This window comes from Panthera pardus, unplaced genomic scaffold, assembly GCF_024362965.1.
Source record: "Panthera pardus isolate Hobbes unplaced genomic scaffold, ASM2436296v1 HiC_scaffold_8, whole genome shotgun sequence".
Taxonomy (NCBI): domain Eukaryota; kingdom Metazoa; phylum Chordata; class Mammalia; order Carnivora; family Felidae; genus Panthera; species Panthera pardus.
This window is the reverse complement of record NW_026527013.1, coordinates 106,454,374-106,576,269: the sequence shown is the minus strand read 5'-3', so window position 1 is coordinate 106,576,269 and position 121,896 is coordinate 106,454,374. Positions and strand designations below refer to the sequence as shown.

At 36.8% G+C, this 121,896-nt stretch overlaps 1 protein-coding gene across 11 annotated transcripts; it reads left to right on the top strand.

Annotated features, from left to right (window-relative positions):
- Positions 1 to 6,763: 6,763 nt before the first annotated feature.
- ETV1 (ETS variant transcription factor 1) lies at positions 6,764 to 99,842 on the top strand. 11 transcript variants are annotated; one of them, XM_019443479.2, is made up of 14 exons: positions 6,768 to 7,090; positions 7,189 to 7,385; positions 7,520 to 7,651; positions 8,456 to 8,543; positions 9,940 to 9,987; positions 19,259 to 19,312; positions 56,471 to 56,600; positions 59,280 to 59,468; positions 63,450 to 63,697; positions 81,339 to 81,407; positions 82,976 to 83,044; positions 86,145 to 86,314; positions 90,758 to 90,859; positions 95,875 to 99,842. In XM_019443479.2, exons 3-14 carry the CDS (start codon positions 7,607 to 7,609, stop codon positions 96,094 to 96,096), a joined length of 1,434 nt encoding a protein of 477 aa, XP_019299024.2. In that variant the 5' UTR covers positions 6,768 to 7,090; positions 7,189 to 7,385; positions 7,520 to 7,606; the 3' UTR covers positions 96,097 to 99,842. The 11 variants fall into 11 exon arrangements, with proteins under 11 accessions (XP_019299031.2, XP_019299030.2, XP_019299024.2 ...); XM_019443480.2 differs by having other exon boundaries at positions 7,493 to 7,651; XM_019443486.2 differs by lacking the exon at positions 19,259 to 19,312 and having other exon boundaries at positions 6,764 to 7,090.
- Positions 99,843 to 121,896: the final 22,054 nt, after the last annotated feature.

The window sequence follows — 121,896 nt, the reverse complement described above, 5'->3', positions numbered from 1 at the left end:
TTGCTAATACCATGCTTTCAATTCTAAAAGATATGCAAGGTGTCCTTTTTTAAAGGAAGGCAAATGATTTGTATTTTGTTCTTTGCTTATCAGTTATTCCAAACCATGTATCACCTAGAAGACCCCTGACCAACTACATACATTGCTGTTCTACAAATGAGAACACCTATGGTTCTCACAAAACAAATTATAACTTAAACTACTAATTCATTCATTCTTTTAATAGATTAAAGAAATAGGACTATAATACAAGCATATTGTAACAAGCCATTGTAAGTACTAGAAGAAAAATTTAGTTACTTTTTACATCACACCTCCAATCTTATCTACTGGAGGTACAATAAAAGATGGATATGTGTCTTTCTTTTTGATGATAAAAAGAATCAATATGTTAGGGGCACCAGAGTGGCTCATTCGGTTAAGCATCTAACTTCAGCTCGGGTCATGATCTCGCAGTCTGTGGGTTCAAGCCCCATGTCGGGCTCTGTGCTGACAGCTTGGAGCCTGGAGCCTGCTCTGGATTCTGTGTCTCCCTTTCTCCCTCTGTCCCTCCCCAACTCACGCTGTGTCACTCTCCGACTTTCAAAAATGAATAAATGTTAAAAAAATTTTAAAGAATTAATATGTATAGATAAATAAAGTATCCATAAAAAGAAAAAAAAAGTATTATAAATATATATTATACATTCTCAGTTGGCAGTGATATTGCCCCCAAGTGTTGAAAATTGATTCTTGGAGGAATGGATGTTAGGTATTACAATTGTTTTTGACTCTCCAAAGAATTACAGGACATGAACAGATATACACTGTATCTGTGGTATTAAAATTTAATGGGAGGAGGGCAATTAGGGATAAAAAAAAGTCTGAAAGGGCTCCTTGGGGAGGCAATAATGAAAAATGTTGAGAAACATTGGTATATATGTGTATGTATATATATATATGTGTGTGTGTGTGTATGTGTGTGTATCCGTATTTGTGTATATAAGTACACTTTTATGTACATTATTTTTTTTATTTTGAACAAAAATAGGATATATTATTCTCTCTATTCTGTCTCTTTGTTCACTTGACATGATCTGTCACATGTAAATCAGGGCTGACATATGCAAATACTTAAAGAGTTCAGGTGAGTAACATAACAAGAAAATCAGGGGTTGGGGAAGAGTATAGACCATAGCAAAATTGAGAGCCCATGCTCCTTTACCCTTTACCTCTTAAGGAGTAGCAGTGTCCAGCTCCAGCTAATAGTTGCCATGAAAGAATATTCTCTGATTTGACAAACAATACTAGAAGTCTCAATTTAAAAAAAAAAAAAAATTTAAGTGTTAATTCATTTTTGAGAGGCAGAAAGAAACACAGTGTCAGTGGGGGAGGGGCACAGAGAGAGGGAGACACAGAAGAGACATTTCTCCAAAGAAGACATCCAGATGGCCAACAGACACATGAAAGGATGCTTAACATCGCTCATCGTCATGTAAATGCAAATTAAAACCACGGTGAGGTCTCATGTCACTCCTGTCAGAATGGCTAAAATTCAAAACACAAGAAACAACAAGTGTTGGGGAAAATTTGTAGGAAAAGAAGTTCGCATGCACTGTTGGTGGGAATGCAAACTGGTACAGCCATTGTGGAAAACAGGATGGAGTTTCCTCCAAAAGTTAAAAATCAAACTACCCCTGTTCAGGACTACTGAATTAGAAACTCTATGGATCTACCCAGTAAGCAGAATGTTTAATAAGGAATTTCTTATGCAATTTCAAGTTTGAGGACCAAGGACATTGCATACTTTTTAATGGATACATAACAGAATTGAACTCCAAAATGTGAAAGCATCACACTTTGTTAAAACCATTCCCTTATTATGCCACATCTTCTTTATCCATTCCTCAATCAGTTGATGGACATTTGGGCTGCTTTCCTATTTTGGCTACTGTAAATAATGCTGCTGTAAACATAGTTGCTGCATGTATCCGTTTGAATTAGTGTTCTTGTATTATTTGGGTAAATAGCCAGTAGTGCCATTGCTGGATCATAAGGTAGTTTGATTTTTTAACTTTTGAGGAAACGCCATCCTGTTTTCCACAGTGGCTGTACCAGTTTGCATTCCCACCAACAGTGCGTGAGAGCTTCTTTTCCTACAAATTTTCCCCAACGCTTGTTGTTTCTTGTGTTTTGGATTTTAGCCATTCTGAAATGTCTGTTCGTATCTTCTCCCCATTTTTAATTCGATTATTTGTTTTTTGGGTGTTGAGTTTTATAAGTTCTATACATATTTTGCATACTAACCCTTTATTGGATATGTCACTTGCAAAATCTTCTCCCATTTCATAGGTTGTCTTTTTAGTTTTGTTTATTCTTTCCTTCACTGTGTCTAATTTTAGGATCTAATAGATATTGTCCATTTTAGGATCTAGGAGGTATTGTAAACTTATTTTAAAAATGTTGCAGAGAGGCGCTTGGGTGGTCAGTCGGTTAAGTATCCAACTTCAGATCAAGTCGTGATCTCATGGTTCCTGAGTGCCAGCCTCGCATCAGGGTTTCTGCTGTCCACACAAAGCTCACTTCGGATCCAGATCCTCTGTCTCCCTCTCTCTCTGCCCCCCCCCCCCCCCCCGCTCTCCCTTTCTCTGTCTCTCAAAAATAAATCAGCATTTAAAAAAAATGTTGCAGAAAGTCAAACTCTGACCAGCAATATATGCGAGCATGCTTATCCCAACATTGACATCCCTGGGTATTAGAACATTTTTTAATGCTCTTCATTTTTTTAATGTGCATAATGTTCTGACTTAGAAGGCAGCTAAGAATTTTTTTCTAAATTTTCTTTTTTCTTTTTCTTTCTTTTTCCTTCCTTTTCTTTCTCTCTCTCTTTCTTTCCCTCTCTCCTTTCTTTCCCTCTCTCTCCTTTTTTTCCTCTTTCTTTCTTTCTTTCTTTCTTTCTTTCTCCCTCTTTCTCTCCCTCTCTCCCTCTCTCTCTCTTTCTCCCTCTCTCTTTCTCTTTTTCTTTCAGAAAGAGAGTAAGGGACAGAGAGAATCTTAAGCAGGCTCCATGCCCAGCCTACTTGGGGCTGGATATTATGACTAACCGCGAAATCATGACCTAAGCTGAAATCGAGAGTTGAAGGCTTAAAAAACTGAGCCACCTAGGTGCCCTGAGAAGTTTTTAGTCATGTGTTTGCATTTCCTCCTTTCAGAGGGTTTGCAGATATCCCCAAGCTGACAGTGGCAGGGTTGAGAGGTGAGCCAGCACATTGTACACAGTGTCAATTTTTTTCATATCCTTACCTTCTTCCTAGGGTCCACCCTCCCATCAAATCCCTGTTTTCTTCTCACAGGGAGCCCACTAAGCCATTCATTATTTTGTACCATTTTGGCAGGTCTCTAAGTTTTCCTTTGGAATTATATTCATTTGTTTATTTCCTTTGCCCATTTACCTACTTAATAGTCTATTTTTTCCTTATCAATTTGATGTAGCTCTGTGAAAACTAGGCCATTAACAATTTGCTTTATATAATATTGTTAAGAAATGAATTATGAAAGCTACTATTTTACTTAATTAACCTAATTTGAGCAAATTTAATTCTAATCATATTAATCATTTAAAACAACTAGTATCATTTTTCTTTTTTGCTGCTTTTAGAAACTCTATTTAACATCATGCATTTTCAGTATAATGCTATAATAAGTTAACTGCAGAAAAGCCACTAATGAATATTATTTCGTTATTAACTCACAGCAAAGGAACTATAAAGCTTTAAGTAGCTTATATGAAAGTTAAAAACTTTCCAAACTTAGAAATGAATTTTTTTTTTTTTGAGGGGCGAGGGGTCTTTCTCTCAAGAGCTCCTATTTCAAGACCCATATGGGATTTCAAAATACAAGTAAATAAATGTCAAAGCCTCTTGGCCTCTGCTCTGCCATTCTTTGCCTGAAATCCTGCCAAAATGAAATTTTCCATTCAAGGACTGGCATTTACTAAGCTGATTTTTTTAAAGACTCACTTTCAGAAGTAGTGGAAATTCTGTGCAACTTTTGACGTTCCTCTCTGTGGATAGAACAGCTGCCTCTGTAGACATTTTCCACAATGGTAACTTTTTTTGAAAAACAGATTTTTAGTCCTTCCAATTCTTCAGCAACTGGGTCTATTGGCTTTTCCTAGTGCCAAGCATAAAAGATAAACAGCAGTCAAACTAAAAGCTGGTGTTTCACTAGGTATAGCAGCACAAACAGGAAAGAAAGAGAAAGGACAGAAGGGAAAGTGGGAGAGAGGAGAATGGTCTAATAGTTCACTTGCTGGAGGGGCAAGTGAGATAAATCTCAGAAAAATTGTCTCAACAAAACTGAGCTGTAGTGAGACTGGCTGTCTGCTTATTCACATAACACCATTTTCAGTTACTGTTAAGATCAAATAGTTAAGAGCTGAGTGCGTTTAAAGAATCCAAGGGGGAAATATGGAGCCCCCTCCGAACAAAGTAAAGTGTTAGGATTAGGGTGCCACCACTTCTGTTTGCCCAGTGTTGGTGGGAAGAAGGGGGAGTGCTTTTGGGAGCCTGTGAAAGAGTGGGGACTGGGAAATGGAAACTAAAATTGTCAGCCAGCAAAATCCTGCAGTTATCCCTGAGTGAAACTTTAAAAAGTTAACAAGAAACTGCGATAAATTCAAGGTAAAAATGAAAATTACAGGAAGTTAGGTGAGAAAACTGAAATCCATCTGAAATCGAACTGTTTGCACTTCTAAAAGCAATGGCTTGAAGCAGCAAGTTACTAGTCTGTCTTGAGGCTTTCTTCCTAACCTACTTAATTCTCGAAAAGCCTTTCACTGCTTTTCTCATAGAGAGTGCACCCTGAGATGATCTCCCTGCGAGCCTTCCTTTAATTTCCGACTTCTTTTCCTCTTGTCAGACCTAAGGCTCCTTTTCCTCATAGAGTATTTGCTCAGCGACGAATCACAGAGGAGGTAGCGAGGTAGAAAAAAGTTTTGTGGTTTGGGAAACTTAGGCCTTTGTTGTGTCATTTCCCTTGCCCCTCCACGCCCCCAACCACGTGACCAGGAAAGGCCGGAATTTTGTGAATGGAGCCGAAAGGTTGCTGCTGGGGCGGGAGAAGCTCCGCCCCTTCCCTGGAGCGGCCAATCTCCTAGCGGAGCGCTGCGAGGTCAGCAATAAACAACAATGGGCTGGGAAAACACGAGACGTTATTGGCTGCGGCAAGAACCTCGCGGGGGCCTACCCTGAAGCTCCACCCTTTCCCGGTTACCCTGGATACCCGTCCGGCTCTGGCTGCTGAGGTCTTCGGAAACTGTTGCTCACGTTACAGAGGCTGGGTTATCCCGGGAATGCTGGGCGGCGGGACACCCTTGCTATTGGCTCCCCGCCTGATTGCACCCTCAGAATGCACCCCAGAGCGTCTCTAGCCTGCGTTGCGAACCCCACTGTGCACAGAACCCCTCTCTGACCCGGGTTAAAATGGAGTTCCCGCTCAAAATGCTTGTAGGTGCGCGCGTTTGCACCGGCTACTCTGATTTACTAGTTTCAGGGAATGCGCTGTGGGTGTCCTTGTTGTCCACAGTTATTGGGTGTTTCCCCAGTAACACTTTTTCTGTTGTTTATTACAATTTTTTTTTTTTTTTTGGCGTAGGTATTTACCCTTCTGTTTCCCTCCATGGGTCCAGAATTGAGTCTTGTGTGCTCACACTCTCATTTTAATGCGTCTCCATAGCGTTCCATTTAAGGAACGAAACTTTATAGAAATTGAGAACTACAGCACGTTTCCCTACGGGCGGAACAGCTGCCGGAAACGTCCTTTGGTCTGGTCGCCATCAGTATCACAAGTGAATTTCAACACAGTGCACCAAGTCCCTGGTCAGATCCCCACGGCCTCCCATCCACTGTTGGGCCGAGGCTGCTTTCTAACGACTTTTTACAGCCCCAAGCCTCCTAGGCGCGTCAGGGATAGTGGTTTCAGAGTCGCAACCCTCACTTTTTAATGTCCCGAGCATTGTCCTTGAAACCCGAGCCCCAACCGCGCTCGCCCCCACTCCCGGCTGGGGCTGTTTAAAAGCTGGAGAGGAAGTGAAAGCGTCAAGTACAGTAAGTGACACCCTCCGCCTCCTTGTATACATAACAAAAGCTCAGGAAGCGTTCGAGTCCTTAGGATATCCGAGCCACCCCATTCCCTCCCCGCTCCTCCCCTCCTCCATAGTGGACTGGAAGCACCTTGTCCTAGTACACACGTGGGACACATTTGTTTTTTATACTTTTCTTCACCTAGGTTGCTCTGTGGTCCTAATTCTTCCTCCCAATGCACCCCCTCCTGACAAGCAATTCCTCAGCTCCCAGGTGATTTTACTCATGGATTCTTTATTTTACTGTCCCATGAACGATAATATCTTGTTTTACTTGAGGGATGGCTGATAAAATGAAATATTTTTGATAAACCATTATGGTGGTGCTGGATGTTGAAAAACAGGGGAAGAATTTGGGCCAAAAGCTTAGTGGGAACGAGGCTATACAGCGAGGTGGGTTCGTTATCAGGTTAAAAGTACAGGGGGCTGGAGATCTCGAGGGAGGCGATTCGGAGGAGTAAGGAGGCACAGGCTTGGTGGATCGCACTTCAGGGTATGTATCCGAACCGAACAAAAGTGCTTTAGGAAATCAGACCAGTAGTGGACCTAACACACCAGTAAGGAGAACTAGCGACACATGGCTTCAGTGTCCCGGACGCCTTAACAATAAGCAGCGGCTTAGGAAGGCAGCTGATTTCCTCTTAGGCGTTTGCAGACTGTGGACCCAGCGCCAGCCCGCGGAACATCCCTGTAGGAAGAGGGGCGCGAGAGATCCACGAGAAGGGGCAGCAAGCCGCCTGATTGACAGCTCGAAATCTGATCTTGTGAAAGAGACGCGGAGCCAATGGGAGGCAGCGATCCATCAGTTTGGATTGGAGGCCCCTGGAGGAGAAGTAGAGGAAAAACCACCGAATTGAGCTCTGTCAGAGGCGCTTTCGGCTTCCAAGGGGGAAGTGCTGGGCGATAATTAATGTTTTTATTAAATTTGGAGGGAATTTTTTGCAGCCGTTCGCCTAGCGTGGCCTTCAGGTGGGTCTTTCCAACAACTTTTTATGTCTCTCCAGATAATTGCATGGTTGTGGGTTGCAAAAACTATCCTTATGAAAGAGGTGTCTCCGTCTCTCTAGTCCCGTTAGGTGCAAAGCAAGTCTCGTTGATCGCCATTGCTAGTTTTGCACACGTTTGCGAATCAGAGCTGCCCGGGGTACACCGACCGCGCAGGGAAACATCGAGAGTGTAAATAAATACATCGCCTCTTGTTCGGATTTTTGCTACTGCCGAAAATATGTAAATTGTGAACTCTCTTGGCTCTCTTTGGATCCAGGTGAAGGAGGCTGTGTAGGGAGGGTTATTTTTTGTGAATGGGACTGTCTGAGGGTAATTAGCTATGCAAATTCAAGAGCTTCATTCATGATTTTTTTTTTTTTTTAGCCTAAAAGCCATCTTGTTCCCCTCTAGGTTGATAGAAGTCCACATCCCGAGGAAATCTCCAGCTAAATGCTCAAAATATAAAACACTGAGCTGAGCTTTGCGAAGAGCAGCAGAATGGATGGATTTTATGACCAGCAAGTGCCTTACATGGTCACCAATGTGAGTGATCAGTTCGAAAGTTGCTGTTTATAAACTTGACTCCAACGGAGGGGGGGGGGGAGGAGAGAGAGAATGAGAAGGGAGGGGGTAAGGGGGTTGGGATTGCAGATACTTTATCTGCTTTGTTGCCACTGTAGGGCGACTCTGCTTCTAGAAGCCCAGTCTTCAAAATGAGCTTACCTTTCAGTGACTTGGATAAGGCATAGTTTTGTTTTTAAGAACCCCCCCCTTTTTTTTTTTCTGATTAAAGTGCCCAAGATGAGTGGAAGAGGAGATGGAGGGCAGCAGCAGCTGCACTCAAAGTTTTTGGCTGGGTTTGTCTGCCACATTGAAAAGAATGAAGTTGAGACTAATGCTGACACTTTTTGTTTACATGGGGTGTTTTTCTTTCTTTTTTTCCTGTCTCATTTTTTCCTCATATTTTTCATTTCACCACTCTATTTATGCTTTTTGTTTTGGGGGGTATCAGAGAGAATAAAACTCACTGTATTATAGTCTAGCTTTAATCTATCTGAAAACGACTTTAAGTGTGATTGCTTAATGTTTTGATGCCAAGATGCCATGAATACAGGACTGATAAGTAGTAGTGTGTTCCGCTTGGCTGGGAACAACTCTCCCTGGTTGTTGAATTCTCAGCTTTCACTGTCAAATGAGTGCAGAAAATGAAGATTAGATTGGATACTGTGGACTTTTATTTTTCTATGCAGAGAGAAGATCCAGTAGACTTATATATGCATGTGTTTTTGTGTATATGACATCTGAGGTTTACATTTTTTTTAAAGGATTTTTTCTTTCCCTTTGTAGAATCAGCGTGGGAGAAATTGTAACGAGAAACCAACAAATGTCAGGAAAAGAAAATTCATTAACAGAGATCTGGCTCATGATTCTGAAGGTGAGGTTTGATTTTGGGCTGAATCCCTGCTCTTTACCTATACTCCCCACCCTCATAAAGAAGAGGAACCCTTAAATCTTAGCTTACAAATAATATTCTTTCAAATTCCTGCATTTAATTGAGACTTTTACTTGTAGCAATTACCATAATGTGACAGTTTGCATTGGAGGATATTTTATGGCCCTGTCACAGACTAATGAAAGAAGGAAATAAAAAGTTAACAGTGACATCCTTCTTTTAATCACTTTTGTGTTTAAATATTCTGGCCCATATGGCATATAACTAATCCCATACACTAAGGTAACAGTTTTAAAATATCCAACACAGTGGGACATAAGCAGCTACGTATACTACTTAATTTCTCCTTTTTACTTTATCAGAAGTAAAACAATATAAATGATTGCTTGATTTCCCATTCCCCTTACACTGAAACCATATACTATTATAAAACTTTTCGTGGATGATTTCATTGACTACATGGTGAGGTCCTAATGTCTTGTTTATAGGCCGTCAAGTGTTCACTGAATCGTAATTAAGGCCTAATTAATAATTATAATAACTATTTGAAAAATTACAATTTTTTTAAAATGCACTGTTGGCTAGGAGTTCAATATATTATAAATTATTCCAGACATACGGTAGCACTCATAATGAACTTAATCTACTTAGATTTAATTATCAAAGTTCATTTTGCCATTTTGATTAGGTGTATTGAATTCTGAAACTTAACTCAAATCTTCATCCATATTGGACACCCCTCTCCCTCCTACTATGACAGAATACACAGTTTTGGACTTGGTAATAAACAGGTGCCAGGGAATTACCTCACTTTGACTTTGTAACACCTATTAATGTAGAAATTTTCCTTTACAACATTGTATTCAAAAGTTGTCTCTTTCAGTTTTGAGGCATTGAACCTCAAAACATACAGTGCTTTAGAAATTATACCATGTTCTGTTAAATCTTTTATATAAGGTCCAGAAGATAAAAAGAAAATGATTTGCAGTCTTTCTAATCTTTCCCCTGTGAGAGTTGACTCTGTTTAAGAAAGGTTTACGTGGATAGACACACCTTCACCTCAGCCTTTTTGTGACTCCTAGTATATGTGTGTTTGGTCTCCCGGATCTTATTATATTAAATTATTGGTTAAAAGGGGGAAACTCCTGCCTTTATTATGTATTTCACTAAAAGAGTTTTTTAAAGAAGTGTTGCTTACTAGCAATTACAATGGCAGGATTATTGAGCTATTTAAGTCATGAATCCTATTTTCTTTTTATATTGACTCCCCTCCCTAAATTAAATTGAGATTTAATACCAACTTCATGACAAAAAGTTCCATTTAATGGAACCTAAAGGTTTTCAAATCTTTTGTTTATGTCTCTGACTTGTTTTTTAGAACTCTTTCAAGATCTAAGTCAATTACAGGAAACATGGCTTGCAGAAGGTAAGGCAAAAAATTGCTTTAAAACGAGGGGAAAAGCAACTCTAGAAGGGGTAAAAAAAAAAAAAAAAAAGTCCTGAACTTGCTGTCTTAATGTTCAACCCAATTAATTGAGCTCTAAAAGAGCCACCTCATGTGTCATGCATACATTAGAGTCTCTGATGAGTTTGTCTTTGGGGAATCTGGGGCTGCACTACCCAGTGTCATCACAAATTACCAGGAGAAATTGCTTCCAGCTCCCAATCACATCTGCTTTTGGCAAGAACTAAAGCACCAAGACTTCAAGTTCTAAGCCTCTGTTCAGATTTTAATTGCAATTGATCAGGTTTATATTATTGTACCTCGAGAGACCTCCTAGAGCCAGAACCCGGCTTGCTGTTTCTTTTAGAGCAGCGCATATCATTATTTGGTGTTCTGGTGGAGGACTTTTCTGATGGCAGAAATTAGTTTCTCTGGGTTCATCAGGACGGGATGCTTCAAGATTTAAGTGCAAGTGTCTTCTTTCCACCTTGTTCACAGCACAGAACGTTAGGTGTGTATGCAATACTTAGGAAATCTATGGCTTTAAAAGAAATCTTTGGGGGATTTAAGGATTCAAAATAATGTTTTCTATTTGTTACTATTAGGTGATAGTTGCTGAGATGGGTTTTGCTTTTATGTCACTTTCGTTAGGATTTATTTAATATGGCAAGGTGACATCTAAAGGCAGTACTTTTGTTTTTAATTACTTTTTAGTAAAATATTGTGCTGCAATCTGTTTTATTTTTTATTGGGTACAACTTTATTTTACAGGAACAATGAGATACTGCTTCAGTACAGTTTAATACAACTTGGGAAATGCCTAATGTTGAGGGATTTTTGTTAGTGTCCATAATTTGAAATTTTTCTTTTGGATTTGTCATGATAAATGTGGAATATTAATTTTATCCTATGATGTGTTTTATGGGAAACACAAAGAGAAAATTATACATTTTTAAGCCCTGAGTCTAATTTGTATTTCTGTCTGTCTGTTATATGGATATGCAGTTTCCGGAACAGATTTCTAAGATTGTTAAAAGACGAGAGAGAGAGGGTCTCTTTAAATGGAACCCAAGTGTTGCTCTTGCTACTTTGAGGCTGACTGCAGGGTTTTATCGGGGGTCTTGCTTGCAGTTCATCAAGTTGCTGTTAGCATGTAAAATAAGTTTCTTTGTTTTGCTGATATTCTTGTTCTCTAAAAAGCTTTTGCAATCTTTATAAATCTTTTAAGTTAAATAGCTTTCCTAGTAGCCCTTTGAAAGGGTGATTTAATTTGCATGTTCATAAAAGGTGAGTATTGATGAAAGCTTTAGTTACATTTAAAGGTCATTTTGCTCGTCTCTGTAAATGAAACTTATTGCAATAGATTACTTAGTATTGCGACATATACTATACCTTAAAACTTAACTTTTTTTCAGAAAAATTTGCACAGAGGTCCTTGTGTTAACTTTGATATGTTAGTTTTGCAAAGTTGAAGGTTGTGAAGACATTATGTTTAGGAGGGCATTTGTTTGCTTATCTAAAATAACTGGAAATATCTATTTTAATTGTTCTTGAAGATTTTTGGTTCTTAGATGTTTAAGTCTCATTGATTCCAAGGCAGTGCTCTTGCTGGCAGATTTTGAATGTGCATAGCAACTCTGTTTCTGGAATTTTAAAATGTGGATTCTGTGACAGACTCTTGCCATTTTATAATCAGTTTTACTCCAGTCTCTTACTTTTGTTTTGTTTATTTGTCGCTCGGGTAAGTGATTTCAATAACTTATCCAAGTTAATCTGTTTTAAAACTCTGCACTACATATATTCTTACCCATGATTATTAACGTACCTATAAATCAGATCTGAAAGATTTAGCTTTATGTAAAACAAACCTGGAAAATGACTGATGTATTTGGAGGAACATGGACTTTTACAGAGAAGGTAATTCATAAGCTTAAATAAGTTCAGGAATTAATCCTCAGGGTGTTTTATCGAATACCCAGGTGGGTGACTGTTTATAAACTATGGATAAGGCTGCAGTTTAGAATAATGTAAACAGTTTTCAAAATAGTTTACGTTAATTTATTCTATCATGATATAAACGTAATGCTGTTAATATGATTTTTTAAATCTTAATAATGGAGAGTTCTTTTTTTACTATTTGTTAATAGACTGCACATTTATTTGTATTTTTAGCAACTCTATATAATAATATTATTTGCTTTAGCATTTTAACTTGACTTATCCCACGTGTTGAACTCAGAACAGATCTTAAAATTACAGTAGATTATTTGTAGCTAGGTTTGCCTATTTATGTCCTTCTGGACGTCCACAAATTAAAACATTACCAGATTGGCAGACTATGAACTGTTTCTATATTTCTTTTCATAATGCTTGGTAGCCAAGAAAGTGACCATGGAATTTTAAGGCTTCTTGACCCTTTTAAAAAAAAGATCATGGGCGATTAACCAAGTTTCTCTCAAGAGTTAGAGTCCCACTGGGAAGTTAAACAGGTCTAAAAATCATATTAGATATGAGTCAAGTTGTGTCCAATGAAAGTTATGTTTTTAAAAAGTTATCAAAGCCCCTAAATACTTGGGAAATGATATATCCTAGAGTGTTTAATTTGTTTTTTCCTGTAAGAATTTTTATAAATTAGATTCAAAGTGCAACATAGGGATTAGTCATAGGTAAAATATTATGAATTATGAAATGTGTTTTACATCTAAGGACAAATTGGGGTAGATAAGGCGGGACTATTTGAGGGTGAAGGTTGGAGCCAGTATTCTCAATTTGCTAATATCCTCTAATTTAGGGGGAAGAATGGAAGTGTATTTAAAATTTTTAAGCAGGATCAAAAATATGTTTGTGAAGAATGTAACTTTGTATCAGTATCGCTTTTTAAGCATTAACCCTGCAATTTAAATGCTGTTAACATATATACCACAATTTAATGTATTCACATCTCATTCTGAAGAAAATTGAAAAGATAACATTTTCAGTGACCACAGTAGCACTTAAAAAAAATAATATGTGTCTTTTTAAAACTTTGCCAAAACTGGTTTATAATTTTACTATGTACAATTTTTTATTGATTCTTTTTCTTTTGAATTAGATTGCTACTGACAGAAAGGCAATTTCAATTATTTGATCTCATGAAATAATGAGTTCATATATCAACCCTATCAACATCATGGTAACGTCTTATTCTTAACATCCTGTTTTAAGTGATGCTGTAGCGAATGGTGTCCTAGAAATTGGTAGTTAAAATGGACCCTTTTGTGTGTTAGGAAGATAACTAGAAGGATATAAAGTTGAGTTTAAAAAGGATTGCATTCTTCCAAAGTTGCTTATTAGAGCTTACCTACTAACATAACTTAAAGAGAAACCGTAAATTTCCTATGTATCTAATGTGAATACATAGCACATTTTGAACATTGTTTTTGGTGTGGATCTAGATGTTCTTGAGGTTCCATTTCATCAGTAATATTAAGGACAAATGTCAACGGTGATTTGCTGCCACAGGGTAGAATGTTTCTCAGTGGTGTTATAGTTAAGTTTCCTGCTGCCACCACACTTAAATCTAAGTTTTCTCTAAAAGAACAGCCTTTCTACACCAAAAGTTATTGCTTCCTGCAGATAGGGCTTCTTTTTTTTTTTTTTTTCCCTTTTGTGTTGTGTGACCTTCAAATAATAGGTTGAGCTAACAGTAGAGATGTCTGCCTTTACTTCAGTGGCTGATACTAAATTTACATTCAAAATAATTTCTAATGAAGTCCCTTTAAATAATAGGTGCTGTTGTTACTCGCCTTACATAATGCCACCCACAATGCTCCCTGGTCCTAATGTACTCATTTTAATTTTTCAAAAATTGTAACTGTTTCTTGTTAAAATGGAACATAAATTGGATATGTGTCCATTAATGTATTGTTTTTTCTTTTAAATGTGATCCGGTAAAAACTAAAGATTTTAAAAACTACATTGTGTTGTGTGGTTTACGTAAAACAGGAAATGAGAATAAAGCATCAAATTACCGAAGTCCATCCTATTTCTTAGTTTTGAGCAAGAATCATTTCATGTGTAGGGGGGAGGGGCGTGACCCCTCTTTTTGTTGTATCAGGAAATACTCTAAACTATGAGAGCAAGACTTCTCATTTGGACTTGATTAAAAGATAGCAGGTAAAGTAAATGTATTATATTTCTAAATATTTATTGGAATTCTATAAATGCCTTTTTATCTAGAGTCTACTTGCAAACCACCCCCCTCACCAAAACAAAAAGCCAAAAAAAAAAAAAAAAAAAAACAACAAAAAAAAAAACAAAACAACACAAAAACACCAAAACACCAAACTTTGTTTAAATAGATCTTGGATTTGGTATAGTTTAGATACAGTTTTTCCGGAAGGTCCTAAGGAGTGTTAATGAAATACTGCTTTTCTGGTTCAGTTACAAGAAATGTGTCATGTTTTGGATTTCATAATATAACTTTATTCCCTTTGACCTGTGTACAAGCTTGTAATTAAAATGATAATAATAATGTCAGACCTCCGTAGTATTAGAGAAAATAGGAACAACAGCTCTTAAGCCACACTTAAGTTTTCAAGTCACTGTAGGTTAGTTTAATGTTAGAAATTGAAGCTTATTTGAGGCTAAAGACAACTAAAACGTACTGTTTTCTTTTTTTTTAGAGCATCAAGTATTAAAGATGTCTCTGTCATGCAGAAAAGCTTTCTCTCTCTCTTTTTTGTCCTTTAAATATGTTTATACTGCTGTATTAATTAATGCTTATACATTGGTACAATCATTTTAATTTTAAAAGCGGATGTGGTATAAAACCAGGCTTAGTGGCTTCATGATTATTTTGTTCCGTGGCCCGAAGCTTCATTTTAGGATTACACAGAATGCCACTGTGCAAAGGTTGATTTTCTTGTTGTTTTACTTTTATTTAAAATAAAATTTAAGTTTATTCAGAGCAACTCGTTTCTAATTCTTTGGTTCAAAGTGAAAGGCTACAAAGTTCAGCAATAATCTAGTCTAATCTCAGGATAAAGAAAATCTGAATAATAGGCAAGAAAAGCAAGGTATTTCTCCAATGAATTTTTTCCATCCTTGCTTCCTCCATCCTTCTCTCCATTCTCTTAGTTCCTTCCTTCCTTCCTTTCTTTCTTCCTTTTCTTCTTCCTTCCTAGTTTTAGACATTTAGGTTTTTGTGACAAGTTACCCAATAAAGCAGGACACAATAAATCAGTCAGTCTATCCATCGATCATCTATCTGTCTATAGATATCTAGATAGATAGATTTCATTTTGTAAACTTGTCATGTATTTAAATGTATACCTTAATGAACGCGAGCTGTATTTGAGATAGAGCGATAAAATCGGTGTGTTTATTGCAAGTTCAAGTTGACTTGCTTTAGCTCTCTGGAAGGGTGTGACATGAAAAGATTGCGGTTGGGCCACATGGCTCATGCTGGACTGTGTTTTTGTGAATGGAGGCAGAACTCCAGTTCTGCCTGCTTGTCTGGAGGAATTGCTGAGGAGATCAGCTGTCTCATTCACAGGCAGAAAGAATGACTCATACATCTTCCGCCTTGTTTGGCTCCAGGTCATTGTTACAGTGGATAGAACTGGTTTTAATTAAATATTAACCCCTTTTATACTTGCCATTTGTTCCATTTTTAATTTTCCCACTTTTTTTTTTTTTTTTTCATAGCTTTACAAGAAAACTTCACGGACACCTAGTTTGTAAGAAACAGGTTGCCTGCAGCCAACCTTGGAAAATATTTAAACTCTCACCTTTTCTTAAGTAATTATTATTTCATCTGAAAGCTCAACATAAGCATAAAAATAAAGGAACTCTATTTACAAACTGCCACCATGCCCGGAAGTGTTAGTTAAGAAAGTATGTTGAAACTAGAAATGAGGGTTTGTGATGCTGTGACATCTGAATCATGATTAATATTTTTGAGTTTGTTTTTCATAGTCTGTATTGCTAGGCAGTAAAGAGAGAGAGAGAGAGAGAGAGAGAGAAACAACAACTTTGGATAATAATCTAGGTAAAGCAAATAGCTGAGAGTGCAGATACTACCCTTTTAAAGCTGAAGTCCTGAGACTTGATGGCAACTTGTCTATTAATGTGCAATGAACTGATAGAGCCACTCCAGCTATTACCAATAAAATCCACGTGCTTAATCTTCTTGAAAGCCTTTTATTGGTCTTTTGGTATATACTTTTCCCCCTTGTCCTTTCTTACTCTTCCCCTTCCTCTTTAATTACATAGTGTGGGGAAACATTTTCATTCCCCAAAGGTGATTATTCCAAGCATAGTTTATAATAGATAGCAGTGAAAATAGTATTTTTTAAAGGTTGGCCTCTATTGTTAATTTTCCACTTTGGAGTTGGTATGGCTTGCCACAAATTTTCAGGCAGCTGTAGTTTGCTACTTCACAGAATTCCCGTGAATTGAGGAAAAAAGGAAACGCATGATACGAGTGTGGCAATACTTTGTCATATTTTCCTTGCCCAGATCCAACGTGTGTTTTTCGTTAACTGCTTTCCTTTTACTCTAACTTGAAATTAGAAGTATACTTAAGCCTTTGTCTATTTAAGTAGCATTCTGCTTCATTTGGTCTATTCAGTTCCTTAAGATTAGCTTCTGTGAAAATGTGAGTCATATGTTTTTTGTTAAAATTCTGTAATATGTTCAGGCATAAGTGTGAAGTATTTATTCAGTATGTTAAAGAGTTAGAACAGAAATAGCAGCTCTTACAGCAATTCGTATTCTTATTCTTTTTACAAATTGTTACGCACCTATTTTCTATGTATCTGGAAGTATAACTTCCAGCTTGTTCTAAAATTTTGCTTTTTTTTCTCCCTAACATATTCCAGCACGTACCACGTATCCATCAGTGATTTTTATGTCTCTCTTGCAGTGATACGTATCACAGAGTTGCAATTTTGTCTTATGATAGTAAGGAAAAAATAATGTCTGGCCTTTAGGACACTCATACCAGCATATTCAGTTACAAATATATTTTTGTTACTCACCAGCTATTTTTAACTATTCCTGTAAAGGGATATTACATTTTTATTAGATTCTTGTAAATGTTGGCTTTTAAAAAGCATAGTAATTGCTGTGGCTGATAATTTTGCATCTCAATAGTTATGTCTGTTTAGCTGTTAATTTCGAAGGCAAACCAAAACATGTGGATTTGATGGAAAAATGTGTAGGATTTGGTTCTGTCTACGTGCTGTTATTTATTAAGCAGATATTGAAAACGTTTTTTTTTTTTTTTTTTGGTGTGAAAACTCTACTTGTACAACTCTGTGAGTAAAATGAAGCTTACTGTAATGTGAAAAAATGTTTGTAGTTAGAGAATACTAATGTACAAATTGTAGCAGTTTTTTAAATCCCTTTCCAATATAATTCCCGAGAGCTGAAGATGTGTAACGTGCATTGTAATGACGGGAGGAGTTGTGTGTGTGTGAATTGAAAGAAGTGGGTGAGAGGTGAAAGTTTGGAAAAAATAAGTCACATTTAGAATTCCATGTAGTTGTCACAGAAAACCTGTATTAACACTTCTACACCGAGGAATAAAATACAGTTCAAATAGGTTAAATAATGTATGTAGTTTACACTGATAGGAAGTCATAAAACTATGATTTGAAGTTCGCATGACCTTCGTTATCCATGGTAGCAGACATTAGGGGAATATGAAGGGGGCAAAAGAAATCTCTTCTTTTATTATAGGTTGATCAGCTAATAGCTTGGAAAAAAGTTCTTAACATTTTTGGTGACAGAGGATGGAATTTGTCTTTAATAAGCTGATATACTGGTTCACAGAGAACGTTAGGAAAGAATTTAATGTCACATTGTATATATTTTAATACTTGGCAAGATTTTCATTGGTTCTCCTTTTGAAAACATGATATAAATTTTATTCAGCCGGATATTTCCCATTTAAAAAATGTGATTAAATAAGCCAACACAAAAGAATGCTTAATCCTATTTATGTTGTATTTCTTTTTTATACAAAAATTTTAATACAGAATTCCTTTTTATAGGGAATTTTTCTTAAATCATTCAACTACCAATCCAAAACTTTTTCAGCAAAGAGTGATTCTGTTCATAAACTGTCCCCATTCAGAGTAGGCTGTTTTTAAAAAAATTAATTGACATTTATTTTAATATGACTTGACTGGATAAAACGTTTCAGTATTAGATAATACTAGTAAAGTAATACTAGTAATCACATCATAGCTAAAGTTAAATAGAACAACTCCTATTTTTACCAAATTAAAAGTAACTAACTCCTGTTTTATGCAGTTTGTGTGTATGTGAGTATGTATATCTGTGTGTGTACCCAAAAACTTGTTTTAGCAATATCTTGTTAATTTGGAATAGGTTATTTTGATGTCTGAATCAACCGTGATGAAAATATTTTAGAAGTGAAAAACTGTCCTTGTGTTTTGATGGCTGCTGAATGCATTAAGTCCTTGCTATTCAGTATTTTTTTCCTTTACTAAAAATAGGGAAGGTATTTGACGTGAGGGTTGGTGAACTAGTGATATTCTTTTCATTAGTGTTGTATGGTTGCCAGGAAAATACTTGGTATGAAAAGATTGACTTTATTTTTATTATTTATACTGTATTATGACACAATCACTAAAATACAATATTGTCTTATATACGACCAAAATCAAAGACAATGCTTTCATTAAAAAAAAAAAAAAAAAAAGTCTGTAGCCTATTTTGGCCAAATTTAGGTCAAACATTTTTAATTATGGCAGTCTAATTTGCAATAGGCCGAACATACCAGAAGCAGGCATTTCTGAAAAAGCAGAGGGATGTGTGTAGCTGCACGTCGTTTGAAAGAAATTGTGTAGTTAATTTAGATGGGCTGCTGAAGCACTGGCTGAGTGAATTGAAATACTTCTTACTTCATTCTTGCAAAGAAGCACTGCAGCTAATAGAAATCCTGTAGCTTCTTCTATTTTGTATGTCTCTCTTATTTCCATCTGGCAGGTGATAGTCAGAGGGACCACAACTGCCCCAATTACATTTCTGACATAAAATGTTTTCTAGTTGACATCAATGGTTGCTTCTATTTTCCCTCCCAAGTATGGCCGTCAATACCGGTTGAAATAGGAGCTCATTGGCAAATAATCACAGGTTTGATCGGAGCTGAAAAAGATCTTACTTGAAAGATCTTACTTGACATTCCTTATGCCTTGGCAGTTTCTCTCTTAATTTTTTTTTAATTTCTTTTTTTCTTCAGCTCAGGTACCTGACAATGATGAGCAGTTTGTGCCAGACTATCAGACTGAAAGTTGTAAGTATAGTATGACTCATCTCTTGAATTTTTCTGTCTTTCTTGTTTCCTTCTTTCATTCTTTCTCTCTGGTTGGTTTCTACTTCCAGTGTCTGTTCTTGCATTATGTTGGTACCTTTCTAGCTTACAGTCATGAGATGATTATATTTGTCAAGTTGTGACATCAGCAGGGTCCCTATATGATCTGAGTAGAGCTCCAAAGAGTAGCCAAGGAAAACTGTTTTGATTAAAAGATGGTCCTATTCTCTGTATTTGGTTAATATCCTCGGAGAAGAAATAGGGTGCGATCCATGAACGTGCAAGTGTTTACTTACAATTTTTTTTGTTATGTTCACGAGAAAAAGACTAAATGCTGATGGGAGAAAGTCAGTAGTTAACATCCATGTGAGATTATTTATTGAATAACTTATACAAATGCATTGGCTCGTATTATTTTACATTCATGAACTTGCACTTGTTTTGATTTAGTTTTTACCTTCGTTTTCTGCTTCCTAGTTACAGTAAGACGCATGGACGGAGCCCTTGGCTTCTCTTAAGATCCCTTCCAGTATTTCTTTCCCTGAGCCTTGCTCTAGGGCCTGTCAGAGAATGCGTGAGTTGTGATTCACAGGATGCTCGCCTCCCAGGAATCCCCGAGTGAGCATTATGCTTGTACAAACATGGCTGCCTCGGGGGTTCCTTCTCTATTTATGCTTTGCCATTCTACCAACTAACTACAGCTGTTGACCTGAGGTGTAAATAGTAAAGAAAGGGGTATAAATGCCATCTTGATTATGAAACTGACCTGATACGTTTTCACTCATTAGTACCACTTAAAGCTCTAACTTGTTTCATTTTTTCCAGACCACTGACAGTTTCACAGGGGGCAGTATCAATAGCTACCAGAAATGCTCTCCACCTTACAATTTAGCAAACCCATATTCTCACACCTAATATCACACATCTCCTACAGATACCTCTGTTACTTTGAGAAACAGATGTCTGTAAGCCATGTTTTCCCCTTTTATGTTTGGTGTTTTCAATTTCCCAGGTGTCAGGAGTTGTGAGAGGTTATATCCATATCCTCTCCTGTGTTTTAGTTGAGCTCTATTACAGTTTTCTTTGCTTAATTGTGGTAAAATATACATAACAGAAAATTTACCATTTTAGCCATTTTATAAGTGGGCAGTTCAGTGTCACTCACGTTGTTATGCAAACATCGACACTGGCCACCTCCAGAACTTTCTCATCATCTCATACTGAAACTCTGTGCTTACTAAAAACTAACTCCCCACTGCCCCCAGCCCTTGGTAACTGGTCTTCTATCAGCTTAAGTTTTGATCTGAGAAGATAATTTTGTGTGCTGTTTAATGTCTGCATATAGTTATTAGAATACGATTTCAAGAAGCCTATTCAACAATGATATGGAACTAATTAGAGATTCTTAGAAATTCCCAGAAAGATGACATCTAAGGATGCTGGCTAGGCAAGGCCTGCCTTTCTTCTTTACAGTGTGGGAAGGGAATGGTCACACTTCTAGCATTGCTCTTTCTGGACATTTGAGTGTTTTCTAAAAGTTAAACCTGTCATCTGAGTGGGAGAAGTATTCTCCTTGAGTCATTTTACATCTGAAGAAATTGGTAATGCTTCCAATACTATACCAAATGCAAGGGTAAAATCACTACCAAAAAATACAAATGCGTTCCTTTTCTTTTTTTGATGTCTTTTCAGTTTTTCAAATTCTTGACTCTTTTGTGTCCTTGAACTCTTTCTTCTCTTGGTCCACAGTGGGGTGATTTTTTTCCTTTCCCTTTTTACTGCTTTGATAACTCCTCTTCACTCCACTCATCTTCCTGCCCTTCTGTTTCCCTAGGGTTCTGTCTGCAAGCCTTTCCTCTTATTTAACATGTGTCATCCCTGCAAAGTCCCGTAGAACTATCTGTGATGATGGAAGTAATCTGTATCTGAAGCATTTGGCATTATAGCCACTAAACACATTGCTCACTGAGCACATGAAGTATGGTTAATGAGACTGAAGATGGGAATTTTTTTGTTTAATTTTTATGACCTTAGATATGAATAGACATGTGGCTCTTGGCTGCGGTAGTGGTCAGCCCAGTTTTGTGTAGTGATGTCTCCCACATCATTATCTCTAGCGTGTGTGTCCCCTCTGCCCCTGTCTACTGGGCATCTTCACTGCTCCACCAACTCATCCTTGATGCTTGTGCCAAGTCAGAAAAATGCAACACATCCGGACTCAACCCTCCGCTCTTAGCTTGGCATTGACGTAAAACACTGTTACCCGTGGTGTTCCACAGACAGTTCCTGCTCAGCCAGGCCAGTGTGGAAATTATTGTTATAATTTTTCCTGATCAGCCTCTGTCGTCTGCTTCCCTTGCCTTTCCCAGTTGATGACATCACCATCCAAGCGGGAAATCTTTATCTTCAGTCCCTCCCAGTTCTTTACTGTACACTTTCAGTTGCTTGCCTTACCAAGTTGTTGATTCTGCCTTTCAAAAATCTCTTCATTTTGTGGTCTCTGCTTATCTCTGTTTCATGCTCTGGGTTCACATCCACATTCTGTCTTGACTGGTCTAGTGCATAAGCCTTTTGATTGGTGTTCTTGCCTTCAGTTTTCCCTCCTCCCAATGCATTCTCTGCAGTGGCATTAATACATAGCTGTCTGACCTTGTTAATTTTCTCCTTAAACTCCCTTCGGAGCAAAGTCTTCCAGAACATTATTCTACAATCTGGACCTCGACTTGCTGTGTCAGTTTTAACTTTTGACAGCCTAGCACCTGGTTCCTCCATATCTGCTGAGCTTGAGCCCTTCTAATTTTTCAGGTCTCGGAACAGATGAAGCTGTTTTAGGTCTCTCTGCATTTGTACATGTGGCTCATTTGGCTTTTTTAAACTTGTGCTTTTGCTCTGTGGTGGTGGCAGACCTCCTACTCCAGACTCCCCTCAGGCTTCACCGTGTTGAAGTCTTTCCTGACTTTGTCTTGCCATCCATACCCTGCAGAGTGAGACTCCACAGCACCTTGTAACATTTTAGATACATGTCTTTCTTCAGTAAGACTAAACTGTTGCAGGATTAGGAGCATATCTGTTTAGCAAATACAGCAGCACAGAAGATAAAGTGGTTACCCTAAACGTGATCTGCTTCTTAGGACTTTTTTCCTCCTAAGTCTTTTCAAAGTCTTAATTCCCTTCTTAAGGTAGAAATACATGATCATGCCTTAAAACAATAGATGTAATCTCATTTTGGAAAAAACATGCTAAAACCATGATTGTTTAGCCAAACATTTTCACAATGGTAAAGTTTTATTTGTCCTCAGTAGTGAATATTTACAGTTTAACAAGTGAGGTTCTGGGACTTGTGAATAAAACACCTAATTATGAAGGAGACCTCTAAACAAAGGTGAAAATAAATCTGAAATAGTCTAATGAAAAGGAAATGGAGATGTGCTTTATTTCACATTTTCATTGACATAAAAAACTATTGTTCACAAGATGGTGAACAGCTAATTTCGATATTCATTCATTGAGAACAGAACAAAGGAAAATTATTTAAAAAGAGAAATAGGGTATATGAATTAAATTCTAAGGATTTCTGGAGGCAGGAGATTATCAAATATTGGAACTGAAAGGTTAGATTGTCTGCTAAATGCCCTATACAAATGTTTGATTCTTCTCTGGGAATGCCTAGTGGAGTAGAGGCATCCTATCTCTAGGAATAGAAAGAAACCCCACCCCCTCTGTGTGGCCCATCTACAAATTCTATGGGGCCCTTTTTTCAAATGTAAATAACCAGATTTCCTTACCTACCTCAACCACATAAAATGCTTCTCTTTTTATTGCTTTAGCCCTTTGATAAATGTAGGTTAGGAGAATGAACAGCTAAAGTCTGCTCAACACTGGATTACAGAGCATACATTTGTCTGTAATGTGTAAATCTATGTAGAAAAGTAGAGAACAGAGCATTCAAACATGGTGAAAAATGAGATTAAACCATAATACTTGGGTTTTCCCTAAAAATATTCCCATTCTTTATTTTTACTTCTAAAACATGTCAATTGGAAATCCAGAATAGAAAGATCTATAGCTTGCTGCTGATCGTTTTGAAGGGTGCTGACTTTTGGAACACCTATGTAGACATCAAAAGCAAATGAAAAAAACAAAAACAAAAACAAAACAACTCCCTACAAGTCCATCCTGGGAAGTGAATGGAGGCTAAAAGAAAAGCTTACTTGGCTATCACAAATTGTTTATGACTTAGAAACAAATCTTTTCAGAACTCAGACACTCTGCTGAATAAAGCAGAATTACTTTAAGATATGCTTTAGTCCAGAGGAAGTAGAATTCTGTCTTTTCAGAAAAGAGAAAGAATATTTAGAACGTAGATTAGCCTTATCCTTCCAAATTAGATGCACATCTATATATAAACTGAATTTTTGTAGATTATGTGCTTTAAATTTATACATTAATAATCTTATATTTTAAACTACATACTTTACATTTTAGTTGTACCACTCATCTTTTGAAATCTATTGCATATCATTTTTTTCACTGCAATAATATAAGTTTTCTAACTAGTTTGCTTCCATTTGGTTATATTAGTTCCTTTCATTGTTTTCTCTAAGTGATTCACATGATAGATGGTGTTCTCATTTACATTTTACCTCTTCCCAGAACATTCCCAGGGGTATAACCAGGGTTATGCAAAAATTCCCAGCGGGATAGATCTTTGTAACTGTACTCCTTTCTCTTACACTCAAGAAAGAATAGTGGAATGGAATTCAGTTAGAATAGTGTCATTAAAGGAATAATAATAACCTTGACTCTGCTATGTTTGTGCATCACAGAGCAAATATTAAAAGCTTGCAAGTTTGTATACTTCAATTGAAATTTGTAATATGGCACTGGTGGCCCAACTGAAAAGAATCAGGACAAACCAGTGTGTGGGGTCTCAGCTGTTTAAAGCCTCTATTACGTGGGTGATACCTTGTTCAAATAAATAAAAGTCATAGCTATACTTCATTTTCTTACGAATTAAAAAATTAAAAAAAACACATAGTACTTTGGTCCTTTTTGCAGTTACATGGGGCCGGGGGAGGGAGGACCTTAACAGATTACTATTGCAAATCTTCTTTTTAAGAAACTGAAGCCAGAGAAGTGTATGCAGACCCTGACTGAATAATTTCTTTTAAATTAACACGTCCTTATCCTGGATAGGGAAGTTCCATGCATGTGTCATTTTTGTTTATTTTTTCTGCTTTTCTACTAAGCTATCTTTTTGCACTGTGTTCCTTTCTACACATAGAGTGAGTACTTTATACAAGTTTGCTTTTTTTTTTTTTTAAGTTTGCTTTTTATTACTAATTTTGAAACCTTTCTTGCCTGTTTCACTTTTTGGATATGACTGGCCAGGAAGACACTGTCTTTCATTCCTACAGTTTCTTTACCAGAAGGTGAGCATATATTCGGAGAGGAATTCCATTTCTGGGATTTGGGAACATGAATTTGTTACTGTGTTTTGTTTTCTTTAAAAAAAATTGAGGCATTTTTAAACATGCCACTATAGTCAGACTCAAACCATCCATTTCAAGGATGAGTAGCCTCCTGCCTTCCTCATCTTAGGTAGTATTGCTTGAGCTCTAAGCTGTGGCTAGCACTTGAAGATTCTGTTTCCTTTGTGTATTGTTTTTGTTGTTTCAGGTGTATTGGGCTTTTTTCTTTTTCTTTTTGTCTTTTTGAATATTTTATCAAAGCAGTATGTTCATAGAGTAGGGAAAAAAACCACAAATAAGATCGTTCCCCATTTTCCTTAGGCAACCTTTTTCTTTTCTCTTTTTTCTTTCTTTCTTTCTTTCTTTCTTTCTTTCTTTCTTTCTTTCTTTCTTTCTTTCTTTCTTTCTTTCTAATGCCTTTTCATTTATGCCACATGTTAAATAATATCCTTACACTGCAACTTCTTAATTTATCAGGTTTAGATTTTATCTTGCACCCCATTTGAGAAGATAAGCATTTGAAATGTGTTTTACTTAATATATTGAAAGTACTCAGATATGTAATTCTACAGAAGTCCAGTAATCTTATTCACACTTGGAAATGAACAAGCATAGTTTGGAAAGCTTGTTCAAATGCAGCTTCATGTTCCCTATCTTATGAGAGCTTGACTTTCAGGTGTGGAATTGGGTCCCCTAATTTCTAACGAGCTGTTAGAGGATTCTGATGTAGGCTTTCCACACAACACAGGGTCAGACATTTCGCTTAGTTGTCATTTACTTACTTGTGCAACAATGGCAGCGGTATCAGTCTTTTGCAATTAAGTTTAGGATGGGCTCTACTATTCATAAACATATACAATTCATGATGTGATACATGTAGTTTCTGGAAATTTTTATGTAAGTAATACACTGTCATTTTCTTATTTAAATACATCAGGAAATTAAAAATGAAGTCTGTAGAAAAATGATATTGTTAAAATAGCTCCTTAGTTTTTTTGTCTTTGCTAGAATTATTTGTATTTTCCAGTTCCGAAGATGACTTTCTACTTCTTTTCTCTTACATTTACCTTGAGACAGTCATTGCTCACTGTAGATCCTGGTCATAGTAGAATCAGTCCTAGTTTGTAAGGGATCTTCCCCTCTAGTTTATAAGGGATCAACCCCTTATAAGGGTTGGTTCCCATCAGAGAACCAACAGGTGGTGGCCCCACCCGGTTCCAGGTGCATCCACTAGGGATTCTCCTCATCAGACCATCTACTCTTCCATTGGTTGTGCACATCTGCATTATGCTTATCACAGTTTAGCGTCTGGTGACGACCTTGTCAGCAAAACAAGCAGTTTGGTGCTAGATTATTTCACCAAGAACGTATTTTTCAAATGAAAACCCAAAGCCAGTAGAAAAAAAGCTACATCTTATAAGAAATTTTGCCTTAGATAACCTAGAATCTATCAAGTTCAATAGAAGAAACAAACTCTAAATCATACACCTTGGACATGTCAGGTAACCTTTGTTTACCCTATTTTACTTATCTGTAAAATGACAAGGAAATAAATAATCTCTCCAGCCTGGAACACATTATGATTACGGCACTTTTTCCACATTCAAGGAAAAAAGAAGTGTTAGTATCTAATATGGTGAATGCTTGCTGAATATAAAAAAAAATGCTTGCTGAATGTGGTTTTAGAAAAACCACAATTAATGGAGAAATATGTGTAAATAGAGATTACTGTGACTATATACTTATAGCTAGAAATCTGCATCAGTTTTAATCAAGTCTGTTCTGATAGATTCTTTTCAAAATTTTTGGTTTTATCATCTCATTCTTCCTAAGGTAGATGGTTCAGAGTGAAAACCAAAAGACAAAGTAACACTCAACTCCCCACAAAACTGGAGTTTGTTGCTTTGTTATGGCTGAAAACTGAAATTATACATTTCACTTCCAAATTTTTAGCTTTTTCTTTCCTATTTTATATGTCCTCTTAAATTTGGCCTTTAGTTTAAACATTATCCTAGAAATTGACTTCAGTAATATGATCAAAGAAAGTATGCCAATAAATCCTTTCCATTTACTCTGCCTATAATTAGTAACAAATTATTTTAGGGCAAGTGATCTGTGCCATCTTTGGTTAAATTTTACTTAATATTAAATTAATATATCATTATGCAGTTACTGGGCTTATTAAGCTAAAAGCTTAAACAGTATTTGTTGGAAAGCTTACATAAAATATTATATTCTTTGTTCCAGTATTTTTAATATACATACATATACTTATGTATAGTAATGAATAAAAAGGAGCAAAAAACAACATTTATTAGTATTTGCAAATAAGGTCAAAGCAGTCATGAAAGTAAGTACATTTTTGGGTCGCCATTTCATAAAAAATGTAAATTTTATGGAGTCAGATATAAAGAAGAGATGATTTGAACTAAAGTAGTACATGTGGACCTTTATGTCATAACTGTGTGTTTAGTGTTTTTATGGGTTTTTATTTTTACCATTTTTTTCTACTCTCCCTCTTTTATAACATAAACATCTACTTAAGATGCACAGTATGTATTTGATTCTGTTATTGAATTTTCTCTTAATGATGGTTTGTACTGTGTAGCAGTAAGTAAAAATGGTTGATTTGATGTGGTTGACTTCCTTCTTTTTTGGTGCCAAAACCTGGGAACAAACCAGTGGTGGTTGTTTTTTAAAAATGTAACGAATTACACCCCCAACAAGCATTTCTTGCTCTTGACAGTAGGTGAGGATGATGTTAACTCAAGAACTCAGTTATTGACAGTATATCAGAAATGGCCAGATTGAAATCCGGTTTATATGATGCCTAATTAAACTTTCAGTTAGAAAAAGTACCTTTGTATAACTTTTGTGTAATGGTTTTATATGCATTCTGACTATTATTTAAATCTAAAGTTTAGCAAAGAAGTTCATTTTGCTGTACAGGCCATATTGTTAAACCTGTCAGAAGTTTGTTTCATAGTTAGCTCCTAGTTTTTGGCTTTACAGTTGTGTTAGGGGTGATTTTAGATCCCATAGAAGAGGCTTGAATTGTGATTGCTTCTTTATTTATGTCTTACTATAGGGAAATCTTTTTTTTGTTTTTTCTGTTTGCAAAATTGGAATGATTGTATTCTTACAAATGTGAGCCATATCCATTACTTTGGTTTTTATGATTTGGAATATGAATAATAAATCTTAATAGCATAACAATTCTTATTTTACTTACGAGATTTTAGTTTAAATTATTTTCTGATGCAAATGTCCATAGTTGTGTATTTTTTTTTTTAATTTTTTTTTTTAACGTTTATTTATTTTTGAGGCAGAGAGAGACAGAGCATTAATGGGGGAGGGGCAGAGAGAGAGGGAGACACAGAATCAGAAGCAGGCTCCAGGCTCTGAGCCACCAGCCCAGAGCCCGACGCGGGGCTCGAACTCACAGGCCGTGAGATCATGACCTGAGCTGAAGTCGGACGCTTAACCGACTGAGCCACCCAGGCGCCCCAGTTGTGTATTTTTATTGAGGATGTTAAGTAGGTTTATAAGACTCTAAAAATTTATTCACTTAATGAACATCTTTTGAGTGTATTATGTGTCATGTTCTGTCTAGGCACTGATAGTACAGTGGTGGACAAACAAGAAAAATACCTCTGCTCTCATGGAACTTGCATTCTAAACTGCATGCAACTGATAAATAAGGTTGTATTCGTCCCATGTCAAGGGATTGAAATTGTATAGGGGACAGTGTGAGTGAATAGTCATTGTGTATTTAGATGCTGATCTACAAAAAGTACTCTGCTCAAAGTTATGGCCATTAGATTTTCCAGTGGATTATTGTCAGTGTCTGTGTTTGTACCTCTTTTAGCCTATGCCTAAATTCCTGTGATAGTGACTAAGAAGATTATCTTATGTCTTTAAATGAGTCATGTACTCCACTGGCAATTATATATGCAGAATATTGACCTACCCTAATTAAAAAAATTTTTTTTGATGTTTATTTTTGAAAGGGAGAGGGGGGGTGAGGGGCAGAGAGAAAGGGAGACACAGAATCTGAAGGAGGCTCCAGGTTCCGAGCAGTCAGCACAGAGCCCGACGTGGGGCTTGAACTCACGAACCGTGTGATCATGAACTGATACGAAGTCGGATGCTTAACCGACTGAGCCACCCAGGTGCCCCAACCTACCCTAATTTTTGAGATCATACTCCTTCGTGAGTCATTTCATTCATGAATGCCATTTGTTCTTTGCTTATCTTAGTCATAATTAATGAATTCTGTGTGCTCATAAATGCTTTACATACATCTCAATTTTAATAATACTTAAGTTGGTTTATTGAGGATGGATCATGTCCTACACATCTTGGTATAATTCACATGTGGGTATTCAGTGAATTGAATGAATAGCTTCTTGGATATTTAGAATCTTAAAAAAATGCTTTAAACATATTTATGCACAGGTGGCTTAAGTCTTTTGAAATCTAATGTTAACTTATCTGCTTCTATTTTTCCACGTTTCATTTTTCTTAGAGGGATAATGGAAAGCCATTTGCCCTTAAGTGACATTATCAGTGATCAGTCCTGTTGTCAGATGAAAGCTCTCTAATAAATATTATTTGATGTTCAAATCTCACAATACAGTTTTCAGTATTCTCTACTTAACACAAACAACCTAGGGCATAAAATTTTCAAATACCTAAGGCATGAGGTGATTGAAATTATATAGGTCAGATCTCCAGCTCGTACTTGCATTGTCTGGGGAGATCTTCACCCTTCCTGAGGGCCAGTACTTAGCCCACTTGTAAAAGTTTCACAACCGCTACTACTCTTTTTTTCTTTTCTTTTTTTTTTTTTTTTGGTATCTTTTTTTTTTTTTTTTTTTTTTTTTTTTTACCGTGAGCTGTACACCCAACATGGGGCTTGAAATCATGACCCTTAGATTAAGAGTTGCCTGTTCCACTGACTGAGCCAGCCAGGTACCCTTAGAGACAGAAATCGTTGACCTGTCCTTTGTACACCAGCTGTTACTACTCTTAAAAACAATCTTCCATCACTAACGAAGAGTGTTCTTCATACCGGACATTGATGTTACTGTTACTGATATTGATAAAATTCTTCTTATCAAGGTAGAGAGAGACCAAGAGAACCTTTCCATAGGGGTTTGTCCTAAGAAAGATGTTCTGTGAACTTAGTTGAGCTCATAGCTATGGGAAAGGAAGACGGGAGGGCTTACTACTTAGGAACTCTTCTGCTTCTCATCTAGGCTGTAGACTTTGCCTTTTCCTGCCTCGAGGATTTTCTCTTACTTATCCAGCCAGAGTATTAGCATTGGTACTAGTCAGAGTAGTAGGGCTCATGGAATCACCTAAGTAGTAGTAAATATTCATGACAATCTCAGAGCTGCTGCTCGGCGAGACATTATAGATTAATGATACCCATCCTCTTGTTGTAAAGATAAAAACCTGAAGTCCAGAAAGGTTATTTTGTTCTGTGATTTTAAACAAGAAAGATCATATACCTTTGCTTGTGTGTTGGGAAAATGGCAAATAAGAATTTTACCAACCTAGATTCTTCCACTTACTGGTGACCTTTTCTTTGTCAAAGACTCAACTTGTCACACTGGAGTAGGAACTATTTTTCTCAACCATTTTCTTGTTAAAGAAGGTAATTTAAGCTTTGCTACCCCATTAGTAGAAATTTAATTTTGTTGTAAGAAGGAATAAATTCAGTTTGATATATCTTTATGCCAAGTTTTTGTTTATCTACTCTATCAGTTTTAATGTGTTTGTACACAATCACGGTTTACTGTTCTTTGGGTTTTTCACATTAATTATGATCAAGACCTAGAAGCCAATACCCAGTTCTGGATAAATTCTGATCAGAAAGAAATCTATCCCCCTTTCTCCACCTTTCCCCCTGAACCTTTTAATACTGATATTTAAGGCCCAAACGTAAGGTTTTCTTAGGGTTTCTTTCAGCCACAGATTAGCCAGCAAAAGTTCTGTCACATACTGTTAAGGCCGCTGGACTCGGGTAAAAATGGCTCATTCCTATCAAGATATATGTGTAATACTGAAGTGTTCACTTCAGTAGTGTTAGCTTTTCCTTTGAAATGGCAGTCATGCTGTGAAGTGAACTTTTACTGCTGTTTGAGGTTGTTTTTCTCCATCCTCATGGACACAACAGCCTTATTATGTTGATTTGATTTCACTCTGGTTCTTGGCACTGGGGTAGAATGTCAGGTGACACAGTTGCCTCAACTCACGGGTCTGCTGGGAAAGCCAAGTAACTGGATGTCATCGCTCTGTTTTTCTGGGTCTTTTGCCATACTGAGCCTCTCGACATTGTTTTCCACTAGGAAAATCAAGCCCTGTATTCCTTTCTGAAAGCTCTCCTTACATTCACTGTTTTATTGCAGATTAAAGGCCGGTACATTAGAAGGTTATCAGCTAATCAATACACTTCAGTCACCTCATCTTGTGATAAAGCTGTCCCATTGATCACAAAGGGAAAATTTAGGTCCTTGGCCTTTAAATGGCAATTTCTGAAGGTTTGGATAATGTGCTTATGGAATGTACAGACCTATCCGTTTATATATATTTAGAGGTAGTTATCTGAAGTACACATAAGGAGACCCACATATCCAAATGGCTCCTTCTGTGTTTTGTTTAAAATACTCCATTCTTACTTTTCTTAAATTGTTTTTTGTCAAATTCTAATCATCAGCAAATCTCCCGCCCCTACCCTCTTTCTCTCTAAATATATAAAAGCTTTTTTTTTTTTTTTTTTTTTTTTTGGTTAGGACTGGTTTTAAAATGCTTCCTAAACCCTTAATGCAAAATTACAATAATTGGAAGCATAGTAAAATACAAATGCTGTGATTATGAAATGAGAAAAAAATACTCTCATTTTGATATTAATTATATAGTTAAGTGGATAACAGTTTTAGCATCTAAAGATCTGGCATCTTTATTTTGGTAAAATGCAGCATGTTGTTTTGGTTAAGAACCAGAAAGCTTTTTTTTCCTCATAATGAAAAATAAGTTTAGACAACAAACATTCCAAGTGCCAGGTATTATGCACTCGGATATGCACTGTGGAATGAAAGATAAAAACAATAGTAGCAATAGCACCAATCTTTTTTATTTGCTTAGCAGTTTAGAGTTCATAGATCATTTTCACATCCGTCAACTAATTTGCTCTTTACAGTACCCTGGGACGGGAGCAGGGCAGACAAGGCTCATACAGGTTTAGTGCAATAACCAGAGTCCTACAAATAGTGAATGGCAGAACCAGGACTCACGTGACATTTGCTTTTGTGCACACGATAGCACACAGCAAACTGTGGCAACCACTCATTTATTGAAATGCTGTGACTCCACAAGTGAAAAAAAATCATGTAAATATTTTTGCCAAGTGCATGTGCACATATGTACAAGTCTATATGTTTGTATGATATAAATTCAGGAAAAATAAAACTGTTATAAAAATGTTTCTTATTTATAAGTGTCTTCTAATTTATAACGTAATGTACAAAATAACACATATATGGAAATTAAGGGTGGAGTAGACAGCCCTGTAAATTCCCTGTTACTCTATGAAAATCTTCATCCTCATGCTTTGAATTGTAGAAATGTGGTTAAGTTCTGTGTATACATAAGCCTTCAGTTTCAGGAATCCTGAATGTTTGCTTAACAAAATAATGGTGCTCTCAAAAGAGAATTTTTAAATTGTGTTTGGGACACTGTTTACTATAAAGTATCATATAATTAGGTCAGAGACATTTGCTACTAATATGCTGAAGTCAGCTGAACATCACATTTGGCATTTTGTCTGATAGTGCATTACATTTTAAATATCTGTTCATGCTCTTATATAGTATTAATGCTCAAAACACTAAAGTCATATAATATGAAGTGATGGCATTCTCTAGGGGGACTGAGAACAGTATACTGCATACGAGCAAGGTAATAGATCTTGGACCCCGGAGTTCAGATCTCTGCCATTTAATAGTATGTGACCTTGAATAAGCAACTTCACATCATTGTGCCTCAGTTCCTTCCACATAAAACAGGGATGATAACATTATCTTCCCCTAGAAAAACTTGCATACCACTCACAGCACACACATGCACACAAACACACACACACACACACACACACACAGATATGTATAACATTATGTGTGTTTATATGGAATATATTACACATGTATGTTTGGACATAAAAGGCAATGCTATAAGCTTTTATTCTATATATCTACAAATACATATGAAATAAAAAAAGTGTACAATTCATGTAATATTTGTGATGAAATGCATTCATTTTGATCAATTTACTTTTTTGTGTTATGTTGTTTTTTTTGTTTTTGCCATACTCAGAAATGATATCTATACCTACCAACTTATAGCCTGTCTCTATACACACTCTAAAATAATTGTAAGAACAGCTTGACCTTTTACCATTGATCACACTGCAGTTCAGTACCTATCCACAGTGACACTGTCAGAAGACACTCAGAAGTGTTTGTTCAAACCTTACTGTTGCTTTGACCATAAGGGATTTATAAGCAGAAAGTTGAGCTGAAAACATTTGGTACTTGTGATACTGGCCAGGTTATAAGATCAGTTAGCATCTTATGTTTAAGATTACGGGTTATGAATTCTGGTTGATCAAGGACACTTTAATTTGTGGGTCTAGCAAAATTGCCTGCGTCTTCAATGTTTTTGTTGATTTTGAAGTTCACGTATTCATTGAAAATTAAAAAAGTGTTTATTTTTCAATTAAGATGCAACCTTTACAATGCAAAGCAATAATAATTATAGTGTTCACTCAGCTTGAAGAAAAAAATTTCACCAGTTAAATAGCAATAATCAAGATGAGAACTATATTAGAAGGGTGCTAATTTTATGATCATCTCTTATTTAAATGATAAAAATGAATCCATGGGACCCTTGCTGTAAAATACCACTTGTGAAGAAATGATATTTGACTTTAGAGATGGCCTTCTGGAAGCCCATATAAAAGTAATTGGCTGATTAAATTGTGAATGACCCAAGATCATCTTTATAAAATAGCTTCTACCCCAATGAATCAAGCATTAGGCTGTGGTTGTGCTTCTACCAGACTAGATGTGTTTGACCCAAAGCATTTCATGAGTATTAGTGTACTCATTCTTAATGGTAACAAATCCTTATATTTTTAGCTTCCATGGAAAAGCAAAAGCTACAGGAAGGCAAATTCAAATTTAAGAGTTTCACCAATTGGCCTCCGCATGCTAAATGTAAGAAAAATAGATTCTAGCTGTACCTGAAAGAAATACTGGAATTACTCACCTTAGAGGATTATTCAGCCCTGAAGTAGAGATCTTCAAGTTGCTCTAATCTCACAAGGTGACCTGTTGGCTCTGGAGGCCAGCTCATATAGGTTCAGTGCTTAGTTCTACATTTTAGCATTTTTGTGAACTTGGGCCAATCACCTAACTTTATTGAGCCTCTTATGTAAAAGTTAGGGAAAGTAAATGGGTTGATGTAATGATTAAATGAGATATTTTATGTCAGAATTTTGGCACACGGGTTAATACTTGATAACTCAGTGGCTTTATAGAAGAAAGACATTGTCACTGTGTATTTAACGTATATCCTGTTTTGAGGCCAGAGGATTTCATAAGCTACAGTTTTCAAAATAGTAACACCAACAATACAGTTAAAACAAATTCAAAATGATTACATTTGATTGATCTAGTAGTAAAAGTGTTTGGTTTGCGATGTCATTTCCTCTACCTACCAATGCTGCTAATATATCTTCTCTAGATAGCTATAATGAATAAATTGTTCTCCAAAAAGTAAACATTAGCTTTCTTTCCATTTTGCTCCATTACCAGCCCAAAAGGAGGAAATGCTACAGTTGTGGAAGCATATACATTAAAAATTTGTGAAAGATCTCATTCTTTCTCTAGTTTGTATGGTAGATTGTCTATGCATAGTGTTCTCTAGGAAACACGCATGACTATTCATAACTCACAATTAGAAAAAATAATGGTTTAGCAGATCAAACGATTTTTAAGCCATGTTTTTTAGTTATTTTCCATTTTAGAAATTGTATAAATTACTTGTGTAGTTAAAATGCCAAGATAATAGACAAATATTTAAGTAATTTAAGTATTTATTGATTTAGGATACAGTTCTTATGCATTAATAAAAAACAAAAATGCCTTCCTGAGCCAAATAATCCCTGACTTTGAAAAGTATACTGGGAAGTTGGAGAAGAGAGGAGAACATGCTAGGGATAGTAAAGATACAGTAGAGTTGGGAGTTAACAGAGTAGCTAAGAGTGTAGGTTCTGACATGGCCCCTATCTACTATTTTCTAGCTGGGTGACTTTGGTGGGTCACTTAATCTCTGAATATTTCTGTCTCCTCGTTTTAGAGAGAGGCTCACTGTAGTGAGGACACCATAGATGTGGAACAAGGATAACATAGGTCAGGACATTTACAATTACTAACATCTCTGAATATCTCTTAATCTCTGAATATTTCTGTCTCCTCGTTTTAGAGAGAGGCTCACCGTAGGTAAGGACACCATAGATGTGGAACAAGGATAACATAGGTCAGGACATTTACAATTACTAACATCACTGTTACTACGTTATTAAGAATAAAAAACCCCTTGACTAAAGTTAAATGAATGTTACAGTGAATTCTATAGTTTTGTTCTGTTTTGTTTTCGTTTTTTAAGAGGTGAACATAGGTTGGAATAGTTGAGAATGGCTTCATGAAGAAAATGAAACATGTCCGGAATTGGAAACTCAGACCCATGAAATGTTATAAATGTAATGAACCTAGAGATAATCCACCCCGTATCTCTGTATTTGATGGATAATAATCACTAATATTTGCATAGTGCTCACTGTTCGGTGGATACTCTTAAGCCCTTTATTCCTTAATGTATCTAGTCTTCACCACAACAGCCTAATTTAGTAAGAACTATTATATGCAGGTTAAAAAAAAAAAAAAAAAAAATTGAGGCCCAGAGTAGTTAAAGGGATTGTTTCTTGTCACACAGCAACCAAGTTGCAGATCTGCCTCTGGAGTTTACACTCTCAACCACAACCCTACATTGTTAGAGGTCAAGCTGCCTGCCAAACATGAGTTGCTTAGGGCTAGACGGTTTGTCCAAGGTCACAGGAAGTTAGTGCCTGAGTTAGAAGTCATAGAAGTGGAACTTAATCCTCCTAGGTGTCTCAATGTTCAGTGTAGCTGTGCTTACCACACCTCCAGTGGCTCTGCACTTTTTATGTGATTGACCCAGTAATGAAGGGAGGACCCATTAGATGGGTTGAAGGCCAGGTGTTAGTTGCTGTGAACCAGGCAAGTGCCCTTCTCTGTCCCTCTAGAGAATGGCAGCAGCGTTTGGAGATAAGAGATGTGTGTTGGATAGTGGGGAAGATGAAGTTTGATAGGTCAGAGAAAGTCGAATTTTCTGGGTCAGCAAAATTAATCACATATATCTGGGGTTTATCTCAAGAACAAATGGGCCAGCCTGGAAATTCCTAAGCCTGAAATTTCTGATGACCCATTACTGAGGAGGAGAAAGTGGAGAGGAAAACGACAAAGGGGAATGAATATACAATTTTTTGGTGGGGGGAGTGGGGAAATGTGTTTGAGCGTATAGGCACACTGTAGTTTACTGTATTTAAAACAAATAACATACTATATAATGCATATGTATTGGAAAATTTATAATTATGTTAGTGTCAGCTAATGTAAGTAGTTTAAACAAATGTTCACTGGCCAAGAATTTATGTATGCATTGTAAGGGAAGACTCCTTTTAAATCATGCTTTATCTGATTTAATTTTTATCCCTGTGCACACCCTCAATTTACAAAGCTTCTATTAACTTCAAAGGGCAAGGAAGAGAATGCAAACCAGGCCTATTATGTTTGTGATCACACAGTTGTTTTGCAGGTGGTATCCATGTGTGTCTCCAAAGTTCGTTTCTATTTGCACACATGGAAGGAGAGCAGAAGGACTCTTTCATCTTCATATTTTTCTCGTTTCTTGGAACTATCAATTACAAAGGAGGACTGTATAAATCTTCTTTGTGTGTTTAAGTGCTAATGTAAGCTGTTGCATATATCATCTGGCTGCAGTATTTGACACACCTACTGGTCACCTTATACATGGAGTTACAGCAGACCCGTTGGCAGAGCTCACTGTTCTAAAGAATCAGATTGTATTTTAGAATGTACTATTAAAAGGAAACGTAAAAAAGATACCCATTCTACACATGACTTTCCTACACTGCGTTGTGTTGGTAAACCACTAAAGGGCTTGAAAGAATGCTGTTGTCATTGTTTATCATCCTCTTTGATCACTAAATTCTAGAAAAATGATTATTCCTGTATAACCTGTGACCTATAGCGGGCCTTGTAATATCTGTTCATTCACATGGGCATGCTTTTAACATCTAAGAGTCTCAAAAGGTTAAATTTAAATGGTGCTTTAGGTTGACATAGCAGTAAATATAGTTTTGACCGTTTAGAAGAAAGCAGTTAAACATGAGAATACATTAAGTGTATGGATACACCACCTCATTGAAGAATAAGGGTCCATTTATATATACCTTGCAGCTAAATTTTAAAAACCTGCAAGGATTAGTGAGTGTAATATTTATTTAGGTGAAATTTATGTGAAAATAAAAGCAAATATAGAATTTATGTCCTACTTAGTGCATCTGTACATCATGAGTAACATAAAGACTTGCATTGTGCAAAGATTACTATGCACATTTTGATGTTACCACAAAATGCTCTGCCCAAGACAGAAGCAAAAAGATTTGTAATCTTCAAATATTATTGCCTTCATGCTGCTGTTTTCTATTTCCGATAACACCTGTACAACACTGCTACCTAGTTACGCTCTATATTTTATGTTTAATGTGGTAATCTAATTTCCCCTTATTTGCAGTTAGCAAGTCAAAGTAAAAAAAAAAAAAATACATTGGAATGCTGCCATGGCACTATTGTTATGGAGCCAGATTTAGTAACTGGTGAGTTGTCTTGATTCTCATCAGACAGGGCTTAGTTCCTGAAGGATCACAATGATCTTATTATAAGGAGTTTCTCCTGTTATGTAGCCTCCAGAATGCTATTGTGGGATGGTGACGCGGAGAGGCTCCAGAGTTGGGTAAAAAAAAAAAAAAAAAAAAAAAAAAAAAAAGTATCTTTTGAACTACTATCTAGAAAGTTATATCAAAAACTCTATAAAGTATAATAAAAATTTAAGGATCATTTTGCACACATTTACGAAGGCTTTCTGGGTTACTGTAAATAGAGTGAAAGTTAAGGAAATGTCTTTCATTACAAATGTATAGAATTAGTGAACAGTGGCACAAAACTTGATTTTATGTTTTGAGCTATTCTAATAATTATATATTCCTAGGACATATCACCCAAGTCAAATTTTGTAACTTTAAATAAATGTTTTAACGTAAATTGGACTGCAGAGTAGAGAGGTTATCACCCAAGTCAAATTTTGTAACTTTAAATAAATGTTTTAACGTAAATTGGACTGCAGAGTAGAGAGGTTAGACTGATAAGTTCTATATCCATGATTAAAGTACTTCTTGATAACTGCTCCTTTGTGAAGGTGGACAAGAAGAGCAATCTCTTGAACTTCTTATGAAATACTGTAATCAGATTTGGTCCATTTGTGATTTGTAACACCAAACTGTTACGCCAGTTAAAAATTAGAGATATGTTGGGGCACCTGGGTAGCTCAGTTGAGCCTCCGACTTCAGGCTCGGTCATGATCTCATTCTTGCTGAGTTTGAGCCTCGTGTCGGGCTCTGTGCTGACAGCTCAGAGCCTGGAGCATGTTTCAGATTCTCTCTCTCTCTCTCTCTCTCTCTCTCTGCCGCTCCCCACCTCATGCTCTGTCTCTCTCTGTCTCAAAAATAAATAAACGTGGGGCGCCTGGGTGGCACAGTCGGTTAAGCGTCCGACTTCAGCCAGGTCACGATCTCGCGGTCCGTGAGTTCGAGCCCCGCGTCAGGCTCTGGGCTGATGGCTCGGAGCCTGGAGCCTGTTTCCGATTCTGTGTCTCCCTCTCTCTCTGACCCTCCCCCGTTCATGCTCTGTCTCTCTCTGTCCCAAAAATAAATAAAAAACGTTGAAAAAAAAATTAAAAAAAAAAATAAATAAATAAACGTTAGAAAAAAAAAAATTAAAAAAAAAATAAATAAAACAGGGGCGCCTGAGTGGCTCAGTCGGTTGAGTGTCCGACTTCGGCTCAGGTCATGATCTCATGGTTCGTGGGTTCGAGCCCTGCGTCGGGGCTCTGTGCTGACAGCTCAGAACCTGGAGCCTGCTTTGGATTCTGTGTCTCCCACGCTCTCTGCCCCTCCCCCGCTCATGCTCCATCTCTCTCTCTCTCTCTCTCTCTCTCTGTCAAAAATAAACATTAAAAAAATTAATAAATAAAACATTAATATTTAAAAAAAAATCAGAGATAGGTTCCATTAGGAAAAAAACAATTTTTAATCTAACATATAACACGTTTTTAAAAAGAGGCTTATATTCAAAGGAAGCAATCTATTAAAAAATGAATACATCAAATCTGAAAAATTACTTATCAAATGCTAATATAATTCTAGAAGCCTTTGTTCCAATGACAGTTTTCTTGGGATTATATCCTTTAGCTATGGAAATGTGATCTGTGTATACACCCATGAATCATTCACATTTGCTTCATACAACACACAGTCAAATCAGTATATTGTATAATGGATCTTCTATGATATTTCATGGCCATGGTTAAGCCTATCCATAATTCTCTTGGTTGGTTTTCTTTATTACAGTTCAGTTGTTTGCTTCTTGCTTTATTGGTGAAGGCTGGCCCTGTGTCAGTAGACTTTTTATAGTTCATTATTCTGATATCACTCTTGACCTGTAGTGTTTTTAAATTAATATTTATTGGGGCGCCTGGGTGGCTCAGTCGGTTAAGTGGCCGACTTCGGCTCAGGTCATGATCTCACGGTCCGTGAGTTCAAGCCCCGCGTCGGGCTCTGTGCTGATAGCTCGGAGCCTGGAGCCTGTTTCAGATTCTGTGTCTCCCTCTCTCTGACCCTCCCCCGTTCATGCTCTGTCTCTCTCTGTCTCAAAAATAAATAAACGTTAAAAAAAAATTTAAAAAAATTAATATTTATTGTTAAGAAATGACAAAAAGGGCTTGATCGGCATCTAGAGGTGATGATGGCTTTGTCACAGTGTAGGAAGCAAACACTGGCTCTTAGCTGTGAGTCTTTACAAGAAAGTCTTGGGGCTCCTAGGTGGCTCAGTCAGTTGAGAGTCTAACTCTCTAACTTAATTTTAGTTCAGGTCATGATCTCACAGTTTGTGAGTTCAAGCCCTGTGTCAAGCTCTGCATTCACAGTGCTGAGCCTGCTTGGGATTATATCTCTTCCTCTCTCTCTTCCCTTCCACCTCTCTCTCCCACTCTTTCTCAAAGATAAATAAAGTTAAGAAAAAAGTCTCATGGGCTGTTATAAGAAAGTTTGGGCAACATCAATATTATCTGCTGTATGAAGGATAAAGTGCACTTTTCTAGATGTTTCTACATACTGTTAATGGATTTTTTTTTCCTTCACAGAGACTATTTTGGGGTTAAAAATGTGACTCCTTAGTCATGGTCTTATTCTTACATCTCATGTATCTCACATTTCTTTTGGGGGGAATTCTTAATCTGATACAGTTAGATGACATTTTTTTTTAAGATGGGCAAAATACTTTGTATAAAAGCTTTTCTATAGCAATGGTGATTCCTCGTGGAAACTGTTCTAATATACCTTGAATTTAATATTACAAGTCACTTTTAAAGGAATCCCAAAAATTTATTTTGGGAAAGAAATTATAAAAACTTTGTGCCAAATTAGTAGTTGGTTTAAATAAACTGTTTGTAGGATTTACCCTAGCTCGTATTAACAGCTGTAACAGTTGAGGCCAGGTGACAGATAATTTCTTTTTAAGAACATGTTTATTGTCAGGAAAATTGCAAAGTTTCCTTTGTAATTATTCTATCTTTGTTATTTTGGCAGCCTATGAAGTTTTATTGGCATTTACTGAAAAGGTACTTTTTTTTTTTTGGTGCTAGCCAGCTGGCTTTCTTTTTTTGGGCAAACTTTTCTAGCTCTGGTATTCAGAACATATTTTCAACTTTGATTGTCTACCAGTGGGATCTTTTTGAACAAGGAGCCAGGGGCTAATAATAACCAAATTGATCTCCATCATGTCTTCGGTAGGGTGACAACAAAGTGCCGCAGGTGTACTTCAGCCACCTGAGTGTTGCTTCCTACTTATCCAGTGTGTTATTTTGATACTGAAGTGTTCAATTTCAGACCATGCAAATTACAGGCTCTTTTCACGTATAGCCTGGAAGAAAAATTATGAATGGAAAGTGAGGATTGACTCACCTGAAAGCAAATAGAATTTTCCAAGCAGGGCAGGTTCACCAAATGAAAATGAAATGAGCCTTTCCAGGGGGTACGTACCAGAACAAGTAAAGCACAAACATTTGAAGACATGGAACAATAAGAGAGTTTTATTAGACTTGAGAGGGAGGTGTGCGGGTTTAGAATTTCAGTTGGCTTGGGGGTGGCGTTCATTCTGCAGGCGGAGCACCATTTTTCTTACCTCTGGGCTTATTTAAAGGCTTGTTCAGATCATGCTGATGCATGTGAGATGAATTCTAAATTTAGAATTATATTGCTTTCGTTCTGAATAACATGGTAATAAATTCATTCAAGCAAGTATCTGCATCACTAATTACTTATTTCATTGCTTTTTAAATGGGCAAACTATTTCTGAAGGAATGGTGATTTCTCATGGAAACTGGTTAAAATATTTATACTTTATTGCATAAAAAACTTACTTGTTTGAATACTTGTCCTTAGTGAGTGAAACTTACAGACCTTAGAAACTGCTGGTCTTTTTAGTAATTATTATTCCAAAGTGATGACAGGCATATTAGTAACTGGCAGTCTTCTTTGGCAGTGAGATATTATCTTCATTTGGTCTTTTTACGTTACTATGGTCCATGGAGTAATTAAACTTTTAGGTTAGAGCTTCTATGTTTGTGATTGAATAACAAGGGAAAGTTAAAAGATCACATTTATCACGTCTTGTTAGTAAAATATCTCTGCATGTTAGCCATCCACATTGATTCTTTTCTACTATTATCCGTCTCCTTTTTTGTATCACTTGATGGCAAGTAATAGATTTACCACTTTCCCCCTCCCCCAACCTATTTGTGAGAGATCTATAGACATAGTCTACTGAGGGTGGCACTCTGGGGTTTGTTCTGCAGAGTGTGGAGGATGCCGGATAGGGGATGCCCACCTTTCACCTTTTCTTCTGATGGGAAGGACCTGTTTTTGTGGTCACGCAGTGGTGAGGACAGAGCACGCTTGGTGTCTGGGTATTATGCAGGGCCCATCTGCCATAGCATTTCTCTAAACTTCTTCATGCTACACTGAGAAACACCAGGCAGTGATGGGATCTTCCAGCCTCTCCTCGGCTAGGAACAGTAATAAGTACTGCCCAGTATTTTCCAAATAATGTTCTCTGTTATTTGAAAGGAATTACAGAATTACTAGGCAGAGAAGCAATACTTATTTTTGTAACTTTGTAGGGCTTAAAGAATATCCATATTAAAGCAAAGTGAAACAGGTTCTCCACAGGAGGTGTTTTCTGTAGGCATATAGGTCATAATTAGGTAATTAATTAAGTAGAGCCGTTTTTGAGAGGTTAGGGATTCGGTTGGGCATCTTGATTCAGACCTTTACTTCCTTTTATTAGATCTGTTTCTCAAATAGCTGCAGCTTGTTCAGGTTTCATTCCTGCCAGCTGGATATGAAGCGCTGTATGTTTGGGCTCACTGTACAGAATTGGTTTCCAAAAAAATAGTGTCGTGCTGCTTTCCATCTACTGGACCAGTAGGGGTAGGAAGATCTGATTTGAAGCCAATGCAAAATGCAAACTGATTCGATTTGGATTGTTCATACATTAGGCCTTCCTTTCTCTGTTCTTGTCCTTTTCCAGATGGAAGGACCAGTTTCCTCCCAGGGCACTTTCTCCTGGCAAGTAGTCTGTGAAGATGAGGATCATTTAGTGCCACAACCGCTCAAGTACTGTTAGAGCAGCATTGGGCTTTAAAATTTAGAGGAATGAATCATTGCATTCTGTACTTGATCTCTTTATATTTCAATTAATGGTGCTTATGATGCTTTTACAATTAGGAATATAACTTTGTCTTTTGATTCTGCTTTGTGCTTTATTAATATAATAACATATTACTGCCATCAGCTGGAAAGTAGGTGGTCTATGAAACACCTTTTAAAACATCAGGCATTTTTAAATGCTAACATATTGCATGTACACTTTTCTGATGTGCATTATGTACCCTTCCTTCTTGACTATAGTAGATTACACCTGATTTTGCTTTTTCATGATGAGGAAGGCTCATGATCATAAGTTTCAGTGACCGCTACTGGCTAAAAGGCAATAATGCGCTCCATTGTTAATGAGGTGTGTAGAGTTCTGTGTGGACTCAGAATATTATGCCATATGAATTCCTGTATCAAATCCTTGCATTTTCCTCTCCTCTGTGACATTTAGTAAGCAGGTACTCCCACCCAGACTTGAAATTGTCAAGCTCCCAGGAAAGGTTGCCTAGTCTAATGCCTTCATTTTATAGATGGGAATGGAAGCCCAGAAAGGTAGCACAGCTTATCCATTATCACACAACTAGTTACGGGTGAAGTAGCAACTAGGTAGATATTATAGTTGACTTTGAGCAGTGCGGGGTTAGGCATGCTGAGCCCCTGCACAGTGGAAAATTCACGTATAACTTTTGATTTCTCTCAAACTGAACTAATAATAGCCTACTGTTGTTTGGAAACCTTAAGTTGTCAGTCGATTAACACATATTTTCAATGTTTTATGTATTGCATACTATCTTCTTACAATAAAGGTAGAGAGAAGAAAGCCTTATTAAGAAAATTGTAAGGAAGAGAAAATACTTTTACACCGCTGTCCTGTATTTGTCAAAAAATCCACATAGAGGTGCACCTGCATAGTTCAAACCTGTATTGTTTGAGGCTCAAGTGTATTTGTTTCCTCATCTGGTGCTCGTTTGACCCGCTGTACTGTGTGCTTTCAGCTTCTGTCAGAATACGTTTTCCTTATAGTCTTCTCCATATATAAATGTCTTGCTCTTAGTGTGTAGTTGATAGGCACAAAACAAAATTGGGAATAGGATGAGACAGAAAAAGTAGCGAAATAATAGTCTGATGGCTGGAAGTTGGGTGCTTGCAATGTCACTTTACTTCCTGGAGTCTTGGTTCGTCCTCTCTGAAAGGAAGTGGTTGAAATAATAATGGTTATAAGTAACATTTACTGAGTATGTACCATGTTCCAGGTACTATCCTAGGTTTTCAGGTGTTTCACTTTGTGTAATTCTTACATACACACCGTGAGGAAGGTCTCCTCTAACAGGGAGAAACTGAATCACATAAGCAGTTACTCAGTTTACCAGAAGTCTTTCAGCATGGAAGTAGCAAAGCCAAGATTTAGCTTCCATGCTCTTTACCACCATGCTCTTTAGTTTCTGAATCATCTGTGTGCTCTCTTCTAGATGTTGTGTCCTGTGATTCTGTATTTGAATAATGGCACCGATAGCTGTCATTGAGCACTTACTGTATACTTTACACAGTGTCTCATTTAATCATATCAGCAACTCCATCAGGCAGGTACTGTTATCACCTCATTTTGTTTTATATCAGTGAGGAAACCTAAGCACAGAAAGGTTAAGTGGCTTGCCCATTCTTAGAGCTGGAAAGTGGCAGTAGGAGATTTGAAACTAGGCAGATTTAAGTATCTGTTAGTTCTGCCACTGTGCCTTATTGCCTGAGAACTAGTACTTGAGAGTCTAAGACAGAAGTGATGTGAGTTTTATAATATTTTTGGTGTTTATTTTTACCATTTTGTTGATGTTTGAGGCGCCTGGGTGGCTCAGTCGGTTGAGCCTTCAGCTTCAGCTTGGGTCGTGATCTCACAGTTCATGAGTGCGAGCCCCACATCAGGCTCTGTGCTGACAGCTTGGAGCCTGGAGCCGGCTTGGGATTCTGTGTCTCCCTCTCTCTTCCCATTCCCCGCTCGTGCTCTGTCTCTCTCTGTCTCTCAAAGATGAATAAATGTTAAAAAAAAAATTTTTTTAATCTTTTTAATGTTTATCTTTGAGAGAGAGAGAGAGAGAGAGAGAGCGCGCACAAGCAGGGAAGGGGCAGAGAGAGAGAAGGAGGCAGAGAAGCCGACCTGGCTCCAGGGTCTGAGCTGTCAGCACAGGGCCCGATGCGAGGCTCACACTCACGAACTGTGAGATCATGACCTGAGCCGAAGTTGGACACTCAACCGACTGAGCCATGCAGGTGCCCCAATATTTTTGTTGTTTAGAGGTGATGTGTGAGTGTGTGTGTGCATGCATACATGTATGTATACATCCATATGTGGAAACACATGCACTAATGGTTTCTTACCTGTGTGTCATCTAAAAAATAGGTAACTGGTATGCCAAGCATCTAAGTGAGTCAAGTGAATTTAGCACAAGAGCTACTGAGGTGTGGAGTGGTGGGGATAGTGGGGACTGTAGCCAATAGGAAAACGCATATCCCGGCCGAAGGGGCAGCTGATAAGGGTTCAGCCAGGTGCTTTTCAGGCTGGAAAGTGGACTCGAGTGTTGCTGGATATTGTGTTTTTTTTCCTAGAGAAGTCAGAAATTTGGATTTTTAAACCAGAAAGAGATTTTGAAGCTGATTTTTAAAAGATCACAACAAGAAATGATTTGAAACCATTCCATGAGCCAAATGGAAACATTGGCAACTTCTGGTTTAGATCATCAGGAGTAGATGACTGACCTTCAGATGAGTAAAAGTTGGCTGCATCTCCCTATCAGTGCTATTTTTTGAAGAGAAGCTACACAGGCCCAAACCCAGAACATTTCTCCATTCTATTAAGATGGCATAGTGGCACTCGGCAATGTAGAGAGAGTTGAATTATTAAGTGTACTTTTGAGAAATAACTGTCTTGTGAGGCTGTAACATCATCAGAAGGCTTTACCCTGTAGAGAGCGAGGATTTCTGGCTTCTGACATCTGCACTGTTCTCAGCACTGGTTTCCGAGTCTGTGGACTCTGATTCTGGATGGGGCCGGGAGGTCCAGAATCACCTTCCAGACCTGTCAAAGTACCTCTCTTTTATTCAGAAGCATCCTTGGCAGGACCATTGAGGAATCTGCAATAGAGTGCACACACTGAGACTGATAAGAGTCAGGTATGTTGGAAAAAAATAGTTTGGTGCCCTTTTCTGAGAAATGCATGGTTGCTCCGAGCTCAGTTCTGGTGTTCAGATTGCCCAGGAAGTTCCTTGCAGGTGCGGAGTGTTAACTTCCGGGAGCGGTGGGAGCAGACTAATGACCATTTGTCTTCCGCTGATAAAACTAGCTCACCGCTTTTTAATCTTTTTACCCGGTTGACTTCCACTTGTGATTCCTTTAGCACAGCGGTTTCTGAGTACAAACACTAGCTCTGTCTTTGAAACTGGATCATACCTAATGTCCTCTATAATTGAAAAATTCTTAGGTTCATAACTAGGGGTGAGAGGTTCCCTTATTTTGCCTTTGAGATTACTACTAAGCAACATTTTACGTATCGCCAAAATAGCGCTAAACGGCAAATTAGGTTTGGGAACTAGCCCAACTGGTGATATTCCTTTAAAAACATTATATCATCTTTTTAAAAAAAATAACTACTCTACTTAAAGAGTATTATTGAAGAAAAATAAATATCACCTTGCCGTGCTATGGTCTGAATTCCTGTCTTGAAAATATTACAGCTGAACGTATTTCCAGAAGCTGCAAATAACGGAAAATCGCAAAAACTCGAATCAGGGCCCCTGTCCTTAAATGTGTTTCAGTTTGCATTTTGATAGCAGTTTTGAAATGTTATCGCTTGTTTTGTCACAGACATAATTCACATCTTTCTTCAGGCACTGTAAACAAGAGAAAGGGTTTAATGGCCCCATAAAGGCACTCTGCTGATATCTGAGATTAGGCCCTTTAGTAATGGATGTTGGTGTGTGTATGTGTGAGCGTGTGTGCACACTGCGGGGGTGGGGAGGGCTTAAAAGAGGTAAATGTACTGGAAGAGAATCTTTGAGAGGCTCAGATGCGGCAGAAGTGCCCTCTGTTTTTCTGTGTGTCTTGGAAGACGGATTTACGGAGCATGTGACAATATTGTCCTTCTTTGTACACAAGCCTTACCCTTTGCTTCTGGAATTTAACTGAGTACTAATTGAGGTCGTTGCCACCCATTTATCACCTGAAATTGAAATGATATTAACTTAAGTGAATGCTTTTCATCTAGTGAGTGTATTCCTAACTACATATATTTATATAAAAACCTGCATGCGTTTTTCATGCCATGCTTGTATCTGGTCTGAAATAATCTAATTTATGTATACCATTTACTTTTTTCCATCTTTACAGAGTGTTTGTTTGTTGTTGTTGTCATTTTTAATTTGCTGCTATGGCCAAGAGCCATAGCCATAATCTACATATTAACAACAATTTGTAGATTGTTGTTTTTGTTTTTTTTTTTTTGAGCATTTTAGTGTCCACACAATGATTTGTTTTGACTTTCTCATTTATATTTTGTAGACAAGTGTAAAAAATTATATGTTATACATATCCGTGGTCTATGTAAATGCCTTAAAATTCCTCAAAGAACATAAATTTGTAGTGTTTTAGAGGCTCAGTGTCATATAATTTTTCATCATCTTGTTTGTGTATGCCCCTGTAAATTGGCTGCATAAGGCTGCACGCTTGGTTTTGAGAGTCAGTGTAAACAAAGCGTTAATAAAGGAAAATCCAATGGCCTTTGTTAACTAATTTACCTAAACCCTATCAGTAGCAGGTGTTCCTGTTCTAGCCATTCATTTTTATGTTTTCTTTCTCCTTTCATTGTAGACCATAATCCAGAACAGGGGTCAGCAAACTTTTTTCTGTGAAGGATCAGACAGTAAATATTTTAGGCTTTGCAGGTCATAGGGTTTGTCACAAATTGTCCATTATAATTCAAAGTAGCCCTAGACTATACCTCAATGATTGGGTGGGACAGTGTTCTAATAAAACTTCGTTTACCAGAACTGGTGGGAAGCCAAGTGTCACCGATGCACTGTAATTTGCCCACCCCTGTTCTGGAACATCATACAGTAGACTATTCTAAAGCAGAAGTTTTGAGCGGATCAGAAATCTCAGCGTCAAAGTCAGGAGACTCTCATAAAGCTTTGTATTCCTAGGTAGTTTTTGTTTAAAAACTACATTTGTGAAAAATTTGTAAAAAAACACACAGATTTGATTTGAAGACATGCTTCTACTTAGTGAAGAAGTAATTAAAAATGTGGTAGGTTTCTGTTTCCAGAGTAATTGTTTTGTACTCACAGAAATTGCTACTCTATTTCACTCTTATGATAAGCGTTGGGAGGAAAGCAGAGTGAAAGGTCAGAGCCAAGGCAACTTATCACTGTAATTATATCCACTGTCCACATATAGAAGGGGACCCATCACTTGTGACATTTTGGTTATCAGACTCTAGGGGAAGCTTTAGATGCTGGATAGCAGCATTTTTCCTCAGTGGAGTATGAGGGGTGTGAATTTTTAAAAGCTTTTGGTCACAGTAATAAATTGAAACAAAGTAGAATGCCTAGAAGTAAGCATGAATAGTCTGAGAAGTGTTTTAGATAGAAGTGGTACAAATATATTATTAAGATCATGTATACATAAACATGTATTGCACACACGAGAATTAATCACACTTAAAGGAGACTGGCTAAAGTCTGTATTAGAGAAAACACTTCAAAAAACTAAAGCTCTAATTGGACTTCTATGACTTCTTGATGGGTAAGACTGTGTCTTATTGTTCGTCTTTGTTCTATAGGTTTATATTCAGTTTCCCTCTCAACACCTGGTGTAGTGTCTGGGCCATAGTAAATGAATGAATGAATGGATAAGGAAACACCTGATAGGCGGTTACCATGGTGCTTATGCATGAAAGAAGTCATACTTGTATTTATTCAAAATAAATTTGAATTATATGCTCAAGAGTTCAAAGTTATAGCCAACATTCTAGGGCTCTTAATTCTTATCCTGTTGTAAATCAGTCCTAGATCTTTGGATAGGTATTAAGGTTAGCTTTTTTATGCCTTTTGAAAAAATTTTGCACAAGTGGGAGGTATAATAAAGATATTCTTGTCTTGAATGATGAGAATCAAATAGAGTAGGTGACAATTCTTTGAAAACTTGGTAATACTGTGTAAATTTTGAGGGTTTTTAAAAAAGTGTTATAGCAAGTGGTTTTTATCACAGTTCTAAATTCAACCACAGTTCACTAAGTCACCATCTATAGTTAAACATATTATCTTTCTTAAATGTATCAGAAGACATCATCATCTCACTATAGAAATAGAAACTTAATTTGTAGATTAAACTGTTTATTCTCTGTACTAACATGAAGTAGTCTGTTATAACAAACATGTTCTGTTTTCAATTTAATGGTACAAAAATGTTCCAATGTCAAGATTGTTTAGGAAATTATTCTCCTATGAGTAAATTTTTAAATTCATTATCTTCATCTATAATTGAAGGTGTTGAAATGTAATTTGAATGTAATACATGGTTATGTATCAGCCTTGTTGCACTTGGAAAGGTGGAGGGCATTTCTGTGCTCCAGTAGAATGATGGCAAGATTTTGCTTTTGTTCTAGAGTGTAGACAGAAATAAACTGGAAGCAAGATGATACCTTGATGTTCATAGTTCTAAAATGAAAACAACTAACGGAGCGTGGGTGGCTCAGTTGGTTAGCGTCCAACTGCAGCTCATGTCATGATTTTGGAGTTTCTGAGTTCGAGCCCTGTGTCGGGCTCTGCTGAGAGTTCAGAGGCTGGAGCCTGGTTTAGATTCTGTCTCTCTCTCTCTCTCTCTGCTTCTCCCTGTCTCATGCGCTCTCTCTCTCTCTCTCTCTCTCAAAAGTAAATAAACATTAAAAAAATGAAAAAAAGAAAGCAATTATCAATTTATCCAAGACTTTATGATGAATACCATAACTCCGAGTAAACTTTTAAATTAGGAAGTGGTTAAGTTTATTTTGGAAGTGTACTTTTAAAAGTCTTGGTATTTTGGAGCTCTTAAATGTAACCATTAGAAGAACTCAGTCATCATTAGTCAGCCTTAAGATGTGGTTTTAAAGGTCAAGCCTCCATCCAAGAAAAAAATGCAAGATGCATCTCTTGAGTGTTCTTTCTGCTTCTCCTCCTAAAGATCTGGTTGTGCGGAGGAGTTGGGGGCCATAAAGGTTTGCATGGAAATGCGTCTGAGGAGTACCTGAGGAAGGAAGACTTCAGATGTCCTGGATAAATTTCTTAACTGTCCAAAGGCAGGGATAAAAATCTAACTGTCACTTCTTTGTTAATGACATGAAGGAGTTAACTCGCCCGGTTTGATACCCTGGAAGGAGGAAAGATTCACTTTAATTAAAACCGCAAACAATGCAGATGCATGTCGTTCACTGTTTCAGACCCAGTGAGGACAGTACAGTTAGCGAAACGAAATGTACCTAGCAGCCTCGGCAGCAGGCTGGAGCCCTGTTCAGTGAAAGTAATTTAATTAGTGTTGATCATGACTCCAGATGATGGTGATTTGATAAGGAATAATTTAGTACTTAACAGCCTTTTACATGCACCAACTCCATGTGGGAAGGTAAAGCAAATTGCACAAAATGAATGTGCTGCTTTCACTTGTGCCTGTGCCAGTGAGCTGGAAAACTGCCTGTTAGCAGGCGCTCAGACTCTCAGCCCTGTGATGAAATACCCAACACGCTCTCGGCTCAGCCCGCTCGGGTGGGAGTCTCTGTGCTCTCCTTATTTAAGAATAAATAAGAGAAGTCACTTTTGTGATATAGAATCTCTAGGAAGCAGGGAAGTAGAAATGAGGAAAATGAAGTCACATGCGGTTCTTGTGCAAAATGTTAGAGATCATCAGGTTGGCTTCTTTTTTTCCTCACAGCAATTATAAAATAATCCTAGCCAACTCAAATTCATTGGATTACTTATTTGGCTTATGAGTAGAAAAAAAATCACAGTTCCGAGGGCCCATAATGATTAAGAGGCCCACACACGTCGCACGTGTTAGAGACACGTTCATGTTATGGAGTTATGTTAGGAGTAGGGGAGCCCTAAACTTTTGGATGTAGAGAACCCGTGAAAATCCTCAAGTGTGGGCATCTACTGAATAGAAATACTTTGTTAGATCCTTTTCTTTTCTTTTCTTTTCTTTTCTTTTCTTTTCTTTTCTTTTCTTTTCTTTTCATTTTTTTTTTTTTTCTCAAGTCTTCTCTAGGATTGGCTTTATTTCAATGCAGCACACAGTGGATCTAGGTATGGCCAAGCATCACAGTGGATTTGAAATTAGCCCAGTTATGAGAATCACCTAGACATTTTTATAAGATACAGAATCCAGATATATATCCCAGCCTCAGTGACTCGTCATTTCTGGGAGTGATATATTAGCTTGCTTAGGGCTGCCATAACAAAGTACCATAAACTGAGTGGCTTAAAAAATAGACATTGATTATCTCACCATTCCGGAGGTTTGAGGTGAAAGATGAAGGTGTTAGTAGGGTTCGTTCTCAGTGCTGTGAGAGAGAAGCTGTTCTATGCCTGTCTCCTGGATTCTGGTGATTTGCTGGCAGTCTTGGCACTCCTTGGCCTGGAGAAGCATCACCTTATCTCTGCCTTCATCTTTATGTGGCCTTGTCCTGCGTGAGGGTCTCTATATCCTAACTCTTCCTTTTTTACAAGGACATGACATGAGTCATATTGGATTAGATTCCACCTAATGACCTCATCTTAGCTAATCTTCTAAGGAAGGTTACACCCTGAGGTGTACTGGGGTTAGGACTTGAACATGAACTTTGGAGGAGGCACAATTCAACCTATAACATATGAGGTGTGGGAAGTAATCCCTGGGTTTTTCAGAAGTACCTCCTAAGTTTAGGGATCAACTTATCTCTTCTCGCATTGTGGGGAGCCTTACATCCTTTCATCTAAAGTCAGTTTAGGAAGGGGTCACGTGGGTGGTCCAGGTGGTTAAGCATTTGACTTCGGCTCAGGTCATGATCTTACAGTTCATGAGTTCAAGCCCCACGTCGGGCTCTATGCTGACAACTCAGAGCCTGGAGCCTGTTTCAGATTCTGTGTCTCCTTCTCTCTCTGGCCCCCCTGACTCACACTCTGTCTCTCTCTCTCAAATAAATAAATAAATAAATAAATAAACATTAAAAAAAATAATAAAGTCAATTTAGGAAGCTCATGGAACCAGTCTGAAAGCAATAGGGCTCCAGATAGTATATCCATTAAGATGGATCCTACTTTTTTTTCTAAGTTGATATCAAGAGACTCTTTGATAGGACGCTACTGTTATGCTAGCAGCCATTCCTGATGGTAGCCCAGACTTGTCATTCCTCGCCTGACTCATTTGGAATGATTTATCCTATGGAGTTAAAAACGAAATCACACATCCAAGATCACATTCTCAGATATCTCTGCTGGAACAGGAGGCCAGACATATTCAAGTATTTTAAGTTGTGTAGCATTGCTTGACACCTCTCATATTTTTTAACCTTTTAATTGAGATATGCATTCATTATGATGTAAAATTTTAACTGCACAGTTTGGTGAATTTTACATATGTATCTATTCTTATAAGTACCAATCCGTGCAACATATAAAATATTCCCAGCACTGTGGCAGATTACTAGTGCCCTTTATTGGTAATTAACATTTCTATCCACCAATAGAAGGGAATTCTTTCACTATCAGTTAATTAGGTCTATTCTTGAAATTCCTTTGCTACATACTCTTTTGTGCTTGACTTCTTTTATACACCTTCACATCTAGGAGACCATCTATATTTCTGTATGTGTCAGTTATTTGTTCTTTGTTGTTCCTGCATGGTATTTCATTGTATGAATATCCCATGAATTATTTATCCATTTTCTTGCTACTGAACATTTGAATTTTCCAAAGTTTGCTATCTTGAATAAAGATGCCATGAACATTTTTACACATATCAGTTGGTGAACATATGCAGTGCCTTCTCTTGGGTATACACCTAAGAGTGAAATTACTGGGTCCCGGGTAAATTTATGTTGAAGCATTAGGGGATACTGCCAAAACATTTGCCAAAGCGTTTATATCAATTTGTACTGTCAGAAGCTTATATAAAAGTTTCTGTTGCTCTAGGTCTTCTTCAAAACTTGATAATGTCCGGGCACAGCGTCTGGCTCTTGCTTTTGGCTTAGGTCATGATCTGGTTGGGCTCTGCACTGAGAGCATGGAGCCTGCTTGGGATCCTCTGTCTCCCTGTCTCTCTGTCCCTTCCCTGCTCATGCTCTCTCTCTCTGTGTCTCTCTGTCTCTCTCAAAATAAATAAATAAACTTAAAAAAACTTGGTAATGTCAATCTTTTGCAGCTTAGCCATTCTAGTGTGTGTATGATAATTTCATATGGTTTCATTTGTTATTTTGCTCGTAAGTAAAGATGTTGAATGCCTTTTTTATATGCTTTTTGTTGTTCATTTGTTTGTTTTACCATTTGGATGTCTTCTTTTTTGGACTGCCTGTTCAATGCTTTTGCCCATTTTTAATTGGGTCATTTGTTTGGTCTTACTTGTAACGAATCTTATTACGAGCTTTTTGTCAGATCTTTCTATTGAAAACATCTTCTTGGAACCTGTAGCTTACTTTGTAATCTTTTAATAATGTTTTGATGAAGAGAAGTTCTTAATTTCAGTGAAGAAAACTTTGTAGGTTATTTTCTTTTATGGTTGATGCTTTTAGTGTCCTGTTCATTAACCTTATCCTCCCTCAAAGTCCCAAAGATTTTTAAAATATACTAGTATTGAATATAGTAGTCTCTGATATATCTGATATTTTGATAAATACATTGAACTGTGCATACTACATATTTATTCTCGAGGCCTCACGTATTTTTATTCATATGAATTATATCTGATTTCTCAGGTATGAATATTTGGTACTACTCTGAATGTGACAAATAGAGTTCCTGATGTGTTACTACTCCTTTTTTCTTAGGAGAATGTAAAACCCAATACACAATCCCAAGTACTAAACTTGGCGATACACATTTTACTGTATATGTTCAAAGTAGTAATAAATTGTTGAAACCTGTTTGTTAAGAATGCAACAAATGTATGGTTAATGGTTGCATCATACAATATTTGTCATTCTGAAAAGTAGCACATAGACACAAACACAGGCAAAGAATTTTCTTATACAGTGTTACTTTAAATTTTTAGATTTTTTTCGTGTTTAAAGAAGTTTTTGTGCAAATTTAGGACTTAGTTAAAAGTAAAGAGAATAATGTAATGAACTCCCACCTACCCATCATGCAGCTTTTAACATTTATCAACATTTTTCTAATTTGATTCATTCCTCATACATCATTTTTTCTAGACTATTTTAAAGAAAATCCCAGACATATTATTTTCTGTAAATACTTTATGAATCTCTCACATTAAATTTTTTGTGTTTATCTGCCATTGCATTAGCACATCCAATAAAATTAATGATAATTTCTTAAATATCTAATACCTAGTCCATTTTCAGATGACTTATTTGTCTCCAAGCTAGTTGCCTTTTTATAGATGTTCTTTTCAAATTAGAATCCTAACAAATCCTCATGTTCTTAAATGTCTTCTATCTGAATGGTTAATAAATTATAACCCTCTGACTTCATAAAGTTAATGAACATGAGTACTCTTGACATTTGAAAATGCACGTAATTTCTCCTTTGTTTCTATTCCTCTACTCTCTACATTGAATAGGCATATTAAACTCACAGCACATCAAGAAAAAACTTTGAAATAGACCTCCCAGTGAAATTATTTTATTACTATTTGTTAAGTTTTTCTTAGACAGCTAATTTAGGTGAAGTTATTTATTTCTTTGGCAAATGTATATTCCACAATGTTTCAGGTGGTTCTTGAGCCACCACTGAAGATTTCTGTCAAAATTATGTACATATCCAAACAAACAGCATGTATTTGCCCATAGCTTGATAGTTCTTGGTATCAAATTGTTAAATTATATGTGACATTCAAACAAGTGCACATTTATAATGTTGTAATGTTACAATCAAGATTGAATGGCGTCATAAACCATGAAGTTTCTCTTGTCATATCATGTCTTCATAGAAACAGACTTAATAATTTGTAATGTTTCTTTATTTATTTGGTGAGCTAGAGAGAGTATGCATGCACATGCATGAGCTGGGGGGGTGGGGGCGGCGTGGCGCAGAGAGAGAGGGAAACAGAAAATCCCAAGCAAGTTCCACGTGTAGCATGGAGCCTGACACAGGGTTTGAAATAGGGCTTGATTTCATGACTGTGAGATTAAGACCTGAGACAAATTCAAGAGTGGATGCTTCCCTGACTGAACCATCCCAGTATATTGTGTTTTAATTCAAATTCTCATATGAGTTACAATAAATCTCTAGAATGTGTGTTTTCTTGTGTTTATCCTTAATTAGTCATATTTGTGCATATTGTATATGAAAATAAAATCCTTTTATCTTTTTACTAATTTTTCATTTATTACTAACACTTTAATTATTCTAATAGGATCTCCAATTTTCAATTTCATATACAAGAATAAAAATATATATAGTGTTACTTGTTTATTGGCTTTAAAGCTATGATTCTTCCCACACAACATATTTCCTCTAGAGTTCATATTTTATAGGATCCTTGTAATACATTAAGCATCGATGAATATAAGTATAACCATTAAGTCATACAAAAAAGGAGACAATATCATTAGATATAGAAGAATTATTTTATGGTAGATTGCATGTGAAAAATAATTTTCAGATATTTTTCCCATTTTATCTTCCTACTCTGGTAAGCAGATAGGCAGGTACTTTTACCTTTATTTTATAAATGAACATTGGCCTCAAAGGTGGTGAAATTTTGCCCAAACTATCATCAGTTACCATGGGACCTGCACTTGGATTTTCTTTCTTCCACTCTAGTTATCATTCCATTAAACCAATATTATTGATGGGTTTGAGATATTTTCCTTTCAGTAATGCTTAAAATTATGTTCCTGTCTTCACTTAATTCTTGGATAACCAGTTGTGTTTTTTCTTCTTTAATCACTAGAAATTTCTTGGCAATGTTTTTAAAACTTTCTGAAAACTGAGCTTCTAGTGTTGTTAATATCAGTTAAGTAAATTATAATTGATTCACTTGAAGTAATGAAAGAGAGTTCAAGCATGCATTCTGTTATACAGTAAAAGCAGAAAAAGAGTATACAGAGATTCTCTATAATCTTTTCATCCATGAAATTCATTAAATGTGATTTTTCTTTGTTATGTAAGTTAATATGAAATGTTAAGGTCATTTCAACCAAGAGAAGTAGAACAGATTACTGTACTTAATTTCTAACTGGGCTTCATTTTTGTGGGTATTTTTGTTTTGTTTTCTAGTGGCTTTTCATGGCCTACCACTGAAAATCAAGAAAGAACCCCACAGTCCATGTTCAGAACTTGGTTCTGCCTGCAGTCAAGAACAGCCCTTTAAATTCAGCTATGGAGAAAAGTGCCTGTATAATGTCAGGTAAAGCAATCAGGTGTATTTATATATAGAGAGAGGGTGGTGGTTCTTACTAAAACAAAAAGTCCAGAAAAATATAAAGTCTCAGATTATATTTTATGAGTTCTATCTTCAGCATGTAACAAAGCTAATTAGGTAATGTGTTTAGCAGAACTCTGAAGAACTGTATACCATCTGATCACACACTTGGAGAATCATTTTAAAGCAATAATTTTCATCCACATCGTTAGTTGTTTTTCTGCTGTAGCGATGCATCCTGGGTTTGAAAAGAGGGTCTTACTTGGTGTGAACAGCTATTGAAAGTTCTCATTAGAATGAATGCATTATGCACTTTAGATAGAGTCTGTAGGAAAAAAAAAAAGGAAACATTTGGCAGGTGTGAGCAGTACATTAGTTACTGACAGGCTTTGCAGATGATCTATAAGATGTGTTCATGGAGAATTGCAATAAAGTTAGAATTTTATAAGGCTCAGCACAGGCTATTATCTATTAAAAAGCCAGTTGTTCTTTTTGATGATAGTAAAGGGTGGAGCAGTAAAATTACTTTGTTCATTTGTTGGAAGATTTCATAACATATATGTTCATTAAAAACCCTTCACAGTAAATTGCATTCTGTTACTTTTCATATTGGCCTCTAATTGCATAAGGAAAAGTTGGCACTGTCTATTGAGTATCATTATTCTCAATTACAGTAGATACTTACTTCTTAAAAGGAGTTCATTTGGAAAGTTACAAAAAAGGATTACAAATATTTGTAGTTATAGAAGTTACATAGATTCAGGTTCAAAATACATACGATCCAAAGGAGACTTCTCTATTCTCATATAGTCGCAACATGTAATGTTATATCCAAGATATATAAAATTCAAGAAACTCAGATTTGTGCAGTCTGATGGCAGCTGACCAATGTTGGGATATTCTCTTGCTGTTTGTTCTTGCAAACTTGTCTCTTATGTCTGTTTTTCTAGGAGGATCACCAGAGCCTGAAATTATGAGCCAGCTCACTTGAAACTGCAAAACTTTTATTAAAAAAAATCTCGTAGAAGGCATTAAAGCTTACCGAGTTCAGTTAAAATAATATTGATCAATCTGAATTTTATTTATAGTGTTTTTTAATTTTTGCATTTTCTCTTTAAGAGTGCTACATTTTCACAGAATAATTACTTAGTGTAATGAAGAATTTTAAGTTAATGGACCAGGTAGATATAGAATTGTTGTTCCATTTCAGCGTTGATCACAGGTGTGGCTATGAAATAATTACTGCTTTGTATGACATATCTGACTTTCATAAATTAATAGTAAATGAGTCACATGAATATTTTCGGGTTTCTCTTGGGGACCAATAATTTCCACAGTGATTTATAGATTAAATTCTAGTACCTCCATTTCCATATGAACAATGTAATTCAATACAGTATTTTGTGGGGGGAAAAAGAAGCGTCCTAGGGCAGAGGGTGTGTCAGTTTTTTCTTTACATGGGAATGGGACAGGCAAACTAGTTTGTAAAAGAAGTCGTTTCTCATTCAGAAATATTGGTAAAGGGTATAGGTAGAAACAAACATAATACGAGTCCTGTTGACTTTGCTTTAAAACCACCAGTGGGCTTATACAGCACACCATCCTACACTTTTATGAAGTGTTTTTGTGCTTGGCTATAATTCTGTGTACAGATGTATCGACTGAATAAACTATTACATAAGTTAATCCAAAAAGAATGTTTCTTTTTAAAAAAGGAAAAACTATGTCTTGATGATCACTATTTTGAAAGAAAAATATTATTTTAGCCTCAAACTGTCTTCCTTATTCAGAAATTTAAGTAAAGTTTATTTTTGTTTATTTTGAAAGAGAGAGAGAGAGAGAGAGAGCGAGAGCATGCGTGCGTGCAATTAGGGGAGGGGCAGAGAAAGGGAGACAGAATCCCAAGTAGGGATGTGGGCCTCAAACTCAGGAACCCTAAGATCATGACTTGAGCAGAAGTCAAGAGTTGGATGCTCAGCCAACTGAGCCACACAGGTGCCCCATATCAGAGACATTTTAATTTGCCTCATTACTCTTTATTATCCCATGTGAGGAAGTAAATGTCAGGTATCATTTATTTTATATATAAGAAAAATGAAAATAAGGCAAAGGCATTGTCTTCTTAAATTATACCCAAAATAAAGGCAAGCCAGGAATGGTCTCCATCTTACGAAATTGAAGTTAGTTTCTTGTTCTAAAATCTTACGTAAATATGGAAAAGTGACAATATCAGAAACATGCCACGATTTAGGAAAGATCTATCCAACTTGCTCAAGCATTAATTCCACTGCTCTCGTAGTGCTTTTCTATATACTAGGTTATTTGTGTAAGTATTAAAATACACATTTTATATTTATGCTGATACTAAGTTATGTATTATTATCCTATTTTCTCTTTAAGTGTGTGGTGATTCTGAAGATTATGTGTTTTAGGATGACAAAAATTAACACATGTTAAATTCTCACTTCCTTATGACTTGAGCCTAACATATATATATTGAGCCTAATACATATATTATATATATATATATATTTACATATATATATATATATATATATATATATATATAAAATATATATATTTCTTCTTTTCTTGGGTTGGAAGGAAAAGTGTTTAATCACTCCAAGGAAACCAATGTTCTCTTTTCTTTTGTTCCTTGGGTAGTGCCTATGATCAGAAGCCACAAGTGGGAATGAGGCCCTCCAACCCCCCAACTCCATCCAGCACCCCAGTGTCCCCACTACATCATGCGTCTCCAAACTCCACTCACACTCCAAAACCTGACCGCACCTTCCCAGCTCACCTCCCTCCATCGCAGACCATACAAGATAGCAGCTACCCCATGGACCACAGGTAAAACTGCAAATACTGTATATATATTGTTTAATGTTTTGAGCATCTTGGAGGCAATTTCTATCACCAATTCCTAAGACCTATGGTAGATTTAAGGTGAGCATATTAATTTTGCACATCTTTGCAAAATATTTTTAGAAAGAGCTTGCTCTGTCTATAGTTAGAAATAATTTGTGGAGAAGGTCATTTATAAACATTCCTTTTATAAACATTTAAATTGGTTGCTAAAGTGGAAAATTAATCTATATACTGACATTTGAACATTTCCCTTTCGCTTTGCCTGAATTAAATTGCCTCACTTAAACTTTAAATCAGATCATCCCATTTTTATGAGCATATGTGTGTACTTGTTCTATAAAGTTAGGAGACTAATTTTAGTAGGTGGCTTATGGAATTAGGTTCTTTACCTTAGATTGAATGGTTTAGCTGTACATAGTTTTGCAGAATAGAACTTATTTGATTAAAACTATTTTCCATCCTTTGCAAGTGATGAATATTTAATGCCAGTAGGTGCCTGACCCTGGACCCTGAGAATACAAAGTAAAGAGATAGAGACTAAATTATTATTTCTTAGAAAGAAGACAAGAACCAGAGTGTGGAGCTAGGGAGGATGCCATGGTGGACATTCTGAACTCCTAGAGATACATGCACATTCAAATAAAATACAGGAGTACCTTTGTACTTTTAATAATAGAGCTTAAAACACAGGTTGATACTATATAGCATCCATCGTTTCCTTTCTACCTTGTAATTATAGAGAGCCGATGGTGTGCAGGGAAATGTTTAACAACAGGCTTAATGGGAGAAAAACCAGAAGGCCCCATCTGTAGCATTTGATGAATCTGTGATATAAATGTTCCAACTGTAAGCCATCATTGTGACAGCCCTAAACACAGAGTCAGAATCGCGTAGAAGCAGACCTTTACATAGTATCTCTACCCTAAAGATAAAATAGACATAACCTCCAGGACATAATTAGTAGCAAGACAGAGTGAAACAATTAGCAAGAGATGCATTTTGAATACTTCTTGCCTTTGTTTTTAATCGGATTTTTTAAAAAGTTATAAATTTACATCATTTAATGCTTAAGTATCCTGTGTTTAACAATCGGCTCACAGTATTTCTGAAAATTTAACAATAAGCCAGTGCAAACTGGCTGTGACACACCGTTACAAAAATAACTCAGCTGAAGGAATCCTCTAGATCAGCAGAGGAAACCAGAAGATGTGTCACTGGCAACTTTCAGAGGATAAGGGAATACTCACTCAGATCAGCTTTTTATAGGTTATTTAATGTGACTCAATCTCAAATTCAGCTCAATCTTTTTTGGGATGATGGATAAGATGAAAGCATTCTTTATAGTGTGAAACGAAGCCACATCTTTTCTACCTTTGTTTCCATCACTAAGCCCTCTTGTGCTCTAGTTATGAAATGCTTCCTATGATCTTTCCCTTCTCACTCCGTAGACTCGAGACCTTGTCAGAGCGTAATGGTATGTGCATCTGTGTAAACAGTTTGGTAAATACAGATGAAAGAAATCTTATTGCAGGGTGGGCCATTGAACAGATGCACATTGTGCAGGACTGAAAGGGAGAAAGAGTACAAACAAGAAAAGCAAGTTTTATTTTGTCCACTTCTGTTGACTTCCCAGAGTTCTCGACACTCGAGGCTCTCACACTTTGAATGAGTGCCAGCATCAGAGATCGTGTCGTTGGCTGTTTGTGCGGAGTAGTTATTTCTTAGGGAAGGTGACTGCTAAACAAGCAGGATGCCTGTGTTTAGGTGACCTAACTCGGAATGGTTTAGCCAAATCCATTTTAGTTTCTCTACTTGAAGTCAAATATCTGAGACTGAGAACAGCCGGCCCGGAACTATAAGAGGGAAGCTCGGGGTCTTTTCCCACTGCCCCCCCACTGAGTTTTGAGGACAGCACCAGCTGGCCAATCCCAGGAAAATCTCTGGAGCCGTATGTTTCTGAGGAGGATTTCTTGGAGGGTTCTAGCCAACAAATGACAGTCCCTTGGTTATAAATGGCAGATTTGCTCTGGAAACAGATCCTTTCTCCAAATAGCCCCCTCCAGGCCGGGCACCCCACTTCACTCTGGGAACGCTCTCTGGCCAACTAGGCTGCACCCTGCTTCCTTTCCTCAGGCTCATTCTGTTCCGAGGGCCAGCCCTTTGGCACTTGTTCCTGAACCCACTGTGCCGGAGCCCTGTCTCTCTTTCTCTGTGTTTCCCGCCACTTATACGCCGTTTTGCTGTATCCAAGAACCGTCAGCATGCTCTCTTTACCCATTAACTCTCTTCCAGCAGCTACTTGAGTCACTGTACCTTTACCTTGTCCAGTGCCTCATAACAATGGTGCGAGACACTTGTGTGTTTGGTATTTATGTAGTCCTCGGCAAGTACACGCTCGAATCGGGTTGAATCGTAGAAACAAATGGCTTGATTCTTTACAAAGCTTTTAGTATAAGTGTTATTAACTTCCTTTTAAGGCTTCACAAGTGAACTGGTTTCTTATTTTAACGTCAAGTTACAATTTTCTGATTCACTCCTTGACAGTTCTTAATGATAATTTCTGTTGCTTTTTTTGGCTAATGAAATAAGCAAGAGAAGGGAAATGAATGCAGTGCCAGTCAGCCTGTTTTGCAATACCCGAGTTTCTAAGTTTATTTTCTGCAGGTGTAGGTGGAATTTCAGTGCCTTCTATGGCAGGCAGGAAACTTAGAGTTAAACCACAGGACCGTGAAGAAGGAGCATTTGTAGACATGCTAAAGGGAGCGCATTGCCATTCTTTCACTTTTACCTTATTTTCATTCCACCTGACCCAAATTAAATGTTAATTTTGCAAATTAAAGTCTCAGGAATGCTTTTAGTGTGTGTGTGTGTGGGGGGGGGCAGTTCATGGGTTTATATTTGCGCATTGAAGTGTATGGTAGGTTATTTGTAAGCACTCTTGGGGCATTTTAGAGCAGGTTTAAATCTTTAATTAATCCACATCTTTGTGGCGGGTCAGGGATCTTATGTTTGAGAGAGACGGAATTGAATGATGATGTGATTAGCCCATCATTACACAGCATAACCAAGAAGGAAGGAACCTAGGGGTTCACTGTCAGCTTGTTCTGAGTCCTCAGAAACTTCCTCATGACCCAACAGCACAACGTGTCCCAAATCTTTGCAGCAAATATGTCTTGTTTCCATCTTTGGAGGTCTACTGTATTATGTATGCTTACTTTTATCAATCGGATATTTTCTTTGAAGCCATTGGATGCTCATGTGTGCCGTGCTGCTGTTTGACAAGGGTGGTCTTTCAAACAACCAGCTTAGATTTTAGTCTCTGTATTATTTCCCCTTTTAACTTCCCACCAGAATACAGTGTTTCTTAGAACACTGGTGAAGATTTAAGAGTCCTGCCCGTTTGAAAACAGGGCTATTCCTCTCTTGCTTCCTCAGGAACTAATGGTAAGGGACGGAAAACCGAAAAGTAGGTTAGTAAAAACCTGGTTGATTTTTGGTATGTTTGTTGATTGGTTTGCTAACATAATTAAGAGATAGGGGATGCAGTTTGGAATCAGATTCTTTGTGTTTTTCCTGGTTTGTTTTTTCCTTATATATAATCATTTGAGACTCTCTTAATATGGAAATTTGGTAAATGATCCAACTTGTTAAGAATTGGGCATTTTAGTGGTTAGGGTGTGTGTTTCCTCAATAGTACACTGCTCAAAGCACATCTTTCACTTACTATAGTGTTCCAAAATGGTACTGCAGGGGACTAATTATCAAGGAACACAAGTCATATTATGATATAAAAAACACGGTGCTACTGAGCCAGGAAGGAGAAATCTAGTGAGTCCTTGCAAAAGATTTACACTTCGGGTCAGTTGGTATCATGCTCATTAACAAAAGTTAAAACTTGTACCAATATTGTAAGGAGTATTCCTTGTTACCCTTTTATTTAAAACGTGCTCTCTTATTTCCCAGATTTCGCCGCCAACTTTCTGAACCCTGTAATTCTTTTCCTCCTTTGCCAACAATGCCAAGGGAAGGACGTCCTATGTACCAACGGCAGATGTCTGAGCCAAACATCCCCTTCCCCCCTCAAGGCTTTAAGCAGGAATACCACGACCCAGTGTATGAACACAACACCATGGTTGGTGGTGCGGCCAGCCAAAGCTTCCCTCCTCCTCTGATGATTAAACAGGAACCCAGAGACTTTGCATATGATTCAGGTAGGCCCATGCTTTAAGTTACATTTAAGACATCATTTCACTTGCTTGTCACTTTGGTTAGTGTTGGCATCAACTTGGGTCGCTCATGACCATTTGGTGTGGAGTCTTTCTGATTTTATCCCCTCTTTGAATCTTTCTGTGTGAAGTTGAACCATCAAACCATTTTGGCTTAAGCTCATGGTTGAAATAGTGTCTAGAAATGAAAGCAGTCCAAAGAAAAGTATAATTTATAAAATCAGGCATACTCTCAGTCCAAAAGAATAACATTGTAATTCTTTGGATTTGGGGCTTTCTTTGTATTTTGCTGTGGTAGTGTTATCTAATCATGGTGGTTACAGAAAGTAATATTCTTTTGCTTTGGCACATTTATTGGTTATAACTGTTTTGTCCTTTATTGGTGGTGATACTCCAATAGTCCAGCAGTAAAGATTCTTACATATTAGAAGAGGAAGAGCAAAAATAAAATATCTGAGTTTCAAATTGGTTTATTCATAGAGGTTAGCTTTGGTCTCACTGTGGCAGAAAGGCCCCACAAAGTAACGTATCAAGATGGAGAAAGGGGGGCTCCTGAAAGTAAGAAAATATACACTGGTTACGAATATCATCCCAATATGTAACCTTGAGACTTTAGAAGAATTACTTAACTCCTCTCCTTTTCACCCATTATAATCACAAAATCTGGACGTCTGCTTTTCACACATCTCAGGAATTTTGGAAAAAAAAAGTATGAAATAAAAGCTGATGCTTATAAGAAGGGCACCATGTTCCTACAAAATATTATTAATGTTATTGTAACTGGTGAATAGATGACTGTGGACTTGGAAATACCTGAAAACAATGTAATTTCCTCTTGATGCAAAGTTATGGATATTCTTTATGAGGAAACTATTGCTTCTCTCGGAATAACTCTGCTAAGTTTTTCTATTCTACTTGAGGAAAGAAAATTGTCTCTAGTTTGAGTTTTTAGCTTGCATAAAATTACCTGCTTTATTAGGAACTGCTCTCGAAGCTCAGCAAGAGGGAGCCTTATGACTGAGAGTCTCCCTTTGGCCACCGTTCTTCTGTGGGCAAGAGGTCCAAAGGATGAAGAGGAATTGCCTAGTCAGAGGCTATGTCTCCACTTGTCGAAAGAGCACGAGCTACCAAGGACACATGAATTCCCATCCTGATTGGCCCTAACTCCATTTCCACAGTCTGAGCAGGTCTTTCCCAGGCTCAGCTTTTTGAAGGCAGAACGCGTTGCCCCTGTGTGCACTCCCAGGGTCCACGGAAAGGGCTTTGAGGTAGCTCTTTGGGGCAGAATGAGAATGGAGCTTGGATGTGCCCGTGTGCTTGCGTATGAGGCCCCCATGGTTTACATGGTATATGGAACAGTGTAGGGTGAAGAGATAGGAAAAGGGGAAGAAAGAGGCGTGAACCAGGGTCTAAAGACTAGAAGCTGGCTCCATACCATCCTTTGCCCATGCTAATCTTAGAGAGTTCTCCAAATTCTAGATTGGACTAGGCCTTCCGGTTGTTATGAATGATGTATTTCATTCATTTCAAGGAATGGGAGGAGAAAATGTACTCATTAGCTGTTTGTTAGTTGGTTTACAATTTAAAAAATGTAAACATGTGCCGTGAGGGCTTTTATTTGAATGCTTGCCTCTCAGGCCCTGTCATTTGCAGACTACATGTACTTGAAATGCATCATAGGGGTTTCAGTTTAGAATTTTTTTGTATTTGTCCATAGTTTGTCCATAGTTAAGAACCCTACAATGCATTTTATTATAGATAAGATTCATTTTTCTCTATAAACTTTAAGTCCTTTTAACTGATGCTATCTTTATTTCCCAAACTGTATTTCGATTTGCTGTACAGTTTTTTGAAGTCACCACGATTTTAAGAAACTTTATATGGAAATCATATAAAACAGTCCAAATAATTTGTTCAAAGGGACTTACAGAGCATAGCATTTAAAGAGCATCTCTGTGTGTTCTAGAAATGTTTTTATATGTATAATCATACCAAGATTGACATTGAAACCATTTTGGGGGGCACCTGGGTCCATTAAGCATCCACCTTTGGCTGAGGTCATGTGCCTCACGATTTCTGAGTTTGAGCCCCACATCAGGCTCTGTGCTGACAGCTCAGCCTGGAGCCTGCTTCGGATTCTGTGTCTCCCTGTCACTCTGCCCCTCTCCCACTCACGCTCTCTTTCTCTTTCTCTCTCTCAAAAATAAATAAACATTAAAAAAATTATGAAGCCTTTTTTTTTTTGATTCTGTAGTTCACTCCATATATGTATCTTTTCCTCATATTTATGTGATAGGTAAAATTATGTATAACATGGTATTTAACGTGTGTAACTTTGAGGAGATGTGAACCAAGCAAGAAAGAGATTTAAATAATTCAGTGAGGTAAAAAATAAACAAAAAAAGTAACCTGGTTTTGTAGGATTTGATTGCATTATTTGTGGGCCATACATACTAGGAACTTCAGAGTCAATCACTGTCCGACCCTCAAAGCACAGATATAGACTAAAAAGCATAGTCCATGTCTTAGCTCAGGCTTCTCTAATAAACTACCATTGACTGGGAAGCTTAAACAACACGTTTCTCACAGTCCTGCAGGCTGGGAAGGCCCAAGATCAAGGTGCCAGCAGATTTAGTTCCTGGGAAGGGCCCTCTTCCTGGCTTGAAGATGGCCACTTTCTCACTATGTCCTTACGTGGCAGAGAGAGAAAGAGAGTGAATGAGCTCTGATCTCTCTTCCTCTTCTTATGAGGGGACTGATTCCATCATGGGGGTCCCACCCTCATAACTGAATCCAACCCTAATTCTCTCTCAAAGACCCCATCTCCAAATATGCTCACAGTGGGCATTAGGGCATCTACAGGGAATTGTGGAGGACATGATAATTCTGTCAGTCATAGTCCAGTATCCAATTTAAATTTTTTTTTTATTTTTTATTAAAAAATTTTTTTAATGTATGTTTATTTTTGAGAGAGAGAGAGACAGAAAAGGACAGAGAGAATGTGAGTGGGGGAGGGGCAGAAAGAGAGGGAGACACAGAATCTGAAGCAGGCTCTGAGGTGTCAGCCCAGAGCCCGACCTGGGGCTCAAACCCATGAATTGTGAGATCATGACCTGAGCTAAAGTCTGGCACTTAACTGTCTGAGCCACCCAGGTGCCCCTCCAATTTAAATTAAAAAAAAAAAAAATGTTTATTTATTTTTGAGAGGGAGAGAGAGAATACGAATGGAGGAGGGACAGAGAGAGAGAGGGAGACACAGAATCTGAAGCAGGCTCCAGGCTCTGAGCTGTCTGCACAGAGCCCGACGTGGGGCTCGAAATCAAGGATGGTGAGATCCTCATCTGAGCTGAAATCCGATGTTGAACCAGCTGAGCCATTCAGTCACTCTATCCAATTTTAAAGGTATATGGGGCATGTCTTTTGTGAAGTGTACATTATACCTTGCAAATGACTTGTAGAACACTTGTTTAATATTTGAGAAGCTGTTAGTTTATATTCCTTCCTACCCTCCAAATTCTCTTGCAGATTGCTAAAATTGTACAGCACCTCTGAATGCTAATTTAAGTATTGCCAATAGGTTACAGTTCTGTTGTGCTTGAGTAATTAAGTTGTAAAGTTGGAGCTTCTGGTTGCAGTCTAAAAGAACGGTGGTAACAGTGTATAACCAAGGCCTGTGAAAATTAATATGCAGGTATCAAAATGTATTTCCCTGGCCACCAAACAGCTGGGATCAAGTTGATACATCTGTATATGTCCTACATTGCAGTCAACAAATATGATCTCCAGATATTTTGTTTCGTTGTCATTACTTCTTTCATCCCTTTTGAGAGCACATTAAATAATCTTTTTATGAAATCTAATGTATTTATCACTGGATCATTGATTTCTTGGTTCACTTACTGATGTTGAACAAATAGGACATTAGGAAATAGTTGATGTGATTTAAAAACAATGCAAAAACGTTTCATAGTTTACTTAGCATCTATGTTCCAAAGGTTTTCCTTTCAGAAGGCCTCCAGAACTCTTTATTGCTTAATTCAATATAACATAAATGTTGTGAAAATAAAAGAAGCTTTGTAAGTGAAAAGGCAGCATGATGATGCTCTAATAAAGCCTGACATTAATTATGACATGGGAAATGGAAGGTCTATTAGTTATAATTATAATTACAGGAATGCAATTTCAACTGCCGAGTATTCAAGCTAAAAAAAATGCAAAATATTATGTTAGTTGAGTAGAAATTTTTATTCAGGAGAAGAGAAGAAAACCTGAATCAGAAGACACTGAGAAGATTAAAAAAGATTGGTATTTAGGTCCAATTTGGTGAACCAGTGCAGTGTGTGTGATCATTATTATATTATGATATTAAGTTCTCGACAATTACATCTGTTATTGTTTTCTTTCTCTTCTTCTCGAGCCTAATAGTGCTGCACAAAGCAGTACACGGGTTTTTTTGTTAGTTGTTTGACTTCTCCTGAATCCAGAGTGGTTTTCCCTTTCTTGCCCTAATGGCTAAGTGACTACATGAAATGGGTTGAATATGCGTTGAGTGCTTCAGTGGAAGTGCCTTATGCCACGCCACATTTTCATAGAATCATAGTCACTTTCCCATTTTCATGTTTGCATGTGAGGTTTCACTGACTCACAATGCTGAACAAGGCAAATATGCATAAGAACATATTTCGTTGGAGTTGTTTGTGTTGTTGATTGGTTGGTCTTTTGTTTCATTTTTCTTTCTTTCCTTTTTTTTTTTTAAATTTTTTTTAACGTTTATTTATTTTTGAGACAGAGAGAGACAGAGCATGAACGGGGGAGGGTCACAGAGAGCGGGAGACACAGAATCTGAAACAGGCTCCAGGCTCTGAGCTCTCAGCACAGAGCCCGACGCGGGGCTTGAGCCCACAGACCGTGAGATCATGACCTGAGCCGAAGCCGGACGCTTAACCGACCGAGCCACCCAGGCGCCCCTCTTTCTTTCCTTTTGATAGATTTTAGGGGTAGTATTTTTAGTGGCGTGGTACTTACATGAAACTGAACTTTGGCTCAAGAAAACATCAGCGCACAGTGTTCATATACTGTGATTAGATAATTTCACTCTGGAAATTATGTTAAGGGGTGAAAGACACAGTGAATGAATGAGAGGGAGAAATGTTAAAAGCATATAGTAGTTGAATAGTAGAGTAAGTTATAGCTATCCGTAACAGAAATATCATGCAGCCATTTGAAGTCAGTTTTTAAAAAAAAAAGTTTAATGAAACGAGATGAGTAAAAAAAAAATAGACACACCGAATGACTCATGCAAATAAGACCCAATACAGACATACTGTGGCTTAAATTTTTTTAAATTAATTTATCTATTTTGAGAGAGAGAGAGACTGTGTGAGTGGGGGAAGGGCAGAGAAAGGGGGAGATAGAGAATCCCAAGCAGGCTGTGTGCTGCCAGCACAGTGCCGGATGTGAGGTTTGAATTCCTGAAACTTCAAGATGATGACCTGAGCCAAAACCAAGAGTTGGATGCTTAACCAACTGAGCCACCCAGATGCCCCATTTATTATGACTTCATATGCGTGATGATATCCTAAGCAATTTCTGTTTTGCCTGTGAGGTGCTTTGCATTTTAACAATGCCTAGGTACTACTTTGCTAATCAGACAGGAAATATGTGTTCTGTTTTAAAATATCAACCCATTTGGAGTTGAAGAAGTATCCAAATTAATCACGTCAGTCCTTTAAGTGGAAAGAATACTAAGTAAAGTATTACATTATAGTACCACATGCTGCAAACCTACCTGGCTTGCTATTAGTTTGTGTCCAGGACTGCCTTAGAGGTGGGAGCAGAATTAATATGCTAGTTAGTCGATTTCTGGTTCATCCCTGCTCAGTGTTTGCAATCCACAATTAGTACTTTGTTCCTTTGCGCTATGGGGTATATTAAAATTTTTAACCTAGGAGTTGACTGAAGGGTAACACATGAATAAGATGTTTTTAGCCCTCAGGGCCTATTGTATTATTCTAATTAGTTTAAAAGATGCCCCCCAGCCCTGTGGTAGAGCAGTTTCATCAAACATTTGGGGAGGGAGATGGGGCAGAGGAGAACTTTCAGGGACCTGCTCCAATCAGAGATTGGGGGGCACTCCATACCTTGAGCTTCCGGAGAGGAGGAAGTAGAAGTAGGGGGTAGTGGAGAAAGCTGACATCATGTGCCCCCTGAGGAAAGTGGTTTATATTTTTTAATGGTGTTGTCAACACTACTGGAAATTTGGAAATTGACACGAATAGTTGTTGTGTAGAATTATAAATTTTTAAAATCATGAAAGTTCTTGGAAATCACCTAGTTCACCTTTTTTCTCCACGCCCTAGTTGTACAGATAACACGCCTGAGGCTCTTCCATGTCAACTTCTCTCCAGGTACACAGATATTTTGTGAAACAGTTGGAAAGCTTACATTTGGAAGAATAAAGTGGGACTTTTCCATCCTCCCTTTTTAAATCCATTCTTCACCCAAGCAATCTTTCCAAGTTCCCCTATATCCTTCTTTATCACCCTAGGATTTTGATAAAGGCCCATAGACAAACCTTTCCATTTAGAGAATGATTTTCTGTGTTTAGCATGTAGAAAAATGATACATAGGCAGAGAAATGATGAAATAAATACTGAAAATATATACACCTCATATTAAATATGTTAAAACTAAGATTATGTTCAGTTTTCATCTGTCAGAAATGACACATATATCTGGTAGTCGTGTATGCCCAAGCTGGCACTTTAGTCAAGAGAGTTAAACATAAATACTCTTGGATTTCTAAAATGGCAAGAGGGGAAGATTTTTCCACTGTCATTGTTATTCTGTGTTTTTGCTGTGTTGGTAGCTACTCATCTTGGTCAAAGAGTAGGAAAAGGAGTCAAGTAATTCCTACTGCTGCTTCTAGTAAGCCTCGTTTGGGATTCCCCTTGCAGAGTTTATAATAATGTTTTAAGGTGGAAGTTAGAGGTTGAAATCAGAGGATAACAGAGTAAGACAACATAATTATTTTCTGCGGACACATAGAAATATGAGTAGGCAGTGCTTTATGTGTTTGGAGATGATTCTTCATGGCCTCAATCAGTTGGTCAAATTACATAAAACTTCTAAAAAGCAAAAACATAAGAGCAAAATTTAGAAGGCTACAATTACCCAGTAGTATCTCTATACTCTTAGTAGACTAATTTTGCCACTATAAGAGTATTATCTCAGGAATGTTGTCATCAGGGTTTATTTATTTTGAGAGAGAGAGAGAGAGAGCGAGAGAGCAAGGTCAGAGAGAGAAGGAGAGAGAGAATCCCAACCAGGCTCCACACAGCCAGCACAGAGCCCTTTTTGGGCTCAAACCCATGAACCATGAAATCATGCCCTGAGCTGAAATCTAGATTCAGACGCTTAACCAGTTGAGCCACCCAGGTGCTCCAGGGTTTATCATCTTTTTAAATGATATCTTATTATTTATTTACAAGAGGAGATAATATATTTGAGAAATTGACTTCATGTGTATTTACTAATACATTTTCTTCTGTCTTTTGTGAACAATTGAGTTACACATAAGTAAACAACCTAACGTATTGCTCAGGAAACACAAGGAATGCAGCAATTACAAAAGGAAACTGTTAAAAAATGATAATTAAAGTCAGATGTAACAGAGGGAGTAAGGGCTCCTGATAGTTATTTTGAACATCCAGGCTTTCCATTAACTAGTAGGCTTCATCATCTCTAAAATGGAAGGTCCTATGACCAATAATTATAATTTTATATTTTACATATATGAAATATTACATTTGAAAATATTCAACTTAATTTCATCATTTTATTTGCATATCTTGGAACCACTTTAAATAGAAGAATATTGTGGTTTTTTTAATTCAAAGAGTGTTATTTAGGAATTAATAATTCAGTGTATGTTCACTCTTCAGTGATCTTGCCTCTGCTCCATATTTTCTCTGGGTGGGAGATTATAGAATTCCTTATTATCTCCCCACCTGGCTATGTCAGGCATTTCAGTTTTGAATTCTAAAACGTGTTGGTAACTTTATTTATTCTCTGCTATTTTATTTACCAGATATTAGAAATCGGGAGATAAATAGTAAATGGTCATTACAACATAGTAGACAATCTTTCACAGATTTAAAGATGAATACTAGGCATTTTTTTTTTATGTTTCTCCTCATTCTTTCTTTAACGGACATGGTAAAGATTTCATGAGAAATTGTTTAGAGATATACACAGAGATGGTTGACTGCAACTGTTTTCCCATATGGCTTCAGATCACTGGAAGAGAGAAGTGTGTTTTTTTTTCCCTCTAGAGGCAAGGACCAAGTTACAGATGGCTGATAAAACCTATTATATGTTTAACAGTATTTGGTATAGGACTAACTCTTCACAAATCGTTCCCATAATTACTCATAAATAGCTTTTTTCTTCTAAAACTTTAGATGTTTTTAAGCATTACCGTCTTTAGTAATTTCTACTGTCTTTAGTAATTTCCAGTGCAGCGATGTTTATGGTTCCATGAACTTTGGCTTTTTGTAACTGATATTTAACACTCCCAAAGGCCAAGACTTGGCCCTATTCCATTAGTAAGCATCATTTGCTTATGGTTACATTTTCTCCTGAAACATGGCAGCTCATTTTTCCCCCCCATCCTAACTTTAAAACTATTGCTTCGAGAAATTCAACTGGAGAATCACTTGGGAATTTAAAGGAATGAGCTATTGATCCTTCAGAAAACGTTAGCATTCTATCTGTTTCTCTAACATCCAAAGATAATTTTCTTTTCCTCAGCCACTGATTTGTGGACGAGTAGATCATTTAATCTCTGATTTTTCGGTGCTTCAGTTGTGAAGAGTGACGGTGATGACTTCCTAATTAATTCTGTTATTACAATAGAGGTCAGGGATTGGCCTCACAACTTGACTTTGCTTTTTATTGCCTAGCATGCATGCCTCAAATGGATTTTCCTCATTCTTCTGAGTTAAAATAGCAAATCACCCAAAACAGTACTCTGGTCCACGGTATTGCTTTTTCTAAGAAATACTTAAATATGCTCTAAATCTACAGTTACAGTAAGTGGCATTGGCTAGTGATTTGATTTGAGAATTGAGACCATGGTCTGGATTTACTCTTTATGCATTAACACAGGTCAGATGGACAGGGACTGCATTTTAAGTCAGTAATGGAAGGCTGAAGGCTGTCTTAAACCAATCATATCAGTTTTACCCATGACTGATTGATCCCCAGGGGCAGAGCCCTGTAAGCATTTGTCTTACATGAATGGACTCTATAGAGCCTGGAGTTTCATTCATAAAATGGAGACTGAAAGGAAACACACACACACACACACACACACACACACACACACACTCTTACTCTCTGGAATGTCCATTTATACAAAGCTGAAGGGTGTAGTGTTCCATCAGCTGCTGCTTTTGCCAGTTGACTAGAAGTAATGATTAATGCTCATTGGTCCTGCCTGCATGTAACCCAACACTATTTATGGCCTTGCAGTGTTTCTAATGTATAGTGAATGAGAAGACAACATTCTCAAATCTGAAACATAAACAGGAACTGGTGGGTCTGAATTCCATTCAAATATGTCATTTCAGCCACACAGTGTTTGTCTAACTTGGATTTTACAGGCAGGAAAGGGGGAAGGGAGGGATAATCTGCTTGTGAGTTGTACTAGCATCAAAAAAGGGAATTAGAAGAGGGAGGAGAGAGTACTTTCATAGTGTGGGATTTTTAGTGGTCTTTCTAAAGAAAACCACCAGGATGCTTAGGCCCAGAACTGCAAGTGGACAAAGTGAACTACAACTGTTTTTGTATGTGCAACTAAGATTTGAAATTAAATGGTTTAAGGATGCATATTTGGGTGTGTGTGTTTGTGTTTGTGTGGTTCATGAATGTGAACAAGAGGTAAGATAATATTATTTATTTTTTGAAAGTAGCTATTTGAATATCTACTTTTAAGGTTAGAATGTTGTTACAGGGTATTTTCTTTTGCACTTAAAGGATTTCTATTTCTTCAGTGAGTTGAGTATTTCATAGTTTAGAGGAAAAGGGAGGCTTTTTGTTTCTATGAAATACTTCTGCCTAACACACGAGGAATGTAATTGAAACCTTTTCAAGGAAGTTTTGTCACCTTAAATAGATGGTTGTTTTTATCATGTGTGTGAGAGAGATTTTTAAGTTAATTGTTTCTAAAACTCTGCAAAATTTTACTAGGAGAGATATTCAAAGATAACTGTGCTCATAAAATTAAACACAACCAAGTGAATACACTATCGTGTAGCATCATAGAAATTAAATTAAATAATAGCACAGTATTAAAAAGCAACCAAGACAAAACTGAGAGAATGACACGCGTGTGTCACTGTGATTTCTTTACCATTTTCTGAAATTTAGTATGTTTGAATACTCTATTCTGGTGACCTTTTTTTTCAGTGTGTGGGCCTCCACAGTGCACTGCTTCATCCGCATGTTTTTGTTATTCTTAGCATTCAAAAACAAAACCTCCCACTTTGTATGACACTGGAAATATTATACTGAATTCTGTGCCTGATGACTATTTACTCTCTTTGTCGTATCAAGTATGTTTTGTTGCCTCTTTTGTCCTCAGTTTCCTTATTTATAGAACGGGGCAAATAATTCCTCTACCTTCCTGTTTTTCTAAGGATTAGATATGATGATGTTTGTAAAGCTACTAATATATATAGTATTAGGGGTCCAGGCAATAATAGGGGATATCTTTATGATATGATTTTATCTGGACCTCTAGAGATTTCCTAAAAGGCTGCTAGTCCTGAAGTAAGATGCCATTATTATTATTTCTAATATTTACAAATACACTTTTGGGGACCAAAGGATAAGACAAAGTGAGAAAGATATTCTTATGTGAAGACGATCCAATTGTGCAAGACCAACAAGGTACTGAACTATTATGCTGTCTGCGACATAGTGAGCAATCATACAGAACTTGATACCAGTATTATTCACGTTCGAAGCAAGTAGAGTAAATATGTGAATATTACAGTGATCCAAGGAGAGATGAGAGGGAGAGGACAAAGCCATCCGTGATGTGTTTGCTTCAAATCACGTAGACTCAAGCAGAGGAACAATTCGGTATCAGAACTCAGCATTAACACTTTCACCTCTTCAGATTTTTTTTTTTTTTTTTTGGTGGCCTCAGTTTAGCGTAGCGCATCTTTTCTTGCATTTTCTTTAAAATTTCTGTTAATTGGCAGAGTACAATAATATCTAATAAACAGAGTTACAATATTTCCTATCACTTCAATTTTATTTTTAACTCTAAATAAAACCTTCACAGGCTTGGAAGACTTGGAAAATTGTCAGTCTGCTAGATCATATAAGCTAATCCTGTTTGAATCTGGTCATAATTTGTGTAGGATATTGTCCCCCCAAAACTTAAATGCTTAGAAGAGAAGTTTGCAGTTTCATAGATAGGTTGTTCTATATTGTTCTTTCATGTTATGTAGCCTTTATGTTTTAAAAGTATCTGAATGCAGATAAAAGCATTACTTTAAAAAAAATACTTTACATATACTGCGCAAAGCATGTAAAGAACAATAGTTCTCCTTCTGTCCTCAATTCTATCAACAGTAGTCTCTGTATTTCCAGGCTGTGGTGGAAGAGAATATCTCTACAGATTTTATGTTATTAACAGTTTACTCAAAATCCCAATGAAAAAGATCCCATCTAAGTGTGAATGAGGTCATACTAAATTCATCACTGTCTTCCCCAGATTTGAGCCAACTCCAACTTTTTTGCCTTTTTTATATGAGGTTCAGCAACCTAAGATGTTACATCCACGTAGAGCTTTTGTGACTGACGACAAATAGGTCTTATAAAACTTCATTTTTTTTTTTTTTTGCCATCCCACTTGCCTTCTCTCTCAAGTAAAATCAGATGTACTCGTCCTGAGTCTTATTTTAGAGTTAATTCTTTTAGATTTGTTCTATCATAGAGAGATCATATGAGTGTAAAAACTTCATTCCCCTTAGCATCCTTTGCAAAAAACTTTATAAAACATAATTTTCTCAATTAGCTACATGAAATCTATTCATAGGGCAAGTAGAAATGCATAGTAAAAGGATGCTAGACTAGGGTATATGTGAATGCATTTGCATTTAAATACATCTTCATAAAGCTCCTGTTATTCCTGCACTCTAGAAAATCTTTGGATTTTAAACACTGTGCCAGGAAATGGGGAGAAACAAACAAAACAGTAAAACATGAAGTTCAAGACAGATAAAACTTTGGCAAGATACCTCATAGTGCTCATCTTTCTTGAAGGAGATTAATGTCTTTAGTTCTTGCAACACCTCGCTATTTCTTTAGGTAATAGTTACATGTGTTTTTGAAAAGCTTGTTTAAACTCCTGTGTATGCCTAGAATGACCCACACATGCACACATAGTTTTCATTCACTAAGTACCTGCTGATTTCAGATGTATGTCTGCACACATATTTCATCCCTGGACTTTAATGCACCAGGTTTTCCGCCATCATCAGTGTTTAACAGACACGTTTAGGTAGACTTGATTTTGTCAAATCCCTTCCCCAAGGAGTTAGCCAAGTGTATAAAAAATCCATCTTTTTCCATTGCACACTCATGTGAAAGCAACATCACATTAAAATACATCAAACTTATTCCTATTTCACAGGGATTTCTTATTTACTCTCAGAGACCTGAGTGCTTAAGTTATCACACTGATGATTGCCACACGAATTTAAGTAAAAACCTCCAGGGAAAGAGAGGCGTTTCTTACTCCTTGCTCAAAGTTTATAGTATCAAGAATTTTCAGGTTTGCGCACTATTTGATAACAAACAATTTCAGCAAAGTGTATGGATATCTCAGATGGTCTTGGCAAATATTTGTCTCTGATCTGGCCTCATACAGCTCCTAGAAGGTTTAGGCAAACCGTGCCCTGAGGGGATTCTTCCTTTTGTACCCCTGGACAGCAGTATGCAAATACACAAATCGGAACAGCGCATAGCTGTGCCGTGTGCACAAATTCAAAACTCCACTTTGTGGTCCGGCTTTTGGTAAAGCTCCCCAAATCAGTGCTGTGTTTCCCACTGTGGCTTGGAAATGCAAGAGAGAGAAAAGCCAACTTGTTCATTTGTTCTTAAGAAACCTGCATATCTTAAAGGCAATTTTAACAGTGTTACTAGAGGTGAACACTAAGAAAATCGGATAGTTTGGGATCTGTGTTTACTGTTTTTCCTAACTGCCCCTACGTTAACTAGTGCATTAAAAGGACAACTGTGCTTTGCTGCTTTGAATTTTTGTAGCATACTGATCACCCTCCCCCGAGCTCATCTGAGACAAATTACAGCCAGTATAGTTTCTGCAAGCTGGCGGGGCCCGTACTATGGTCATGTTCTAGTGCTCTTTGATCCATAGGTTTCAAAATAATACAAAATCCTTTGTGTTAAATGAAGTTTACATAATTCAATTTACAGATTAAATTTAAGACTTTTTAAACCAGTCACACAGCAGCAAATATTAGGGCATAATACTGTAGAAAGTAGCTCAAAAGAGATACCTCCGAATATTTTGAAAATGTAATGGAGCTTCTCACTTCAACCTGAGAAGTCATGAGTTTGTAATGAACTTTAAATCAGTGTATTTTAAATACCATGGGTTTATAGATTTGTGAAGAATATCACTGAATAAGTATACAAATAAGCAACAAATCAATCTTCTCAGGTAACTGTGTTAAGAATAGCCATTTAAGATACAAAAATAATTTCACTATGTAATCATTTTTAATTTTAAGTGCTGTGGTTCACTCACTTTAAACACTTGTGAGGGTCACTTAAAAATAGTTTCTGTTTTCAATGATAAGCACCATATCCTGAATCCTTGCTGTTGGCACTAAGTGAAATATTGCACATATTGTCCTCCCAAGAACCCTTTGAAGGGTGTCGCTTATAATTCCCATTTTACAGATGTGGAAGTTGAGTGTTTGAGATGTGAGATAACTAACAAAATGTCGTACTCCCACAAAATCTCAGAACCGAAGTTCAAAACCAGGTCTATTAGAAGACAAGATGCACATTTGTAATCAGTGCTGGTCTTCTGAGCGTAAAATTATAACCTATGGACACATAATAGAACAGCACAAATACGCTATCATAGTAACGTTTGTGCATGGGTTAAACCACATTTTATGATCGCTGCTGAATTTTGTAAGCTTTATCCTATGAAAAAACATGAGTGTATACGTATGCAATGCCTCCATTCCCTGCCACAAAACATTTGCCTTTGAAGTCACCGCTTAGCTACTTTGGATCTTGGTTGAGCATTTAGCAGAAGTTAAAATGTAATGCCAAACTTCATTGGTTGGATTTTTTATTAGATAAGGTAGAAATGAAAGCAGCAGGCAATTTAATTAGCAGTAATTTTTCTGGGCAAGTCATTACTTTGATGAACTTCAGAGCAATGTTTATGGCTCCTAATTAACCATGTTAGTCATTTGATTGAATAATCACTTTGGAAATGTTTCTACAATTTGATTAGAGTCTGACCCACTCTGATAGTCATAAATTAACTGATACCACTTTAGGATAACATGACTTTAGTTACTTTAGGGGAATAAACTCCTCTTAGCTATATTTTTTCAGGCTTCTCTGGACTGTATAAAGGATACTGATTTTAAGGATAGACTGGATTTAAACACTGTTAGCTGGCATCTCAATTTCAAGAGCTAGATGTTAATTTTATTTACTCTGGAGTATAATAAATAGTATTAAGAGTGGGAAAAACACACGTATATTCTTACATATGTATGTTTTTTTCTAAGCTGCCGTTCCTTGTTTTTCTTAGAACCTCGAATCATAAGTTTTGCCCCTGGAACTGTAATGGAGGTCCTGGCTTTAGCCTTATTAGAAATTATTAATTTATTATGGGTTTTAAATTGGTATACTTTGAATGTCACAGATTAATAAACAGAATTTATGAAAAATATTACAGAATTAGTACAAGAAATAACAAATCAGCAAGGTCAATAGATACATGAAAGTTAGTGAAATGATCAAATTCTTTGATGTCAAATGTCCAAGATTATGCTTGTTTTGTATTATGTTATTTTGTTTTATAAGATGTTCAACTTTGAATAGTGGGTTTCTTATAAGTACTTGCATTTCCTCTCCTCCTCTCCTTCTTCCCCTCTTGGGAGGAAAGACTACATTTAGTCACACTTATATATAATAGAGTTTAATCTATATGTTTTCCTCTAGCTTCAGAGCCAGCCAGCTGTTTTTACAGCCATACTCCAGCTGGCCAGCAGTCAGGAAAAGTATTTTGTGGCAGGGTGTCAACATTGGTACAACAAAATTCTTACCTCTAAACAGCTGCTGAGCTGATGGCAGAGTCATTAACACTGTCCCTTCTAGGCCCAGCTGCTTCAAGGGTCCTATGCCTGGCAATAAATCAAAATAACGTTAAAAATTAATCTGAAATACCACTGGTTAAAAAGTATGGATAAAATGGATTGCTAACTATTTGGTAACCCAGACGTTCAATCACTCTGCAACCCCATGATAAATCTCCTGATATCAAGAAACAAGATTAACTCTGTCTTTTGTACGGTCAGAATTCTATACTAGATAATGTGTCATGTAAAGAAGGCATGGTATACTAACATGTTTGATAATGAGTTTTATACTGTTTTCAACTCAAAAGCTGTTGATTTCTACATACTTTTAAATGTTATTGCTCTAATGAATTGCTATTGAGATATATTTGACTAGGGGCACCTGTGTGGCTCAGTCACTTAAGCATCTGACTCTTGGTTTCAGCCCAGGTCATGATCTCGGGCTTTGTGAGTTTGAGCCCTGAGTCAGGCTCCATTCTGACAGTGCAGAGCCTGCTTGGGATTCTCTCTCTCTCTCTCTCTCTCTCTCTCTCTCTCAATCTGTCTCTCCACCCCTCCCTTGCTCATATGCTTTCTCTCTCTCTCTCTCTCTATGAGTAAATAAAACTTAAAAAAACATTTTTGACTAAAACCACATCAAGTTTTTTCAGATATTTCAGAAATTTCAGATATTTCAGAAAAAATATCTGATATTTTGGTTGAAATTAATCACCAGGCAATTTTTGTTTTTTTTTTTTGTTTTTGTTTCTTTTTTTAATTGTATACACTTTAAAAATGGAACATTCCAGACTGAGAAAGAATGACCTCTAGGCCAAGTAAATGGTGCTGATTATCTATTATAAATTAAATTCTATGGATGGGTAGTTAAGAAGAGATGAGGGTCTTTAAATCCCACTTCTTTTAAGTGATCTTTATTACACATTCAGAAATCATGTACTTACTATGAGTGGTGGAATGGGGGGACACACTCTTAAATAACACATTTGTCATGTGTTTTATAAGTTTATATGTGCTCAGAGTTTCAAAGACTTGAGTATACATACAGAAGATAGAATTAGTTTAGTCACATATATTTATACACTCCTATAGAATCTGTATATGTTATATACAGGCTTTGGTCCAGGTTTGTGGGACCTAAAACATAAACTTTGTGGAATCTTCTGAAAGAAAAAGAAAATGAAATGGCATATACAAAGTTAGGGGCAGGACCTCAGGAGGGACTCCTGTAAGTGGAGGATCCTTCCTGAAGCTGTAACTTCATTGGCTTCACCAGACATCAACCTCTGATCAAGTGAGTGAACTTCTTTTTTCAGAATCAAAGAACTTGAGCCTGTAGTAGATTGTAGATAACATCTGACCCGACCTTTATTTTATATAAACTTGGACACAGAATGGTTTTTCTAAAGTCATGTAGCTTTGCTAGTGGTAAATAAAGCACTTGAATTTCAATCTTTTGTCTCCTAATCCATATTTTTTTTTTCCTTTTCCCTCTCCCTAACCTAATAAACAGCCATCACTAGGACTCAAGTTTAACCATTAACCAAGTTTATTTTTTTGTATTTTTTCAGTGATGAGTTAACTTGGTCAGATAGGCAAGGCCTCACTCCTAGGGTGATAGTGGTATTTGCTACGAAATTGTGGGATTTCTGTTCTCTAGTCTCATTGGTTTGGAGTATGACCTGTGTGCTTAACAAAATAACAAGTTAGTGATACTTTTATTTGGGGCTGAAAATAGCAATCACCTTGAAAGGCTAGACTAATTTTAAGAGATGTAGCAATTTTGGTGTTTTATTAATAATTTCTACCAGTGTTCATGAAATAAACTATGAATGAGTCTTTTGTTGATCTTTCCTCTAAATACCACGGGATATACAGATATATCTCATAAATGCCCCCAAACGTATCTTAACTCATTACACCATTTGTTTCAAGGCTACTGTCCTATTCATGTGGGATTGCAGGAGAACCACTCTTCAGCAAATGTGGGTAAAGCTGTGAATTCACATGCCTGTCAAAGAGAGTCCGTGTTCACCATTTCTTGTGTGGGCCCTGCCTGAAATGTTAACTACGTGTTGACAAGCTCTTCTCGTGGAGACTCATGTCAGTTTCGGTTATTTTCCTCTCTGCACTCTGTTCACTGGTAACCACACATTTTCAGCTCCAGAATTCTCTTTGACCGGTGTTGTTTTTTCTTTCAGAAGTGCCTAGCTGCCACTCCATTTATATGAGGCAAGAAGGCTTCCTGGCTCATCCCAGCAGAACAGAAGTTAAGTTTTCTATTATTGAAGTTCCTTGTAAATCCTGTCAAAATCAGATGTGCCAAAGATGCAATCATTTGATTATTCATTCTATTTTATGGGGAAAATCACTTATGTTCCCTAAAGCACTATTTTAAAACTTTACCTTTTTAAAGTAAAAGGAAGATGTTTCAGGTCATGTTATCTTGAATTTGGTTGTTAACATGAGTCATGTGCATATAAACAGCTGAAAAGTGGAGTTCTGTGTTCTCCCCCCCCCCCCCAACAACCACATTCTTTTAAAATAGAACATGTGCTTTATAGATTAGCCTATCTTCCTACTCTCTGTTGAAATGTATCTTCGAGGAATGTCAGTTTTTCTTTACAAATTTAAGTCTCTGTTTTGAAATAAAAGACAGGAGATATAAATATATTTGCCTTTAAATAAACTGGATTTTTATTTTCAGACAAATACTAGTTAAGAATGGAATTTCACATAAGAGGCCTACAGAAGGAACTTTTATTATGGGTGTGTTCATGGTAAACATGGTGGGAAAGCTTTGATCTAACAGACTTTGATACCTGCAAATTAGTGAATAAAAAAGATCTCTGGATGCATTCCCTACTAAAGTATTTCTGGAAATATGTGTGTGGTTCTTATCATAATGCTCTTTGTCCTCAGATGATATAGATACATGCGTTTACATTAGGTCTAATATTGGTTGTTTTGTGTAAGTGAGATTGATAGAAGTAAATCCTTGTATTTAAAGAAGAGTATAATGAGCTGGCAAATCAAAAATATTTAAGAAATGCGATGTAATTAGTGTCACTACTATTGTTAATGTTATGTACTCACGGTAGAGACCAATACATTTGAGAAAAAAAACTGTGATTAAATTGTATGAGATTTCTTACTGGCGATCAAAGACAACAAGAATTCACTGAAGGTCACAGTCAATGACATGGGGAGAAAATGACCGTTAAAGCTGTTGATCTATTTTGTTGTTTTTTTTTTTTTTCCTGTGGACTTAGTTTTGTTACAGGAAAAAGGAATATTAAACATAGAATTAAACTGTCTTGGCTGTTGGAGATGAAAACATGAGAAGGTTAGCCTAGCTAAATATTTCTCCCAGGAAGTAAGGGGTAGACTGAATGTGTTTCAGTTTATCAGGATAACCCCGTGAGGTAAATATAAGTAATTCATCTTGATTTCCTTCTTGTCTCATGAATAACAAAACTTGGAAGAGAATGAAAAAGGAGATTGTAGTTTCTAAGTTTGCCAGTGTTTACCTGCTCTGTGCTTGGGTTAGTAATGATATAAATGTCTGTCATATATCACTGTGCTAGGTACTATTCCAAACTTGTGTATATTAAATTATTATCCTCACAATACCCCTTTAAGATAGGTGATTTAATATCACGCCCATTTTATAGGTGAGGAGACAGAGACACAGTGGCTACATAGTGTGTCTAAGGTCACAGAGCTGAAAAATGGCAGAGCCCTTTTCTACCCCAGTTTTTGTGTTAATGGCTCTATTTTAAATTGCTGGTGAATTTCATTTCTATCATGAATAAATGTATCCTCTTTCTCCCCACAGGCTGTATGTTTGAAAAGGGCCCCAGGCAATTTTATGATGACACCTGTGTTGTCCCAGAGAAATTTGATGGTAGGTTTTTCATTGTGCTTCAAGTTTGAATTTTTCTAAGAGAGAGTGGAGAGTTCACCCTCAATTCTCCTGAAAGAAGTTGACATCTCTTCTTAAAGATTTCTATGCACATCATTTGTGATGTATTCAACTCTTGCTAAACTTTACCTTTTATAAATTCTCTCTTCCTTTCCTTATTCGGAAGCTTTTTGCTTTTGTCCTAGGAGAGATCTCATTTTGAGAGTTATAACCAGAGTATCATTCTTGCTGAGCTTTGTGTCCAGTAAGAGGGGTCTTTCCATTGCCCTGCTGAGCACATGCAGCTTGTTGTTCGAGATTTATTGAAAGCTGATCCCATAATTAACAAAGCAGAACAGAAAGCATGCTACTGTGGATACGCAGATGACTAATGCAGTCTTCTTCCTTTTATTGTTCATGAAAAGATGCATTATGGAACACAGGAACAACATAGCTGCCCATTTAGTTAGTGATTGTTAGTCCTTTTTGTTCTCCCCCCCACCCCCCCTCGGGAAGATGTTCATTCCTAATGTGCCATTATTTTGTAATTGCTTAAAATGGAGTCAGGAAAGCATTACCTTTTTAATATCACTCTCGATTGCAGTGAAAAGGTTCCAGGTTTTAGAAAAGAGTGTCAAGTTAAATAGAATTTCTTCTTTCTCAACAAAGGTGGCAGAAGTCAGCATCTATGCGGACGCTTGGGTAAAAAGTGAACAGTTCATTGGTTTGGTGGTTCTTCGGAGTGGTCTCCATATTTCCTGCTTTGATTGTTTAACAGGAAATGAGCAGGGACCCTCTGATTAGCTGATTGCACAAACTTTGGGGATCATGGCTGTAATGACTTGGTAGTGCTCATAAGTTTTTAATCGTTGTTATTTAAACAGCAAAGTGCATGCTCAGATTGCTTCTACATCTCTAATTAGTTGCTTGAAGACTACTCTGTTCCTGAGGTTTTTGCTACTCTGGTCCTTCACAGAAGGAATGATAATTTTGGGAAGATCTGTTTCCTTAATCTTGCTTTAAATTGCTAAATTCATTGAAGGTCACAGGGTTAAGCTCCAGTAGGGGTCACTTTTTTGGCCTTATTCTAAATAGATACTGGTTTTAAACTTCGAAGTTCAGCAGTGTGATAGGTGTGGAGTGTCATAATTCTTAAAATACAACCTTTTTTCTTCAGACAGAGCATAAAGCCTTTGCTTTTTGGAATGATCTTCATCAGGTTTTTTCCTTTTCTTTCTTTCTTTCTTTCTTTCTTTCTTTCTTTCTTTCTTTCTTTCTTTCTTTCTTTTGCTTCATTCTTAGTGAGCTTAACATTTTAAGACATCTTGATTATCAGCATGGGCATATAAGGAAGAAAAAATAGCTCAAAACTACCAATAGGATTACGACACAATCTAAGAAGCCTAAATCACATGAATGTCTATCTTGATTATTCATTCCCTTTGACTTTTAAATATTCTCAATTTTGTACTAAGAAAGGCTTTTTTGGAAAATAATACTTATTACTCTTTTTTTTTTTTTTTTGTAAGGAATAGAGAGCAAAAGAATAGAAAAACAAAGGGTTATTTTTTTTTTCATCGACAAGGCCAGTATGGTCAGTCACATTTATAGGCAGAAACAACCTACAGATTATAAAATTTGACAGGGTTTCACTCTGTATAATTGCTCAGTTACCCCCATGAAAAAATTTGTGAGTCTCAGAAGGAAAAACTGAGATAAATAAAACTGTCATTGAAATCAATATGAAGAGACACTTCTGTATTATCTAGCTTAGACCAAAATGACATAATGATTTTTAGCAGCTATTGACTGAATAATTTTATTTTGGTTATGGTTTGTGAAGTGTTGCTCTTTTCGTGATTATTTTAAAAGGTGTGTTGCTGTCTACTAACCAAAGGAAAGTTTTAAGAAGCTTCTGACTTCACCTGCTTTATAATTCACACTAACTGTGAATAGATTAGCTTCAGTATATTCTGTCTGAATTGCTTCTATCGTGGAGAAGAGAAAGTTGTGCATTAACAATGATATGTCCGTAGGGCCCTAGACATTCGTTCCCAGTGTGACCAGTTCCACATATTTTATGGGTAGGTGCCTGGAGGTAGATGTAAATAATCAGGAGTTATGACTGAATTTTTTGTTTGTTTGGTTGGTTGGTTGGTAAAAGCAAGATAACTGACCAGATTTATGCCAGAAGAATTGTGGTACTAACACCCATATTGCTGTAATGTACTTAATAGGTTTTTACACTATGTATAAATAACAAATAAATGTAACACAAACCAACCTTTCTTGATTAAAAATATAGATTTACAGAAAGCTCCAGTACGTATGTTTTCAGATTGCACTTTTAGAAAAAGACTAGTAAGCTAAACTCACATGAGTGAAATGCAAGCAAGAGATGAAGAAAAACAAAGAAATTTTTATTTGCTGCCAGCTAAGAAAGTGGTAGTGCCCGTATGAAGGTGTGGAAAAAGATGGTATGATGATAATCCAATATGCTCTGATTTCCCTATGAGATTTTCCTAATTTATATAATGTACAGATTACTTAACCCAGCGTTTAAGATGCTATTAAATTTGCTTTGAAATATTTGCATTAAAATTTGCAATAGTTTGTAATGTGCAGGTCAATGAGATATTACACATTATAGTTTGCAGAATTTAATTTGTACAAATAAAGTGCCCAGAGCTTAAAATTGATTACTCCCTCTTCAGTGTTGCTTAGAGCAGTGAATAATGTCATTAGCAATAAAAGCAAAAAGAAGTGTGATTAGACGGTATGGTTTTTAAATAAATGAATGAAAACAAAAGGATGGTTATACAAAAATGTTATAAGTAAATGACATCCGTGGATTTATTCTGCACCTGTATGCATTTATTTTGACCCTTATATGTTATATATAGTTGTTTGTGAGTTTGTACAGATTCTCGCTTTACTTCAAATCCTTTGATTGTTTTAAAGCCTTGTTTAGCAATAACATTACATTTCACAGACACCCATAAAGTGGTTGTGTTTTAATCATTTTAGCGATTGACTTAATGTAAATTTTATATAAATGTCATAATATTGCTAATAATCGAAACTTAAAACCTTTTTAATTTAGGAGACATCAAACAGGAGCCAGGCATGTATCGGGAAGGCCCCACGTACCAGCGGCGGGGGTCACTTCAGCTCTGGCAGTTTTTGGTAGCTCTTCTGGATGACCCTTCAAATTCTCATTTCATTGCGTGGACTGGGCGAGGCATGGAATTTAAACTGATTGAGCCCGAAGAGGTGGGTTTAACAGATTTTTGTTTGGAAAACCAGATATGTTATAATATTGAAGAAACATATATTCGATCAGTGTGCCAAAAACGTTTTTGTTTGTTTGTTTGTTTGTTTGTTTGTTTGTTTGTTTTTACTTTTAAAACTTTAGGGAAACCTTCTAAATTAGAAGGTGGGCAAAGGAAAAAAATGTATCCATTTAAACTAAGAAATGAATATGTTGCACACTTTTTCCAGTTGAATACCATCCTGTGGAATTGATGAAGAAAACTAGCCAGAGCATCGTTGGCATAAGACTTGATTCAAGAATGCAGTGCTTGGGAAGGTCTCTAAGAGAGCATCTACATTGGGGATGTTTGATGATTTTTGAGGAGGAGAGGGTGTATCTGAAGTTCAACTACTTTTGCACATGAAGGGATTGTTCTTGAGTATTAGCATTTGTTATCTGGATAATCTTAATTTTGTCAAGGGGTCAGAGGGGGACATTGAGAAACCAAAGTCATGTGCCAGAGGGAGCGGGGGAGAAATTGCCGTGGGGGGATAAAGGCCCACAAGAGCTGCAGTAGGAAGAGCTCACTCCTTCAGAGATGCGGGCCTAGTAGGGACATTGCTTCTCTTTGACTTTTGGTGATACCTTTCCTAGGCAGCCGGACTGTGTACACCCCGTGAGAAAGTAGGGATTAAGTACAAAGTGTCACCGTAATACCTAAGAAATTGCCAAAGTGAGAGAATTCTAGAGAGATAATATGGATAAATGGAACACACTTTCAACTACCTGTTCACCTTTCTTACTGTCGCCCCCGTGCACAGACAGATGGAATGTTTTCTGGAAAAACGTCTCAGTTCAAGTTTTATTCTCCCCAGGTCTAGTTTCAGACTTAAAGCTACTATAATTATTATGGCATAACCCACCAATTGCATTTTGGACCTCTATAGAAAGGTGACTTTTGTATGAAATGCTTGTGTCTTATTAAAGGTGCTTTCTCTGCTACTTTTGAAGTTGACTTTGGTTTACATTAGCCAAGAAAGCAATGGAAGACTTTCAGTTAACATGCCTATGACTGATCATTTTAGCTGTAGGGTTTAAACACCTCAGAAAGATTGAAAAATTTCGTAAGATATCCAGCTATTTTTTTTTAAATTTTTTTTAACGTTTGTTTATTTTTGGGACAGAGAGAGACAGAGCATGAACGGGGGAGGGGCAGAGAGAGAGGGAGACACAGAATCGAAGCAGGCTCCAGGCTCTGAGCCATCAGCCCAGAGCCTGACGCGGGGCTCGAACTCACGGACCGCGAGATCCTGACCTGAGCCGAAGTCAGACGTTTAACCGACTGAGCTACCCAGGCGCCCCAATATCCAGCTATTTTTGAACCCAAGTGATTAGTTTCTCATAGACCAAATATCTACAACCTAGGATAATGGGCCTATACATCTTAAATTTTCTGCCCTTTGAAACCAGGTATTCATTTATAATCAGATAACATGTCGTAGTTTGATATCCAGAAGATAAGTTACCTTTCTTATTTAAGAGATTATCTGATTCAAATATGTATTAAAAGAAGTTTGAAATAACAGGAGCTGGTTAGCATAATTATAAATCTACTTCAGATTATAACTAGTGCTTGCCGGGTTAGCTTTGCATCTCCATTGCCCTACACCAAACACACAGATTTCAGAATTTGAAAATATCCATTGTCTAGTATGGCCTAAATGTTTGGGTGTTTGAATTTCCGTAGTGTGTATCAAGCTTACTTTGGCTTTCAAACTAAATTCATTTTTATGTAGATGTACTTAAATGATGTAAGCTAAAGAACCATAAAAATGTGAAGCACTAACAAACTGAGACTAGAAACACTTAATGTAAAGTAACTTGAAAGCCCTTTAACGTGATGGAAGTGTGTGCTGTTCACCTCATCGAACGTGTTAATAATCACTGCAAGAGTTGGTTCATCGGAGAACTGAGTACGTGCGATAGGAATTTACATCGAACAGTTATTTCCTTCTACCTGTGCCTAAAATATAGTACTGTTAACTGTGGGCACACCGTGGTAGAGTAGATCTCTAGAACTTGTTCATCTTGCATAACTCATCTGCATCTCATAGGCATATTGGTATGTGGCACTTCTCTTGATGAATGTGACACTGAGTCAGTTAAAACATCTCTAAGAATCGGGGCACCTGGGTGGCTCAGTCAGTTAAGCATCTGACTTTGGCTCAGGTCACGATCTCATGGTTTGTGGGTCTGCGTGGAGACTGCTTCAGATTCTGTGTCTCCTTCTCTCTCTGCCTTTCTTCTGCTCACGCCCTGTCTCTCTCTGTCTCTCAAAAATGAATAAACATCACAAAATTTTAAGAAAACATCTCTAAGAATAAATTTTACTGTTTTAAAATACCTACTAATACCCACTTGTGCTGAGAATTACCAGGCATCCTCAAAATCAGGCTCTGCTTATGGTATCAAAAAAATCATCTTTCTCCCCCTAAAGACTTCCACTGTGTTGTCTTAAAGTTGGTTGCAAGTTTTTTTTACTTTCTAGGGACATCCTGGTGAGTTTCTTCATGAGAAGCATTTGTAAATGAAAAACTATTCAGAGGTTGTTGTTTAATTTAAGGAAATATTAATACTTTATTTTCACATAGTTAACAAACAGGGAGAGAGTCAAACAAGAAGACACTCTTAAATACAGAGAACAAACTGAGGGCTGATGGGAGGGTACGGGAGAGGGGAAAGTGGGGGATGGGCACTGAGGAGGGCACTTGTTGGGATGAGCACTGGGTGTTGTATGTAAGTGATGAATCATGGGAATCTACCCCCAAAACCAAGAGCACACTGTATACACTGCATGTTAGCCAACTTGACAATAAATTATATTTAAAAAAGAAAAAAAATATATATATATATATGTATATATATATATTTAAAAAAAAAGAAAAAAGTAGTTTTCATGTCCTTTTCAGGTTTGCATGCTGTTCACTTGCCAAATCTCTTAAAGATTTGCTGATGTTCATTATTCGGTTTTTAAAAGGCATTTTATTTAGAAAGCGTTGATTTCATTTCTTACTGCCACCCTCCCATTTCACTACTGCTTAGAACACTTGCATTAAAATAAAGTTGATCTTTGGAAAATTAAGGTGTACCTGCTGTGATGACCACTTGGATATGTCATCATGTCCCAGTTACATCACATTTCTCTGCTCTTAAAAAAGTAGAGGGATGCATGTGGCTAAATTACATCGTATGTTTATTCAGGGAATACAAATTAAGGAGGTAGAAGATAGCAAGGATCAGTATTTTTAAAAGGAAGGAAAAAAAAAAAAAACAAACCCTGAGGAAAGCCTATTGCTAATAAAATGGAGAAAGACATTATGATCTCCCTGAAAAGCATTCTATTTTCGTGTATGGGACCCAGCAACAACTTGGAATTTCATAGAAATGAAGGAAAACACTAACTCTATTAGCTAATGCTCTCTTGGGGTCGCCTAGGTATGCATGACAGCTGCAGTATCTGCTCAGACTAATAAAATATGGAAATTAACGAGAACATGGTTGTAGCTGGGGTAGAAAAAGCAGGCTACGCTCTTCAGTATAATGCGTCAGCCAGCCCAAGGCGGTGGTGACGCGGGGGAGGCATATACATTGAAGAAGGGGCTTTTCTTGAAAACCTCTCCTCTGCCACATAAGTTGCTCCTCCAAAGCCACATTATAAAAAGTTCTGAGATTTTTCACTAAACAACAAAGTGGACATTCTGCTTTAGAGATTTTTGTTTGTGGACTTGTGTACATGGTGACCTTTTCCACTTCCTTCTTATTTTTAGTATGCAATTACTGTTGTCTAAGTGAATGCCTAATTTGCCAGTTTAGTATTGGTTACAGTTTTATTCTGATGCTGCTTCAGGCAATAAAAATTATTTGCAGTTCAGATTATGAATTTGTATAGTGTTTCCTCTGCTCCACACAAAATGCCACTTGTTCACTCGTTTATTTGGTATCAAACAGGGTATTTTTTCCTTTAGTTTATCACAACCTCGAAAAACACCTTTACAAAGAGATCACTAAGCTGTTCTTGATCTATGGGTTTTATCTGAAAAACTAAGAGGGAAAAAACAGGCCATATATCTCAGGATGGGAAACTTGCCTCATCTTGGTGAATTGCAGCCTGTTCGTTCCCATTGTAAACACATCCCCTTATTTCCATTTAATTTTGTATCCAAAACAATAGTGACAAAGAATTCTATTGTGAAGTTTCAGAATGATCACTGCGCTGCATGCCTGGTTTAAAAGCAAACCAGGACACAGGAAAATTCAGATCATGATTTTGCCTCTTTACTTAGGTCTTTAATTTGGATGTGTTTTGGAAGGTTTGGAAGTAATTGATTAATTCACTAATGTTTTATGAAATATCTTGATAAGGTAGTTCTTAACACTACAATGTCATTCTGTTTTGGTGGCAGGTGGCCCGGCGTTGGGGCATTCAGAAAAACAGGCCAGCTATGAACTATGATAAACTAAGCCGTTCGCTTCGCTATTATTATGAGAAAGGAATCATGCAAAAGGTGAGCAGCTAAAACAGCATTAAAATTCATTGAAATGTTGCACATTAATCTGCATGTCGTACTTTAAAAGCCACATATCATTGCATTGCTGAAGCAAGGTTTTCACTCATTTTAACATATGCTTAGCTCTTGGTTTTGGTATTACAAGCCTTTCTATTTATAAATTCCTGGGCATTAGAGACCGGTGTAATAATATCATATAGAAACTAGTAGACTTTCTGGCATTCCCAACTTTACCGTATTTGGTAAAAAATGTTGTTGCAGTACTAATATTCATGTATATCTTCCCAGAAGTTTTCGGTAGTCCACTACATTCCCCACAATTATATAATTTGGAAATGCTGTTGTTTATAGTTTCCAATACAAACTGAATGCTTACTTTTTCCCTCCTTGTTCTTATCCTTAAGAAACATTCAGAGAATTTCTTGTCCTGAAAAATCTTCTCTTCTTGTCTGAGATCTTGCCTGGTTTCAGCATGTGACAGCTTAGAATCCTAAACCATTTATTAAAAATAAATATTGATACTATTTCATTGGTGAATGAAGTTATATATATTTTATTTCATTTCAAGTGAGCTTCTCTTAGTATTTGAAAGTGGCTTTAAAAAAAAGAGTAAGATAAAACAAGCCAAGTGCATGAAGAAGAGATTGTAAAATTTTTGAAGAAGGGAATGAACCGATGAATAAAGATAAAACATTGAATACTTGTGATTATTACATCTTTCAGCCTTGCATGTGTATTCATTCCAGTTGTGTAGACTGTGAACCAAGTTTATGATTTATCCTTTGTGAACATTACTGTCTTATTATGCGTCCTTTGTTCATTTGGGTGACACAAACATAGCTATATATTCTGCACTGTGGCATATTTTTTATACCACTATATTTACGCCAAGAAAACTCAACCACTTGCTACATGTAACATACTGGAACAGAGGGAACAGCATCACTGAGTTTTTAGACCAAAGGGAATTGGTGCTCTGGAGTTCACCAGCTCAGAAGTTAGAGTGCCCAAGATCCTTGAAAGATAAGGCTGAATCCATTTCTCATGTCCTATTTCCCTGAATCTTGCCTTCAAGATATATAACCTATTACTACCTGCTCCCCTGTGTTCTCCATCTCAACCGTAGGGTCTTTTTTTATTCCTCCCTTCCTCTCACCTGCCCTTCCCACCTGCAGCGAGACCCTTTCATTTTCCTCACCAAGTCCCTAGTCCCAGCATATCACGTGGGCTGGTGCAGCAGGTGCTCCCCAGTCCTGGGCAGTGGTGCACAGCGAAAGAGAGAATGCAGTCGGGTTTACATGCTGACTTCTCAGCGGGTCACCTTTTTGAACAGGTTCTTCTGCTAAATGGTGGTGTTTTTACTTCCTGAAGTTGTTCTCATGATTAAATGAAATAAGGTACCCGAGATCGTTGCGTGGTACCTGGCACAGGAGAAGTCTTCAGCGAAAGGTGGCTCTGAATACCACTCACACCCTGAAACCAGTGGGAGCTGAGACACATTTGGCTTCTGTGTCTTGACCATTAAGTCTCTTATTAAAGAGAGCATTCACAGAGAGTTAAAAGGAGAAGGTGTCTAGTTACACCTCAGCTTTTAGACGTAGTGTTTGACAGGGTATCTCCAGGATGTCACGCCAGGTCTTAATTATTCTCAAGGGTGTTCAAACGTGATTCTTATTACTAATATCACCATTCCATGTGCCTGTTTATTTATCCGATGATCACATACACCGTGTGTTTACCTCTTATTTTAATAGATTGATAAGACAAGATGCTATCAAATAATCAAATTATGGCATAGGTACTAAAATACAGATTAAAATAGTGTTGCTCCTCACATTTTTCCCTGTTGGGATGTAATTGCCAGAAGAAATTGTTTGCAACTGTTTATCAGCTAGTAGAGGGTAGCAAAATTCTGTGGTTTCTATGACATACCTTTTGGGGTGTTGCCGTGCAATGTGAGAAAGCATAGGGTGTTTAATGGTGAAATATGCAAAATTGAGGTCTCCTTGTAGCCAGCACATAAATGAAGGCTGTTTACAGTTTTTACAGACATGTTTAATCTTTTTCCTCATATGTGTTGAGTGATTCTCTTTGCTGCTATTTGATACGCCTGTGACCCCCCTCATTACTTCACCGATATGGTCCCCTCTTTATAGAGTGCCTTGCCTTCTGATTTTTACCTAACGTCTGTATCAGTCTAATGGTTAAGTAAATTTTAACAGAGTCACTCAGAAAAATTATGCTGTCCTTAAAAAAAAAAAAGTGTGTTATAGAATTTTATATTTCAGGGTGTAGTGGAAAAATGTTTATATGACCACACTTGTTTAGAAACTTAAAATTCTGATACTCTGGTTTCTTTTCAGATCATATAAACTTAAAATTATGTATGTATGTGGTGTATGTCAAGGAAAATAAAATGGAAAGTTTAGAAAATAAAAATAATCAAATGGATCTAAACATATAAAAAAATCCTGATTATTTCAGTAGTTGTGAAAGAAGAAAGGGTGGGGTATGGCTTTTAGACTGTACATACATGTGTTCACTTCTATTTCAAAACAGAAATGCCTAGACAAATATGTGGAAAAATTTGAACAGTGGTTATTTCTTGATGTTATAATGATAAATCATTATTTCTTTTGGTTTAATGTGTAGTTTTTAGTTTTCCTCTAGTTTCTCTGTGTTACTTCTACGATTTTAAAAATTAACACATAATTTAAATGTGTAGTCTTTCAAAGCACAGTTCAAAAGATACTTCCTTACTTAACTCTAATTCATCTCCTATAAAATTCATGTTCTGTATATCTCAGCTTTGCAGTTTGGGTATACTTAATGTGCAGCATTTTCTACATTGTAATTGTATTACTACTAATAAAAGACATTATTTCCCTTGGTAGTTATCAGCCTTTGTTCTAAATTCTGTGGCATCTAACATAGTCCGATAAATATAGTGGTAGCTCCAAAAATGTTTTCCATAAGAAAAATAGCAGGAAGCAATGAGTCAAGGCAGTCTCCTTAAGAGGTTTTATAATCTTGATTGCATGTTGTACATTTTAATTCCCCATGGTGATTTATCAAATCATTTCTAATTATAACCAATAGCAACAGGTTGGATAAAAAAGCTACCAGTAGCCTAAAGCAAATACCTCTTTTTCTGAAGCTCCAAACAAAACAAAGAAGGTTATTGAATGCTTTGAGGTATGCAGGCCATTTATTTATTTATTTTCCTCAAGATGCTTTGAATAAAGAAAAAAAAAAAAACAAGGATTTCATATCTTAGCTTTGTTTCTGATATTGCCTGTTTATATATTTATGGCAATTCCACCTTTATGAACTTAGTTTCTTTCTTATAAGGGCCTAAAATAATTTATTTCAGCTCCTCTGTTTGCTATGCAATGTACTAGAAACTTCCATCTTGATTTTATAAGAGGCTTTCCATAGGAGCCGTTCCCACCTTTATTTCACAAAAGAAAGGGGAAACTGAGAGCAGATTAAGAAACATGTCCAAATTTATAAAAACGAAGTGTTCACTCTTTTCATACCTAAGAATATTCAGATTATTTGGATTCTCTAAATTGGTTCCTTTTACAAGCTAAAAAAATCCAGGACAAAAAAATGTTCTAAATCTTGAGTCCAGAACACTAGCGCTCTTTGGTAGTTGATTCGCTTTTTCCAGACATACAGATAGTTTCTAAACCATGAACTTACTCTTCTCCTGCATCACAAAGCAAATAGCAGTGCCTTTTTGATACATAGGAACCCAGAGGTACTAATTCTCACCTTTCTAAAACTACTAATCTCTGCACACATACGAAAAGGTACTGTCAATGTCAATGCAAAGAACTGTATTCATGCACACACCCCCTCCACCCTCTATCCCACAACCCACTCCTGGTTTTTTTAGAACCTCAGTTTTGTCTGTTAATGGAGGTGGGGGTACATATGTGTTTCACTTCATTATTGTTTATAATTTCCTAGAGAAACATTATTCTTCAAAATTTAAGTTTGGTACATGTCATTCCCTACAAATTATGCTACTTCTCCTTTATTTCAGGCAGCTGTCACATTTCTTTTTCTCATTTCCTCCCTATGCATTGTATATTTTAAATTCCTTTCACTTTTTTACACCTCTTACTTCAATTTGACACTTTACACACATCCTTAACTTCTGTCTAATGCAACTTGCCTTCATTTTTAAAAGTGATGTACCCAGGATAATGCTGTCCTCTTGATCCATCTTTCATTTAAATAAGGCTATGCATCTTTTTCTTTTACATCAGAATACACAAGTGCCAAAAAAAGAAAAAAAAGAAGAAGAAAAGAAAAAGAAAAAAGAACCAGTTCACTGTGAATCAGCAAGTCACTAGTCTAGTCTTATTAGGAACACAACACATTTTTCTTTTAAGGTTTAGAAGTTTAGTTTTTCTACGATTTCAGAAAATGTAATATTAAGAGGGAGACACTACACCTTAAAGATCCAGTCATTTTATAAAGATATTACCATTTAAAACAAAGGAAAAAAATTTCAATGGGAGATGCCTGCATGAAATCATTGATTTCCACCCCTCCCCCAAATAACAATGTAAGCTTCCTTTTATTTAAAACAAGCAAAGTGCTAAGCTTTCTAGCTGTGCCTGGAATGAATGTAATTATTACTCAGAGTCAATCATTACTCAAGGTCGCATTTCCCTCTTTTGGACTGTAATTTATTCTACAAAGTAAGGACCTTCTTTTTTTTTTTTTTTTTTTTTTTTTTTTTTTTTTTTTGGTTATGCACCCTTTCTGGTATATTAAACCAAGTTTTTATTCTTTTGTTTCCCTGCTCTTTCCTATTTGGGGATGGTAGAGATCGCAGTTCTTTTGAGGTCCATTGACATATAGTGTTACATCAGTTTCAGGGGTAAAACAGAATGATTCACTACTTGTATATATCATGAAATGATCGCCACACTAAGTTCAGTTAACATCCTGCACCATACATAAGGCTGGGTTTTTCTCTTCCGTGTTTTCATCAGGTGGCTGGAGAGAGATATGTCTACAAATTTGTGTGTGATCCAGAAGCCCTGTTCTCCATGGCCTTTCCAGATAATCAGCGCCCACTGCTGAAGACAGACATGGAACGTCACATCAATGAAGAGGACACGGTGCCTCTGTCTCACTTTGACGAGGGCATGGCCTACATCCCGGAAGGGGGCTGCTGCAACCCCCATCCCTACAATGAAGGCTACGTGTATTAACACAAGTGACACTGAAGCAGGGCCTGCTCAAGCGTTTCCTCTTTTGCAGGATGCAGAGAATCTCTGAGTGCTCTTCGATTTTTGATTTTTGTTGTTTGTATTTTATTTTTAAATAATAATACACAAAAAGGGGCTTTCCTGTTGCATTATTCTATGGTCTGCCATGGACTGTGCACTTTATTTGAGGGTGGGTGGGAGTAATCTAAACATTTATTCTGTGTAACAGGAAGATAATGGGTGAATGGGTGGGGGAATACGGGGATTACTTTTTACTTAGGCTTGGGATGGGGTCCTACAGGTTTTAAGTATGATGAAGCTATATCATGTTTATTTGATTTCATAACAACATAAGAAAATGTTCATTTTCTCTGGGTATCTATGGTACAGTTAATTCACATTGTGTAAATATCCACTTGGAGACCATTTGCCTTGGGCATTTTCCCCTCTCATTTCTGAGTCTCTGCAAGATGTACAAAAACAAAAACAAACAAACAAAAAAAACAAAAAAAACAAAAAACAAAAAACAAAAAAAACCCTACTGTAAATGGCAGTTTAATTGTTAGAGATGACTGGTTTTGCACCTGTTGTAAAAAGGTATTTAGAGATTGCATTTGCTGTTTTTGTTTTGTTTTGCTCTATATATGACTCACAGAGGATAACCATAAAATGGGTAATTCTCTCTGAAGTTGAGTGATCACCATGACGGTAAATGAGGGGCACAATTTTGGACTCTGGCTCCAAACTGAGTCATAGGCCAGTAGCATTACATGTATCTGGTGCCACCTTGCTGTTTAGATACAAATCATAATGTCGTTTAAATATTTTGAAGCCCGTTTCAGTTAAATAATGATATGTCATGGTCCTTTGAGATCTTCATTTAAATGTTAAATCCAGGATCACAATGAAGCAAAAAATATCTATCTCACTTCCTTCAGTACATAAAAAGACATTATTTAATCGATAAGAATTAACTGTACTAAATCACATATTATGCTGTTCTAGATACAGCAAGCACTCCTTAAGAAAAATATCCAATACACTAAATAGGTACTATAGTAATTTTTAGACATGGTACCCGTTGATATGCATTTAAACCTTTTACTGCTGTGTTATGTTGATAACATATATAAATATTAGATAATGCTAATGCTTCTGCTGCTGTCTTTTCTGTAATATTCTCTTTCATGCTGAATTTACTATGACCATTTATAAGCAATGCAGTTAACTACAGATAGCATTTCAGGACAAAATAGATGACTCAAACCATTTATTGCTTAAAAAATAGCTTATGCCATGCTATGCTATAAGCAGCTTTTATGCACATTGACAAATGAAGAGTAAGCTTCAGCTTGCTAAGGGAAACTGTGGAACTTTTGTAACTTTTGGTGAAATAGAAAATTATTTACAAACTGTCAAAGATCTGAGGAAGTTGCTGTATGACATAGTGCTGGCACTGATATTCATCATCTTGTTTTGGACACTTGTGTAAATGTGTTTGGATTGTTTTGAAAGAAGATTTAAAGATTTAAAGTTTCAAAGGTTTTTGTTTTGTTTTTGTTTGGCATTTGGAGAAAATATTGAAAGCAGAATATGTTGTTTCATTCGCCTTGGAAAAAAACAAAGTAAATGGTGTTATAATATCCTTGAAAATCTTGCTGAACCATTCAGACAAGAAGCATGAATTTTGTTCAATCCATCAATATCCCAGAGGAACAGCATTTTTTAAGAGTCTATAATGAAATGTTAAAAAAAAAATCCAAAACACAAAGCCAAAATGAACCTATAAAAGCATTTCTTGGTGAACACAGGAAAGATTGTTGAAAGATGATTTCTCGGCTACCCATTTTCCAAAATGGCACAGATCACAGCTCATATATCTAAATTGAACAGCTATTGGGAAACCCATATACAGTGATCAATACTAGTCACACTTAATCCTACAAAAAGATCTATTTTAATTTCATTGTATGTATGTAACCTGTGATTTCAATGATTGTTCTGCCTATACATTATATATCATTAGGCCCATTATGGGTTAATAAGTATGCCTTAAAAATGAGAACTTTTTTCCCCCTACTATGCTCATGTGGCCATTTACAGCACTTAGAATAAAAACAAATTTTAAAATATTCAGCTAAAGATTTATTGGAAAGAGTATTAACGTATTTGGAGAAATTGAAGGAGAAATTAAAAGTGGGTCTTTAAAATAGCATCTAAATGAAATTGTATTGAGGATTCTTTTTCTTTCTTTCTCCTTTTCTTTTTTTCCTTGATCTTTTCTCTTTTTAATATCTAGTTCTAATTTCCCATTGGGGAAGGATTGGGCTATGAGTTATCTTAATGGATCAAAGGAAGAACTGGTATTAATTATATAATATTTAAGGCCAAACTATTTTTCTGCTTAAGGTAGTGACTCACAAAACAAAATGAGTAATTGGCCTGTTAACATTAAGAATATTTCCAGTACAGAAGGGTTCAAACGTTGCATTATAAACTCTTTTGGGAAATGTATCTCAAGTTCTTTTTTTTTTTTAAGTTCTGTTTTTATTCTTTTTGTTTGCTTGTGTTTTTATTTTCAGATAGATTAATAAATCTGGCAGCTGATTTCTGCGAGATTCTTGTGTTTTGAATTTCTAATTGAATTGGCTATTAGAAATCCTTTAAAAATATAACATTTTCCTTCAACTTGGTAAAATAAACTAAAAGAAATCTCTCCCCTAATTTTGCTGCCTCTCAGTGATGATATGCTATTACCCAACAGACATTACAACCAAGAACGGTACATCCTAAATAATGAAAAATGACTTTTCTTAAGTTATGCCTCTGAAAAATACTGAAAAATAAAAGTCCACAAAGCTAGCAGTGCGCAACAGTTTTCTGAAATCATGCGTGGGTCTTGGAGGTAATTTATTTGAATCTTCTTTCTATAGATAGTTTTAATTTCTTGTGGCTGCCCTAACAAAGGTAATGTTTCAAAGCTACACAAATATATCCTTTTATAGTCCTGAAGATCAAAAGTCCAAAATGAGCCTAAAGGTGCTAAAATCAAGGTGTGCATGTAGGGATTCTTTCGAAGGTTCCAGGAGAGAATCCCATTCTAGCTTCTACTTTTAGAGGCTACTGACATTTCTGAGTCCCGGCTCCTGGCTTCAGCACTCCAGTCTTTGTTTCTGTCGTCATGTCCCTCTTTGTACTGAAGTCAAATATTCCTCAACCTGCCTCTTCTAAGGACACTGAGGATTGTATTTAAAGTCCTCGCAGATAACCCAGGATGATTTCTCCATCTCAAGATCTTTCCTTTGTCACATCTTTGAAGGCCCTTTTGCCTGTTTCATTCACAGCTTCCCAGATCAGGACATGGAGGTGGAGGGTTGTGGGGAGGGTGCTGTTATTTAGCCCATCACCTAGATGAAGACGCTCTGGTCAAAATACTGATTGATTTACCTCTAGACAAAAGTTGTGTTGATGGAGATAGGGTGAGAAGTTACTGAAAAGCATTTTTGTTTACCATTGAAATAGTTTTACTATACTCTGCATAAATGGTACTGAAAACATTCTATTAAAGTTCACCTATTCCAATAAAGGATCTAGTAATCGCATCAAACGATGACATGACTTTATAACCCCTTGTGTAAATATTATGTGATGAGCGATAAGGTGTGTTAAGTACAGCGTAGTAGCACAGTTAATTCTGTCGTCCAAGCCAGATTATATATTTTTTAAATAAATTTCTTTTTGTGCTGGTATGAGTGGTTACTATACGCTCTTAACATCTGCCAGGGATTACTATTTATTAAGAATTTTAGAATATGTCTGTTACTCAGAAGAACAGTTCTAAAATGTGAGTCACCTTGTCTTCATATGACAAGGAAAGAAATCTACCCACTTTTATAGCATTTAAGCAGATCATGGGAATTTCTAAAATGAGCTCCTTTGTCAATCAGGCAATGTTTTAAGAGCTTATAATGACAAAACATTGCAGAGGAGAAGGCCATTTGAATGTTTATACTTGATATCTTAGAAGAAGTAAAATTTAAAAATAAGTGCATGAGCTATTTTCCAGTGCTGTTTGAGAGGAAGAAGGGGAAAATACTGTTGTAAAAAAAATAGAGATCCAGGTAAAAATAATAGAAGGAGATTAAAGGAGGCAAATGAACAATTAAGCAATTGTGAGAATTCCGTAACAGCCAACATTCCATAAAATATCAGTGTTGGACATCATGCTGAAGAATTTGACCCAGTTTACTCAGAACACAACTAATACTTGTAGGGCTTAATTTTTTTTAAACATGAGATACATTTAGAAGGATTTATTAAAAAAACAATTTATGGGAAAATACAGTTTAAGAAGAGAGTGGACTAGTGGGTACCTTTATAGAAGTAATGATGACTTTAGAATGTTCAATTACATACACAATAGCTATGGCTTATGAATTCATATGTAAGGTAGCATCTTGTGGGTTTTTTTTGTTTTTGTTTTGTTTTTATTTTGCAAGTAGACCCTAATATTCTTATGTACTTCCATTCTAACATTATGTTTCTATGAGGAAGACATTTTTAATTAACGTGGATGTATTGAAATTATACTTACAGTTTGAGAAAACATGCTATGAAATTTGTGATGATAGAAAATTAAATATGCTTAAAATTTAAATCTAAAATAAAAGCCCAGAAATTGAAAGCATGATCGTGATCACTCTGGAAGGTGGCACATCTAAAACTGGAGGGCGGAACATCTAAATTTTTGACACATCCAAATTTTGGCACATCTGAATCATTTTAATCATTTCATGTATGACCAAGCACTTGAGTAACCTCTTTGCTGTCCTTCCACTACTTCCCATGTATTATTCTCTTTATGGTAACTTAGTTCCCAGGACACCTGATCAATGGTTTTCTAATTTTGTGTTCTAATCTCTTTTAATACATTATTTCACTTAATCCTCTCAGCAACTGTATCAGAAAGAAATTTGGGGATGGGAACTCTCTGAATTATTTTAGTGATTCCCATGTGCCAACCAATGGGTATGCATGACATACAGCACTGCCTGTGTCACTCATGGGTCTTATTGAGGGGAAGCTGAGGCTCCCGGCAAAACAAAAATGTCATGTCAAGATGTCATGTGATCACAGTCAAATTCATCAACTCTTTTCTGTAACTTGGGCCTGGCTACTTTCTTGATTTAAATTTCTAATGACTTAAAAATGTACGTAACGATGATTCCCATTTTGCTGAAATATGGTCTTACTTAAAACATTTCTTTAACCATTTTTGAATAGTCTCTATAGAAAAATCTGGAAAAGAAATCAAGTGCTATTTAAACAGCAGCAACATCAAATGGTGATTCCCCCCCGCCCCGAGTCTTTAAGCATTTCAGAATCAAAATGAAGTACCACTTTGTTTTTGTTTTCGTTTTTCTACCAGAGAAGGGTACAGTTTAATGTTCCCAAAGGAGACAGATGTACTGATCAAATTCATCAGAAAGTTGTAAACACTGCCCCCATGATTTATGCTATTAGACATGACTTGTGAAAGTAATAGATTTTCCAGAAAACTTTCAAGGCACAGTAAATCTGAATTTACATGATTCAGCAGGAGCAACAGATTTTTAAATTAGAAAGTAGAACTGAAAGCATAGAAAGTATTTTATAAAGAAATCTTAATTTGTAATAATGTCACCTTACTGCAAAGTGAACTATGACATTTTCTATACATTTTAATTTCCTGAATAGCTAGTAAAAGTATTTGTCCTATAGTTTTAACGTCAGTTTAACTGTCAGAAGAAAAATGTAGTGAGAAAAAAAATAGGGAAGAAAAAAAGACAATGCGTGTAGCACTAGTTTTCAAACTGCGTCTAAAATGCTATCCTACTTTTGATACTACAGAAATATTTTACTTTATACTTAAAAGCAATCACAAATATTGGGACACCTGGCTGACTCGGTTAAGCATCCAACTTTGGCTCAGGTCATGATCTCTTGGTTTATGAGTTTAAGCCCGGAGTGGGACTCTGCTGGTAGTGTGGAGCCTGTGAGGATTCTCTCTCTCCCTCGCTCTCTGCCCCTCTCCCACTTGTGCTTTCTCTCTCAAAATAAACTTTAAAGAAGTAATCATAAACATTAAATACTTTAATTTTTCTATTTTAAAAATGTAGTAATATGTATATAACATAAAACTTGCCATTTTAACTATTTAAAAAATTTTTAATGTTTATTTTTGAGAGAGAGAAAGACAGAGTGTGTGTGGGGGAGGGAGGGCAGAGACACACACACACACACACACACACACACACAGAATCCAAAGCAGGCTCCAGGCTTTGAGCTGTCAGCACAGAGCCCAAAGTAGGGCTCGAACTCACAGACCGCAATATCATGACCTGAGCCGAAGTCGGGCGCCCACCGATTGAGCCACCCAGGTGCCCCGACACTAATAACGTTCTAAATTAAAAGAAATAGAGTATTTCTCTCTGACTTTCCAAATTTCTTGTAATAGATTCCTTACAAAAATCTATTCCTTGCAATTTGGTACTCTGTCATTTACAGATTAAGGTGATTTGTTTAGAATCATTCACTTGCGGAGTAAACTTCTGCTTCGTTACTGAGAGGATCACATGTGAAGAGATGAGATTATATTATTTTTTTCTCAGCTACATAATACTAGGCCCAAATGTGATAATTCTAATTTTCTTTGTTGATTGTTACTTGTTTCATGAAGATCTTAATAGTAAATGTTACAAACAGCACATAAAATTGCCATTCTGATTATTTTGCATACTTACCACTGAAATTCAGTATCAAGAAAATTATGAAATAGAGTCAACTGAAAAATGACTTCTTCCCCACAATTTACTGTTTACTTAGTTTCACAAAAAATTGTCATTATGCAGAAACCCTCAGGCAGTATTTCTAAAATCAAAACAAGGAGAAAAATGAAAATAAATGTTTGGATAATTTAGATCCCCAAAGAGAAGTACATCGCACACTGATTTATTCACTGGCTGAATATTAATTCATTCATATTAGAACAGACTTGAGATGATTCATTTCAATTTGTTCTATGTTTGGAAATCCATTGATTTAATCTCTCAAAATCCCCAAATACGAATCTTCCACAAATTGGTAGTAAACACTGCTATAAATCAATTGATTGTGTATTTTCTGCATTCAAACTAAATGTGCCATTCCATAGGTAAACTATATGGAATATATAATAAATCTAAAATGCAATCCCTGTCCTCAAACTAAATAAGACTAACCCATGTAAATCTAACATACACTTAGAGAATTATGTGCTATATCAGTGAGGCTAAAATAATCTATTATTTAGTGCCCAGACTCTGCAAAAGAAGTATGGTAAAGAAGTAGCCTTAAGAATGCTAGGTAGAGTGGAAAGCAGGGATAATTTTATTCAAATATAATAAGGATACAAGTTCAATCATGCCTATTACCATAAAAAGAAGCATTTAATTAATCACCAAATGTAAGTTTATGTGGCCCATTATGCAGGAGAATGTTGAAAATTTATAAATCAAGGCAGAGCAGAATATTGACTCATTAGCTTCTGGACTGCTTTGATCCTGAACATCTTGATTAAAAGCATTTATCAAATGTACACTTGCTGCATACATGTACATACTGGGATTCCTCACCATGTTATGAAGGGCTTATTGTGTTACTTTTGGTTGGTGGTTTAATCATTCCAACAATAACCACTGATTAGGCATTTTTCAAAGCCAAGAGGCCCCATCTTGTAGACACTGTAACTCTCTTGGTACCCACCCTGATAACTGGCCCCTTGACCCCATCCTACCACTGATGCTTAAAAAGGTCAATAGACAGGAGTAAAGAATCCTTCTAACACTGAGTTATTTCCAGTCTTTGATGCATTCCATCTCATAATTGCAGTGGCAATGACTATTTTATAGCAGAGAGCTCATAGGTTGATACCTGCCTAAGTACCGTTGGGGTACTAGGATAGTCCTTGTTGGATGGGCACAACTCACCTATTGCCCTTGCATATTAACAATGCCCACTTTTTCACTCTCAAACCTTGGAAAATAAATTCATTCTTTATAACTCCACTCTATATCAGAAAGCCTGATTGTAATGCTCTCTTTGGGTTGCTTCCCATGATGACATTTGGTGACTGAATCATCAAACCATCCCTCCAGGACACATCTACTTAACAGGGAATCTTTCTTGGACCCGATGAAGTTCACCTCCTCCTTCCTCAGACCTGTGGTGACTCATAATATGTATCAAAACATTTATTTTTTATATTCCTGTATCTTCTATTTTATCATCCAGGGAATGGTGGAAGTTTATAAGCATCAGGGACCTAGGGATCTATCTGGGTGTCTGTGTGGCTGAACTGGAGAGATTTTATTCTTTATGAATTTTAGATATGTCATGAAAATGAATGCACTGTGACTCTACGTGTTGTAAGTGGAAAAGGAACTTAGTAGAAGCATAGTAAGATGGCAAAACTGATGGATATGATAACTGAGATTTAAAAAAGTTATAGTGGCAAGAAATAATGATAAATCTGTTGAGGTCGCCCTTACTGAAATCAATTATTATCAACTATCCTCCCATTCTTGCATCACTTTAAGATTCAGGAGCCCAGGAGAGAAAACCCAAGAGTTGGCCCTTCGTTTGGGTCCTTACTCCTTGCCTGTAAAAGGGCACGGCGTCTTTCTTACAGCCCCATCAGCCCCTGTACAATGGATGAGAAATAATTCCCAAGTCACCAGCAACTTAAAAAGAATCAGAATTGCCTGCTGGGTGTCTGGTCTTTTTCACAGTCCCTAAAAATAATGTTATCGTTCATCTTCAGAATGGGAAACTGCTGAATATAGAATGTCCTTTTTGTTCTTCCCTTTCCTTCAAAAATGCTTTGATTCCTACAGGACCTTAAAGCTTGCTCACGTGGTACATTGGCATAAAAGCTGTGATTACCAAGAAATGGAAATACTCAACCCTTGAAGAGTATAATCTAAGAGGACTAATGATGAAAACTAAACAATATGCTTATAGGACAAGTACTCGGTTAGTTTGCTAGGACTGCTGTACCAAAGAGCACAAACAGGAGGGTTTAAGCAGCAGAAATGTTGTCTCAGATCTGAAGACTACAAGTTTAAAATCGAGGTGCTGGCAGGGTTGGTACCTTCAGAGGGCTGGATCTGTCCCAGGACTCTCTCCTTGGCTTATGGTTGGCCTTTCCCCCCTGTGTCTCTTCACATTGTCTTCCCTGTGATTCTACCCCTTTGTCCAATTTCTGCTTTTCAGAAGGATGTCAGTCATATTCAATTAGGGCTCACCATAATGACCTCAGTTTCATTCACCCCTGTACAAATCCTATCTCCAAATAAGATCACATTCCAAAGCCCTGCAGTTAGCACTCCATGTGCCTCTTTTTAGGAGGGAGGCCACAATTCAACCCGTAACAGTGATTTAAATTATGGTCAAGTGAAAACTAAAGAATCCATCAAAATTAAATAATTATCATCCATTAAGTGTGAGATTCAGACTTAAGAGATAAATTGCAACTCTATCTTTCTTATATTACATGACTAATCTGGATAAAGACTGCATAAATAGAACCAAGGCATTGCTCTTTATTCTCAAAGATGTTTGAAATAAATTTTACTCTCAGTGTTCTTGTCCCTCCACCAATTACCAAGTACTAAAAAGATGTTCTAGGAAAATGGGAATAAAGGGATTACTCACATAATAAATTTAATGAAAATCTGATATGAAAATGTAGGGATAACAAATGGAAAAACATAGGAAGGCAAAACAAGATAAATGGTACCACCATAAACCTAGTTTGTTCTCTCTGTTCCCTGGTGTTTAAGACCCAGGAACTAGCAATGTGCCAGGAGAAAATCCATGAACAAAAACACTATAGACTTTTCTGAGCTAAAATGAGAAGTTAGATGAGGAAATTTGCGTTGAGCACTACTTATCATTTAAGCACTATTGAGCAATAAGCAGCATGGGTTTACACAGAACAAATCATGCCAAACAAATCTGATTGCTTTTTTTATTGAATTACAAGATTAGTGGATGACTGCAATGTGGGAGATGGAATACATTTGGATTTTAGCAAAACATTTGATACAGCATCTCATGAACTCAAAAGTGAATTCAAATAGTCAGAATATTAACACCGGTGTAAGGAGTGGAAATTAAATGAAGGATTGCAAAGAAAAAGAAGCAATAATCAACCGTGATATGGCAGTTTGGGAACACATCATTATAAGGTGCTACAGTGATCACAGGATTTATTCAGTTCATATTAACATTCGCACAGCTTTCTCGGGCTTGATGAAAAGAAATGAAATAAAAGATTCAGAGTATACCCCATGATTTCAGACAATATATACAATCAATCGAGATTTAGGGGAGGAGAGAATAGATGTGGCCTCAAACATTGTCGACCCTTTTGAAAATAGTTACAACCTGGATTGTTTAATTCACTTAAGGCTCTAAGTTTCATCATGATGCTGTTCTTTGATCTTTTTCTGTGTGTGAGGACAAGCCAGTTCATTTGTCATCCAATCCACTTGGACTTCAATGAAAGATCCACCAAGTGGACAGCACAAGCTCTCTTCGTTCCCTGACTCTTCAGTGTTCAGGAGACTCGAATTCTACCATGGCGTGTTGCCATCATGATAGATACTGCCGCTGTAGTGCAAGTTGAATACGATACCTAATGAAATAGAAAGGAGAAGCATTCCAATGAAACTCACAGTTGTTGATACTAAATTGGGAAATACTGCTAAAAGCAATGAGGCCAGTAAAATGACGGTGGTGTCCTGGCACAACTGAGAAATGCTTATGTCCAATGCAAAGCACCAAGGTGACTAAGAGAGGAGAAACATTCAGCAGTAATGCCAGTGGATGCAACAAGATGACAAGAAACAGCAGTTCGCATATGAGTTTACAACGTCAGCTCTCACCCAAGAGATGTACCATGATGTCTGGTTTAGTAGATGAGATTGGAAAGGATTTATCAGTTTCTGAATACAATGCCAAAGTCCCTTCTGGAAGACTGAATGTCTTCTCTTGGGAAACACCCTTGTCTACAATAGCAAGAAGGTACAGAGGGAAATCATAGCATAGCATCAAAGAATGCCTGCAAAGTGGTAGCATGGGCTCATGGTGAAGGCTCAAGATGTATATGGTATTGTCCAAAGGCAAAGGAACTATAGCATTTGTCTGGGGATGTATAACATCTGTTAAGGAAAGTAGCAAAAGAGAACAAATACTTGGGTGAAGGGCAGGAAAAACACCCACCTGGAAAACAAAAACTGATAATAAATAGATTTATATCCACATTAGTAAAAATTAAAATCCTGAGAGGGGGAGACACTATATGTCTGAGAAACAGTCTTCAAATTTCCCTTTGATTTAAGAACTGATTCAAGATATGCTATAAAATTAGAAATGCAATGGTTTCCAGAACAAGGATTTGTTAGGAACATGAGAATGTTCTTGACAAACAGATTCAGAAACCTATTAGAATAAAAATTCAAATTCTGACATACTCACTTTTCATTTATTCATTGTAAACATAACTATTGAATTTGCATGTTTCCTTCCTTCCCTTCCTTCCCTTCCTTCCCTCCCTTCCTTTCCTTGCTTTCCTTGCTTTCCTCCCTTCCCTTCCTTCTTTCTTTCCTTCTTTCAATTTAATTAACTTGCATATTTAAAGTAGTTTGTGTGGTCTAGTGTTCTCCACCAGAGCAGTGAACATTTAGGCTAGACAATTCTTGAGGAAGATTCTCTCATACATCATAGGATGTATAGCATCTGGCATCCCCAAGGCACTACATGCTAGTAAGACCTCCAGTAACTCTAACAGTCAAACCATACACACACACACACACACACACACACACTTACTTCTAAGTGTCCCTAATATCACCCCAATTCGTAAAAAGCTCAAAAAAATATTTAAGATTATTTATTTTGAGAGAGAGAGAGAGAGAGAGCGTAAGAAGGGGAGAAGGGCACTGGGAGAGAGATAGAATCCCGAGCAGGCTCCATGCTGTCAAAAATGGGGCTGGACTATGAGATCATGACCTGAGCTGAAATCAAGAGTTGGACGCTTAACCAATTGGGCCATACAGGTGCCCCAAAAGGTCAAAACATTTACTTTAACTTTAGTATAAAGACTTACTATGGCAAACCCACTAGTTAAGGTTTCCACGTTCAGGTTTATTCCATACCTGCTCGGGAACTCAAAGATGCTTGTGGTTGTTTCAGGGACCAATGTCACAAGAGACTTGTATCAGTTTATTCCAGATTGTGTTAAGTGGCTTTCACAAACAACATTTCTTTCTTTCTCTCTCTACATACCCACCACGGGCCAGGTGCAGTCCTGTCTCAGACTTCCTAGTGATGGTGCAGTTGCAAGCCAGAACACTGCTGGTTGTTACAAGTGGGGAAAAACACATGGTAACCATCTGCTTACTCTTGGAGCTTCTGCTCTGAACTTAGACTAGCGCTTCAGCCAATAGTCACTGGCCAAAGAATGTCACTTAGCCATGCTTGAGTTCCAGAAAGTGGGACTCTATAACCTTTCTTCAGGGAAGGATGTTTAATATGAGTGAACAAACTACCATTGGCCTTTCCTATTCTTTATGAATTTCAAGGAAAATAATATTGAAATTTATCATAGAGTTTCCCAAAGCAGAAATGACACATTTAAAGGAGATGAAAGTTACTACACTGATATTCATAGTAAGAAATTTCAGAAAACATGAAACAAAACTGCTTTGTTTTCTGGAGATGGGAGAATTAAAATTGCCGTTTTAGAAGCTGTCTCACTGACTTTCCTATTACTTTCCTATTACTGAGATATTTGTTATTCTGTGTTCCTGAAACGTAATTTGTAATGACTTCAGAGCATATTCAACAGGCTCTGGAGATGACAAAAATAAAGAAGACACAGTTCCTTCTCTTGAGGAGCTCACATTCTAGTAGGTGAGAAAGAAACAGATCACTGACTGTAATTCAGTATGTGAAATTTTGTATTATAAATATCTAATAAGTATTTGAATACAATAATGAGAGCAGTTAATCTTTCCTAAATGTGGATATGGAGACATCTTTATGGATGAAATGATATATGACCCAAGAATATAAAAATTTGGTGGACAATTTCAGGTAGATAATAGGGACTGGCAACTGAGAGGAAGAGAGAGAGAGAAAGAGGGAAAATCTGGGACTGTCAGAATCTTCTGAGAAGCATTCTTAAGATATGCACTTCAATCCCAACTCCTGGTGACACACAAAAAAAGCTGGGCACACTCATTCTTTTTTTTAAAGTTTATTTATTTTTGAGAGAGAGTGAGGGAGGGGCAGAGAGAGAGAGGAAAGAGAGAGAATTCTAAGCAGGCTCCATGTCAGCATGAAGCCCAACATGGGCTCGACCTCACAAACCATGAGATCAATCGTGACCTGAGTCGAGCTGTCAGATCCTGACCCGAACTGAAATCAAGAGTTGGATGCTTAACTGAATGAACCACCCAGGCACCCCAGGGCACACATCATTCTAACAAAGCTTTTAAGATGATTGCACCCTCAGCCTAGATGAACACCACAACCATTCCACATTTTGATCTACTAAAACAAGGTTCTTCAACAGTAGGATCACTTGGGGTTTTGTTTTAAGATAAAGATGCCTGAGTTTCAGATTCAGTAGGTCTAGGATAGGATTCAGAAATCCTAATCCCATACAATTCAGGCTAAAGGTGATGTGCTAACCTTACATGGGATGGAAGATATGAGGAAGTATGCTTGGGATTGAGGTTATTAAGAGAGGCTGAAACCAGAGTTTGAAATTCTTCTCTGGCAAGGTAAAGGGTTCAGGGTGCCTACAAATTTGTGGCCACTATTCTGCCTACAACATGTGTTAAGATTTTGGGGCACCTGGGTGGCTCAGTCGGTTAAGCATCTGACTTCACTCAGGTCATGATCTCGTGGTCCATGAGTTCGAGCCCCACATCAGGCTCTGTGCTGACAGCTCAGAGCCTGGAGCCTGTTTCAGATTCTGTGTCTCCCTCTCTCTCTGACCCTCCCACGTTCATGCTCTGTCTCTCTCTGTCTCAAAAATAAATAAATGTTAAAAAAAATATATATATAAAGATATATAGACTGTAAACTGAAAAGAAAAAGTTAATTTGTCCGTCTGCTAATTTAATTCATAAAATAAAATAAGACCCCAGTGATTCTTAATATAAAGCACATTTTAGAAACTCAGCTTTTGGCTAAGGTGAGTCATCAAAGAGTATGAAGGAGAAGGGTGAAGACTGATATTTTTGTCTTAAAAATGTTCTTTTGTAGATATGTGTAGGGTATATTGGGGCCTATCAAGAGTGGAGGCAAGCTGATCAATTAGGATGCAATTATTTGACGCAAGAGATGGATGAGGACTGTAATTAGACCCTGGAGGCTCATTTTCTAGCAAATGTGAGTTCCTCTGGGAAAAGCCTAAGAGAAGGGCCCTAGGTTTATGTCCCTCCTTATCCCTCACCCAATATTATTGTCTGCTTCCTATGTTAAAAGCACAAGATTGTAGACAATATCATCTTCATATCTGTTCTCAAGGATATTTCAATATGACATCCCTAAATGACAAAAAGAAATAAACCAAGAAAGAGAATGTGGGAAGGTTCTGAGTGCATGTTTGGTCCCGAATGACAGTGGTGCCCTGGTGTAGAGAGACAGCTTTTAAATGCATCACCAATGATCCTGGGGGAGAGCAGCATATCCAGATTGAAACAAGATGATGGAAGATCTTGTGAATTCTGTCCCCCCAGATCAGCTCAATAGTAGCATCAGGGCTCATTTGTAAATGACAGAAGAGATTAGATGGACAGGTCTATTTAAGCAGTTACTCAGTGTTGCAACTTATTGTGGAATACTGCTCAGACTTGAAGACTGGGAATTGGAGGTGTGCCTTAATTCTTTACTCATCATGATCCATCAAATTGCTCTAATAGAAGATTCCAGAGTTGAGGCTTGGGGGTTTCAGCTTAAGGAAAATGGCTTTCTATGCATTACTGAATAGAGCGTCTTTGAATATATTTGGAGATGACCCTTTACACATTATTTGAGTTGAATGTCTTTGTATATATTTGAAGATATCTAGCTAGCTAGCTAGTTAATCAACCTGACTTCTGTGTCCAGTGCCCCAGTTACAGGTCATAAAAGAGATTAGAAACAGAATTATGGTAAAAGAGCAAAATTAGCCCTATAATGGCATATTATAATAACTGGGGCATACTAAGATAACTAGCATTGAGAAAAAAAGAGGATATCTGAAAAATTTTGATGCCAACAGAAACCAGATAAGTAGTTTGGTGGCACTGCAGCATGAACAGGAGTGGATGGGGGCTGGACAAAGAATGGAGCAGCCAAAACAAAATGGGTAACCGTCATCAAGGTGAGTAGGAGCCAGGGAAACAGGAAGGATCATAACAAGACCTAAAGCTTGATGTAGCCAGAGTCAATGTATGCATGTATGTAGGTTACACATAGGAAAACTGGAAAGGAACCCTCTTGTCATGCCCCAGATACTTCAGAACAGAAAGGGCAATTTCTGCTCTGCATGGAGACAGTATGTTATGATAAAAATATTGGTAGCCTTTACAGAAATTTGAGTTCTAGGATGACATGTGTGGGACTTAGAGACAAATCACATCTTTGTCACACTTGGCTACATTCTCTGTCTTTAAGAAGCTTCAGGGTATTGCTCTGTCCTGCCTTTTTGGCTATACCTGTCAGCTCCCTGTTCTTGATCTGGTGGACATCCTTGGCCTTTTTCTAGTCTCACATTATGTTTTCTCTCTGGATTATCTCTTTGAAACCTATGGTTTCAACCTCCATTTATTCTGACATCTTCTAAACACCACAATATTAACCTCAGCTCCAAATCCTAATGTCAAACTTACTACTGGACATCTCAAACTGGATCTTCTACAAATCTCTCAAATTTAATGTGTTGTAAACAAAACTCAACAATTATGCTCTAACATACCCTTCATTCCCTTTGTATGCACATTTGCTCCCCAAAATCTTCTAAAACTTGCCTTCAGATGTATCTCCCTGCTTGTTCTAACTATACCCTGTATTAGTATCTCATAATGAATTGAAATAAGTTCTTGAAATTTGACCTTCTATAAGATGTATTTATAAAACATTAAGCAAACATTGAATAATCGTGTTCTATTGCTAGTTTGATAAGCATGGCAAGAGGACACGGGAGCAATGGAATTCCAAATGTCTTATGTATATAAACACAAAGAAGATCAGGGATATGAATGAGCTAAACACTCTAGAACCATTCACTACCTCTATTTGTGGCCCAAGTAAGGCATTAACCAATCGATTACTATCCCCTCCAACTATTACCTTGAAGTAGAAGATAAAAACCATAAAAATCATGTGCAAAATCATCCTGGTCTATGTTGGCCGGGTATTTTAGACCTGGCTTCCTCTTCTTTACCTTGCCAGCATAATCAGCTGCAGATCCCATACTATGTCCAATGTTTCTTGCTTTGAGACAATTCATTTTGTTTCTGACATAAAATATACCCAACTTTGCCTATGGGCTGGAGGAAGCATAAAAGAGAGTTTTGTTACATTTCTTGTTTCACCACTATGTTTAGGACAGAGAGCAAAAGTGAATGAGTTGACCAATAGTGATGGGTTAGAGAAGAGGAATATAAATTTCATATATTGCTGAGAGAATCTGGCCATCTCAGTGAGCTTGATAAGGTTCTGGGTTGAATCCTTGGTGTGACAGGCATATAGGCTAAATATAAAGAAGTTCTGAATTTGACAGTCAAGCAGTCATGAGGGAGCTATACTTATCAATGTATAGCATCATTGAATATTATTAATATCGAAGACACTGCCTCAAGACAGATTTTGGCCCAGAAAACAGAAAAGTCTTTTGGGTTTCATATATTTTGTTTATAATTTCCCTCAAGAACATTTCTAGTTTTTGCTTTAGACTCTGTTTTCTTTTTTGTCTCCAGAGTAAGAAATCTATCAAATACCAATTTTTGCTACCTAACATAGGAATAATTCTAGAATAATCACTTTATAACCTGATTTATTGACCTGAACAATTTTCTCTGGTCTTAAGTACTATTGTACATCGCGATTTTAAAAAGTTATACTTAATTGTGTAAATGTTCTATGGTTTATTTAACTTTTCCAGTTTGGACATCTAGTTGCATCTATATTTTTGGCATTATTGTAAATTTCAGATAGATTATCTTTGTGTTTTTATCTTATCATTTTTTTGAGGGGGAGCTTTAAATTCTTAGGAGTGAAAGTTCTGGGTCACAAGATATGCTATTGTGCCATTATTTAAACTTTTGCTGAAGTTTAATCAACTAGAAAAAAAATTATGTCAAGGTGATTTTAGAGAAAATAACAAAGCCATATTCTTGAATAAAAGGTAACCATGCAAAAACAAATCAATGAATTTTTTTTCAGTTAAGATAAGTGACTGGAAGTTCAGGATGGTTGATTGAATATTCGAGTAATTGACTTATTTCTAGCTACAGGGAGATGTAAATATACTCTGGGCTTAGGAAGAACATTGATGAAGACCTGGAAACATTGTTTCTTTTCTACATCTGAAGGATTTTTGTTTGTTTAGAGTGAATAATAGCTTATATCCATAGAATCATAGAATCCTAAAGTCAATGCAGACCTAGGTATAGCTGTTGGCATCAGAAGGAAATAAACACAGTGTATACATAGCAGGGGAAAGGAGGAGATACCAGCTGTATATTTTGATCCCATGGAGGCAACACAGAGAAATGAGAAAAGGAAATAGCAGAAGGCAGTAAGACAAAGGAAACACAGAAAATAAATAGTCTACTATGGTAAACAGAGGTCCAGAAGTTATAGGATCAAAATTAGTATGTAATGAAAAGAAGATCCTGAATATCCAACATGGGAAAATTGGTTAAATACAATGAGAATGTTAATCCAAATTCAATATGGACTGTACCTTATACAACAGTATTGTGCCAGTGTTAAATTTCCTGATTTTGATAATTGTACTCTAATATGCAAAAGAATTTCCTTGTACTTAAGAAATGAATGCTGAGAAGGGTAAAGACATGGTTTTTGCTTTGAGACACTATTTTGAGATGGTTTAAACATAAGCATATGCACGTACACACACACAGGTACACATTATGATAAGTAAATGTGACCAGAGGTGCGTGGGTGGCTCAGTCAGTTGAGCATCCAACTTCTCCTCAGGTCATGATCTTGCACCCCGTGAGTTCAAGCTCTGTGTTGGGATCTGTGTTGCCAGCTCAGAGCCTGGAGCCTGCTTCAGAGTCTGTGTCTCCCTCGCTCTCTGCCCCTTCTCCACTGGTGCTCTGTCTTTCTCTGTCTCAACAATAAATAAACATTAAAAAAACAATAAATGTGACTAAATGTTAACCGTTAGTGAATTTGGGTGAAGAAAATAAGGGAGTTCTTTATAGTATGGTTTCAATCTTTATGAAATTTGAAATTATTTCCAACTGAAAATTTGAAAGAAAAAATAGCAATATTATATTCCCTTGGATAAAATTATTCAAGGATGAATGTGACCCAAAATGGGCCAATTATAATTCTTGTAACTTTTCTATTCTTATCTAGCATCAAAGACTATCTTCTTGGGGGGGGGGGTGGTCTCATGGTACTGGAAGATATAAGTTTAGAGCTTCCTCAAGGTCATAAAACATTTTTATTTGGCAAACTTCTCTCCTGCTCCATGGGATTTTATAAGGCTGCTGCAGAATTAGATCCTTGACCCATCTTCCTGTCCTCAATGTTTAATTCAGGGATTAGCATGAGACCACAGCCACGTCAATCAGAGTATTCTCCAAATCTTTTTAGCAAGTGCTACAATGGATGACTGTTTCTTGCCTTTGGAATTTCAATGCTAGAATAATATAAATTTAGAATTGCTTAGGTCCATATTCCTAGGCCTCAAAAAGACACTTTATTTGCAGCAGGAGATAAAGAGATCAAACATGTAAAATAAAGCAGATATGAACTAGGAAAAAAACATCTATAAGGTATTTTTAACTCCGTCGGTCCAATGCCTGAAACCCAAAGATTCAAGTACATACTTCCCTATTATAATAAATTATAATAAGCCAATAAATTCTCTGTACTTTTAGCTTAAATTAGTTTATATTTTGAAGTTGTTGGGTCGAATATTTCCTATTTGTCAATTATGTCAAGTTGGTTAATTATGTTGTTCAACTTTTCTATATCCTTACTGATTTATGTGTTTGTCCTATCAGTTGCTGAAAGAGTTGTTTTAAAGTCTTTGAATATAATCGTGAAACTATTTTTCTTACACTTCTATAACATTTTTTGTTATTTCCTTTGAGGCTCTAAGGTGTGTACAAACTTAGAACCGTTATATTTTCCTAGAGGTTTTACCCTTTTATCACTATGAAATGTCTCTTTGATCTTTAATAATGTGTCTTACATCACAGGCTTCTTTGATATTAGCGCAGTTTTAAAATCTAAAAATATAAAGGATGTTGTTCAATAATTCTCTTATTCTTTTATTTTTAATTTTTCTGAATTTTAATATTGAAAGTACATCTATTATAAGTACCTTTATTTGAGTTTAGTTTCTTTAAAGTATTTTAATATTCATCATTTAATTGTAATTTCAGTTCACTTTCACATTTAATGAATTTCCTTATATATTTGTGTTTAAAGCTACCATCTTATAATTTGTTTCCTATTTCTTCTGTCTGTTCTGTGTACCTTGTTTTCTCCCTCTAAGCCTTCTTTTGTTTTATTTTTTCTTTTGTTTGTTTTTAAATACTCAATCTGACACCCATTAGCTTGTGAGTTTCACATTCTTATGCTATTTTTACTATTATAGCATTCCTTGACATATTAACAGCTCTCTTAGAGATTACAACACTCCTTTTCAGCTGATTAAGGTCAAATATAAATTAATTTTCCAGACAATACAATGACCTTCATATGCCATATATATATATTTTAATTTTTTTCATGTTTATTTTTATTTTGAGGGAGAGAGTGCATGCAAGGGAGGGGCAGAGAGAGATAGAGAGAGAGAGAGAGAACATATCCAAAGCAAGCTCAGCACAGAGCTGGATGTGAGGCTCAAACTCATGAACCATGAGATTATGACCTGAGCTGAAATCAAGAATCAGACGCTTAACTGACTGAGCCACCCAGGAGTCCCTGCTATGTATGTTTTTTAAACATAAAACATTTTATTTCTTTTTTACTGTCAATATCCATGTAGGTTTGCTTATTACTTTCCAAATATATTGCTCTTACAAATATTTTTCCTTCATCTTTATGTTTCCTTCTTGTATCAATTTCATCTTTCTGAAGAACTCCCTTTCAAATATATTGAATGAAACATATGGGCACTAAGGGTGTCTGATCCGAGATAAATACAGCCCCCTTTCGTAGATGCAGATCAGGGATAATTTATAGCTATGGCTAACTCATCCCAGTTGGGAACTTGCAGCAGTATCTAGTTTTGTTAAGGTAAACACTCATAGACCTCTCCTGGTTGTTGACTCTGCAGTATTCTCCTTTCTTTGAGTTTTAGCCTCACTTCCTAACTACCTCTTGAACTTCCTGGTCTTTATTTTGGATGCATAGACTGAGAACCACATTGCTTTCTTTCTGGCTATCTGCTTGACCTCTCCATGGCCAAAAGAGCCTCACAGGGATGAGATTAACCATACATCTAGTTAAACTCAAATTCACAAGTCTGGAAATTTTAGTAAGTGATGCTTTTTAGTTGATCTGTGTTGAAAAAAAAATTCATCCCCTTAATAATGTGTATTTCTCAAAATCATGTAAACTACAAAACATTTTATTTCTGTTTTATGCTCAACAATACATATAATTAATTTTCCATGAAAATACTAAACTGTGTTGCTCGTTTTATAAAATCAAGACCATTTCACATGTTTTTTACATTTAACTTCAAATCTATTAATGTACATACATTGTAGGTAAGTATGAAAAATTACTGACAATTGTTCAATGGGTTTTAACTGCACTATTCACCTATAACATTCCTTTGAGTAAAAAAGCACTTCATGTTCTCAGCATAAAGGCCTTTGTTACTGAGAATGTGCTTTTTCTGCATCTGAACAGCCTGAATTGAGTTTTATTTTGAGTTTTGTACCTGCTTCAAAGATTGTTGGCACACAGATAAAGCTTTATGAAAATACATGGAGGTTGTAAATGCCACGAAAATGCTATTTTTCTACTCTTGAAATATGTGTCTGTAAATGACAGATGATTATTGATTTATTGGTAGAAAAATGCACAAAAAGTACCAAGACCTAACTGACATCTCAACTCATACATGTCTCGCATTTAGCAAAGAAATCACAAATATTATATACTTTTCAACTAGGGCTCTTAACAATGGAATTGATGGTGTCACCAATGCTATGTTTCTCTTCATTCTGAGTCTGAGACTAGTCTCATAAATATGTCCCTTACCAACTCTGACCCTCTCCCACACACTTTAACTGAAAACAGGTAAAATGATACTTTGTAAAGGATTACAGTCAATGGAAAAAAAAACTCTCCTCTTAACAAGTTGATCTACTGGAGGAAAACCAAATGCAACTTGCAGCAAAATAGACCTTTATCTCACTTAGTCCATCAGAGATGAAAAACAGCCACCTTTTACCTAATCAAAAGCTTAAATCTGCTCACAGGCTTTACAGCCCAGCATTGTACTATTGTATATTGATTGTGCTGGAGGGCACCTCCTTGTGGAGAACAATTGATTTTTCTTTGTTAGCAAAGCGATTTTAATAGTCTTTCTACAGGCTGTCATGTTTCAAGGCCCCAGAAACAAGATGCACCTGTTACTAGAACTTAGTGATCAATCGCTCAACCCACAGAAAATGTGCCTGTCTGCTGTGCTAAAACACCTCCACAGCAATTACTCAGAAGGTGACTTTAACTCGTTTTGATAAATATGCTTCCTGGGAGTCTCAGGTGGCTTATCTTAAGCATTTTTACCTCTGAGCCTGAAGTTAGGTGTTTTGTTAAATTGCCGTTAAGAGAGTGTAGTTACAGGAACAGATTTTTGCTGTTTAATGTTACTTTAGTAGCTTCGTGCCAAACTTCCTTGCCAAAGAAACTAGCCCAAAGTAAAGGTCACTACTTTGAAGAGTGAGTGATGATAATAACTGTATTTGTATTGCCCTTGATATTTGAAAATGGCTCTTCTGGCTAATTGTGTGGCGTGACTAAAAAGTCAAAGGTAGGATCTGTAGCTTAATTCGGCACAATTGCTGCCTGTTTGCCTTGACCACTGGTGACCACTGTTTCCTTAATGTTATACAAAGTGTCCCTTATTTTTTTTCCTCTTCCTTGAATCTGGCTCACAAGGTTTCTTTATGTGGGTATGGAGGCCTTTCTGCTACAGTCATGCTAAATTCTTTACATCTTCTTGCAAGTTTTAAAAAACGTGTCTGCACTTTGGGCTTCTAGCTGCCCGACACAACAGTAGGACCAGCTGCCATTGCTTAGGAGGTGGTATGTACTAATCAATCTTCAGTCACATTCTTTAAGGCATGGGTGACAGGGCATGCTTTATAAATGAGGAAATGGGAGAGAAATTTAGAAGATGTTAAGTAACATCATCAGGCGATACACAGACATCAGTGACAAAATCAGTATTTCAACATAGTCCTTGTGTACTAGAAGATGCAGAGCCTTTGCCGGATGTCCCAGCCACATGAAAATCCTTTCCACCTCTAGGGAAAGGAAACCTTGTCTTCAACTCAGCAAACATTTTTGGAAAGTCTACTGCATGTCAAACAGCATGATCGACTTTGGGGATCAAGTAGCCAATGGAGAAAAATACAATCTCTCTTTCAAGAAATCTGTCGTCAAGTGAGGGGAGGAAATTATCATGAAGGGGCTCAGCAGGGGAAAACGCTCTCTCAGCCAGGCTAAGGAAACGTTTAATGGGAGACATTGCTTTTGCATGAGGCCTGGAAATACAAATGGGGTTTTTATGGGTTTATGTGTCTCCCCTGCCCCCCAAATTCATATATTAAAGTCCTAACCCCCAGTACCTTACAGTGTGGCCTTATTTGAAAATAGGGTTTTTGCCCATGTATCCAAGATTAGATGAGCTCATTAGGGTGGGCTCTAATCTAATATAGTTGGTGTCCTTATATAAGGGGGAAATTTGGACAGAGACACAGGGAGAATGCCATATAAAGATTGGATCTATGCTGCCACAGCTAAGGAATATTGGCAGCAGCAGCCAGGAACTAGGAAAGAGGCTCAAACAGATTCTCCCTCACAACCCTCAGAAAACAAAAAACAAAAACAAAAAATTCTTTCAAATACACTTCTGAAAATTTGGTAACCTTGATTTTGGATTTCTAGCCTCCAAAACTGCGAGACAATACTTTTCTGTAATTTAAGCCACCCAATCTATGGTATTTCATTAGTGCAGCCGTGGTAAACTAGCACAAGGGTGTTGACAAGATAATAGTAAGGGCGATAAAGAAATGCTTTGAGTTGTAGGAGGGAAAAAAAAGCAAAATATGAAGATTAGGAAATACCTGTATGAGGAAGCAGTGAGGATTCTCTAAATGTATTTTCACTGAGTAGCAAAGTGGCATTTTCGGAATTGTACTTTGGGAAAATTCAACTTATAGGTAGAAAGACAACAGATTTAGCTCGCCCTGACATTTTTTGTAGGTGAAAGTCAGCAAGACAGAAGGATGCTTGATTTGAGAAGAGTAGTTAAAACTGGACTTTCTTTAACGATGTAACCAACTCTAATCCTTTTATTTGCAGATACGGGAAGAAGCCCCAGTCATTTTGCTGGAGTTTTTGGAACTAGGAATAATGATGCAATATGTTAGCTCAAGAGAAGAAACGTTTTAGAAATGCTCTTTCTCTTCCCACCTGTTGGTAGGTAGAAAAAACCCTACTTGGTGAAATCAGCAGATTTCAGTTTAAGGGTCAGCTCTTTGATAAACTAACTACAGAACCGGTTCGGGAAATTTCTCCAGGTGTCTGTCATTTTCTCCCTTCCCTGCCCCACCCACTCCCTCCCTTATTTTCTTTCCTCCGTTTCCTTTGAAAGAAAGTGGTGCATGCAGTGGTAGTTATGTCCCTTTGGCTAGCATACAAGTCTCTTGGAGGAATGTGGTGAGTTTACTTTTACTTTAGATTTGTTTGTTTGTTTCATCTTGGATCTCTTTCTCCGTGTCTTTATCCTGTATTAACACAATTAAATTTCTGAACAACTTTGAACTTTTAAGAGTTTACCCACCCAATGCTAACTCTCTAATCACTGGAAGTGCTTGAAGAATTTATGTGGTGTTCACAGAAACATAGAGGTTATAGGTATAAATAAATGTGTTGCGTTCACAACTGTATATGGGAAATAGGAACAGCAAATGGAGAAGAAAGTCACAGATTTAGAGAAAAAAATTAAAAGGTAGCTTACAAGTACAAGGGAAAGAGAAGCTGGCCAGTACAGGTGTCAGAAAAGATGAGGGTAAATGTAAGGAAGCAGCATACAAGCAATGAACAGGTACAGCAAGAGGTGCAAAAATTAATGATTTATTATGGAAAACTCACATCAAGGATCTGTTTCTATTTCCTACCAAAGGAGCCTAGTCTCACTAGGTGAAACAAATCAGTGCCGATTACTAACATAGAGCATTTTACAGGGGTTAAAGGTCAAAGTTGCAAAAGAGGTGATTTGGGCTTAAATGCTGTTGTTATATGCCATGTTTTCCCGGCTGAACCAACAATTTGCCACCTCAGTTAAAAGAAGGCAGGAGTTGGCAAACCCGTGGCCTGTGGGCCAAATCTGGTAGACTCAGTTTTTGGAATAAGCTTTTATTGGAACTCAGCCATGCCCATTTGTACATATTGTCCACGGCGGCTTTTACATTACAATGACAAAGTTAAATAGTTGCAACAGAGACCATAAAGCTCTCCAAAGGGAAAATATTTACCATCTGAACTTTGACAGAAAAAAAAAAAATCCCTGACCTCTATACTATACTTAGTTGTTAACATGCATTTTAGAGAAGTCTCCCCTCTGGAAATCCCACTGCTTTTGTTAAAACGCTTTCTCTTCTGTGTGCTAACTTGGCGATCTCGAATTACACGTTGCCAGTGTTCAAACTTCAGTTTTTCTCATGTATCAAATAGGCATAATAATAATCCTTCTCTACCAGCACTGTGGCTGGCTGTCCCTGGTATTTTCCAGGGACTGTTGCATTTTTGTTACCTGTGCTGAGGCTCGATACATTCGTGGCCACCAGGTGTTAAAGTGGCCCCAAAGTTCCAAAGCTTCACAGATGACTTGGTCAATTTTGAATAGAATGCCTTGTACCACCATTTTGTTTAAAAATTTGTTGGAGGCATACCAAAATAATATAAGTTGTGTTCCAGGGTTTAAAAGTTTTCAGTGAAATTGTCCTTTTGGTTTAAAAAAAATTATTATTTTTTTGTTGTTTTTATTTTGAGTATAGTTGGAAGACTGTTCTATTCATTGTGGGTGTATAACATAAAGATTCAAAAAAGAATGGAATTGAACCGCTTTCTAACACCATACCCAAAAGTTTACTCAAAATGTCCTTTTGGTTTTAACTCCGCGTCCTCTCTCTCCATTAGGACCCAGATAGCAATCCATGGCACTTAGCCGTTGACAGTCTGACATGAGACTATGCTCAGAATAACCTTTCC

Excerpts from the sequence above, each read along its gene's own strand:
- ETV1 (XM_019443478.2), top strand. The coding sequence starts at position 7,910 with ATGAGTGGAAGAGGAGATGGAGGGCAGCAGCAGCTGCACTCAAAGTTT. Across the intron at positions 9,988-19,258 it reads GGAAACATGGCTTGCAGAAG|CTCAGGTACCTGACAATGAT; the intron begins GTAAGGCAAAAA and ends TTTTTTCTTCAG. Across the intron at positions 83,045-86,144 it reads TGTCCCAGAGAAATTTGATG|GAGACATCAAACAGGAGCCA; the intron begins GTAGGTTTTTCA and ends TTTTTAATTTAG.